This window comes from Diadema setosum, chromosome 14, assembly GCF_964275005.1.
Source record: "Diadema setosum chromosome 14, eeDiaSeto1, whole genome shotgun sequence".
Classification (NCBI taxonomy): Eukaryota; Metazoa; Echinodermata; class Echinoidea; order Diadematoida; family Diadematidae; genus Diadema; species Diadema setosum.
In genome coordinates, this window is record NC_092698.1 from 10,523,581 (window position 1) to 10,667,759 (window position 144,179).

The 144,179-nt window shown below is 38.1% G+C and overlaps 6 protein-coding genes across 7 annotated transcripts in view; 3 read left to right on the forward strand and 3 right to left on the reverse strand.

Annotated features, from left to right (window-relative positions):
- Positions 1–5,700: 5,700 nt before the first annotated feature.
- Positions 5,701–23,806, forward strand: LOC140237827 (carnosine N-methyltransferase-like). Of its 2 annotated transcripts, XM_072317757.1 has the most exons (9): positions 5,701–5,836; positions 10,332–10,527; positions 11,176–11,342; positions 12,253–12,393; positions 13,066–13,244; positions 14,190–14,303; positions 18,141–18,244; positions 19,647–19,695; positions 20,987–21,094. In XM_072317757.1, exons 1-8 carry the CDS (start codon positions 5,742–5,744, stop codon positions 19,659–19,661), a joined length of 1,011 nt encoding a protein of 336 aa, XP_072173858.1. In that variant the 5' UTR covers positions 5,701–5,741; the 3' UTR covers positions 19,662–19,695; positions 20,987–21,094. The 2 variants fall into 2 exon arrangements, with proteins under 2 accessions (XP_072173858.1, XP_072173857.1); XM_072317756.1 differs by lacking the exon at positions 19,647–19,695 and having other exon boundaries at positions 20,987–23,806.
- LOC140237828 (U6 snRNA-associated Sm-like protein LSm7) lies at positions 23,800–34,301 on the reverse strand. Its single transcript, XM_072317758.1, has 4 exons — positions 34,225–34,301; positions 29,139–29,235; positions 28,556–28,627; positions 23,800–26,544 (listed from the first exon to the last, which is right to left on the reverse strand). Exons 1-4 carry the CDS (start codon positions 34,228–34,230, stop codon positions 26,405–26,407), a joined length of 315 nt encoding a protein of 104 aa, XP_072173859.1. The 5' UTR covers positions 34,231–34,301; the 3' UTR covers positions 23,800–26,404.
- A 14,962-nt stretch (positions 34,302–49,263) lies between these two features.
- On the forward strand, positions 49,264–81,400 carry LOC140238023 (ubiquitin carboxyl-terminal hydrolase 8-like). The gene is made up of 19 exons (XM_072317950.1): positions 49,264–49,344; positions 56,110–56,342; positions 56,541–56,685; positions 59,099–59,184; positions 62,072–62,244; positions 62,835–62,994; positions 63,519–63,672; positions 64,979–65,120; positions 65,633–66,279; positions 66,716–67,343; positions 68,164–68,380; positions 71,031–71,109; positions 71,686–71,816; positions 72,534–72,750; positions 73,651–73,887; positions 74,775–74,917; positions 75,373–75,533; positions 76,897–76,985; positions 77,894–81,400. The coding sequence occupies exons 2-19, from the start codon at positions 56,242–56,244 to the stop codon at positions 77,945–77,947; spliced, it is 3,564 nt and encodes a 1,187-aa protein (XP_072174051.1). The 5' UTR covers positions 49,264–49,344; positions 56,110–56,241; the 3' UTR covers positions 77,948–81,400.
- Positions 81,401–85,042: 3,642 nt separating this feature from the next.
- On the reverse strand, positions 85,043–98,265 carry LOC140238002 (centrosomal protein of 70 kDa-like). The gene is made up of 10 exons (XM_072317931.1): positions 98,222–98,265; positions 93,698–93,803; positions 93,251–93,336; positions 92,030–92,113; positions 91,468–91,573; positions 90,900–91,061; positions 88,242–88,425; positions 87,227–87,341; positions 86,165–86,244; positions 85,043–85,287 (listed from the first exon to the last, which is right to left on the reverse strand). Exons 2-10 carry the CDS (start codon positions 93,761–93,763, stop codon positions 85,223–85,225), a joined length of 948 nt encoding a protein of 315 aa, XP_072174032.1. The 5' UTR covers positions 93,764–93,803; positions 98,222–98,265; the 3' UTR covers positions 85,043–85,222.
- Positions 98,266–98,447: 182 nt separating this feature from the next.
- On the forward strand, positions 98,448–115,817 carry LOC140238075 (GTP-binding protein 4-like). Its single transcript, XM_072317998.1, has 14 exons — positions 98,448–98,581; positions 100,294–100,464; positions 101,498–101,601; positions 102,175–102,412; positions 102,826–103,068; positions 104,242–104,349; positions 104,860–104,949; positions 106,164–106,274; positions 108,562–108,858; positions 110,305–110,348; positions 110,830–110,917; positions 112,316–112,375; positions 113,091–113,225; positions 113,801–115,817. Exons 1-14 carry the CDS (start codon positions 98,453–98,455, stop codon positions 113,951–113,953), a joined length of 1,971 nt encoding a protein of 656 aa, XP_072174099.1. The 5' UTR covers positions 98,448–98,452; the 3' UTR covers positions 113,954–115,817.
- A 10,564-nt stretch (positions 115,818–126,381) lies between these two features.
- The window catches only part of LOC140237764 (leishmanolysin-like peptidase), a 29,607-nt gene continuing 11,809 nt past the window's right edge, over positions 126,382–144,179 (reverse strand). The window contains exons 4-17 of the mRNA XM_072317698.1: positions 139,149–139,263; positions 138,572–138,753; positions 137,999–138,104; positions 136,576–136,670; positions 135,706–135,823; positions 133,961–134,068; positions 132,929–133,116; positions 132,448–132,580; positions 131,337–131,426; positions 130,379–130,448; positions 129,727–129,857; positions 128,907–129,102; positions 127,272–127,433; positions 126,382–126,573 (exon numbers count right to left, since the gene is read on the reverse strand). Coding sequence (XP_072173799.1) covers positions 126,464–126,573; positions 127,272–127,433; positions 128,907–129,102; positions 129,727–129,857; positions 130,379–130,448; positions 131,337–131,426; positions 132,448–132,580; positions 132,929–133,116; positions 133,961–134,068; positions 135,706–135,823; positions 136,576–136,670; positions 137,999–138,104; positions 138,572–138,753; positions 139,149–139,263 — 1,804 coding nt within the window. The 3' untranslated portion in view covers positions 126,382–126,463. The remainder of the gene's footprint in view (positions 126,574–127,271; positions 127,434–128,906; positions 129,103–129,726; positions 129,858–130,378; positions 130,449–131,336; positions 131,427–132,447; positions 132,581–132,928; positions 133,117–133,960; positions 134,069–135,705; positions 135,824–136,575; positions 136,671–137,998; positions 138,105–138,571; positions 138,754–139,148; positions 139,264–144,179) is intronic.

Below are 144,179 nucleotides of genomic sequence, written 5' to 3' on the forward strand. Positions count from 1 at the left end.
TAAACCTCTGGGCACTTTTCCTGGCTCTCTTGAGAAACACATACATCCCGAAAAAGTCTTCAGAAAGTGAAAATCTGCGCAGAGTCGTGGTAAATACAAGTAATGTTGGCACTACTACCACTGCACCACCACACACACGGAATCAAGTGCAGCGAGGACGCCGCAGGGACGACGGTATACGGCTGGCTGGCTACATACATGCTGCATGTACCATGTGTACACACTAGCTAGTGCAGTGCTATTGCTGGCCGCCGTTTATGTTGAACCACAGCAAGCCATGCCTAGCGAGCGAACTCACAGTCACGCATAAACAATACACACACACACATACCTCCCGTAGATCGAGCACTGCTGTGGTACGTTGCAAAGTGATGGCGCTAGACTTAGCACATAGTTTTATGGGCATGTATGTTTATTCAGACGTGCTGCTGCTGCTTCCAAGCCGTACCCTTGGCCCAATGCCTCAGGCTGGGTTATGGTGCCATGACTGGGGCGGAGGCAGGCAAAAGTCCTTACCTCACGGGGTCTGCCTGTCACGATTCAGCTTGCTGGAGTTTCTTTGTTCAGAATAAACTTTTTACTTCTAATTCCACAACCTTCTAGCTGTTACAGGGTATTGGTGAAAGCCACATGATGATTTTCCCCCTCGCCTGAGCTGTCCTAGGATTCTTACAGAATATCTCTATGTGCACAAATTATAGACCTAATAACAGAAGAGTATAATAATGAGAGATTATTAGAGGCTTGGGGTATTAAGATAAATATTGGTGACGCGATGATTCCGATATACATATAACTTTTCATATTTAATGGAAGGAGGAGAATTGATGATACAGTGATCAACAAAATGTCAATGTTGTGTCTCACAATTCGATGGTTGAATAAGACTGCATTTCAGATCACGAAGATGTCAACTGTCATATGATGCACATTACATAATTATATTCCAAATAATAGGCCTACTTTCTTTATAGTCAGATGTCTGTACTGGTGCTTCTTCATATTTTGTTTTAATCCAATCACAGATTATGGAGACAACATATACATCAGATGCATACATACATACATGTACATATATGCATACATACATACATACATACATGTACATATACATACATACATACATACATACATACATACATGTACATATACATACATACATACATACATACATACATACATACATACATACATACATACATACATACATACACCATATACGTCAGATGCATTGTTACTCCAAACACCCTTGAGTAAAACATGGATGGGATGATCGTGCTTTCTCCATTATGCTTATGGGACAAAAATTGTGGAATCGGCTACCTATTCATCTACAGAAACATTCAAATCCAAACTTGTATCTGTTCCTCTCACATTGAGTATCGTTGAGTCCATAATGTTCGGAACAATTGTATTCTTTATCTGGTATGTGTTTGTTTGTTGTTTGCTATTTCCTTCTCTGTTGTCATGTTTTAACATGTGTATAGGCCTATCTTTTCATTTGTTTTCATATCTATCTTTTTCATATCTATCTTTTCATTTTTTTTTTTTTGAAGAGCCATGAGCACCGAAAGGTGCTTTGTTGATGGAATCCTTTGCTTCCTCATCATGGGGTTAAAAAGCTTGTATAAGTGTCATGTACAATTCTTTTCATATATAGCTTCAACGAAAATCTCTTCTCTAATCAGCCTAAAGTATAGAGATATGTAGGGTCCTCTAAGTTTGCGATAACAGTCTTGCAAAGTTTAGCAAGTACTATGGACTCGTGGGTAGCATCGATTTTTGACATTTTCTCCCTTCGTTCTTACAAGTATCAATTAGTGTAAGTTCTGGTTCATCCAGGTAAATAAAGATTCCGAACAATAACGTCGGTAGTGCGCGTCTGCGCCGATCGGCAACGACGCCTTCCCGCCAACAAATTTTTAATTGAGACGAACTGATGAAGCGTCCAGGATCGGACCTTGAAACCGTTCTCGGAATTAAAACAGTGAGTACAGATGAATTGATTTAATTTTGAACTTTTATTGTTCTTATTGAAGTTGTTTAGGGGAATTACGAGCACTCTGGTGCAACATAACTGAGTATATTAGACCTATCTGTTTAGATCCATTGCTCATCCATGCGAAATGTTGAAGGAATAAAAAACTGAAACCATACAAATGTGTCACTCCCAAGTGATTATGTATAATCCTGTCGCTGACTAATGTTTAATATAGACCTACCCATTTATCTAGAAAGTACTAAAATAAACAATATATGGGTTATAACTCAGTTAGGGCCTATATACGTGCAGACTACAAGTATATAGAGAAATGGCTCCCCTCTCACCAAAAAAAAAAAAAAAAAAAAAAAAAAAATGATAGTCTCACCCGGAAGTCGAGGGTCGTCTCCGCGACGTTTCCGGCAGTCGCTTCGACTTCTTCGAGACGCCTCCGCGGCGTCCCCACGGTCTTCGCAAGGTCGCAGAGACGTCTCAGTGACGTCACGGAAAAAAAAAATACATTGTAATATAAGTAATAGTATCAGCAACAAGGCCGCAACTAAAGAGACGGTGCCTAGACGTATGCAAGACCATGCAGCTGGGAACTAGAAAGTCTAAGAAGAAGAATAAAAGAAATCGAACATGTTCGATTCTCCCGCGACTCCCCAGAGACCCGCCTATTCCCCACGGACGTCACAGGGACGTCACGGCGACGTTTCCGCAACCAGCATGACCCGAGTCGCCACCTAGTCTCCGAGCCAATGAGATACCCTCTTTTGACATGTCTGCAGTCTTGTTCATCAACACTTAATTGAGTGGGATACATGTGTATTACTAAAGTCACTGAAAGGAAAACTAACAACGTTAACAAGGGACTTTGGACCCCCCCCTTTTGTTTATCAATTATTAATGTTACAACGGAGAAAAGTGAACTATCTTAATCCATAATGATAGTATCTCTTTCAATGTGCCTTAGAATTATGAAATAGAGAGCAAACTCATTGAAAGACAACTACAATGTAATATCTGAAGGAATAGACAATTACTGTTGTGTTGGCCCCATTTCACTCTGATATCCGTCATTTACTGTATATTAGACACTAATATGTTAGACACGTGTCATTTACATGTTTTGTTGATGTATAATAAATTAGTATAGTTTTAGTTTCGATGTTTCAAACTGTAGTTTGATCGTCTTAATTGTTCTTGGATATGTTTGATATTTGATTGTGAAATTTAAAAAAATGAAATCAATTTACTTCAGCTATTCAATTTTATTAAATTCAATTCAGTATCCAGAATTTAACTGCAAAACGGGTTAAGTGTTATTTTTAGACATTTTAAAGTACGTTCGTCATCAAATAGAGCAAAAAACAAAAAACAAAAAAAAATTATATGTGATATCTCACTATTTGTAGGCATAAACATGAAATTACGATAAAAAAATCCCACATTTTCTTTGTTATTTAGCAGGTTCAGTCGCAAATATCTAAAATTTACAAGAATGGAGATGACTCGTTTTGCAATCGAACTCTGGATCAACGCTAAAAATACTCAACAGTAAAATAGAAAATGATAACCTTAGCTTTCATCTCATCATTGGTCTGCTGTGTATATGAATGAGTATTGGCAGCAGTTGCTCAGCGCTACACTCTGCATTTTTTTTTTTTTTTGTTTTGCAAAAATCGAATTTGTATTACGAATCACACACAATGTGATGCTAAAACTGGTAGGACTGTGGCACTTTATTTCCCAAACACTATAATAAAGTATTGTAAGGGCCCTATTTGATTTTAATGTTAAACAATGTCATAATCTTTAGATATTATAATATACTCAACTGATATGCAATAAGATTATGTTATCATTGGAATATAACTTTGTGCTTGACTGTTTTTCCCTTTACTCATAGAACATGGGAATTAGTTCGCTGAATCTTGAAAATTGAGAACTGTTTTACAGGCAGTTGATTACTGGTCAGATAATCTTTTTGCTGCTATGATTGCATACAATACCCCTCTTAAATAAGGCGAATGAATAAGTGAATTACTAGATAAACAAACAAGTGAAAATCTAATAAATACATGGAAAAGTAAATAAATAAATCAATATATAAATGAATCCAAAATGAACCGATTAATGAAAAAATGAATACATAAATACATAAATGTATAAGGTATTCCAGTGGAAGCCGATTATGACTTGGTTTGGGGGACCAAGAATCTTTGCCATAAGACTTTATAGTCTATGAACAAGGCAATTAGGCAAATCAAGCAAGGAAATAATTACACTGGGACTGGAAAGTAATTTGCTGTGTCAGATACCAGATCTCTTCATTCAGAATTTCCATAATATTCTGATTCTATATTCTTCTTTAAAAAGTTGGGTGTATTTATTGTTACACTGCAAAAAGTCCGGTGTTAAATAGTGAACACCGAGCTGGTGTTAAATTTTCGGTGCTCATTTATGGTGTTAAATCAACACCTACGGGTGTCATTTCCAAATTTTAAACTGTTTTTTGAAGAGTTTCTTAGTAACTGCACTTCTTGTTGATTTTTAATTTAAACAAGACGATCAAGAATTTTACATTAAAATACTAGATTTTTGAAAAAATGTGAAAATAAATTTACACCAAAGTAACACCAGCTGGTGTGGTCCCTCATTGAAGCTGGACGGGTGTTAAACCATTGATATTAACACCAGCAAGTATCAAATCAACACCTTGTGGTGTCATTTTTGAATTAACATGAGTACAGTGTCAAAATAACACCAGGTACAGTGTCAAATTAACACCACGAAGTGTCAGGTGAACACTTTTCAACACCATCACAGTGCATTTTTAACACCTGTGGGTGTGGTCCTTTATTGAAGTTTGATCGTTGTTAGATTTAACACCCGTGGTGTTAAATCTAACACCGATGTTTTTACAGTGTAGAATTGTAATTTCTTCGCACTCCGAAATTGGTCGAAAGAAATAATTCAAACATAAGTGCAAAGTTCAAAGTTGAAGAGCAATAACAACTAACGGCTATATGCATTGGCCCTGTTGGATAAAATGTTGAAATTTCATAAAAAGGTCAGAAAATAGAACAACATGTCTCTGAGTACTAAATTCTGATAGGCTGATACCGACTTATGTTTGATTTTATCACGTATAATGCTTGAGTGCATCTTTTCAGGCAGCAGGGACCTGGTTGATACACACTAGGTCCTATACTTCCATTGCGTCACACTGAACTAAAATAAACCAAAATAATATATGCGCTACACTTATGTAGGCCTTACAGTAGTCAAACCTATCTATAGCGGCCACCAGCCCATAGCGGCCACTGAAAAATCCCCCGCACGAAATTGCTGTACAGTATTAGAGACCCTTTATACAGCGGTCACCTGCCTAACGCTAACGCGGCCAACGGCCACTCATTTTGTATCAACCCCGCGGCCACAAAAATTTAGTTGAACCGTTAAATCAGCCGCTACGTTAGCTTTTAGTTTTACGTTCATTACGTAAATTCTACCTGAGTCCTATCAAAAGAACAGAAATAGGCTAAGAGAAAATTGAAATGATGGCCACCTGTCTATAGTGGACACTTTTGTGGTTTCCCTTGGGTGGCCGCTATAGGCAGGTTTGACTGTATTGATAGACTTTTGTTGCCAGTCGAAGAGCGCACGCACCTAGGACCAAGAGTACTGTACCTCAGCTCGACATGACATGTGTTGTGCAGTATTGGCCGAAGGAATATCGTCCTCGAGCGCAGGCATGGCTAACCAAGCAATTTCTAGTGGTGACAAGCCTGACAGCGAGCTCGAACGAGAACATTTCCTAAGAATCATAGCAGCTTTCAACTATTATAAGTAAGTTTTCCAACTTAAGTAAGACAAATTAAAACACTGAGGCTTCTATTGCAGAATTCAATTAATTTTTCGCTACAGAGATCGTCGATATGTATAGTCCCACATACTCATAAATGTGTTAGTTATTTGCATCGAGCAAACAAAACATAATTTACAGACACAACAGTGACAACTGACAACAGACAGACTTTGACCGAAAGATCGGTCTGTATCTGGTCGTCGGGGAAATGTTCCGCGGAGACTGCGTCTGGCTTGACGGATCCCCTCCATATAGACTCTATGTCTACGGAGGAGAGCAATAACGTCATAAAAGTAAAAGACTCCTCCGGACAGATGGATCTTTCTGTCTCAAATCTAGACTAGGGGCGGGCCTATGGCTATGCTAGACATATTTTATTTTTACCATGGTCCATGCTAAATTTTAATACTATAGGGCCTAAATTTACTAGGCCTATACGAAAAGCAACTGGCTAGCCAATAATAAGCTAAGCCTATTGATGGTACTCATTAAATCATCGTGACGACTAAATATTTAAACACGATTTTATGTTTTCAAAGGGACAATGGAACATCTGCATCATTAACGTTCAGGTGCCAGGCCGGCCGGGCCCCAAGCCCGTAAGCGTAATTAGTACAGCGCCATGATTGGTACAGACAGTATTCTTTGACACACTGAAGCTATTAAACGAATAATTCATAGCCTTGTATGGATATCATGTTTGAAAAATGCAGCCTGTCACTTCTAAAAATTCAAAGTAAATTTAAACAGGGCAACAAATTACAAAGACCAGTAAAATAAGCTCTGCAAAAAGCCTTTGATCTTCATGACCTCAAACAACACAAACTCGATTTCCAGCTGGAGATTAGCAGGTGGTTGTTGCACACTAAATGGTGAATTTTCATCCTTTGTGCAAGTGAAGTTGGTTGTGATGTTCACTCAACAGCAGCCAAATTACAAATGACTAGTGAGCTCACAGAGATAGTCTAGGTCAGATCAACTAGCTAGTATAGTAGCTAGGTGTCTACTTCCATGACTTCCCTAGCGTATTAAATATTAAAGCATTCACCTGGAGGTTCTGATTTGAATTTACACTCTAGCAGCTACCTAATTAGAATGTCTGTATAGTATAGAATCAAATATACAACAAAGTGATAGATTAATCTAGCCCCGGAGACCCGCCTGCGGCGGGGTCCTGGCGGCTACCCCGCAGTTTCGTTCAAGTGAGAATCACGAACAACTCCCTATTGCCACATATACGGCAACTTCACAAATAAACCATGGCTAAATGTCCATCATAAACACAGTGACAATATAAAATGAAATATACACTACCCCATTGCCCTGATCCTTCTCATCAATTTATCTGGAAACTGCATAATTTTCCACATTTTTTAGGAGTAGGCGGTCTGCCCTAGTGGAGAGCTTTGCTGCTATTTTGAACGTGTATATCCATCAGTACGCATCTACGCATGCGTAAATATTGACGTCAACGTTACGGACGCAAAAGGATATGAATAATGCATCATCGCATCGTGAATATGCATCATGTAGCGAGTAATACAGCTGTCAATGCACTGCACTGAATGCATTGTGTGCGCATGTGCAAGTGATTGTGAGTTTTAGTGAGCATCGGTGAGCTGAAGATATTTGCCTTATAAGACAGCATTTTCTGCGTCATAAGCAATGAAATGCATCAAACAGTCGCCGATGTGAATCATTTAGGTTTAGTCCACCCATGTAAGTATTCCCAGTAGTTTTTGTTGAAAAATTAAGGAAATACAGCGCCGGAACGGCACCCGTTTGGTACAACATTAAAATATCGAGGCCAAAACGGCGCAGCCCCAACACTGTACGTTGTACGTTGGGGCTGCTGGTCGCAGTTAAGATTAATCATACAGAGTGTACTACTGTACTGTAGTGTAAACATAAATTTAAATTAGAATAGATCTATCTTGTCATTGTATCAAGCCAAGGATCATAGGGAGGTAGATATACCTTGTCCTATTACTGGTATTAAAATCTGCACCAAGGTGTTACCTGTGCCAATATTCAACCGCGCAAAAAAAAAAAAAAAAAAAAAAAAAAGTATGGGTTTATGTGGCTGGTGGTCAAATTTTGGACGGTGTTATGATCAAATTATGGGCGGCTTGCTTTAGGTCTACTACTAGGTACCATTCAGCTCGGTCGCTCAATCATGCCACCTCTGCCAGCACCACTGTACTGTAGTAGACTGATTCATGCAGCAAAAGTAGACCGGATGATTAATGTGTTTAACTATTAAGCATTTATCCCCGTCACACAGTGCTTAGATACTTAGATAGAGTTTTTCAGCATATCAATCCAAAACAGATCCAGATTCTGATCCAATTAATTCAACCAATTAGCATTAAATGTCTACATGAAGACAAATCCAATGAAGAAAAGGATATGACTATTTCAATATAATATTGTTTCAAGACATCCAGCTGTTATACAGCTGATTAGTATGAATGCATACTTCTACTTGTACATTGCTTCTCATCAAAGTCCGTTCAGCAACTGGATGTAGAGCAGGAATGTTGGTATTCTTCACATTTTGATATGTTTGGTCTTTAATTTTGGGCTAATACAGAAATTAAAACAAACCTGACAAGGGAGGAGGTTATGTTTTCTCTGGTGTTTGTTTGTTCATCTGTGTGCAAAATAACTCAAAAAAGTAGCAAACGGATTTGGATAAAACTTACAGGAAAGATTGAAAATGATACAAGGAACAGATGATCAAATTTAGGTAGAGATCCGGTAATATTTGTGGATTTTATGAAGGATTTTTGATATTTTGGCATGTAGGGTCAATGAACTTGGGAGTTTAAGCTGCACATCTTTGAGGTTTGCATGCGCACAAAAAAGTGCATGCTCTAGTTTCTGCGAGGGTGAGGCGCATCGCACAGCTGGAGGTTGATGATGTAACAAAAGGCTTCTATATTGGGAAATCAGACGACTTTCAGCATGCATAAGTTTGGGTGGAAATCACTGATCTCCATGGAAGAACAAAATCAGTGATGGAAATGAGCTGCTTTGCGGAGGTCTGAGCTATCCGAGTGCTTCTCTAGTTTATGGTCCCCGCCGAACGAGTTCAAGCAGGGGACTATGAAACGGGTTCCGTATGTGTGTGTGTCTGTCTGTCTGTGCGTCCGTGTGTGATCAAAATCTTCAATTTGCTACTTCTCTGTCATTTATGAGCCAATATTGATTCTGTTTGCTTTATATGATAGCACTACAAGGCAGCTTTGAAACTTTTACACAGAATTTCATTTGTGACCTTTGACCTATATTGTACATTTTGCTACAAAATGCTACTCCTTCGCCATTTCTAACCCGATTTCGATTCCGTTTGCTTTATGTGATGGCTCTAGGTGAGGGCTTCAAAACTTCTACACAGAATTTTGACCTTTGACTTCTTGACCTTTGACCTTGATTTTTGACCTGTATTGTACATTTTGATACAAAATGCTACTCCTTCGCCATTTCTAACCCAGTTTCGATTCCGTTTGCTTTATATGATGGCACTAGGTGAGGGCTTCAAAATTGCTACACAGAATTTTGACCTTTGACTTCTTTGACCTTTGACCTTGATTTCTGACCTATATTGTACATTTTGCTACAAAATGCTACTCCTTCGCCATTTCTAACCCGATTTCGATTCCGTTTGCTTTATGTGATGGCACTAGGTGAGGGCTTCAAAACTTCTACACAGAATTTTGACCTTTGACTTCTTTGACCGTTGACCTTGATTTTTGACGTACACAATGTATATTGTACATTGGCTACAAAATGCTACTCCTTCGCCATTTCTAACCCGATTTCGATTCCGTTTGCTTTATGTGATGGCACTAGGTGAGGGCTTCAAAACTTCTACACAGAATTTTGACCTTTGACTTCTTTGACCTTTGACCTTGATTTTTTACCTATATTGTACATTGGTTACAAAATGCTACTCCTTCGCCGTTTCTAACCCGATTTCGATTCTGTTTGCTTTATGTGATGGCACTAGGTGAGGGCTTCAAAACTTCTACACAGAATTTTGACCTTTGACTTCTTTGACCGTTGACCTTGATTTTTGACCTATATTGTACATTTGCTACAAAATGCTACTTCTGGCGGGGACATATATTACGCACCACATAATTTCTACTTTTCCTTGTTTTTCTTTTATTCTCTACTTCCAGAGATGGCCAAAACAGTGTCTGCATCATGGCATGCATTTGACAAGACAAATTTACCACTGTGCACTTCTTTTAATTGTAATTTCAAACCATTGATTTTCCAAAACTTAGCACACAGACAGTACGTACGACAGCTGCTGTGGGTGTATGTGTATCTTGGTCTACATGACAAGGTTTCGCTGTATATTGAACTCCCTGGTGTAATAGACAGTGTTCTATATATACAGTTTAAAATTGTATGCTGTGATTGTGTATATGTTGTTGTTTTTTTTCTTTTTCTTCTTCTTTCAAGGACATATGCAACTGGACGAGTGAATCGAGCCCAGCAGTATTACAATGAACTTTCAAAGCGACACAAAGATCTGCTTCCAGACTTCCTACCCCACTTGGACCAGATCAGGAATTGCATTGCACATAATTCAGAGGTCATCAAGACCATGCTAGAAGGCACAGAAGATATGTTTGAAAACAGGGATTCACACATCAATGTAAGCATCTACCATGGTGAAATTGAATAATGTATTATCATTCATAATATCTACCCACTAGGTATTGAAACATGTGCACTTGTTTTGTTTTATTATTTTTTTTTAACTTGTGAGATGATATAAGCAAATAGTATAGAAAGGGTTGCAATGTCTCTTTCAGTTCCAGTATTATTTGTCCTTCATAGATTCACCCATTTTTGGTAGTGCTAGAGATGATTGTCTGGTTTTGTCTGCCATGGATATTTTTATCATAGGGATATTCATCTTGTTTATTTGTTTTAGGTATATTTGTCCAGGTCACTTATCTCAGGGAGTTTCAAGAGGTTTTGATTGTCCAAGAGATAATCACTTCTATGTATTTGTCATAGGGATATTTGCTATGTTTGTTTAATTTTCCATGAAACATATGTCACAAACTGTTTATGTGAGCAGTTGCCGTAGGGATGTTTGGCCAGAGTATACAGTCTGATTGATACGTGTCTTTTTCTCCAGGTGTTATTTGTCATAGTGTTAACTTTTGTGGGATATGATTTTGTAATGTTGTAATGATATGTATTTGAGTTTATTAGTTCCATATTTCAAGGGCATAACTTTCCCGAAGTATGCTGTGTAATTATGTAGTCTTTCATCCATTCGTCATCATTCCAGGGAGACTCTAATCAGCCAAAAGCAGTCAATAATTTCGACATGGAGAAAGTTGTCACCACCTTAAAGCAGTTTTTCCGAGACTGGAGCTCAGGTGGCAAGGAGGAGAGAGATGCTTGCTACAAGCCCATCGTAGAGGAAATCGAACATTTGTATCCAAAGTCAAAATGGTCAGTGTTAGTCCACACTGCTTGTAAATCCAGTTGTAGCTCGTAGACTATACTGATGCAGTTTTCTTTGGCACAAACTCCCATCTTATTGTAGACAGTGCATTTGATATCACTAATACAACAGTAGTGAGGCTGCTTTGTGTTGCATCCACGTACCACCAAATGAGATTACTCTGTCATTACCAAGCCCACCTACGTCCTGTCCTCCTTCTCTCCCATTATCATTTCCATGCTAACACATGTTCCATTGTCCATCTGCCACTGTACCCAATGAAGTCTTCGTAACATCATCAACCACTGCACCGGGTAGGGCTATAATACAATCAAAGCTAACTATTTATAGATAAACCCAAAGAATACAGAAACAGTGACACTTAGTTTTCTAATTCTTGTTGCTTGCACTTCTTCTGAGTTCTACTATCTCCAAGCTGTGTCTCATACCAAGACACCAAAATATTACACCATGCAGATCAAGGAAGGGATCTATGTCTTTCAGCATTCATTCAGTATTCACCTTGTGTGAATGTCATCACAAGGCAATAATATAAAACATGAATTTATAATGCAACAGTGAAGGTAGTTTCATAGTAATACTAACATGATTACAGTACCGGTACCTTTTAAACAACAACATGCTCTTGGGGTTGCTATTTGCTTGCTTTGTATTGAATGTAATGAAAGTTTGATTTTCTCTTGAAGTGTTGTGTGAAATTACATACTTATGGCTGTTAACAGATATTTCCCATCTCATAATTACGTAATGTCCATATAAACGTTTTCAAGATCACCCCATATTTTTTTTTGCTTTGTACTGAATATAATGACAGATTTGATTTTTCTCTTGCAGTGTTGAGTGAAATTACATATGGTAGTACTTATGGCTAATATGTTTTGTTGTGGTTTTCTCCAGCAATCCTCCAGAAGTAAATGTACTGATACCTGGTGCAGGATTGGGCCGTCTGGCATTTGAAATTGCATCAAGAGGTTACCGTTGCCAGGGTAATGAGTTCAGTCTCTTCATGCTGATAGCATCCCACTTCGTCTTAAACAGGTATCATGAAGCTGTTGTAATGAATCTCTTAGTGTAGTTAATAAGCGTAACACCTGCCGTACATCTCCTTTAAGAGGGGTGTTTTGCATCAATGTGTATTGCATGGTATTGTGTGATTCAGCATGCACTTTTTGACTTTGTATTCTGTTTTAGAGTTCTGAGAGGATGTTAGCCAAAGTAAGATGTATTACTGGTATGTGGAAACAAGCAAGGATTCAGAGAAACCACAAGCAAATCAGACAGCAATTTAAATGTTATATTTCTATCTGATTGTGACATCAAAGGGGCACATTAAAAAAAAAAGAAATATTTTAGGTTACTTTATTGTTAGATAGATTGCCCATCTGTTCTGTGTACATATAAGGTCAAGTCATAACTAGTTCAGGGTTGTGTGTGTGATATGAAGGAATGGACTTGGCCATAGAAACATGTATGGAGGCATTATACTAATCAGGAGCAGAAATTTGGAATCTACATAAAAGTGTTGTGCACATTTAATATGTCCTAGAAAAACATGTCTATCTCTGCTTTTAGGAAGATCTTGTTCTACTCATTCACCAAATAATCAGTGAATGTACTTGAAGGTTCAGAGAGTATACATTATTGCATCCATCTGTGTTCATATATTTTTGTGTAATTTCTCACCCAAGTTTGTATAATTTGTTCTCACAGATCCATGGAACTTGACATGTTTACTCTGTATCCATGGATACTCTACTTCAGTAATAACAAATGTGCAGCCAACCAAATCAGACCCATACAGTTCCCCGACATCAACCCTTCACTGCTCTCACCCAAAGCCCAGTTCTCCATGGTAGCAGGTGATTTCCTGGAAGTCTACACAGAGGAAGGTAATAAGGCTTGTTGCTGTAGTGACAAGTCCACTGTTGGGTGAAACAGTTTTGAGATAGTAAGATAGAAGACCTTTTCACACACATGAATTATAGGTCCTTGGATTGCAATGCAAAAAAATCAGTTTGATTCTCTGCTATTTACACATAGCCCCTCCCCTAAAAAAAATAAACCAAAAAAAAAATGCTTTGAACAAAAAAAAAAAAAAAAAGAATAAATAAATCACTCAGCTGCAAGCAAAGCACTTTCAATCTGCAAACTGTGCATGCCTACACAATGACTGAGCATGACTGCAGGCACCGGTCCCTCACCCCTGACTTGGTGTAGCGTGTTGGATCATGGGATTAAAGAAATTGATTTTTTACGCTCATGCTATTCACACACATTGTGTGAAGGAAGTCGTTGCTAGGGTTAAAAACAATTGAGATGGACTGAATTTCACTTTGTTATGCAGGTCATGACACTTACTTCTTTTTCTGTGTGTCTGCACACACAGAGATTATGGGTTTTTGCATCAATTTTCAAAAATCAATCCTTAAAAACAGTTATTTTAGGGAATTGTTTATACTATCCTCTCATACACAAAGATCTGGTTGACCTACACAAGCAAAAAGATACTTTTAAGGAAACAAATATAGTTTCAGTGTGATTCATTGCAATATCATCGTGGCCGTATAAAATGTCAATAAGCCACGTATCATAGGAATTTTTAAATAGCCATTTCAGTCATGTGACTGCCATGTAGTTTGCATTGTACTCGGCCGTTTTGTTTTGTGAAAAGTCACTGATATTGCAATGTGTATTTTTTCACAACTCTGCTCTAGATCTAACCCCTAGAACAGAATCAATTTATGATGAGTAGTTATCGTTTGCACTGTTTCTCATTTTTAGTCGTACTGTTGAATAAGATGAGAAGGCTGACTTGTAATTTCTTCTGTCTTCAGCCTCGTGGGACTGTGTAGCGACGTCATATTTCATAGACACAGCTCACAACATCCTGGCGTATGTTGACAAGATCTATCACATCCTGAAACCAGGAGGTCATTGGATAAACCTAGGTGAGTGAAAGTATGGTCATAGACTCTACACTTTGACAGGAATGTGAATGGAGAAACATATCTCCAAATGCTGCAAGACCAATTTCTCCCAGAACTCCAAGCTTTGATAGGAGAAGATATCGCGCATGCTGTTTTCATGCAAGACGGAGCAACACCACACCTTGCTCCCGCAGTTAAGGGCTTGGTTGCAGGAGACATTCCTGGAGAGAACTGTTGGTCTTCAACTCCATAGAGAATGGCCCCCAAGAAGTCCAGACCTCACAGTTTGTGACTTCTTTTTGTGGGGATATCTAAAGGAGTTGGTGTATTGATGAAACTTGAGTTACATAATGACATTGAGTTGTAGATGTGCAAGATATGTTTTTTAGCTCACCTGAGCCAAAGGCTCAAGTGAGCTATTGCGATTGCCCTTCGTCCGGCGTCCGTTGTGCGTTGTGCGTCGTGCATAAACTTTTTACATTTTCATCTTCTTCTTGAAAACCCCAAGACCGATTTTCATCAAACTTGGCAGGTAGCATCCCTAGGGGGTTAGGAACTCAATTTCTTAAAATGGGCACCATGCCCCACCCAGGGGGCCCCAGAGGGGCCCAAACCCCCCAAAATTAAGGAATCTGTAAAAATCTTCTTCTCTAGAACCAGAAGTGATAGAGCTAAGTTAATACTATGATTTAGTACATTGATGACTGTAGTTTCAAGTTTGTTCATGGCAGAATCAGGGGTGCCCCCCCCCCCCCCCCCTTGGGACCCAGGGAGGGGGGTGAGGCCTAAATGAGGCCTAAATTGTACATTTTCATTTTCTTCTTGAGAACCCCATGACCCATTTTCACCAATCTTGGCAGGTAGCATCCCTAGGGGGTTAGGATCTCAACTTGTGAAAATGAGCACCATGCCCCACCCAGGGGGCACCCAGGGGGGCCCAACCCCCCCCAAAAAAAAAAAAAAAATGAAGGAATCTTTAAGTATCTTCTCTAGAATCAGAAGTTATAGAGCTAAGATAATACTATGAGTGAGTACATTAATGACTATAGTTTCAAGTTTGTTCATAGCAGATCCAGGGGTGCCCCTCTTGGGGGTCTGAATTGTACATTTTCATCTTCTTTCTGAAAACCTCATGATGGATTTTTGTCAAACTTGGCAGGTAGCATCCCTAGGGGGTCAGGATCTCAATTTATCAAAATGGGCACCATGCCCCACTTAGAGGGCCCCAGGGGGCCCCAATCCCCCCAAATGGAGGAATCTTTAAAAATTTGGGCCCTTATTGTACATTTTCATCTTCTACTTGAGAATGCATGGTCAAATTTTAGTAGAGCTGTGAATAATTTAGATTAGTGACTGCGTGAAAGGTGAACTTGCGATACTCAGGTGAGTGCCTGACCCGCGGGTCTCTTGTTTGTGTTTGTCGGAGAAAGCATTGCCATGGTAACCAAGATTTTTCCGAAAACCTTTTGGAGTGAACTACTTCCACAGTATTTAAGCAGTTTATTTCAAATTTGGTATGTGTAACGATCTATAAATGTAGTTATGCGAGGCAGTTTTATTTGTATGCGATGAGGCATTGCCATGGTAATGGCGTATTTCCTTGAAAATCTTGTGGAGTGAACTACATCCACAGTTTTGAAGCAATTGAACTCAAATTTGGTATGCAATATGATGACACTGAGGTGTAGATGTGCAGGACATGTGTTTGTTTGTTTTTTGTTGGAGAAAGCATTGCCATGGTAACCAAAATTTTTCCCACAGCCTTGTGGAGTGAACTACTTCCACAGTATTTAAGAAATTTATTTAAAATTTGGTATGCATAATGATCTATAGGTGTAGTTATGCAAGACATATTTACATTTTTACCCGCCAAGGCGTTGCCATGGTAACAGTATATTTTCTTGAAAATCTTGTTGAGTGAATGAACGTCTTTCAAAATTTTTAAGCAATGGAACTCATATTTGGTGCAATGGTGGTTTTGCTGTCAAAATCAAGTTTTTAGGTTATTTAGAAGCTGATATATTGAAGAAAACCTGCATGGCAGCCATTTTAGAAAAATCCAAGATGGCGGCCATCTATAGGTATCGGTGCAAATAGAAACATTGTTTTCCTGATTTCTTGTAGAATAAGTTTTCCAAAAATGTATGATTTTGATACTCTCAAAAAAAATCCGGCGAAATTACGTGAGCAACCTGCAGAGACTCCAACCCCAAGCACTTTCTGATCTGGAGATTCTCCCGCGTGAAACCCGTAGAAAACGGGAGACTCCAAGCTGATGTGCGCTTCGCGCAAATCATGAGCGTGAAGCATGAAGTTTCTTGCAGTCGGGGTCCAGGGCCCGCTTGGGCCCTGGAACCTGTAGGGTTCAAGATGCTCTCTCGTGCTATCTAAGGCTTATTTTTCAACATACAATGGCAATAAGTAAGAAATACTTTCCAAGGGGAGACACAGAGCCAGCGCAGGAGAAATTAAATCTCATGCGGGAGAACGGGAGATTTTGCAAAAATTGGCTTTCGGCGGGAGAGTTGGAGTCTCTGAACTGGACTATCAAATGGGTTAGGCAACTTTCAAATTGTTACTGCAAGACCGTATGGTTTTAGATGATATTTTAGCATAATAGATGAAATTAATTTGTGCATTTCATACAATTCTAAAGATTGTTGCATGCATTTGTTCAATTAGTCAAACCCTCCACCTGTCTATAGTGGCCTCCTGCTGTATATGACCACTAAAAATAATCCCCCAAGAGAAAAGCCAGTTTCAAGACCCCGTCAATAGCAGCTACTTTTCCCGTCTCCATTGGGTGACCGCTATAAATAGGTTTGACTGTAATATGTAGGGCCTATAATGAGTTATTTTGTGCATGAAATGTGCACTCATAAGTCACTCTAGGATGGTGATGCTGTGAAAATGGCTGTGATTGTAAATTCCCTACGAAGATATATGTTTTCAAAGTGCTTTGAGTAATCATCCGTGTCGGTCGTAATGTTAAAGGTGATTGTGTTGTTGCTGGTAGGAATATCATATATGTACATGTACAGAAATTCTAACTTTATGTCCGGATCACCCCAGACCACCCCGGATCTGATCCGGGGTGATCCGGGGAGAGATCCGTGTTGACGCCTTGGATATCCTTGGACATCCATGTATGTCTGTGTAGATCCGGGGACATTCGGGAGGCCAACACAGCAACTTTTGGTGCTCAAAAACATCCAGCGTCATCCGGGGATTGCCCAGAGCAATCCAGGATGGTTCGTGTAGCTGCCGTGTAGCTGCGGTGTTGATCCGTGTAGATGCCGTGTTTGTCCGTGTAGACCCCGCGCTCTTCTGGCCTTATCCATGTAGCTGCAGTGTTGATACCATGTGTACAGTCATACCAACGCTCATCGACACTTCATTGTGGTCGAAAGTATCCCGGATCTCCCCGGATCTCCCCGGATCACCGTGTAGATCCTTGAGGATCCGTGTTTATATGTGGCTGGGGCCTTAGGGTTTGGTTATAAGTCCCTGAATAGGTTTTCAATCTCTTTAGATGGAGCAATCCCTATGTTCCCTCCTTTGCCAATCCTTGTCTATATGTTGGATGTCTCCTATAACTGAGTAACCTTCCAGGCAGGGTAAATCTTGTGGGCCTCCCTGAAATGCACCATGATGATCCTGATGTGCATTTCATATCTAAAAGTGCAACTCCCAAACCACCACACTGGTGTACAAAGTAGTGAGAGTTATCGACATTAGAGTCTTCATGAAAACCCTTGAGAATCATTCTTAGGAGTAGCAGAGAAACACTTTGTTTTTTTTCCACATTATCAAGTTCTCCTGTGGCTTGTTTCTTCCATTTGTTTTCATTTCTTTCAGGTCCTCTGCTCTATCATTTTGAGAACATGCCCCATGAAGAATCCATAGAAATCAGCTATGATGTTTTACGCAAAGTCATCCTCGAGATTGGTTTCATCATGAAGGTATGTTTTTTAATCTTATTTTTTTTCGCGGGGGATAGCATGTCTGGCTTGAAGGGTATATGAGACAGTCAAGGGCTTTGTATTTGCAATGTGACATATAGGGATGCTTAGCATTTATCACAAAAAAAAAAAAAAAAAAAAATAGGGAGGTGTGGAATTGAAGAAATTTCTTCCTGACACATAGGTTGTTCATAAACTGAAAAAGCTTACTTGTGCTATCACAGTACCCTAATGTTGAGGGAGAAAGATTTGTAGTGACACCATGTGCATGTAGTCCTTAACCGGATCATTGTTTGGCAGAAGAAGAGCCTAGAAAGAGGAGAATTGAAGAGGGAAGCGACATATGGGTGTTGCAAGGAGGGCAAAAAGTGAAGAGTGGGGGACAGTAATGGGCTGGAAGTTGGGAAGTTGCACTAGTGGAGACAGTAGAGAAAGGAATAGAGAGAGTGGTAAAGAAGAATAGAGTGAGAATCAAGTAAGATGTTCGGACATCGTTAGGAGGAGAAAGATGAAATGGAAGGGAAGAGGAAGAGGGAGGAGTTGAAGGTTGGAAAATCATGGAGATTAAGGACTACGGTTAAGTAGTCCTTAAACTGTCCGATTACTGTCCGATTACAAATGTCCGATTACAACTGTCCAACACGGATTCAGGAGGGGGAAATCGTGTGTTACCCAATTACTGCACTTGACGAACGACTGGCTTCACTCTTTGGAGGGCCCACATGCCTCACCTGTAGATGTTCTGTTCCTCGATTTTTCCCGTGCTTTTGACAAAATGCCTCACGATATTCTCTTACATAAGCTCTCCACTCAGTACAATATCACCGGAAAGCTCTGGCACTGGGCAAAAGATTTCCTCTGCGGACGTGAGCTGCGAGTTTTGTATAGAGGTGTCCACTCTGACTGGTCTCCTGAACCATCCGGGATCCCCCAAGGAAGTGTTATTGGGCCCCTGTTTTTCAACATGTTCATTAATGATCTTCCTGTCATTGCTTCATCAAAAGTTGCCCTCTTCGCCGATGATACGGTGTTATATCCATGTTAACAGCATATTTTGAATGAAAATCATAATGTTATTGTGAATTTATTTAACTCCCTCAGCATTTGAGCAATTTCATTTAAATTTTGGCACATGTGACAGCTATGAAATATATTGTGTAGTTGTGCAAATTTCATTTTTCCCCCATATTTTTTATCTTCATGTCAAACATTGTGTTGCCATGGTAACAACATTCCTTAATGAAAATCATTGTTTATTCCAAAACCTTACTCGGGTTATGAGCATTTGAATTGAGATAATACATGGCACACGTGACTACATGCTTTATCAGTGAGCAGAGTGTACATTTTGTTCAATGTTGAGCGGTACATTGCCATGGTATTCTTTTTTTTTCTCCAATAGAAAACATGCAGATGATCATTACTGGTTGAGCTGTCTCCATGGGTGTTGGGTAGGGGTGTTACTCACGTTGAGAGATAGTTTTAGTTATCTATGAATTTATTATTTTTCTCTCTATCTTTCGCTCTTTCTCTCTCTCTCTCTCTCTCTCTCTCTCGCAGTTCTGTTTTGTTATCTGTCCAAATATAATGAAGTTAAAATGAAATGTTGTAAGGGAATATAGTTTACATGGAAATTTCAAATTCTTACATTGTTCATTAACTGTATGCATTTTTACACGCAGTATAGGTTTTGATGTCGGTAGTCATTTTTTTCTTAGTTTTTTATTTAGAAAATGACCTCTGATATCTGAATGGAATAAGAAAGATTGGTAGGTTCACATATCTCAAATTGACACTTACAAAGAAACAGTTGTTTTGTTTTTGTTTTTATGTATGCCTGTATGAAATTTGTATTTTTTATATTGTAAACTGACTGTTTTGAGTGCACCAGGTGGGTTGGGGAGGATGGCCTGAGGGCCTAAGTCATTTAGTTGGCTCTTTCCAGACCCAGGCTACCCAACCTGGTGCCCCCTTACCACTCCAATGTACAATTTTCTGATTTTGAAAAATGTATTTGTGATTGAAAGCCGAATAAATAATGATAATAATAATAATAATACACATGGTGTCACCGCAAATCTTTCTCCCTCATTTACTTCACCATGCAAACCTTCAAGCAACATATACAACACAAATTAAAGGGCAAGTCCACCTTCATATACATAGGGATTGAGTGAATGCAGCAATATCAGTAGAACACATTACTGAAAGTTTGAGGAAAATTGGACGATCTGTTCAAAAGTTATGAATTCTTGCAGTATCAGTGCTGCCATCGCTGGATGAAAAGACTACTATAGCTTGTGATGTCATGTGTGTAGAACAATATGAGGAAAGAATAAAGAAAATTCAACATATTTTCACTTTCTCGCATAATGACAGAACTCTTGACTTGCCTCTTTCAGAAGGTAGGGGGAATAATATTGCTCTTAACATATGTCAGTAGCAAGTCGAGGGAATGTGTACTTTTTTCCAACAATGAAATTTTATGGAATTCTCTTTATATTTTCCTTAAATCGTTCTGCGCATGTGACATCTTACACTGTAGTAGTCTTCTCATCCAGCAGTGACTGCGCAGAAACTTCAAAACTTCATAACTTTTGAACGGATTGTCCAATTTTCCTCAAACTTTCACTGATGTGTTCTACTGATATTGCAGCATTCATTCAATCCTTATGTATATGAAGGTGGACTTGTCCTTTATGAAAAATGTTAATCCTAACATTATTTTTCACACATTTGCAGAGAGAGAATACGTCACTGAAGTCGTCATACATCCAGGATCCAGAATCAATGATGCAGTACTCCTACAACTGTGTCTTCTTTGTCTGCCAGAAACCTGACTCCACCTCACACTCACGACTAGGAGGAAACCAGGTGCAGTCATGAGAAGAGCAATCCTTGAGGTGTCACCAAACATTGCCTCAGAATGGACGACAATTTTTCTCAACATTGCGCACATCGAATCAATGTGGCCAAGCAAGCCAAGCTAGCACAACATGATGGAAGAGTCATACTGCAGTGGGGCCCTACGAGTTGATGTGTATCTACTGTTTCTGCTACATAATTAAGGGAACCATTCCTGTTGCGCGAATGTACCTGTAATCATGTTTTTGACTGACCTGAGGCCGACATTTTCATATATCTCAGACTGACCATTAACAAAGTGTACACTGTATGTTTCCCATGACGTGCCATGCCTCAGTATTGTTATCCCGCGAAATTGCTACCCATAGATTGTTCTGCTTCCTGCTGACAAAAATTCCCTTGATGATGACGATGATGTGTGTGTGTTTCACCGATATCATACTTTGTTGATGTTTGGATACTACTTCATGACAGATGAAAAGAACTGGTGTCTTCAGGCTCTGCGAGAGTGCTGGTTTGGTTTCAACGAGCATGAGAACAAAGGTAGCTGTTACTAGCTGTTACAGGGTCTTAAAAGTGCAGTAGCACTTCCAAGGCATGTAAGGTCACTGCCAGTGAATACATGTCAAGATGCAAAATGTGAATGTTAACATCATTAGTTTACTCTGATGTTTTTCAAATACAATGAATGAAGTACATGCACATTTTTTTTTAGGCCTGATATTTCATTTGTATGCTGAATTAGGTATCATGTGAAAGCAACGTCTAGTCAACATACGACCTGTAAAATAGGAAGGAAATCTACGTAATTTGAGTTGTAATAAATCTTTTTTTTTTTTTTGCTGTGAAAGACAAAGATAAGAACATTGTCTCTAATTTTTATACATATTCAGTGGGTTTTATACTATAAAGTGAGATGCAATGCTGAGTCTTTGCCAATAAACTTACTGTTAGGTATGGAATGTGGTGCTAGGCTAAATTTGACAAAACATCTCTCATATCTGTGATTTCATTGCATACCAGCCAAATGATATTTAAACTATGTAATGACTGCTCTCAAATTCTACAATGCTCAAAATTGTAGATGAAAGTAGATTTGAAATATTACATGTCTTAAAATCTGATTGGTACACTATTTGTAAAAATATCAGTAGGCTACTGGGCATATGTATCCTGCAGTATTCAAAGTACAGATTTGCAACAGCTCTACCAATAAAATGGAAATTCAGGAACTACCGTACTGTACTGATTTCAGCAATTATTCATAGCAGATCGTTCTTTTAGATGAGATCAATTTACATGACACTGCCCATGGGAGTGAGCTCTAGGCAGTTTGAGATGCCACAAAATCTGCCAAATGCCTCCTGTTCAGAAATTTAACACTTCATATGCTGATTGACACAGAAAACCCCGTAGCATTGTACTCACTGTCCAAAATCCCTGGCGTAGGAAAGGTTAAAACCTGCCTGCCAAATATTATCTTTGATTCAACCACTTGCTCACCATGCGCAGCTTTCAGCACGATACAGTACGTTCAGAATGTTCTCTTTGCTTGCATTTTGCATACACTTTTCAAGGCACATGGTTAATGATCTTGGTCTTTCAGTGATAGCAAATGATAACATTACACCGAGTTAATACACTTGGCCAGGACTGGAGTCGTTAATATTTCATGTACTGTAATCTGCTCTGACAAAGGGTGGCACTCTTCCTCCCTTGTCTGTAAATCTCACCAACTTTAAAAACTTTGTGCTCTGTTGATACACATATCCAGACTGTGCAGATTTAACTGGAAATTTCAGAATCACAACTTTATATTTGCAAGACTGAGAGAAAAGAAACCATAGCATTGATAATATTGTGTGTGAAATGCCCACCATTTTAGGGGTAGATTAGAATGTGTCGTTTATCAGGGTAACACAGACAAACATTAAGTCAGAGATATTGCTAAGTGTGTTACACCATTTACACTTGGTGTCCAGAAAATTAATATAGCAGTCTGGTTCCTTGGTGGAAGTTGATCAATGGGTTTAAAATAAATGGTTCTCCACATTCATTTCTTGCCACAAGATTATGTTTTTGCCAATACACATTGTATTTGTTGTGGTACATGTACTATAAAAGTGGAAATTTTCCTGCATTTCGTTCAACCAAAAACTAGTGCAAAAATAAAAGAATGTGAATATTTTTGCATGGCATATTTCCAGTAGTTAAATGTCCTGACTCTGTGGCATTAAAAACACACAAAAATTTTCTTCTCCTGCTGGGCGCAAAAAATCACCCATGCGAAAATCTCCACTTTTACAGTAATTGATCATTTAGTTTTTGGTGGTGATCTAGACCATGATCTGGACCCACAATTTTAAAAACAATGCTTGCAATGTTCTATGGCATTAATAACGCTATGGCCATAACAATGGTTTGTTGTATCAGAGTTCTAGTTGACAACATACATGTACTTGTAATGGTTTTTCCTAAATTACTATGTTGCTTTCATTTAGCACACTCATTTCTAACAATGTTGTTTGTGCGTTCTTCTTAACGCATTGAATTATTTGACGTTAATTACCTGGGGTAGGGTTAATGGAGGTGTTGGTGAACAAGAATCAACAGAACCCCAAACTTTGTCAACTGCCTCATCATCTGCAATCTACACACTTTCGGAAAACAAATATTTTGAGACAATGTAATTTCATGGGAATTCTCTTGTTTTTAATTATCTCAAAAACCAAGGTGACATCATGCAAGCTGCATTTAAAATACAGTACATAAAATTTGACCTCTTGATTTGAGTGAACAGACTGTAAAGTGCCAAATACTATGGATGTCTTTTCCATCTTAAACATATTTTTACCTTCTTTAAAGTATTAGTCATGGAATGAATAAAAATAAAATTCTCAACCACCTAAGACTTTAGAGAGAATTTTTAGTACTTGTTGCTGCACTTATTTCTGCATTTACACTGCTAGAGAAACACCAGTCTTTACAAATGCAGACTAAACAAACACAAGTTCAAACTCATAATTTTAAACAAATACAACCCTTATTTGACTGCTATTCAGATCTACAGGATATACTTTTAGAGTATATTTAAACCGTAAACGACATGACTGTGCTGAACCAAAAGCAACTGATCAGTAGAAAGTTTGAACAAGATTGGACAAGTATTAAAGAAAAACTAGCAGACATTTGAATGTCAGAAAGTCATCTGTGATGGTATCGAATTGACTTCTCATCCTCACTTAGACCATAATATACTAGAGGTGTGTAATACACTGTACAATGCTAATTGTTTGTGAGCAGAAAATATCACTGAAACCAAGTTTTGGATGACCTTTTGGTTCATAACTCTACTGCACATTGCTCAAGAACATTACGTCATAATCCCTGACAAAAAAAAAAGTGCTTTCTTGACACAAAGTGATTTAAAAAAAAAAACTTATTTCATAAAGCAAAATACAAGATGTCATGGTCTACAATGCTGAATTGATTTGATTGATAGCATACTATGGCTATGTTTGAGCGCTTAAAAGCCAACTGAACCAAACTGAGCCATACTGTATTATACCACGCCAGCCTGGGAGCATTCAAATGCTCTGTGGAGATAGTGTACCTCATGAGCCATATCCGGACTAATTCAGAGCAGCTACACAATCTATAGCAACCAACACATTCACCTTGCATGCTCGCACTACATGCAGGTTTCTCTAACAAAGAGAATCAACTCTTCGTATTATGATATAGTGCATGTTATGTGCATATTTCTCATGTCAACAGCTGGTGCAGTATGCTTTTGGACCACTTTGCGTTCAAGCGCTCTCTGGCATGGTATATGGCATGGTACACTTTTGGAGCACATTGGGAAGTGGTCCACTATTGGTATGGTATGATACAATACACTTTGGGAGCACTCGTGCATTCCTCTGGCACGGGTGTGGTATGGTACAGTGTACTCTTGGAGAGTGCTCAAACGCACCCTTTGATAAATGACTTCCTGAAAATACCCTTTCTGTGTAATACAAGATTTTGCCTAACCCCAGTTGATACAATATTTTAACTGCATCATATTAATTGCATCAATAGATCTTTTACAATCAGTAATAGCTCCCCTTCAACAAAAGCATTTCCTTGAAGACTTGATGAAACTAACTTTTTTTTTTTCACCTTGCATACACATTTCATTACATTTTTTTTTTCACTTGTACTGACCAGTCACTCATCTAACATCACTCATCTTACATGTGTCCATTTAAGTGCATTTAATGCATCGATAGCAATAGTCACACTGGCAAAACATTGCGAAGTTTGCTCTTCCACCCACACTGGCAGCCAAACTTCTTGATGTTTCAGGTCTCAAATTTAGGGTTACCGCTACCCATGCTAAGAAAGAAGAAAAAATTTGCTGTCTGACAGCTTGTGACTGATGTACAATATCAATGCACAAAGGTGAATTCCATTGAGGCACCGCTTGCAAACCATCGATGGTGAAAATAGGTGGTGGACCGGTCACATGACAAACTTGGGGATTTTCACTTGCGAGTGTTCAAATTTCCTTAGTTTGAGTGGGAAGTCTTGCGAGAAGTTTTCTGGAAGTTTGCATACATGTCGGTCTCATGCATCAAAGTGTAGTTGACTTCTGATACGAACTTGGCAATTTTTTTTTTATGTATAAGTTGAATTTGATTATGTATCTATATGAATTGACTACCACTGATTTTTAATTTTATGTACAAACTTCGGACAACACCAAATGTTTCTTGCACTGTGAAATATGACCATGTCAAGTCTCTGTATTTTGTTATTCCAAAATTACCCTAAAGAGGAAAAATATGAAATATGCAATATATCCATCTTACAAGCTTTTTAAATCACTGTTTTCACGTCTGAAAAGATGGACAAGACACCTTAAATATATACGGCCATATTCTTAAATCCAGAAAAATTCTGATCCGAGAGGTCGTAAAATAATTTCTTTGTTGCAGGAGCAAATAAGGACCATTTCGTACTTGAAGCAGACATAGAAGCTTGAAATTAAGCTGAAGTTATTTCAAAGTGTCTCTGTGTACCTTGGAGTACAGGCATCAGCAATGATTGAACAGATTCTAGTTGGATTCCTGCAAATGCACAACATTCCTTGGTCTTGCACTGGTTTCACTGTTGAGGATAATTGGATATGTACAAAATCAAGTGCTATACATGTCTTCCTTCCTGTTATCTCACTTTCTAACTGTACACATTTACAATGCTGGGAACCCAAATCCCTCTAACACTGTCCATATCAAGGCACCAGCCTGGTCATCCATCTTGCTGGACGAATGGATTTGCTATGGGTTCCATGCCATCTGCAGGACATATGAGGACCACTGATGTACCCCGACACACGGCTAACCCAAGGTCCCTTGTATCATCCGTCAGTTTGAAAGGGTCATCAGCATCTACATGGAACAGAAATATAGTTATGAATGACTGGGATCAAGAATCCCCATGGAATCAACTTATCTAGCTCTAGCCAATGAGGACCAAAAAAAAAAAAAACACAAACAAGAGACCCGCAGGTCTAGCGCTCACCTGAGTATCGCAAGTACACCTTTCACGCAGTCACTAATCTAAATTATTCACAGCTCTACTAAAATTTGACCAGGCATTCTCAAGTACAAGATGAAAGTGTACAATAAGGGCCCAATTTTTAAAGATTCCTTGATTTGGAAGGATTGGGCCCCCTGGGGCCCTCTGGGTGGGGCATGGTGCCCATTTTGATAAATTGAGATCCTAACCCCCTAGGGATGCTACCTGCCAAGTTTGACGAAAATCCATCATGAGGTTTTCAGGAAAAAGATGAAAATGTACAATTCAGGCCCCCATTTGTACCTTCCCAACCCCCCCCCCCCCCCCCAAGAGGGGCACCCCTGGATCTGCTATGAACAAACTTGAAACTACAGTCATTAATGTACTTACTCATAGTATTATCTTAGCTCTAGAACTTCTGATTCTAGAGAAGATTTTTAAAGATTCCTTCATTTTGGGGGGTTTGGGCCCCCCTGGGGGCCCCCTGGGTGGGGCATGGTGCCCATTTTAACAAATTGAGATCCTAACCCCCTAGGGATGTTACCTGCCAAGTTTTGTGAAAATGGGTCATGGGGTTCTCAAGAAGAAGATGAAAATGTACAATTTAGGCCCCAGTAGGACTCCTCCCCCACCCCCCCTCCCCTGGGTCCCAATGGGGGCACCCCTGATTCTGCCATGAACAAACTTGAAACTAAGGTCATCAATGTACTAACTCATAGTATTAACTTAGCTCTATCACTTCTGGTTCTAGAGAAGAAGATTTTTACAGATTCCTTAATTTTGGGGGGTTTGGGCCCCCCCTGGGGGCCCCATGGGTGGGGTATGGTGCCCATTTAAAAAAAATTGAGTTCCTAACCCCCTAGGGATGCTACCTGCCAAGTTTGATGAAAATCGGTCTTGGGGTTTTCAAGAAGAAGATGAAAATGTAAAAAGCTGACGCACGACGGACAACGGACGAAGGGCGATCGCAATAGCTCACTTGACCCTTTGGCTCAGGTGAGCTAAAAACCACAATGCAGTGTAATACTGATTTGTGTCGCAAGTGAACTGGAAATACACCAAGAATATCTTTATCCAGCACACAATATATTTCACAAGGGATTTGCTCTATTGAGGAGCAATATATGTTGAATAGAGACAACAGCTCAGAGAAAATTCCAGCAAAAGCATCTTATAAGCATCTCTCTTCATCTGCATATAGATTAAAGCCCATACAGAGTATTTTCTATTCTTGCCATTATGGCTGCAAGTGTTTATACACTAACATGCGAGAAATGTTTGATTTATCATAATCTTGACTTGCATTGATGATTCTAAATTTTATTCATTGCAGATGAGATCTCTGTCATGAAAGACAATGTGTAACACCACCACCACCACAAAAAATGAATAAATAAATTTAAGAAGAAATAAGAGGTCCTGTATTTTCATTACAGTGGACTCCCGTTATAATGAAGTCCTCGGGACTGGCAATTTTCTTTCGTTATATCGAAATTTCGTTATAACCGAACCAATAAACAATAAAAAAAAAACATAGAGCGAATACCAGGTAATGTTGCTGTCTGAAGTTTTACTTCATTGTATGTAACCAGAATTTCATTATAACCGTGTTCGTTATAACGGGAGTACACTGTATATTACAGGCAAAATCAACTAAGCAGAATGGGTACACTATCACTGTCATTGTTGGCAATCATTACAATGCTTAACTGCACATATGATATCAAATATATGTATTAAGTGCGCAATAATAACTGTGCACAAATGTGAATGTTAAGTTTGCATATCATGTCGAAGAATGCTAATAAGGTGCACTTTTTTCCTTATAGAAGGTTGAAAAACGGTACTGCAGCAGTGTAATAAGGGCTTTTGTTTTCTCACCTCTCATCAATTCAGTCGTTCCATCCAGCACCAAGTTCAGCAAAGGATCAAATCCCTTTAAGCTTCCAATCACTGCAAAGAAAAGAGATATTACTTATTTGTCTCGGAACAAAATGTATACTGTATCTGAGGACTACAGTGTATGACTCAGACCCTAGCCCTGACATTGTAACAATCAGAGACTTATCAACATAGCTGCAAGCATGACTATCTATACTTCTGAAAGTTCAAATGATTGCAAAGAAGCAAGTGGCTAAACAGCTGTTTGGCATTTTCCATGAAGGTAGAGGGTACACTACACAAATGGCAATGAAATTCCATGTGGGAAAAAAAAAATAAAGGCAACAGCTTCTGAACACAACGTGCAACAGAAACAGCTAAATTTGCCATAATTTATCATCACATTGAATAGAATTCTTGAGCATAAGAACAAAGGGGAAGGTAACCATGTATGTCATATTTCCTATGGTAGATGTCTGCACACATGATAAAAGTGATGGATGAGCACAGTATGGGCCCGGTAAATGTTATTTTCAACATGATGACTGATTTTGTAAAATACTGTCTGTTCAAATGATCCTACCTTCTCGTCCTCCTTGGAACTTGACCCGGATCTGTTTGTCAATGTACTTTGACAAGTCAAGAATGCTTTCTTTCTTCTTCTTCTGTTGTTCTTGTTGCTGCAGGAGATAAAAAACAAATCAGAATAAATAGTGATTGAATAAAGCGGTGAATTTATTATTAATACAATGTGTATAAAAAAAGGTAATCCAACTTTGGAGGGCTACCATTTCATAATTGTCAGCTATGGAGAGCACAATATTGGTTGTGAGGAAAGAAGAACTCTTCCTCTTTCCATTGGTACCTAATTATGTTGACAAATGTCATGCATGACTGAGCACATGAACTTTAAAGACAGCAATGCCAAATTGCACTTTTTCCAAGTTTGCGTGTTATTGTGAAGGAGCAATGCATGTTCCACTGCATAGATAAGATCTGTCAATGAAAGTGGCCAAATAGGCCAGCCTAATACGAATGCGGGTTTATGTTAAGGGTTTCTCCTAACATTTTATGGTCCATAACCTTTAACATGGCCACCTGTCCGATAACTTGGTCACTCCCAGAGGCCAACCCACACATTTTTTTTTCTCTGTTCATATTCAGCACATAGCTCGCAGCAACAAACCATTCATGTCTTGAATATGAAGAGAGAAAATGGATAATGTTTTAGCCTTTATGGGAAGGACCAAGTTATCGACAACATGGCCATGTTGAAGTTTATGAACCATAAAAGGTTCAAAGAAACCCTAAACACGAACCTGGGTCGTGCAGGCTGGCCTCCACTTTCATTGACAGATCTCGTCCATGCAGTGAGACATGCACTGTTTTTTCACAGTAACATGCAAACCTGGAAAAAGTGCAATTTGTCATTGTTGTCTTTAAAGTTCATGCGCTCAGTCATGCATGACTTTGTCAACATAATTAGGTATCAATGGAAAGAGAAAGACTTCCCCTTTCCTCACAATTAACACTGTGCTCTCCATAGCTGATGATTATAAAATAGTAGCCCTCCAAAGTTGGATTACCTTTTTTCTTTTTTCTTTTTTTTGGATATGCACTGTACAGATGAATGTAACACTGAAATTTAAAAACAAAAATATTGGTGGTGCATAATTACCTTTCAATATCAACAAACAGGAGCTATTCATGGCTTTTCTGGTGGGTAAAGTTAACATTGTGAAAAGAAATGTGATTTCATACCTCTGAAAGAAAGTTAAAAATATATCTTGTGTAAGGTGTGCATCCCATATTGGAAGGAAGGACACCATTTGGCACTGACTATATCAAGGCTGAGCAACAAAGCATGGTAATGACTGCATGTGAATAAAACAACTGTCTCAATGCCATCATATCTCGGCATTGTATGCAATTACAGGTCTGGCAGTTACTATCATGACCAATGACAATATGGCACAATCATACTGTAGATGCAAAATATTTCACAGGTTTCATTTTTGCTTATTTGGCAAGTCAGAGATATTCTCAAATCTACCAGCCAGCCAAAATATGATCCTCTGGTTACATGATACGCGAGTACCACATATGAAAGCAATGTAGGCCTACAATATATGTACGTAAATTATATGCAGCATAGGCATGCAGCAGCTGCATCCAGATGCGGAGCATACTATGTGCACATGCACACGTATGCTGAGCACATACAGACATGTTTAAGTAGTATGATATCCACGTTCCTGACTGCGAATTTGACCATCTGCAAAATTATTTTACAACTCCTGATTTATGAAAGAATTGTATTACAGCCACAAAATGTTTGTCACCTAGAGTAAGTGATTCACTTTTCTAGCATTTAATGAAAGAACACTTGACTAACCGCTTTCAGAAGCAGGGGGAATGATTGCTACCCTTAACATTATGTCAATAACTCAAGTTGATGGAATGTGTAATTTTTGTGAAATATTAATTTCTGTGGAATATCCTATGTATATTTTCTTTATATTGTTGTCCACACATGACAACATAACCTCTAGTAGTCTCCTCATCCAGCAGTTCTGACACCAAAACTTTAAAAACTTAATAACTTTTGCATCGACTGTCCGATGTTCCTCAAACTTTCACTGATGTGTTGCACTAATGTTACTGCTTTCACTCAATCCACATTTCTCTTTGGGTTTTGGTTTCCTTTACACTTTTACAAGCAAGTGGGTATTGAAGGTAGTTATAAAAGAATCAACTTTCAAAATACTAGTTCAAATAGGGGGCGTGAGGCAACCGATTCCACCTGTGCAAACAACCGATCCCCCATGATTATTGGTACTTTATAGTTTGTGGAACAACAAGAACATCTCATCCAAACTGCAATCAGAATAAACCTCATACAATAAATCTCAATGCAAAAACCCTGATGACTTCTTTGTCCTGGCAGACACAACTACACGGGGCCACAGGTACAAACTTTGTAAGCCAAGACGCAGAACAAAATGTAAGGAGGGATACATTCACTCGTCGAGGACTGGAATTCCCTGCCGGAAGATGTAGTGGAAGCTCCATCTATCGCTGCCGCTAACACTATTTGTCACTAGGCTTGATTGGCCTGGGAAGACCAATGTTTCCTGTCTCCTTATTCCCAATAGCAAAAGTCAACTCTGATCAGCAATGAGCAGTAATTACAAACAGCCTGTCTGCCTTGCCTTCTTTTGAACTGGAAAAGAAACTACCAACCAATAAGTGAGCTGATGATAGAGATTAATCAGAAGAGGATAGACGCTGGAAGCCCAGCTGCTGCTACACAGCAAACTTCCAGTATCTTCGGTATTAAAAGGTAAAGGTAAAGTAAATTGAATTATTTAATTGTGACTAGGATGGCATGATTAAGTGAACAGCATTAAATTTGAGAGAATCAAGAATAAGCACAGATGTCAAAAGAAATTTCTGGCAGGATCTTTCTTTTCACTGGGCCATCAATTTACATACCGAGCCTACAGTGCCACTGATGTGCAGTGATAGTGATCTTTCATAATGCCCCCCTCCCCATACATACGGAATAATACTGCGTAATTTACAGAGAATATTGTTGAGACAAAATTAGCCTCGTTGTGGGGCGCTGTGTGTAACCAGTACATGTTGGGGTCGCTGGTGTGGTTAGTACAGAATAGAATCTCCTACGACTAGTACTAGTGAGTCCTAACTGCGACCAGCCCCAACGCTACTGTGTACAAGGAGTGCACAGGGGTTAAGTGAGTCCTACTATAGACCAGAGTCCTACGACTACGTATGGAATAATTTATTTTTTGTTCACCAATGACAATGTTTGTTTGCAAAAATGGCATTAGGGTCTAGTCTATTTGCAATTTGGGGCTTCGTATATCAGTTCGGGAAACCCACTCACAAGGGGGGCCCCTCCTTATAAGTAACCCGTCCCCCTTATAAGTAACCCCGTCTCCCTTATAAGTAACCCCGTCCCCCTTATAAGTAACCCCCGGGGCACCCCTTATAAGGAGTCTCCATGCTTTTTTGCAATGCAACGCGAAAATGAAAGGACTGCGGCAATTCGCTTGATTATGTCCATAAAGCTTCACAAGTTTCCTAGTTACTCACGAAATTTGAGCAAAATCGGTTCGAGGCATCATATCTAAAATCATGGATTTGAATGCGATGTCAAACGACCCATGCGAACGCTGAAATGCGAGCGATTACTGGCGTGAGTGTCGCCAGGCGTGGCGGCGCGGCAATGCTTGAGTGCAGACGTGGCGACTGAGTACGGAGACTTTCGTTCATTCAGGTGGCTGTCTGCACTCAAGCATTGCCGCGCCGCCGCGCCTGGCGACACTCACGCCAGTAATCGCTCGCATTTCAGCATTCGCATGGGTCGTTTGACATCGCATTCAAATCCATGATTTTAGATATGATGCCTCGAACCGATTTTGCTCAAATTTCGTAACTAGGAAACTTGTGAAGCTTTATGGACATAATCAAGCGAATTGCCGCAGTCCTTTCGTTTTCGCGTTGCATTGCAAAAAAGCGTGGAGACTCCTTATAAGGGGTGCCCCGGGGGTTACTTATAAGGGGGACGGGGTTACTTATAAGGGGGACGGGTTAGTTATAAGGAGGGGCCCCCCTTGTGAGTGGGTTTCCCGAACTGATATTATAATGTAAATTTAAGCTACACCTAAGTATAGACATCTATCTAGTATTTAGTAGTAAATTAAGTGGCAAAATCGTGAAATAAGCCCCACCGCAGTGCGCGTGCACCCGTGCGTTAGCAAGCAAGGTTAGGTTAGGGTTAGGGATTAGGGTTAGGTAGGGTTGTATTTATGGTTAAATTGGCCATTAAATTAGTCAAGGGACATTAGGGAGTCCTTCCGAGAATAAAAAGCAGAAGACCAAAGAAAAAAACGGGAGAAAGGGAGGACGAAAGATGCTATGCTGTGGAAATCGGCCCCACCGCCGTATGCATCTCGCGTAAACGCCGTTTGGTGGGGCCGCATTCACGAGTATTATACTGTGGAAGAAAGCCCCACCGCCGTGCTTATCTAGCGATGAACGCCACACGGTGGGGCTGAATTCACGAGTATAAACAGGTGAGCCGCCGTAGTATTTGTACGGACACGCAGTGGTGGGGCCTATTTCACGAGTATGCCAATTAAGTAGAAGTCTAAATTAAAATCAGTAAGCACACGTGCACACATGATGATTTTGAATTAAAAAAAAACAAAAAAAAAACAAAAAAAAAACCGAGCAGTGATTTATTTTTTGTTTGTGGTGCCGAAAGCTTCTGTCTGCAACTAGGAATTCAAAGGGACGTTACACTGCATCCGCACCTCTTTAACAAACATGATGCAGTTAAAAGTTGACTGTAACACTAAACTGAAGTCAGTAATTTACATAGAAAGAAAACACCGACGTCAGGCGAGGCCGCCGAGCGCCGGGCGCCGCGCCGCCCGCCCGATAAGTCAGGCCTCTGTAATCGAACCTCTACGGTGCCGTGGTGGTAAGCTCACGACGTCGCGGTGGCGAAGAGGGTAACTCGATCGTCCAATATAAATGGGGTGTTTGTGAGAGAATAACGGCAAAAAGTCGCATATAAGATTCATAAAATATCATAAATCTAAATGAAGTCAGTGGATGTCTGATATAAATATACTCACAGCCATTATTCTGCTGAAAGTGTTCGGAAAGACGCGGGTCACCAGTGCCGTGGCTTGTTCGTCGTGTCGCAGGCTTCCATGTGTTGAGTTCGAGTGTGATCAAAAGTGTATGGTATCTGAGAAAATCAAACAAAAAGAGGAAAACGACTAAATGGAGGAATGAACATTCCCGGGTGAACGTCGCGTGTGTCGTGAGCAAAGAAAACGAGGAAAATAATAAGTACAATGTAAATATGGAGCTGGAACTTGAAGAGGATTTCGAATTTCTCAAAATATCAGTTACTGGACTTTTCCATGGTTTCCTCAGCCCAGAGACATTGATTCAAACAAACCTATACCAGTATGAAGTGCTTTCTTATTATTGTTTCTGAGAGTGTGTACGTGTGTTTCTTGTTTTTGATTTGTTTTGTTCTTTTTTTTTTTTGTGCTTGTGATGGTGGTGAACCAAGCTCATTATCGTCGATGATGTGGTAGTCAGTCAATGTACAGTTTTCAGGGCCCGAGAACCGTTTGTGTGTGTGTGTGTGTGTGTGTGTGTGTGTGTGTGTGTGTGTGTGCATGTGTGTGTGTGTGTGTATGTGTGTGTTCTATTTTCAAAGTGTGAAAATATTACACAATAAAGGAACTATTTTTGTTTATTGTGACCAATAATGATTCTTTTGTTACGTTGTACAGTAATGTAAATTGCTTATCTTTGGCATTGTTTGAATGGAACTGAAAAAATATCAATGAAAAAAAAAATCAAAGTGGCAGAGGTGTTTGGGGTCGTGCTCGTGGTTTAGGTCAAAACGGGGGTAATGCCCTGATCAAAAACAGTATTTGGAGATTTTTTATTTTAAAAAGAAAGTGAATTTAGAGTGAAATTGGAGTGAATTTTGGGTGAAAATGTTCATTTCACTCATTTTGGAGTGACCTTAGGGATCACTCGAAGTGAGTGATCCCTGAGGTCACTCTAAAACGAGTGAAAATGAACATGTTCACTCAAAATACACTCCAAATTCACTCTTTTTTTTTGTATTCACTCCTTCAAGAGTGAATATATATTTTCACTCGATTTTTTTTAGAAAGTACGATGCGATGCGTGTCAGCGAACAGTGTTGCGGTATGTGGGTCACTTGAGTTCAAAAGGTGGTTTGCTGATTTCTCATTCTAATCAGATTTTGTCTGATTAGGCCTACCTCCTATAATAGTCCGCCAGATTTTTAAATTGTTGCAGAACACTTACCCGAACATGAATTTTACTTGTCGAGAAAGAAAGTCCAAAATTATAAGAAAATCTCTTTTTATACAGTCAAGGCCTTCATAAAACGCAATCATTTAAATAAAAAGCACATGTTGATTCACACGCTTAAACACATTGGAGTATCAAACTTGGTTTGATTGAGTGTTGGTGTTGCATTGCATTGAGATTTCTACACCATGTTGGAAAATTGCTGAAATAAAATTGAAGTGCATTGTATCATAAACAGTCGTTATCATTTGGTACTGTATGGTTGCCTTCGTGGGTTTGGAGGGGGAAAGTGAAAAAGAAAATAAAGGTGGCTTCAAACTTTTTTTTTTTTTATTTGCCCAATTTCGGCAAGCATTTTTCCTCTGTTCCAAAACGCTTTCCCGACTTTAATTTTCACTTGCCCCAGGCAATCGGGCAAGTACTTATGTAGCATCTTGCTCTAAGATGTTTGTTTATCCGAAATGAATTGGGGGTTCGTTAATCTGAACATTTTAATTGCCGCGTTATTCCGAAGTTGTATGTGTATACTTGTGACGTTTACCACACATGTCTTTTTGTTTATCGTTCCTGCGAGAATCAAAATTATAACGCTTTTTTTTTTTCATCTTGACATTGTATTTTCTCTCTGTCGTGGAACTAGCTGAGAATAGATAGACGTGAAAATGGAGTCACCCACTCGAAGTTTAAATTTGCTACAAAAAGTAGAAGGAAATGCACACATCATGCATTTATACTTCAAATAGCAACGTGCGTGCCTGGATCCGAAGTCAAACAACGACCATCGGTGATATTAAATTTGATATTCGCAGGCTGGATGTTATCAATTAATCAGACAGAGTCTGTTGCCGATGGAAGAGGTAGATTATACTGTAGATCTTATATCCTATATGAGTTTGCGATGCTGACATCGACCGCACGATTACAGATCCAAAGGTTCGTTATTCCGAAGGTTCGTCATCCAAAAATGAAACAAGGTTCGTTATTCCGACGGTTCGTTAATCCGAAAAAAAGAAAGGTTCGTTATAGGCACATTCTTTTCATCCAGGGCTTTTCATTTTTCGGATTTTATAACGATTCTTCGGAATAACGCCCCTTATTTGGTTTTCACGACAGATTGACGAACTTTCCTTTGGAATAACGACCTTTACATTTTCATTTTCGGATTAACGAACCTTTCGGAATATCGCCACAGATGTTCGGGAATTAACGAACCCTTTTTTTCACTTTCGGATTGACGAACCTCTTATTGTATATAGGGATTGTGTGTATTTCGGAATAACGAGCCCCCCCCCCCCCCCCAAAAAAAAAAAAAAAACAAACAAACAAACAAAACAAAACAAAACAAAACAAAACAAAACAAAACAAAACAAAACAAAAACAAAACCAAGCAAAACAAAACTATAACCTTATTTCACTTTCTGATTAACGAACCTTCGGAATAATCAACGTCACTCTCTCCCGCCGCGCTAGACCCTCTCGTCAGCTGAGCTCGATTCTTCGCCCCATTAGCTCACCATCATACAGAGAGAGAGGGCCTTGACAAAAAAGGCTACCGCCGCGCCAACTCTGACCAACAGATTTATTTCTTATATGTCATGCATCTGACGGCCATAGAGGAAATTCTTCTCCAAAATCACCGCACTGACTTGAATAAACGATAGAATGAAATAATTACATAGGCAGAACTGTAAATATGTAATTAGTTTTGTAAATTCTATATAATGCTTCCCATTTTTGATTCCACAAAACAGAAATATCGGTAGCAGTCATGTAATTAACAAAAGCACCTCATCAGGTGATGATGCTACCCTGTGGTCTCTTCGTGGACGTTTTCGGGAAGATAATACTCAAGATAGACATTATTTTTGTCAATGAGTTACCGACCGGACCCTCCCCTTGAAATGTAATGTTTGCCAAGTTATTCCACGTCTGTACTAAAATTTGACGCTCATGATTAATATTATTGCTTTGTTTGTTTGTGTGTGTGTGTGTGTGCTCATGTGTGTGTGGTTTTTTTTTTTCGTCGTATTTCATTACAAGTGCAAAATTTACGCGCACTTATTGTAAAAGTAATGACATCCTCACTTCATCCTTTATGCACAGGTGCATGGCATTATCTCTGCATGTAAAGGCGTGGGATTATATTCAACTCATTATATTCATACCGTTAGGCCTATAATACGCGTCAACGAAATCTCCTCCATTGACCCCATGTATAGGACTAATGTTTCCTTGAATTCTTTCCGAACCACTTGTGTTATGAAGAGTGGAACCACAAAGTTCTGCCAGTTGTAGGAAGAGTACAATATTATCTATAGTATAAGTTCAAGGTTCTGAAAAAAAAAATGTTTATCTAACAATTTGAAGTGAACTACATGTACATATCTTTTTTTTTTCTTTTTTTTTTAATGAAGACATAGACTAACCAACAAATGTGATCAACCTTCAATCAGTTTCGGAATGCTCCCACAGATGGTGCTGCGACAATTTCCGAGGCAGAGCCGTATATATCGGCTCTGTGCCGAGGACAGGGAACGCCAGCTTTTCGGACAGTCGGAAAGAACGAATGGCGATGCGATTTAATTCTCGAGTACTAGTATTGTGTCTTATATGTATGTTGTTGGGTGGCTCTCGTCAACTGAGTAACCTGTTTGATATTTACAGCCTGTGCCGAAAGATGAGCAAGATTATTGTGCATTTTATTGTACATGATTATGCCTGTCAATCCGGGCTAACGGCGACAAGTGTATCAATGAATTTTCCTCTTTTTTTCTTTTTTTTTTTACCTACGTGGAGAGAACACAAAACGTGCAAAACAAAACAATGACTCAGAATATTCCCTTTTCAAAGAGTTTATTATGAAATAAGATCTAAATGTCATCAGGATATCGCACATGTATTATAAAATGTTGTTGAACCTTTCTTTTTTTCCTGGAGATTGTCAAAACCTTGCATTTAGGATGTTCTCAACCATCATTCTTCTTTTCTTTTTTCTTTTTTTTCCTTTTTTTTAGCCCAGTCTCCAAATCAGATTAGGTCCTCTAAAAGATTTTGTGTATGATGTTGATTGTCGATGGTCATGTAGGAGATTGCATCATCGGCAAATAGGCAAACATTTTGATGCTAGACCATCAGGCAAATCATTAATGTAAAACAGAAAAAGGCACGGGCCCATTAGAACCGACTCCACTCCAGAGATACTGCTATTGGAGAATATTTGATATATAACTGTCCGAAATTACCTCTGACTTTTTCCATGGAGAAAGCTTTGAATCCATTTAAGATTTTCCCCCTGATACCATAGAAGTCCAATTTGTGTAAAAGTCGTTCATGTCCAACCTTGTCAGACGCTTTTGGAAAGTCCATGTTTGTATAACACCGTTTGACGCCCTTTGGTCCATGTTCTTGTGTAGATCACAATCTCCTCAGGTTTTTGCGCCATCCAAGTCTAGGAAACAATGCTAGTATCCAAAAGAGTTGAATCCTCTGGAGCATAATTTCCATCTCTATATTTTGTCCCCCCCCCCCCCAACACACACACACTTTTTGGCACCCGTACCTAGAAATACATAGGGTGTCACCACTTTGGGCCCGATTTTTTTTTCTTTTTTTTTTTTTTTTTTTTACCCCAGAAGCATGGTAGGTACCTACTATGGAAATAGAAAAAAAAAAAATAGAACTACGGTATTGAAACTTTTGGCTGCGGTATAACTATAAGGCCTTTGTTTTTGCACTGTAAAGATGTCAGTTGAAGAAACCCGGAAGTTGCAGTGAAGGCCTTTTTTTTTTTGGTTTGGTTTTGTTTTGTTTTGTTTTGTTTTGTTTTGTTTTGTTTTGTTTTGTGTTGTTTTGTTTTGTTTTGGGTTTTTTTTTTTTTGCTTGTTAGCTGATGAAATCCGGACTTGTGGGTCCCGTACAAGCGAAGGTGTAAAGTGTGAAAATTGTGTGACATCCACTTCACTTTGTATACATCACAGTATACAAAATGATATAAAAATAGTGTGTGTTGGGGTGGTGTGACTGCGTGGCGTGTCCTATATCACGTAGTAAACAAGACTGTACAAAATGATATAAAAAAAATATTAATTTCTTAAAAGACACAAACACTCGACAGGACAAGACACAGTATCATGTGCCACATCCAGGGGGTGGAGTAAGATACACTCTTGTTTACAACCCATCAACTAGGTGTGGACTATTCTTTTATACTTGGTCTTGTCTGGTCGAGTGTTTGTGTCTTTTAAGAAATCAATATTTTTCTATATCGTTTTGGTGGGGTGCAGAGCTCGAGTGTGCCACACCCAGGGGGTGGGGTGCAGAGCTAGAGTGTGCCACACCCAGGGGTTTGCAGAGCTCGAGTGTGCCACACCCAGGGGGTGGGATGCAGAGCTAGAGTGTGCCACACCTAGGGGGTGGGGTGCAGAGCTAGAGTGTGCCACACCCAGGGGGGTGGGGTGCAGAGCTAGAGTGTGCCACATCCAGGGGGTGGGGTGCAGAGCAGGAGTGTGCCACACCCAGGGGGAGGGGTGCAGAGCAGGTGTATGCCACACCCAGGGGGTGGGGTGCAGAGCAGGAGTGTGCCACACCCAGGGGGTGGGGTGCAGAGCAGGAGTGTGCCACACCCAGGGGGTGGGGTGCAGAGCAGGAGTGTGCCACACCCAGGGGGTGGGGTGCAGAGCTGGAGTGTGTCACACCCAGGGGGTGGGGTGCAGAGCTAGAAGAGTGTGCCACACCCAGGGGGTGGGGTGCAGAGCAGGAGTGTGCCACCCCCATAGGGGGTGGGGTGCAGAGCTAGAGTGTGCCACACCCAGGGGGTGTGCCCCCAAAAAGAGTGTGAGCCCCCCAAAATGACGTCATACTCTGCAGAGCAAGATTTCCGATTCCCGATGCCCAAGAGGGTTCTCCGATATCAGCATTTATGGAAATGAGTGAAGCTCCTAACGTCATTACGAATATCAAAATTAGTGACGTCATTCATTACTACTTTCTCTCATCAATACGTCTATTACGTTATTTTTTCCATTCCTTATTCATATTCGTAATTTCTTTTTTATGTATCCTATATTAATGTTTCATAACTTATCTATCATTTTCATATTCATATTTCATATTCTTTTGTCCCCACAAGTTATGACACCGAGACATACTAATACTACTTCCCTTCCCCATCAGCATCATTGAAACGGATCGATGCCCCTTGGATCATTGCTTTAATTGACTGAAATGAAATCAAGAATATTGAGAAACTCAATATCTACTACATTATACAATGTACATGGAAATAAAAGAATATCTATTACGTGTATAACAACTACAACAAGGTATTGATACCAGAATGGTATTTTTAAAAAAGCCAATAACAATAACAACTGATGCTAAAGACCCGCTTGATAAGAGAAAATGTGATGGAAGGATAAGAAACAGAAGGAATAGATGAGACAAGTTGAGTTTAGAAGGAAAAGAAGAGATGAAGAGGGGAGCGAATATCGAACAGAAGGAACATAACATTGTTGTGATATTTTATTCCTCTTATTATTGTCTCTTAAACGATAGACTGTCGATGTGTCAAATAAGGTGCATATAAATTTGTTTAGTTTTACCTGTTGTGAACAAACATTGATGGAAGTACTAACATGCAAAGGCAACTATTAATATAGCTAATGTGATTTTGATTGTTTCGGTACAGTAATGTCAGTAATTTGTGGGAAACATATTTTACGACCAACTGCGCTCAGGAGTTTGTATTTCAGAACCTGTTAAGATCGACATCTTCCTTGCACGTGTTTGCAGTGCTGTGATTAGTGGAAAGTTAAAATTTTACTTCACTCAACAATCCATATTCTGGGTATCGGAGTCCAATGTAAGTCATATTTCACGTTATCAATTCAATAATGCAAACAGAGTTGCAAGTAACTTTGAAAATATACAAAATAACTATGATAAAGAAAGTGAAATACGATTGATAAAAAGAACAAAGAAAATGTACAGAAATATAATAAATACAGATCTATTAATACGCGATACAGGGAACCCCCCCCCCCCAAAAAAAAAAGAAAGAAAAGAAGAAAAAAAAGAAGGAAAATATGGCAGGGGAGAAATATAAGGGAGGGGGACAGTGAGAAGGACCCAAAACTGATGACATGAGCACAGCTGTACAAATTTAGAATGAAAGAAATACGAGTCACATATTATAGTTGAAAAAAACAACGGGAAAATAAAAAGAAACCTAAAGCTCGACGTACGGAAATATATGCATATGACAAGTGAACAAAGAATGAAGGAAAATGGAGATGAGAGCGAGAGGAGGAGAAATGAAGAGAAAGAGGGGGAGAGTGAAAAGACACGTTACAGATAAAGAAATCACGGCCTGGAAAAAGGCTTATGCAGTAACTATCAAAGAAAAGGACAAAATACTATAGTCATCTAAACATGTGTCATTAATAATACATGACTACAAAACTTGATTTAACTAGAAATGACTGCCCTCTTTTCACAATAAATAATTGATTCACCTTCTTTTTGGGTATTTCCTGTGATATCTTATTCAGTATTTCTTTCGATGTTCACTAGGAGGCTGCAATGAAAAGGTAATGAAATTCATCACCACTTTTATTCTCATCGCAATGGGAAAAAATCTTAAATTTCTATAGGAATTTGATTCCTAGAAATTAAAGGAAAGTTCTTAGGAAAGTAGTGAATATCTTGAGGGACCCCCAACACCCCCTCATCAATGTTTCTGTTGGTTGAGATCTGGTAAACGACAGCAGTCTGCAAAATGCAAGAGAAACCAATATCCGAATTTTTTTCATTCCATTTGCAATTAGACTTCTCAATAGTACCCGTTAACTCATTAGTAGCTGAACTATACCCGAGGCCGCCCGTGAGGTTGCCCCCCTTAATGGGCTACCAGAGGCATGCCCGTCCGTTATCTGATAATTTTGTGTTTAACTGTTTCCACTGTTTTCACGTGGAATACTACTGCCATTGAGTAATTTGAGGGGGGGGGGGGTTAGGGGTCGGAATTGTTTCTGTGATGAGCGGGTCTTTTGGTGGAGTCTTGGGCTTTCAAATGGACGAATATTGTGATATCGTTTGATAGGGGACAAATTTGCGGTGATTTACGGTTTGGAAAGTTGCCGGGTTGGGGCGGTATTGTAAAAAAGTGAAACTGCACTGATTGTGAGATCCCCTGCTTGCTTGTTTTTAATCACCATCATTATCATCTCAACGACAACATTATTGCCACCTTCATTATCATCTTCTACATCATAATCATTGTCATTTTTACAGTCATTGCCACAGACGGGTCATTATCATCATCAGCTGGGATCACCATCTTGGGATTTTACAGTTTTTAGATTTATGATGTAACAGCTGATGATGTTTGATATAATTATGTATGAGCTGCTATACCTCCGCTTCCTTTTCCATTCTTATTTTTCTTTCTTTTCTCTACCGTTAATCCTCCCTTTATATTTTTTTGGGCAAATTGACGTATAATTACATTTCATTTCATTCATTTCATTTCATTTCATTTATTTCATTTCCAACATCATTTTCATACACAAAATAACACAAGATCAATGCAATGTAGTAACAAAGAAAAATACGTGAAGTTGACAATACTACGCATCACAAAAGCAAAGTAAACAATGAAAATTGAATTGAAACTAAAGATGCAGGAAATGGAGGAGACATGCTAAAAAGCTAAGCTTGTATTTTGCAGTCTCCTCGTGGACAAAAAGACTAAATAACATCAAAAAGCAATTAGCTAGACATAATATAAAAGGTGTACAACACATACAGACCTATATAAACAAACAAACAAACAGACGGACAAACAAAAGCAACCTCTCTTGTAAAGAGAAAGATAGAGAGAGAAAAACAAAACACAGTAAAGGAAAAAGAGGAAAAGAGGAAATTATTTTGAAAGAAGAAACAGAAAGAGACAAGAGGACAGGGAAAGGCGAGAAAGGAGAAGAGATGAAAGGTCTATACCAGCACACGCGAGGCACATGATGCGGTGGATCACCGAGGTATATGTACATAATGTAGGAAAGGAATAGATAAAAGAAAAGAATGAGTATAACGAATAAAAGAGAGCTCATAACTCATTCAACTATATAAGAATTTATGAATAACTTCTTCAGTTTAGATGTGAATGTGTTTAAACTTAGAACTTGTTTCATACTATTATCGAGAGTGTTCCAAAATTTGGGGCCAGTAAAAGAAAACATAGATTTAGCAAACATAGTCCTAGTTAATGGCAAATGAAATGAGTTGGATTGCCAGGTAGGATAAAAATGAACAGATCTATTTTCAGTGAACATGGACTCAAACACAAATGGGAGAGAATTATTGGTAAGTTTGTACATGAATTGTCCTAGGTGTAAAAAATACAAATCCTTCACTTTTAAGATTTTGTTTTCATGAAATAACACATCAGTATGACTTCTCCACTATTCATTGCAAATAATGCGAAGAGCTTTTTTCTGTAACAAAAGTAGTCTTTTCTAATGAGAAGAATGTGTGTTTCCCCAGGCGAGTATACCATAATTCAAATAAGGTAAAATCAGAGATGAATATAACATTAAAAGAACATTTTTGTGTAAATAGAATTTAACTTTATTCATAACACCTATATTTCTTGAAATAATAATATTTGTTATCTTGTATATCTCAGTATTGTAAAGTGATTATGTGCAATACTATGGTGGAATGTAGAAAGAAATTTAAATGATGATATAATCACTGATATTGTTTTCGTATGTGTTAATTTGCTTGTTGTGTTGTATTTTAGGGCGAGTTGGTTTGAGTTGTTTCAGTTTATCGCGGGCTGATATGGATAGGGGGGGGGGTGAGACTGGGAACGTAGCAACAGGCAGGGTTTCTGGAGTTTTTAACATCATGCCAATTGAGTCGGTTTTATGCCACGCTTTCATACGATTGTTCTTTTTAGTTTGACTTTGCATGCATGTTCAGTTATTTATCATTTATCATCAGGGGCGTCACCAGCTTTTTTTTTCAAGGGGGGTGCGTTTTGACACTAAATGTAACGAGATTTTTTGGACATGAATTTTTTTTTTTTTTTTTAAATTCAGGAAGCTCTCAATTCCCAGACTTTTAGAGTTTTTTAGGGAAACCAAGCGGGGAAAGGGCACCAGCATAGCAAGGATTTCATCGGTTTTTTGTTTGTTTGTTTGTTTGTTTTGATGTGGGGGGGGGGGGGGGCTGTTAGTATGTGAAGGAGTGAAGCGACCGAGCCCGAGCGAACGGAGCGAGCAAGGGTAGGGGGAGGGTGTGGGAGGGGGTTGTCCCCCTCCCACGGTGAGAACTTTTTGCATTTTGATGTAGATTATTGTTGAACAATTTGTCTATAAAATAGTGTCATCCAAATAAACGTCCTGTTTTAATATTTAGACTGAATATCATGAACGCGACGAAACAAGAGCGAGCGGAGTGAGCGAGGGGGGGGGGTGAGGGAGGGTGTGGGAGAGGGTGTGGGTGTGGGAGTGGGTGTCCCCCTCCCACGGTGAGAACTTTTTGCATTTTGATGTTGTAAATGGTGCAATTTGATACATGTTTTTGCGTGTTTTATCGACTTGAAACAGTCCCACTTGTGTAAGGTAGCATGCAGTACATTTTGATGTAAATTGTTAATGAAAATTTGCCTATATAGAATGGTATAATTAGATTTTAATAAACTTTTTGTATCAATTCTTATACTGATGTCAGGAACGCGACCGAGCCCGAGCAAGCGGAGCGAGCGAGGGTTTAGGGTGTGGGAGGGGGTTGTCCCCCTCCCATGGTGAAAACTTTTTGAATTTTGATGTTGTAAATGGTAAAATTTGATGCAGGGCTTTGCTTGTTTTATCGACTTGAAACAGTCCCACTAAGGTAGCAGTACATTTTGATGTAAACCATTATTAAACAATTTGTCTATAAAATGGTGTAGATTATATAAACTTGTTATATTAATTCTCACACTGAATATTATGAACGCGGTCTGTTAAGCAATCAAACAGAAAAAAAAAAGAATGCACACGATGGTGTACAGTAGGGGCATTTCTCCTCCCAAACGAAGATGATTTTGTATTTTCAGACCTGAAATTCATCGATTTGGTGCAAACTTTTGGTGCAATTCAACTGTACTTGAATTTTTTTTGCAGCCCCCTCCCCAAAATAATGATTTAAACAAAAATGTATTTTTTTTTCCGGTGAAATGTTAATGGCTCTTATTCCTATTGTGCATCATCTCTGTGTATGTACAAAGTATAGTGAGGTGTTGGGGGGTTCGGGAGGTGGATACCCCCTCCCGCTGGACGGAGCTTTTGAGTTTTTAGAATTGAAACAAAGCGATCTGAAGCACACTTTTTATGGAAAATCCGGAAATTGTCATTCCCCATAGTGTACTAAGTCTATAGAAGGGACAAGGCAATGGGAGGGTGGTAAGATACCTCTCCCATATTCGATTATACAGAGCGTATCAAAAAAAGGTAATCCAACTTTGGATGGCTGTGATTTCTTAATTGTCAGTTATGAAGAGCACAATTTTGGTTGTAAGGTAAGGGGAACTCTTCCTCTTTCCATTGATACCTAATTATGTTGACAATTGCCATGCATGACTGAGCACATGGACTATTGCACTTTTTCCATGTTTGCGTGTTATTGTGAAGGAACAATGCATGTCTCACTGCATGGATGAGATCTGTCAATGAAAGTGGCCAAATAGGCAAGCCTGTACGAATGCAGGTTTGTTTTTAGGTTTTGTGTTTAGGGTTTGTGTTTAGGTTTTCTCCTAACAGTTTATGGTCCATAACCATGAACATGGCCTTTTTTTCCCGATAACTTGGTCGCTCCTACAGAGTCCAACCCACGCAATCCATTTCCTCTGTTCATATTCAACCCAGTATAGAAAACCATATCTTGAATACGAAGAGATTGAAATGGATAATGGTTTCGCCTTAATGGGAAGGACAAAATATTGACAACGTAGCCATTTTGATAGTTATGAACCATAAAACGTTAGAAGAAACACTAAAGCACGAATCTGCAGTCGTGCAGGCTGGCCTGATGATTTGACCACTTTCATTGACAGATCTCATCCATGCAGTGAGACATGCATTGTTCCTTCACAATAACACGCAAACTTGGAAAGAGTGCAGTTTGTCATTGTTGTCGTTAAAGTCCATGTGTTCAGTCCTGCATGACAATTGTCAACATAAAAGAGTTCCTCTTTCCTTGTAACTAACATTGTGCTCTTCACAACTGACAATCAAGAAATGGCAGCCCTCCAAAGTTGGATTACCTTTTTTTTTTTTTTTTTTTTTTTTTTTTTTTTTTTTTTTTTTTTTTTTTTTTTTTTTTTTTAATAGATACGCACTGTACTTTTCCGCCTTCCAAATCCCCGGTCACATCTTGGGAAGGGGGGAGGGGGAGGCGACTGCCCCATCGTCCCCCTTTCCTTGGCTACGCTATTGGGAAAGGGTGAATTGTTAATTGAAAGGAGATAATATCCCCTCTCCCACGAAGGAACTTTTGCATTTCTTTTTATTAAGTAAAGTGACAAAGTTGGTGCACACTTTCGATTAAACATTTTGTAAATCTGTCAATCTACAGGAAAAAAGACCGAATGGGGGAAGGTGTGGGAAGAGGTATCCCCCTCCCACACGAGAGAGACTTTGCTTTTTTAGAATTGAAATTCAGCAACCTGCCATCTTGTGCACACTTTGGGTGAAATAATTGGACAGATTTCTAGCAAAATGTATAAAATCAGTGCTGACAGAACCCAGGATGAGAATTGTTTTTGCCCACGATTTTGGTGGAAAATGGTTGAAAATGAAAAAAAAAACAAAACAAAACAAAAAACAAGTAAAAAAAAAAAACAACAACAACAACAAACAAAACAAGAATAATTATTTATCGTCCGGCGTTGAGGTCGCTCGCAGACTGAAGAGGTGATTTTTTTTGCACCCCCCCCCCCCGTGACGCCGCTTGACGCCCAATCATGTACAATTTCGTGTTCTCTCTCTCTTTCCTTCTCTCTCTCTCTCTCTCTCTCTCTCTCTCTCTATATATATATATATATATATATATATATATAAAATATTATATATGTGTGTGTGTGTGTGTGTTAAAATCCCGCACTGAATTTCCTGTTTTTTTTTTTTTATTGAACGATTAAGATGAATTGAATTGAATTGAAGTGAATTGATTATATCTTCCAGAAACAGTTGGGATTTGTGATTAGCACAACGGAATTTGCATGAAAATTTCCTTGCGAAACATTCAAGTGCTTGAGGAATTTCTTAAAATGAAGCTCCTCAAAAAATTCGATAGTGCAAACATTGGGGATTAAAATTTCTTCTACATCTAACACTCTTCCTTATAAATGTAATTTAATCTGCCGCTAACTAAACTTTTGCTTCTGCTAGAGTGAGATTTGATGCTTGATTCTTCCAACTATCCGTGAGACCTAGTTTGTCAATAGTCTACATTAGTTTATATTTTGGGGTGTTATTTTTTGATAGCTTGATGTAATTGAATTAGGTCGTTTTTACACAGGGTAACATTGTGTCTTTGAGTTTGCACTAGTTAAGATTTCGGGGTGTCATTTTCCGATATTTGTAATCGATTTAGGTCAGTTTCACAAAGGATAACGTTGGGTCTTGGAGTGTGCATTAATTACGCCAGTATTTCGGGGTGTCATTTTCCGAAATATAGAATCGATTTCTGTGGTTTTCTCATAGGATAGCGGTGTGTCTTGTATGCAGTTTGCGTTGAGTTTGCACTAATTAGTATTTCGGGGTGTCATTTTCCGATATTTGTGATCGATATTACTTGGTTTTCACATAGGATACTAGTAGACCCTAGGATAGCGTTGTGTCTTGCAGCAGGGGAGCTATCATGGGTGAGACCTTCCTTCTTTGGAGTTTGCGTTGAGTTTGCATTAATTAATAGTTCGGCCATCAGTGATCGATCATTACAGTCCGTATTTCTACGCTTCATTCTGTTCTACATTTTCTGAATTTTGAAAGCAATCTAAAATCTAAACGACATCTGTTTGGTCAAAAAATATGAATTTGATGATTTTTCAATACAATGTTTTTTTTTTTTCGAGTTATTGTTGACTGTTGAGGTGAGATGCTTGATATACTGAAGTAAACGTGACGTTAGTCATTCTTCGATAGGATGGATTTAATACTTGATCAAAAATCTGCTTCGAGAGGGCTAGAGTGGCCTGGGAAGAGCCAGGTCCAGGTGCTGTAATTAACCCTAATTTTCACCGCTAGCGGTTTGTATTAGTTGGCATTAATTAGTGATTTGCGTTAGTTTGTATTAATTAGTAGTTTGCATTGAATTTACATTGCGTTTGCATTAGTTTGCGTCAGCTTGCACAGTTTGCATTAGTTTGCGTCAATAGGAGGATCGACCGCATACAAGATCCTCAAGGATGTTGTTGGTCGTTTTCTCGGTTCGCTCCCCGGCCGTACGTACGCGGTGATGAACATACAACATGCGTCTACCCGCCCGCGCGCTCCGTGTGCGCGGCGCGGAAGAGGGTCACGGTTTATACACGATAGGTACAACAGGTACTGTAGATGATCGTGTAGCGAGAGATCGAAGATAGGGAGGAGGTACTAGGTACATGTACAAGTGTACTAGTATTAGACCGAGTACTACTGCTGTACTATCTCTGCTCTGTTGATGTTTATTATGATACATGTATTGTTATGATGTATTTACTCAGGACGGGACATATTGCGTTCCTGCATTAGTCCTGAGATCATCGTCGCCATCGCCATCGCCATCGAGGGAGTTTTTCGAGAGCAGCGCCAGCAAGCGGGCTTGACCTACACTTTACATAGAAAATCTACTACATCTGAAATGTATGTATCGCCTCTATCGGTTTACAGTGACAGTGCAGTGTCAGTGTCATGACATAACATCATAGTATATTAGGTTGCCTACCAGTGATTTCAGTCAATACAACTGAGAAATGTAGTTTTAGGCATTATTGTTGAAAATTGTGGAATCAGTTATTAAGTTATTATAATGAGCTTTCGAACGAGTTAGAATCTATTGTCAGTATTGAGTTATTGTTAGTGAATTGCCTAACCATGTTATTCAGTACTTCAGGCAACTGTCGCCAGTGTCGGAACATCTAACACGTTAACGTTAGATTTTCTCTACTACAGAAATGGTGAGAAACATTATCCAAACTTACAACGTCTGTTCCTCTCACACTGACTGACTGAGGACTTATTGCAGTCTTTAAATGTTCGGAACAATTGTATTCTTCATCTGTCTGGTAGGCCTACAATGTGACAATGTAGGTGTTTGTTTGTTGTTTGCTGTTTTCTTCTCTGTTGTCATGTTTGAACACAAGCAGGAGTATTAAAAGCAAGATGCCCATAATTCAACCATCAACATAAGTAATGGCACGCTGTCCAAAATTTGACCGCCTGCTACATGTAAAACCTATGCATTTTGCGTGCGGTCGAATTTTAGCACGAGAGGTCAAATCTTGGTATTTTTGCTTATTAATACTTGGAAGTGTTATGGGAAATGACACCTGATTAGGCCTTTCATCAATGAATGAAGTGACCCCTGCCGCAAATAGGCACCCCATACAAAGCCTGCCGCACACAGGGTATTTTTACTCTATTTTAGTAAGCAAGGCTACTACTCATCGACCACCTATGTTTAGATTGACGACCCTCGCACAATGCCAATGGCTGTCTTGCATATAAGTATGCATGGGACGGGGTGCAATAAATACGCTGGAACATTCGAACATGAATATAAATCAATTATTTATTATTAATTAATTAATTATTATTACTATTTAATACTATATGTGACCCGCTACAACAAAATGATCCTAAAGTCGGGCGAGGTCGATTATTTGAAAATTGCACGATATAATCCCCTAATCTTTCTGCCTTAGATTGATATATAACACATTTTATGAAAATAATCGGCTGCAGAGAAATCGATGTTTGAAAGAGAGCATGTTGAATCGGCTGGAAAATCACTGTTTCGAGAAAAGCGCCCTAAAAGTCTTCCTTTCGACGCAATCGCGATCAACGGACACGCAAGTCAGTTTTCACCTCTGGACAATAGAAGGTAAGCCCTAGCAACCCCCGAAGAGTTCATTCAAGCACATCAGCATCGCCGGTCTCCTCACCAACCAATCAGTGACCAGGATGTGAGAAGCGGCTGAGCATAGCGCACCCCGCCCGCACGCGCCAGTCGACTGGGCAGTAAGTGTGCGAGCTTCACGCTTCGGTTAGCAGGCAGCAAACTGACCAATGAGATCACTCTGGTCGTTGTTAGGGGCGGAACCTATCTGTGGCGCTAAATCCAAATTTTCGAACCAGTCTCCGCTTTGTTGAAACGCCAAAAAACATGGCTCAGAAAAACGCTATTTTTTGGTCTTTCCTTTGATCATTTTGCTTCAAAATTTCGACAGATGATAGAAGACATGTTAGACTCCAATAATATATCAAAATCAGAAAATCGTAAGTTTTGACCAATTTTAATGCTCTGACTTCAAACTCGATTTTCACGGCTTCGACCGTGCGCGACTTTAGGACCTTTTTGTTGTAGCGGGTCACATATTACTATTACTATTATTATTATATATGGCAGCAGTCCCCATGACTTGTTACAAATGTGAAACCACAGTATAACTACAGACTGTATGTGAAGGAGTGCTCCGGGGTTAGTGTCTATTATGTTTTCACAGTGCTGAGAAATAACCTAAATCTACTGACATCAGAGAGTGGTATACAGTAGTAGAGGATGATCTGTGCAGTGTCTACCAGCTACCAGAATGCTTTGAAACACTGGAAATGTCCAAACACTGACAATGAAGAGCTTTATATTATTGATGTAGAGCTCTACAGACTTGTCACATGTTAAATGCTCACAACTGGTGTCAACTGAAGAGCAGTCCCTTTTTTCTTTTTAATGAGTGTACATGTATCATGTTTGTTTAATATCAAGGTATTACAATTAAAAAATGTCCCAACTTGAATAGTGTTTGTTTTCTGTTTTCCCATTGCAACAAAAACTGTCTATAAGTTCTTTATATTTACTGGTGTGCACCCTAGATAGAGGCAACAGCTCTGAATATGCAGGGATATTGGTCAGACTTTGTTCAGAAGATTTGAGATTTTTTCCTGTGGAATTGAATTAACAAACATAGTTTACACCAGATGTTTTGCAAATTGTACTTAATCTGTGAAACAAAACTGCCATTCAAACACTTTTTTTTTTTTTTTTTTTTAATGCTTACCTTTGCAACTGGTAACCACAACGATGAAATGAGAAATATAGTGTAGGTCAATTCCATGAAGAAAAGTTACCGGTAGCCATTTCTAACCTTAGAGATGATACATAAAAAAATGGTAAAATTTAGGTTTGTTGTTTATTTTGAAATGATTGGCCCAAAATCTATAAAAATAAAGCCACTGTCAAATATTTTATATATATAGTACATTATGAAATGTTGATTATTATCTTAAAGACTATACACCAATCAGTGTACTGTTGGAAGTATATTTACTATTGGTGTTATTTTGGCCAGAGGATATACACGCTGTATTATGATATTGTAGAAGGGAACAATTCTAACAGAGTGTTCCATCAATAGGATTTGGAGTGCTAATGCAGGATTGTTATTATTGATTTAGTGCTGGTAAACCTTTCAAAAGTGACTTTTCCAACTCTCGGGTAACAACATTTTTAACGTGTTTAACAACATTTCCTATATAAAAACGAAACAAACATTGTCAGATCTGTATAGGGTTGTATAGTTAAGTTAGAGTAACAGGCAACAGAGAGTATCACATACATTTAGTACCCGGGTACATACAGTACTACATGTAGTAGCTATCTTCAGCTTGACTTTGTGTGGTCACCAGTCATGCAGCATCACCAACAAGTCAACAGCTAAATGTAAAACGCAGCTTCAATGTTTTTGTGTCTCGTGAATGCATACGCATCCTCTGTAGAAGCTTCTGTACAGCACATCAAGTCTTAAGGTTTTTTTTTTTTTTTCCAGAAATGATCATCTTTTCATCATTGAATTCTCTGAATTGTGAGATTCTCTAAATTTCATTGCATGTCTTGTACTGGAGAAAAATTGAATGTGGACATTGTTAATTTCATTTTTAAAATCTATACGAATGGTGGACCTACTACAGCCATGAAATGTATGGAGCTGTATAAATGAGAGGATTTAAGTTGCCATGTTTCGTACACTAGGTAATCATTCACATTGCAATTTTTACATTAAATTTCATTTTTTTAAATCTATACAAATGATGGACCTACTACAGCCATGAAATGTATGGAGCTGTATAAAAGAGGATTTAAGTTGCCATGTTTCATACACTAGGTAATCATTCACATTGCAATTTTTACATTAAATTTCAGTTAAATCCAGCTTACACCTGAAGGTGTCAAAACCACTCAGAGAATTGGTCAGTTACAAAAATTTGCAAGGTCTGACTTTGTACTACCTGTGCGAGTAGCACTCAGTGTCGCATTTTATGAGAATAAGTGGAAGTCTCCCTGCCGATACGCTGTACAGTACCTGCATTTTTCTGAGGTTTTTTTTTTTGACACTGGGAAGAACAATTAAGATTATTCCATGCAGAAGCCACACTACTAGTACTACAGTGTAAAATTATGCCACTATTACATGGGTCACTGTACTACAGTGCTAGGAAAAGCCTACTTGTCCAGAAGAACATGTTGAGTCATTCACTTTGGAATAACATGAATATGAGATAGACTGACAATAATCACAAAACATATTTCTGTATACGCCATATATTGCTTGTATGAAATTTCATGAATTACATTGTAGGACTTGAAAGACAAGTTTGCAAGTGGTTGATATGCAACTGAGAATCACAGTGATAGAATGGGAAATATTTCTTTCCTTTTGTGAGAAAACTTGGTGATTTCCCACCATGGATTATGTTATTCATGGCATTTGTATTGTGGATGGCAACTAGTCACAGAGTTCCAACACAATTGTCAGTTGACTCCCAAATTCACAAAAATATAAAAACACTGTTCCCAAATGAAGTACATGTGTGCTTGCTGCTATTAGTAAATAAAAAATCCTAAGATTCAGTGGTGCAGTTTTGATGCAATGTACACATACATGTACATGTACGTATGTGCGTATGCAAATTCTCAGCAAGAAAGGAAAAAAAAAATAGTGAACACAAAACTCATTGTCAAGTAGCACCATTGATAGTACACTGTATCTTGTATAATGAATTTCATACCCCCTCTATTTTAACACTACAGTTCGACCTCAATTATCCGGCCTCCTTTTATCCGGAAATCTCTATTATCCGGACGCGTTCACGCAGTGAAGGACTTTTTTTTCATCCAAAAAATTGAGAAAAAAACAGTGATTTTCATGGATCTATTTCACTAATTTCATAAGATGTGCATGATAGGTTTCTCAATATCTAATGAGGTAGAACATGTATGATTTTCACATGAAGATATGCTTTATTTTTGTGAAGAAGGGACTAAAATTTTGCGCAGGCTAGCATAGATTACACCACCGTTGCGGGGTACGCTACCTGCCTAGCTGCCAGTGCACTGGGACGGCAGCTTGGACAGCAGCTATAGGCTTATACATTAACATTGTGTCTCCCATATCCGGTCAATTCGCTTATCCGGATGAGTGCCGGTCCCGACATGGCCGGATAATCGAGGTCGAACTGTAGTTACAATATAGTGTTATGTGCATCACCACTGTTTGTAATTTTAAACTGGCTAACGTGTCCTTTGTAGTCCAGGCCTGAGTGACGATACCCAGACATGAGAAATCAAAGTGGACTAAAATTTGTGCAGAAAACAATCTAATGGTGAACTCTAAGGGTAATGTCCTCACACAGGTCTGTATTCACATGTTTCTTAGGCCAATGCAGACCTGTGCAAAACTAAAGGTGGAGCATATCCCAACAAACCACAGGCACAATGAATTACTTTCTATAGTCATTTGCAACACTGGAACAAATGCATGCATCATACCTTTCTGCCATTGCATACAATTTGTAGTGAAGGGCTACAAATACAAACAATCGTAAATTTACAATGTAAGTGGTGCACTGAAGCAGGGCAGTTTATTGCAGCCCAGCAAAGCATTTAAAAAAGAGCTCTGTCCTTCAGTCTCTGGTCCATGAACACTTCACATAAGTATTTGGCACATATGTGCTAATGTTACGTAACTTAAAAAGGACAGTCTACATACTGTAGTGTCACTTTGCCAATATGGAATGCTAGATGCCATTAATTGTGGTAGATAATGGAACCATGGCACAGAAAAAGATTTTGAACACAAACTGTTTGAAATTGGATTTGACTCTCAAGTCTCATCTCATGGAAAAAAAGTTAGAAAATATAGTCTGATGTGAGTATAATGTTGCACTAACAGGAAGATATTCGTACTACAAATGTGATGAATCACCCCACCCCCCCCCCCTTTTTGAGGCATCACATTGCATCACTGTTACAGCATCAGATGAGACACCCAGGTGTTTCTTGGAGATTTCCCTACACTTGTACTTTTAGATTGTAGTAACGATGGTGTGTGCTTCATGTGTGCATAGACTGTAAGGGAGCAAATGAACTGTCATTCTCATTATTCCATTATAAACCTCTGAAGGTTATTTGAATGGAATTTGCTGTAGAGTATCAGTACAGTATCTGTATTTGAAAATTACTCAACAGACAAATGTCACTCAATTGTGCTAATGTTGTCAGATGTTCTCTTCATTGCAAGTTTTCATTTTACATTCGAGCCATACTTTACATTTCCCACTTTTATTTCTCTATGGAGAGCCTTTGATTCATCCAGAAAGAAAAAAAAATGATATCATATGTTTATAGACTTGCATTGGATATCATTTGTTAGAGGAAGACAAATTGAAGAAAATTCAAACTTCAACCTTCACTACTCTACTTGATATTCTCTTGCAATCTTAAGATTTGTGGTAATTCTGGAATACATGTACGCATTATTGTACTTAACATTGCCGGCATTCATGGTGAAGTATACATACATGTAAAAAGACAGTGCACATAGTTCTAATAAAACCCAGAATTGCAGTTTCAAAGAAGACATTCACATAATTTGCTTGTCACTACTGCACAGAAAAAAAGAGCAAAAGGATGCAGGTGTATGTCTTTGCTGTAGTGAGAAAGTCTTGTAAAAGTCAATGAATTAATGTCTGTTCTCAAAGGGACACTATCCAAGCCTTAACAATTTGCTAGGAATTGACATTCTATTTACAGTTATGACTATTAAGCATCATGCATCTGTACAATGTTTTTGAACAATTTTTCATTCTTTAAGGCGCCATGATTTCTAATCAATGATATTTAATGGCCACATACTGACATTATTCTCAATTGTCTTTCACATTGATGCACTATCTCACTCCCCCCCCCCCCCCAGTGTAGATGTCTTCAAATGGAACAATTATTCCTTTTATGTACATGTACTGTATAAATAGTTGTTTACATATGCCCACTATCACTGGTTAATAATAAAAAATAATAATGCTTTCAGAGTGCTGAATGTGTGATATCTATCACCTCTTGTCTATCCTCAGGTGAAACTCAGACATCAAAAGATGTAGCTCTCTGGCCTTTGACAGGCTGCAGGGGTAAGATCAAAGACAAGGTGGAAAACTCTCGGAAGTTTGTGAATTATCCACTGTTGGCAAGCAGTCCAAACCAGCATCATGCCAGGGGAAATCAAGAAACCCCTCTACATTGGATCTTCAATGGAAGACCTGAACAAGAAAGTTGACCACAACTTGACAAAAGGCCAGACATCCAGGATGTGAGTAGATAGACTTGTCTATGAGATACACATAAAGAATGAATATTATTAATCTATTTGTCCTGTGTAAAACTTTTTCATATATTCATACTTTCAACAAATGTGACAGTGCAATGCATTACTTGATAATGTTTGATGGTTTGTTTTCTGAGTTTCCATCTTGGAGTGTAATCTTTTTACCACCGCCTTGTGATGTAGATATGCAAAGTCAGCTGGGAAGGTGCTAGATCAGGCAGAGAAAGCATACAAGGAGAAGGATGAGGAGAGGGCCTATGTGCTCTTTATGAAGTACATCGCACTGTGGCAGGCCACCAGGAAAGCCCGCGATTACAAGCAAAATAAGGTCAGTCCTGCATGGCGATGATTATAAATCTTGATCAGGTTATTTAAAGGACAAGTTCACCTTCATAAACATAAGGATTAAGAAAATGCAGCAATATTAGTAGAACACATCAGTGAAAGTTTGAGGAAAATTGGACAATCGATGCAAAAGTTATGAATTTTTAAAATCTCTGTGTTTGAACCACTGGATGAGGAGACTACTACAGCTTGTGATGTCGCATGCGTACAACAGTATAAAGAAAATGTAAAGAAAATTCAACATATTTTCACTTTTTTGACATAATAAAAGAGCGCTTGACTTGCCTCTTTCTAAAGGCAGGGGGAATAATATTACCCATAACATATGTTGGTAACGAGTCAAGGGAATGTGTACTTTTATCGAAAGATGAAATTTTGTAAAATTCTCTTTATATTTTCCTTATATTGTTGTACGCATGTGACATCATACTCTGCAGTAGTCTTCTCATCCAGCAGTTACTGCACAAAAACTTTTGAACGGACTGTCTGATTTCCCTCAAACTTTCAATGATGTGTTCTACTAATATTGCTACATTCTCTCAATCCTTATGTTTATGAAGGTGAACTTGTCCTTTAACACTTGCCCGGTGACCATGTGCAAATAAACATCTGGTCTGGTCAAGTAATGCAGTCTTGTCTTTCTTTCTGTGTTTATACGCTTTTCTATCCAGTTGTATTTCTTTCTGTCCGTGTCTATTTATCTGTTTATAATTACAACATGTCTATCTATCTGTCTACATGTATCTATCTATCTACGGTATATGCTATCTGTAAATCTACAGCTACAGTGTATCTTTCTATCTATCTGTGATCTGTCTACAGGCAGGTCTATCCATTAATTTTTTTTTATTATTATTTGATCTGCAAGTTAAATAATGACATGAATATAACAAAAATTAAATCTCATAATTATTCAGTAGTAGTATTCTAATTGTGTTGCGTTGTTTCACTGCATTTTCTCCAGTGTATTTTTTGTTGTTCTCATTTTATCATGTGGTTCAGTAGAATGTTTGCCTTTATCTGTAGATTGCATAGTGGATAAAATATTTCAGCCCAAATGCCAAATTCATTTCCAAAATTATGTAGAGTCTTGATGGCCCTTCTGTGAGCATGGTTACTGATAAATTGGTAAATTTGTATGGAGACATGACATGGTGTATTTTCAGTGCATAATAACCCCTCCTGGACTGTGCAAAATCAGCAAGTAATGAATGGAAACTCATGATTGTAAAAATAAATCTGATAGTTAAAGGAACTTCTCATTGCTGCATGTCTTTTTAACATACGCAGTACAATGCTGTCACATTGTGTTATGGGGTTATACACCAATCGGTCCTATTTTTCTGTTAATTTTGTGGCCACTTGATGATAATTTGTCTTATTTCACTGATAATGAAGCAGCAAATGAACTATGACCCCATCGGATGAATATGTACAGCTGTACTGGTAGGTTTTCATGGATTGTGAGCTTCCTTTAATACTTCCTTGTATTTTTTCACCTTTCAGTGATTGACTTTCAATGTACATTTGTCATGTGTCCTCAGTTATCAAATTGCGGTGACAATGAAAATAGCCCAGACTTTTCCTTTGATAGTGGTCACTCTTTCCTGAATGTACAATGTACATTAGCCTGTGCTGTTCAATTTAATACTGTGTTCTTATATTAGGATATATTGAAAAAGATGTCACTCACATTTGATACAAATCATACAGATGCCTAATTTCCATTCTGAAAGCTGGCTTGTTTTTGTTAACTGCCTATTGGTATTGTAATTGATGGGAATTTCATGTTTTTACCTGTCAGGGCAGGACATCACATAAAAATTAAGAATTTAATATCTTGTCAAATGACTAATTAACACTGTATTTAAAGAATATGTCAGCCACTATGATTTCTGTCGTTAAGTTCATTGTTTATTGAGCTACAACATCGTATGTATGTAAAATTAAATGAGTATAATCTATGAATGCAGAAATATAATTCTATGTTACCCAATCAGAGCATGTAGTTGATTTGACAATTTGAAAATGACATTTTTGTGTATGTGTAGTCTTAGCTTTATCAATGGTTGTATGTTCACATCATTCAAGTATTTCTTCTAAACTATGCATACCGTATACACATATATGGATGCAGTGCTGATAAAAGGGCATGTGACCATTAACTAAATTCTTTCCACTACATTCATCCATATATGCATGAAGTATAGATAAAAGGGCGTGAGGTCATTAACATATTCCTTCCACTACATTCAAGCATGTATCAAGGATGCAGTATTGATAAAAGGGCATGTTGTCATGAAGTTCATTCTCCATACAGTGTAAGTTTAGGTTGTGTCGATGTATTCAAATTCCATGAATGCATTGAATTTTGTATTCTCGTGTACACTGTGCAGGATTTTGTGGATGTCCTGCTTGGTACAAGTGGCTGTTCAAAGGCTATCACTATGGCAGAGGAGCTTTCTGAATCCCTCAAATTCAGGTGACTTCTTGATTAACCATTAAGTGACTGGTTCAAAGTCTAATCTGGAGCAGAACAGGGGAATGATCTCATCAGAGCAACATTTTGAAATTGATTACGAGTACCAGTGCATCAAATAGAGCAGAGAGGAGAAGCGAGCAATCACTCTCTGTTTGATATTATATTTCAGGCTTTTCTTCTTGTTTCATGTCTGGTTAATATTAAACAAGCATACGATTTGTAATCTTTTGTTACAGTGTCACACAAACAGCCTCATTTCATATTTCTATGTTGTTGTTCTTTGGTGGTTTTTGTGTCTTGTGAAAATCTGAAATAGAAAAAAAAAAAGGAGTTGAAAATGAGAGGTTACAGCCACCTTAAGTCCAAGTATTTTCACCAAAGGCAATCTTTATTACCCCAAGTGCTACTGAAAAGAATTAATCAACATTATGCATTCAACAATCATTTTGAAAAATCTCAATTCAACAATCAGTGTGAAAAATCCCAATTCAACAGAGCTAATAACACCATTTTCTCAAGGCATAATTATGCAATTTATAATGTGTGTGTATCCTAACATAGGTTTGACTTTACAGTAACTTTAGAACTCTCCTTATTCTCATTCACTTACAAAATACAATAAATCATGGCTTTAGTATTAAATGCAGTTTACAATAGTGAGCCATGATTGATACACTCGAGAGCATAACATTGTTATTGGCCGGTACTGGGTCAGTACCCATGACTGCAGTTGCAAAGGGAAAGAAGCATAATACGTTTTAATGCAGACTTCACAAGCCTACTATACTGTGCACTCATGCCACCTGTGAGGTCTTTAATGTTAATTTTGTGGAGACAGTCCAAGGTTCAAGGAGAGTAGATCTTTAGAAGCAGTGTTGGGTGCATTGTTCGCATAAGGGGTAAGAGCTGCTGTGGAGTTTGGGTGCACCTCCAGGCGTAATCTGGCAGTTACAGGGTTGTTATCATTGCATACATGATATATTTGTGCCATACAACTTCTCTTGAAAATTCAGTGATCACCCATGAAGTCCTAACAATTTTGTTGTGTGGTGTTTTTATTGCTTAATCACAATTCTTACTATCAATCTTCAGCATATCATAGAGTAGATCATTGGTAATTCTCTTTCTTTTGAATTCTCTCATCACTTTTAATTGCTTCTTTTGGTTGAAGAATTCTTAAAAGCCTCTTGATTGCTGAATTTACAACTGAGTCTTAATTAGCAATGTGTTTTCAAAATTTTTCTGTCAAATTGAAAAGTTGTATTTTTTTTCTGAATGGTACACTTTGTACGGTTCAATTGGATTTAAGTCATTACTATTACTTTCTTAGATATACGAGATATGCAGTGAAATTCAATAGTGCTAATTCAATAATGACAAGATGGTCATTTCTATGCCTAAAGACTTCATTGGTTTGTAGAATAACAATACAGGATGGCAGGGCGGCATCCAAAATTTGCCAAGGTTATGAAAAGAGTAACTATGTGCTTCAGAGTGGTGAACTGGGATACTTTGATAGAAAGATTGTCAAGTTGTAGGATGTGTTTATATGTCTTGGTTTAAACTTAAGAAAGGTTTGGACTCAGTACTGAATACAGTCAAATAAAGCAAATCAAGAGACTTCACAATAGCACAGAGGAGTTAGAGGTTGATTGTTTAGGGATAGAAATATTCAAACTCTATGTTTAAGCAAGCTATTTTGCAGCTGTTTGAAAAGTTAGATAAATGTTCTAAAGCAACTGGTATGAACTCCCCAATCATATTTATCAGAAATTTTTCACAGTAATAATGCAATATTGTTGTCTTCAATTCAAAGTTTCTTTACATCTGCATGTGGCGTATACAGCAGAATTAGTTGGGTTTTAGCGTCAAAGGCAGAGAAGCATATTAATCAAAATTAGGATTCTTCTCTCACAGTAATTAGCTTAGAGGCAGTAGAAGTGAAAATTGCTTTGGAAGAATTTTTGAAGTACACATCACATAAGCTAGCCAAAAATGCACACACAAGCCCCCCCCCCCCCCCAAAAAAAAAAAAAAAAAAAAAAAAAAAAAAACTTGACTGACAGAAATCTAAGGTTTTACAAATTACTAGCGTATCCTGGCAATTACCCCCCGGCTAAATACTGGTTAGTGGTAAGGTTAGAGTAAAGATTAGGGTTAGGATTAGGTTCAGGATTAGGATTAGGGCCAGGGGTAGGGTCCTGGGTAATTGCCCAGGGGATAATTGCCCTAGACCAGAGTATTTCCTTGGGCAAATTTTTTTGTGTAATTATTTATACAATATGAAACAATTTCAATTCAATTTATTGATTTCATGAAAGCAATACAGGCGATATTTTATGTGCAATAATCAAATGTGGAGGAAACCGCTAAAAAGCCAATGGCGTGAAGATTGTGATACCCTTTACTGGATCTTTTTTGGATGGTGATGATGAGGAAAGATCATTGTAATGCTTGATATTAATCATCCTTGACAAAGTAAAATTCTGTAAGTTATGTCAGACTCTTTGCCCCATATTAGTTTAAATTTTCTGTGGACTGCGTTCTGCCTACAGTCATCAGAAGCAGTCATTAATACAAAATACTGTGAAAGTGGATATTTTCATGCGACTAATTTTTCGCGCTCGGTGGGTAAGAAGAGTTTCACATGTTTTTAATTCCGCGGAATACAAGTCATCAGCTGCTGGAACATATGACAAACAAAAATATTTGTGTGCTTTTATTTTCGCGCTAGTTTCGAGTTGCGTTAAAAGCTCGAAAATTTCAACACCGTCAAAATTTCCACTTTTACAGTACTAGGATGAATTTAACAAGTATATCTGTATAAGTATATATGTAGGGAATGGTTGTTGTTGCTAAAATCTTTTTTATCATCACAATTTTGTAGATACAAAGAGTTAAAAGAGGCAGAAGAAGTCAGCAAGAAAATTGAGGAGGAGAAGGAGAAGGAGAAAGCTGCGACAAATGGAGAGAAGGATGGGACAAAGAGTGGAGGGATGGACACACCAACCATAAATGGTGATGCAGAGGAGAAGAGTTCAGAGGAAAAGAGAGTACTAGGTAAGACTTTGCAATAGTGGCTTCAGTAAGGGAGAAAAAAAAAAGAGAAAAAGTTGTATTGGTGTAACAGGCCATATGAAAGTAGGGTAGGATGGTCAATTTTTTTATCTTTAAACCTTGGGGATGGGATATTTTAACAGTGAATTTACTCATATAACTTGTAAATGCATGCATGCAGACCCCTACATGCTACTACACACGCGGATTAAATAAAAGCAAACGGATAAATCACCAAAAAAATGGCAACTGCGTTGAAGTGATAAGGATTGCACTATCGATACCGAGATATTGTGCTATTGTGATCGTGACAGCAAAGATCTTTTTTTTTTTTTTTTTGTGAATTCTCTAGGGTCTGGGACATTTTTTCAGTCATGTTATGCCTATACAACTTTTTTTTAATGGCCTAATTTTGAATGGGAGACAGAATTATATCTTCTTATCTGAACCAATAATGTGCTGAAATGGTTAATAGTAATGGTATGCAAGTATGGAATGTTGATAAAGTAATCAACACCAATGCTGAAAATGAGAATATGCTGATAAGTTAGGATGCAACATCAAAGAATATTTTGTGCCATATTCTCTTCTAGGTAAGGCTGGACTGGTCACCTCAATAGAGCTGTACAAGGAGCTGCAGAGTGATCCGTCCTCGGTATTGCTGATGGACATCCGCCGATCAGACCACTTCCGAGATTCTCACATCACTGTGGGGCAAGTCTTCAACATTCCTGCAGAGATCCTGAAGCCAGGGTATGTCTGACATCATTCATCCCACCCTACTTAGATCACCTTAGCCAGTGGCTCAGAGGGCTGTTGTGATCACTTTTTGTCTGCCATCCACTGTCTATTATCTATCGTCTGTTGCCAATCATGTACTGTCCATAAACATCTTACATTTTGTCATTTTCTTTTAAACCCAAGGTCTGATTTTACCCAAACTTGGCATGAATCATTGGTTGGAGTAGGGGATACATGCTTTTTCAAATACTTCAGGTGGTCCCACAAAATGAAGTAATGTAAAAAAAAAAAAAAAAAAAAAATGGTCTCCTCTAGAACCAGAAGTAGTACAAATTTTGTCATAGTGCATTTAGATCCGTTTAGAGGTAGATAATATAAGTTGTTCATGACAGTGGCAGATGTGGCCCAATTGCCTGACATAACCTGACTAAAACTGACATTTTCATCCTCTTCTTTCAAATGTATGGTCTGATTGTAGAGTGATTTGGGCTCCAGAAATTGGGTTTTCTTGTCATGAGTGTATTTCATCCATACAGAATAACTGCTGCAACTCTGGGCAAGGGCCTTAGCCAGGAAGCTAAGGCTTTGTGGGACCGACGAATGGATGTGGAGTTCATTGTGCTGATAGATTGGGAGGAACGCCTGGTACCAGAGTCTAATCTTGCCATAGTCAAGGACACAATGTGTAAGGTAAGAGAACACACAAAATATATTGGGTGAAAGGAATTGAGATGTCTGCCATATATGATGCAAACAAATGTAAATGAAAAAAAAAAAAAAAAATGTGTGAAAGAGATTGGTCTCCAGCTATAAAGCCATGCTAGTTAAATGATTAGTCACTCACAAATGTTCAGTGGCAAAGGAATTTATCATTGTCTGAAGGTAATGGGTATTATGTTTATAAATGAATTTGTATGATTTTGTGGTACATGGGCAGTGATTTGGCTCAGTTGGTGATTTAGCTCAGTCAGTAGTGCATCTGCCTCCAGATCCAAAGGACCCGCATTCAGTCTAAGTGAGCAATGTTGCGTGTAATCATACCATCGCCACTAGTTGGAGGCATAGCACTGTCTCTCAGATAGAACGTAAAATTAAGGTCCCGTGTGTGAGAATGTCACAACTCTTCCACATACAAGATCCGGCTTCATTCATCGCAAAGAGCAGGATGCATAACTCAGTGACATGGTCTGGCCTAACGTTCAACTGGAGCCCATGGAAGACCAGCTAGTGCAGCTAAATATTGGCTATCCAGCCATCTTCTGTGATGGAATATGAAACAAACAAACAAACAAATATTATGTATGATTTATAGTACAAAAACCACGAACTTCACAAAGAATAAGGAAGCTATAAATATGAATTCCTCCCCTGTTAATGATTTTCATGCAGACAATTTCGGCAATTTGATATCAATGGCAGTTTCTCTTTCCTGCTAACTGTTCTGATACCTTCAAATGTCCTCCCTCGATTCAAAACTTATTTTAATATCATATATGGATATGTCAAGTATCAGTCAGGTCACTGATCTATTCATTCATTTTCAGAATCACCCAAAGTGTGCCATGTAAGATTGTATACTGTTTTTTAAACTGTTGTAAGCTGTGGAATTTATAAGCAAGTTTGTTCAACTTTTGTAAATGTGCTTTCTTTATTTTACTGGTTGCACTCAAAACAGCTTTATATTTGAAAGTGATTTCTTCTGTGATGAATGAGAGCATATTTAATAGTCTTTTTCAAATTTTCCATTATAATGAGAGTAGAGAGTAGCTGCACCAGTAAATAAGGATAAATATCAGACGATCTCAGTATGCGATGTTCAGGAGCTTAGTGGCTGTAATTGAGTCAACCGCAAACATATAGCATGCATGATATGTGGAAACAGATCAGAGTATGGAAAGCCAACTGAAACTACATAACTAACATAATCATCATGGCACTGTAAGTCATTGGGTAGTGCTTGCAGCTCACTTGGCTACTGTCTTCCTCCTATACACAGTGGGACTGGCAGACGGCATACAAGAATGATCCACTTGTACTGAAGGGTGGATACGGGGACTGGCTGTTGAAATATCCCATGTACACAAGCAACCCTCACGCCAAGAAGCCTGCCAAGAAAGTGGAGGAGTCCAAGAATTTGTGTATGTGGAACTAAGCATTACAGAAACTTTTAAGTGTCAGTCATAGTCTAACTTAGTGTGGGCAGAGAGAGCCTCTCCATCACGTGAGTTCTTTGAAAGATTTCAATTTCCAGTCGATCCAGATGAAAACATACCTGACAAAAATCTGACATGTAAATCCACAGCTAACTGTTTGCTCACAAGATGATCACTTCATTAGAGTCGTGAAACATCTTGGCATCAAGGCACTATTTCTGAAGGATGCTGGAATGCACTAGAATTTATGGTAAACTTTGATTAAAGATATGTAACTTTTCTAAAGATTTACCTGATAAGTTGATTATTGCCAAGAGAGATGACATAGACCTTTGTGACTAGTTGTCCAAGTTATATGATCAATTGTCCTTTTTGAATAACTTTGCAGAAGATTGCACTGTGTAGATGTGCTAAGTTTTTATGCCTCCGCCACAAATTGTCGCAGGAAACATTATTTATACTTGTTTTCTTCTTCTGACCTCATTCCTCGTCTGCAGTGGACTTTGAGTACCCAGTATTTGATGATGAGAAGCCACCTCCTCCTGCCCCAGCTGCTACCCCTCCTAGTCAACCCCTCCCTGTCAACGGGACATCAGCCGGCAATGCCACAAATCAGCCAAAGCCACTCCAGAATGGCACTGGGCATCCTCACCAGAGAATGTTCTTCATCTCTGGCCAGCCTACAGTGGACCGCTCCGTCAAGCCGGGGGCCGCAATAACACCAGGGCCCCAGGCTAAAAGCGCCAGCCATTCAGACTCTGGCAGAGATGTGTCGAGACCAGCTACGGCCTCGGGAGTCACCCCTGCTCCCCCAGCGTCAGGCAGGGATGGGAGTACCAAGCCTCTCCAGGGACCATCCAGCAATGGAGGTGCTAGTACTGTGGCAAAGCCCTCAGCCGCACCAACTGTAAACCGAAACCTAAAACCCAAGACAGACATCACTGGAGCCGATAGTGTCGATGGAAAACAAGAAAGAGGTGATGCAACAGGTGGGAAAGCACCCATCACAGAGCCTGGGACAAAGCTGGTGGAAAATTCCTCAGTCACACCATCTCAGCCCCCTCCGCCACTGGCTCCAGAGTCGGTTGAAGAGGACACCAAACAAGCTGCTCATTTAGAAGAACTGAAGATGAAAGAAGAACAGGTATGTGGGCCTGCTGTGTTTTTGTGTGTGGGCCTGCTGTGTTTTTGTATGTTGGTCTGCAGTGTTTTTGTATGTGGGCCTGCTGTGTTTTTGTACGTGGTTTTATTTCTACATTGTGTCTCATGCATTTCCGTTGTATCTTCTAAGAACCTGCCATCTGAAAAATCTGACCTCTTGAGTCATGTTTATTGCGGCATTCTTTGTAACATTACAAAGAGTAAAGACAGCTTGTGGAAGTAATATTATGTACAAGAGGGTCAGGGTAGTTTGCCATGAGACTCTGAGTTATAATGTATAAGTGCAAGTTTGCAAGACATTCCAACAGTATTACTACAGATATCCTGTGTGTGTTCACTTGTCACTTGAAGGCAAGACAGTTAACCATTCCAACAGTATTACTATAGATGACCTGTGTGTGTTTACTTGTCTCTCGAAGGCGAGGAATAACCTGAATAAGATGCGATATGACAAGACCAAAGCTGAAAATGAGCGGCTGAAGGAGGAGAAGGCGGAGATGGAGAGAAACCTGCTGAAGCTCCAGGCACAGCTGGCAGAGGCCAACGCCAAGAAAGAGCTGAAGAAGCAAGCAGCCGCCGCCAAGCCAGCCTCTCCCACGCATTCCACCCCTCCTGCATCTTCAGCCATCAAACCAGAGGACAGCCAGTCCAGCCCCGGCAAGAGAAGCGCCACCACAAGCGGTTCCGGAGATGCATCCCCTGCGCCTCCGGCCAGCAAAGTGGCAGAGGATAAGTCCAGGCCCGGCCCAGTCTTGCCCAAGACTCAGCCCAACCAGAACTCAAATGCTGCTCCTGCTGATGGAAAGTTAGCCAGTGGGGCTTCCTCTGGAGAGGTCCCTACTGCTGAGGTCACTACGACCTTACCCAGAGGCTGGGAGAAGAGATGGGATGAGAAGTCCAAGAGATACTTCTACCTTAATCACAATGATAACACCAGTCACTGGAATCCTCCAACTCCTGGTGTCCCAAAGCCCCGTGACCCTGAGCCCAGACCAGCCAGTGAGAGATCACATCCTGATCCTGCCTCCTTGCCACTGAGACAAGATGGTGAGATATTAGCAAACTAACAATTCACAGTAAGGGGGAGGTGAGAGATTTGTCTCACCTTTTTGCAGATAGATAAATGTGTGTTTGCAGATATTCTGTACGCACCATATGCTGTAAAAGTGGATAGTTTTGTATGAGTAATTTTTCGTGCTGAACCTGGTAATGTGAATTTTGCATGCTTTTGATTCCACATAATCAAGGCATCAGCGTTAGTGTATGGCAAGCAAAACTACTTGTGTGCTTTAGATTTTGCACTAGTTTCTGGTTGCGCGAAATGAGGGATAATTTCCACATCACACAAAATTGCCACTTTTACGGTATATAGCTAATCTTATTTTTTGCCAATCGGGACTTCACAACAAGTTTGCGAGTGGTTAAATTTGTGAGTCAGCAATAAACGGAGAAATGCATGTTGTGTTCATATCAGGATCAGATGTGATATATTTCTTTGTCTTATAACTCACAAATAGCACCCAACTCACAAAATTCACAAAAATAAAAACTCCACAAAATATATAGTGTGCTAGTATACAGTAGAAAAACATATCTAAAATGGCAACTAAATGAAAATAGATGTGACATCAATTGACTGCTGAGAATTGTGGATGCTTTGCTGTACACAGACCCTATTAATCTGACAATCTTTGTGACCACTCAACCCAAGCTGCTGACATAGACAGGTTGCCATGGAGATGACCAGATGTAACCCTTTCAGGACCAGCATCCCCAAGAGGCTTTTGACATTGTATGTAAAAATTATGTAAACATGTTTGCATCAGGACTTAAAGAGTTACCTCTGTCGTGACTTCTGTCACTACAGGCAGCAGTGCTCCACCAAAGTCCTCCAACACCACACCTGGCCAGGTGAGGCGCGAGCCTCTCAAGTCGGAATCTTCCGACCCATCCAGCAAGTCCAGTGGGCTCAAGAGGTCCCTCTCCTCCCCCAACGTAGCCCAGATGGTGATGAAGGAAGGAGATCGGAGCCCCTTTACTACGCCAGTTCCAACTGTTGATAGGTCCAGCAAGCCTGTAGAGAGGTACTACTATGATATTTTTCATTAATCATATTCTTTTTGTTGTTGTTGTTGTATAAGCATATATATGAAGAGTTTGATCGCAAAATGAGTTGACTATATTCATGTCAATTTGAGATATTGGTGATTAAAGCTAGAAAACAAGGAAAATGTTTAGAAATTATTACATTTTTATCGTGACTTTAGAAAATATTCCTTGTTTTGCAATACGTAAGGTACCATTTAAAAGTTTTTTATGCCTCCACCACGAAGTGGTGCCGGAGGCATTATGTTTTCGGGTTGTCCGTCCTTCCGTCCGTCCGTAATTAATTTTGTGGACAGCGTAACTAAAAAACCTTTTGAGGTATCCTAATGAAACTTGGCATGTATGTGTATTAGGGGGTGAAGTTGTGCCTATCAACTTTTGGGTGCACATGCTCAAGGTCAAAGGTCAAAAGGTCTAGGTCAAATGCTTAAAATTTCACTATTTCCCCCATATCTCAATGCCTGAAGCTATTTTCTTGAAACTTAGTGTATACATGTATTACCCAATTAAGATTCTCTGGTGAAAGTTTGGGGTCATGTGGTCAAAGGTCAAAAGGTCAAGTAAAAAATGTTAAGATTTCACTTTTTTCTCCGTATCTTGGAAATTGTTCAAGGTGTCTTCATGGAACATAGTATATATGCATGTACTGACTGGCAGTGGTTATCTAGGGAAGTTCGTGTTCATGGGGTCAAAGGTCAGAGGAAATACTTCAAAATTTTACTATTTCCCTTATATTTGTGCAATGCCAGCAGGTTTTTTTTTTAACTTGGTGTATGTATGTATAACCCAATAGTGATTCTCTGGGATTTTTTTTTGGCCAAGAAGGTCTAAGGTCAAAAGGTCAAAGATCAAGTGAAAGTGCTGAATTTACTTCTTTCTCCATATCTCGGAAGTGGCTCAAGTTATCTTGAAACTTAGTACATATTTATGTATGTTCTGCCTGACAGTGATTCTCTTATAAATCTTAGGGTCAAAGGCCTGATGAAAATTATAACAATTTACTGCTCAATACAGAAATTGCACTTTTTCTCCATACCTTGAAAATTACTCAATGCATAAACATTTCTTGACGGATTTTATTCAAATTTGGCATGAAGGTCTACCATGATATAATCTACAAACTTATAGATTTTGGCGGGTTGATACAATCGCATTGCGCAGCAATGGACATTTCTAGTTTTGTACTAGTTTCTGGTTGCCTGAAATGAGCAATAATTTCCTCACCGCAAAAAATGTCAATTTTTACAGTATTTAGCAAATCTAATTTTTTGCCAATCGGGACTTCATAACAAATTTGGGAGTGGTTGAATTCGTGAGTACAGCAAATGGAGAAATGTATATTGTGTTCATAACGGGATCAGATGTGATTCATTGCTTTGTTTTAGAACTCACAAATAGCACCCGACTCATGAAATTCACAAGTTAACTCCATTCCTGTCAATTTGAGGTATTTGTGATTAAACATGCTAAAAAACAAGGAAGATAATACAAAAATATGACATTTCTAATTGTAACTTTAAAAAAAAATGTTCCTTGTTATGCAACATATGAGGTACCATTGAATTTTTTTTACTTTTTCTTTCTCTATCTGATGATGGACTTACTATAAAAATGTGTGAAAATAGCACTTAATGTGGTTTGTAATCAAACTCTTCATATGTATGTATGTATATATGATTGAATATTTCATGAGAGAGCATGAAGCTTTTGTTACAGTAAATGCAATGTATCTTTAGCATTAATCTTAGATAATGCATGCCTTTGCAAATAACTGTAGATGAAAATAATGTTCTGTGATGTAAATTTTGCCAATCACATAGTTTCTTAAAAAACACTGTTTGATTTCCATGCATATGTAAACATGTATCATAGTGGTAGACTATTTAAATGCATGTCCTAGGGTTATTTTAAGAGTTCCTTGCGCATTCCTTGTTCATGGCCATATGCCATGGTAGACTTAATTGAGAAATTCTATGTGACTCCATATACTTGAAAATACTTCAAAGTTTTGATTATTCAAAGATCTTATCAGTTGTCTTTGGGAGCACTGACTATCCTTTGATTTACCAAGTGCATTTTCTCCTACTCTGTAAACACAAAATTGAGAGATGATAAAAAAAAAAGTTTAATCTTAAAACGACCTGTACTGTGTGTCATAGTTTATGGTAAATGCTGTGATGTCTTGTATGGCTTAGAAATGGGTCATACTCATTATATCCATCAAAACCACAGTTATGACTGTAATAGACTGTAGAACAGTGCAAATGTGACATCTTTTTGTGCTCTATACATTGTGCACATGGCACACATAAGGCCCGGTCAGACTGGCAAAAGATCAAGAAGTTTGAGATTGCTAAGAGTGGGCCATTGGTACGTGCACAAGAAAGAGTGCGCCATCCGATGGCTAGTGATTGAGACGTAACAATGCACATCTGTACATGACAATGGCCTCGCGCTTCGGAGACACCGCCCGCAAACAGATCGACAAGTTTCACGGGAAATTTGTGGTCACATTGGCAAAACTTCAAGATCTTAGCGATCGCGATCTCAAACTTCTCGATCTTTTGCCAGTCTGACCACACCTATAGTGTAACTCTCTTCATGCTTGAATCCTCCATTGTTTTCCAGACCTCCGCAGCAGATTACCCAGTTCAAATCAGCCTATCCAAACAGAGTGCGCAATCTCAACCCTATTTTTGGAAATCAAGTAAGTGAGAGTCTACTCTGGTTTAGAAAGTATGGTGATGCATATTTGCTTGCTTGCTCTTGCATGTGTATGTTTGTTTGTTTGTTTGTTTAAGAGAAATCATTGACCAGCATCAACGTTGTTTGACTTTGATTATATGACTGCAAAGTTTTAATTTATATATTTTCGTATCAACTTTTTTGTTCTCAACATATTGATTGTATGATGAGAGTAATAATGATTTAATTTCCGATGTTCTTGATCTACTTGATATCACAAAATGCAGATCTTTAAATAAAAGGGCATTTAGATTTGAAAATGGTTATAACTTATTGATGTTTAATTTCTCATTCACAGAGGTGAATTATTAAAGAGTTTTGACACTTCACATGCAAGTATGATCCCTTTATGTCTTAATTTTTCAATGTGATGAGGCTTGCAGTGGTAATGCATTTTAGAAGCTACAAAGGTTGTGGGTAATAGGTTACAAGTTTTAACAGCTCAGTGTTGTAACTCTTACTAATATGAGCATTGCATATCTGCGGCTACAATATTGCATTTATAATACTGTTGGCTTTCTGTGTTTCTCAACTGCAGGGACGTGCTTTGACTGGTCTGCGTAACCTTGGCAACACATGCTTTATGAACTCTGTGATTCAGTGTCTGAGTAACACTACACCGCTGGCAAAATACTTCATCATGGACGGCTACCTGCCTCACATTAACAGGTTAGTCTTCATCAAGGCAGCCTGTGACAAGTGCTGTAACTATTGCCTAATTGAGTAGATTGAATGGATAGAGTGACTGAAGATGTATTATAATTTCAAGAAAGTAAAAAGCATTTGTTTTAAAGCAGTGAGAATTATCCAGGGTTGATTTACTTTTAGTGGTGACTTTCCAAGGGTTTGGGAAAAAATGCCTTGGATTTCATTTGACTGTGAAAACAGCAATAACCAAGCAAATGACAGCTACCGCAAAAGGGGACACGAACAACCAAGTGATGCAAAATAATTTGTGTGTTTGTCTTTGTGTGTGGTTCTGGAAAAATTACATTTATTGAAAGGGGATTGATCTGGTGCTTAAAGAAAATTTATTGTTCATTGATATATGAAGTTGATGGCGTACAGTTGATCAAAAGTTTCTCCCTGCATCTACTGTCATGAATATAAAATTTGCAGTCATCCTCAAATGTGTGCAACAGCTCTTGTGTTTGAAATTGTTGCATTCCTTTCTAATGATTACATAAAACTGTGTTATTAACTAATGTATTTAAACAATAATACATTATGTAAAAAATGATAGAATATGCTCAATATATTAAAAAAAAAGGTCACATAAAGAAAACTTGAGTTTTGGTTTCAGTCAAAAATTGTAGAAATTATCCTGCCTACAAAAAACATGCAGTGATTTGCTGAATTACATGACTGTTTTTACTTCTGTTACAGGAAGAACCCTCTAGGCCGTGGTGGAGAAGTGGCGGAGGAATTTGCCATTGTGGTAAAGGCAATCTGGTCCGGTCAGTATCGGTCAGTGGCAACTAGAGATCTGAGGGACACAGTGACCAAGTACGTTCCCGAATTCCGCAAGCACATTGGCCACCATCATGACTCCCAGGAATTTCTGCTCTTTCTACTTGACGGACTACATGAAGACCTTAATCAGGTTTGATACAAACAACCATTCCATGGCCAAATCATCATCAATCCATGAAAAAAAAAAAAGAAAAAAAATCAAATGCTCCTTATGCTTGATTCATATCAAATACAGGCTACCCCCGTTTCAATGAAGTCCGTGGGACTGGCAGTTCTTTTGTTATTTCAAAATTTTGTTATAACTGAAGGTAATTTTGCACCAAAGACTAATCATCATCTTAAATAACTCAATTCGGCAAATCCTTGGAAATGCTGAAAGTCTAATTGCCATTTTAACGTTAGATTTGTCAGACTGTAAAAGCCTTTTACACTAGCATATATTTGAATACAGCATCCTCTTTTATTAGCTACTCAGAATGGATGTGAGACCGTGTTTAGATTCTTAGATCATGAGTATTTTGGAACTTTGGACACAATATGTGAGATACTTATGGATGATATCCAGATGGAATGTCATTTATGCCAGTGTGCTGCACTTGGGCCAATCCTTGGTGTGGTAATGATAAATGATACTTGTGCGAATTCGCCAGGATAGGCATTGATTGAGTATAGGCAGCAGGGAGTTCAAGTTTGTAGCGCAAATTTCTATGCTTTTTTTTGTTGTTGTAAATCCTTCTCTTTAGACTATGTATGTAAGATAAGGATGTGTAGCGATGAAATATGGATAGTTTGGCATGAGAAATTATGTCTGCGATTTTCATTGCAGTCTATGTGTGTGTGTGTGTGTGTTTGTGTTTGCAGTATGCGTCGCTGTCTTTGTGAGTCCAGATTTACCTATGGAACCAGTCTGAATGAATGGAATATAAAACTCTCTTTCCTCTCCATCTCTTTCTCTCTTCTGTTTATATATCTCAATCTTTTTTCTCAATATCTCCTTATCTCTACCCCCCCCCCCCATCCTCCAAACTAGGTGACAAAGCGGGAGTATGTGAAGGAGGAGGACTTCAGCAAGTATCCGGACGAGAAAGCGGCCAGATTGTCGTGGGAGAACCATGAGAGGCTGAACCGCTCCATCATCGTCTCTCTCTTCCAGGGCCAGTTCAAGTCCACCGTCGAGTGCTTGTCCTGCCACAACAAGTCTGTCAAGTTTGAGGCCTTCATGTACCTCTCCCTCCCCATACCCTCCAATAGCAAGTGTACACTCAACGTAAGTGGGTTTCCTTTTTCTTTCATTTTACCTTTTGATTTGCTGTTGTCTTCTGTACTGCCTGATGAAATCAGATTGAGACTGATATCCTCATGGAGGGTTTTAGCTACCAACCTCGTTTCAAATGCAAATAGGTTTGGTGGGATTTTGAATTGAGAGGTACTCTCATGTGAGGATGCCACTTTGTGACTGCAAGCCACAAAACTATCAAAGAGTAAGCAGTAGTAATTTGCTACATGGTCTGTGGGCTTGTGTGTGTTGCAGAATAGTCTCAAATCCTTTGAACGTGATGCATGCACAATGCTTTTCAAGGCTGGCCAAATCCCTGCAGTGAAGGCCATTTCTATTTCTCAGTTTCAGAGTTGTGACACATTGTAGAGAAGAGCATTACATTATATTGTCTTTGAAGTAAGAAGATACTTTTTTCAACTTTTTTGGTAGGTGTGTGGAAGAGGATCATATTTGTATTGTCATGTAAATCAGCATACTGGTATTACTGGATGAGATTGGGTTACGTAGCTTTGGACTTCAACAAATTCAAGAATGTGCCTGTACTCATTGAGAAGAAATGCTCATATGTTTTTGTATTGTCACATTGATGTTGCATTGACTTTTACATTACAAATTGTTTTGTAAATTGCTCATTCATTTGAAGTGGCTATAACTTCAATGACGACCATGTGTCTGTTTTGTTCTTATTCTAGGTTTCTTGGCGTGTCTGTAGTTTTCATTTGCATGTTAATCGTGCTAAGATTACAAGAGTATTCACAGCCTGACGTATCTTCAAATGACTTCACTCAGTATTACTTCCAAATATCTGCGTAACATCACCGTAAGACCTGTTCTATGAGTACTAAGAAGAAAGTGCCCCATTCTTTCTCTCACAGGACTGCCTAGTGAGATTCTCCCAGCCAGAGAAGCTGTCTGGAGACAATGCCACTCACTGCTCTCACTGCAAGACCAACCGCAACTCCAAGAAGACCATCCTGATATGGAGACTTCCCAAATTACTTCTCATCCATCTCAAGCGGTAATATGGCCAGTTCCTTGGATGAACTGCTGTGCATGTGGTATATGTTAAGGTGTTTTTATTTCCGTCAATTTCGCAAGTTGACTGATATGTAAAATTATAGAATCAACAAAAATGTTGCCCCTTGTAACACTAATGAGCTGTACATATATATATATTGTCTCCAAAGGTAGGAAATTACTAATTTTCCTCTGAGAGGAGTAATACTAATTTTAATGAGAACTTACTGTATAAAATGTCTTTCGAGTTTTTCAGATGGCGTCAGGCATTTTCCCCATCCCATTAAATTTGTCAAACTTTGGTTCGCTTTGTATGCGTTACATCTTTTATCTGATTATGTTTTAAATATCTGTTGCTTTACTTATTGTCACCATAATTATTCTCCCCCTCCCCTCAAAAAAGTGAAATCAAATACTAAAAGAATGATTCTCTTTCCTCCATTTACTCTGCATCAGGTTCTACTATGAGGGTATGTGGCGTCAAAAGCTCCAGACTTATGTGGACTTCCCCATTGCAGAGTTTAACTTGGATAAGTTTGTGATTGGTCCAGAGAGGCGTGGCACCTATCAGCTCTACGGAGTCTCAAACCACACAGGCACGCTGGATGGGGGCCACTGTAAGTGGGGCTTGCTTCATCAGAGAATTCAGTCTTGCCATATTGTGCTTAGAATGCTGCATAGTTCCCCATGTTGTTGTATAGTGGAAATATAGCTGTACATCAAATTCCTGGTCTTAAAGGGATGGTACAATTTTGGTTTAGTTGGGGCTTCAGGTTTCCAACATTTTTTTATCATGATTTTTTGTTTTTAGATAATGGGAAACCTCTTTTGAAATATGAAAGAGCATGTAATTATAAGAGGAATTCAAATTTTAGTGATGAAAATTGGCTGTGAATTCGCTGAGATAAAAGATGGGACCCACCTCTTATTAGGATAGCTTTGTTTTACTTTGTTTTTGGATATCTCAGCCATTACAAAGCCAATTTTCATCAAACAAACTTTGAATTCCTCTTAGAATTGTATGCTTTGTAACATTTCATAAAGTGGTTTCTAAGTATCTCACAAAAAGTTAAAAGCTGAATCCTCACCTCAACCAATACTATACCATCCATTTGATGTTAATGGGGTTGAAGTGCTCATTTCTTGCTGTCTTATTAATATACAAATGATGCACAGGATAGAGTGTGTTAGTGAAGGTGCGGCGCGCTCGAGAGTATTGACAATGGTGCGACATGGGTAGTCCTGTTGGATCAATCTTCATTCACTGCCCATTGAGGTACCTTGGAGAAAACTGAATGGTGCCCGTCAGCAAATATGTGCATCAAAGTGTATGCTTATCGGTAACAGTCGACTCTATTCAAGATTCTTTGTCTGGGTGTGGTCTTATTGCAGAGATCAGTGATAAAGCTGGACACTTTTCGTTAATGGGATTCTGGAATATATCCAAGCTTGGCTAGCCTTCCAACTCCATGGATTCCCACAGTACCGGCTCTATAAATGCCTCATCGTTCTTCTCATGCAATCATATTGTGTAGTGCTCTTTCTTTCTGTTTTTAAATATTCTCTTCAGTTCCTGCATTGTATGATTCATATCATTTATTCTTTATGAGGATATATAGATTATTCAGTTTCATGAAATTCTTCCGTCGAGGTGTTTTCATTGCAACTGATTGATAAATTGCCCTACATCGATGTAAATCAGCACTGAATTGATCAGTGTTTTAGTAGTAGCCATGATAAAAAAAAATCATGGGCGTACTTACTCAAGCAGGATTCGAACCTACGACCTCCTGATCTTCGGACAGGCGTCATCTCCACTAAACCACCAAGCTTTCGCCCGACAGCAAGTGTTGGTTCTAATCCTTGTAGCATGCAGCGGGTACTGCGCAGTTATTCGATGTAGGGCAATTTGTCAATCAGATATATAAATTGCTAGCAAAAGGGAGTAAATACATTTATATTTTTGCTTGGTCTTTTCAGATACAGCCTGCTGTCAGAATGCTGTCAACAAACGGTGGTACAAATATGATGATCACGAGGTGTATGATGCTTCACAGAGTGCTGTCAAGGTCAGTCATTTAAATGTTTTTCACTTGCTATCAGATGAGGGAACTACTCCCATGAAAAACTGAAGAGTAATTTATGCATCGTTTGAAAAATTTAGATACCAACACAACTGGATTACGGTTAGGAAATCAATACACACTGTTGTGTCAAATTGCTTCACAAAGAAAGATAATCAAGTGATTTGGAATGTCTCGGATAATTGTTTATTTGACCATTTCACTAGTAGCTTGTTATTTTTTTTTTTCAAAAAAAAATGAAAAAAAAATGTGTGTCTTCCAAAGATTTTAGTAGCAGCAACAATATTTTCATTTCATTTTTTTTCATTTCAATTTATTTTTATATTTCTCACATATATCACAATAAAGTATATAAATACAAAAATTATACAAAACATAAATTAGATGAGACTTCATCAGAATGTACAAAAGTTTGTTTTGGTATAAGCACAGGTGTGGGAGTTGGGCAAGCCCCCCTCCCACAACCTCCTCCTGCTTGGTCGCTCCGCTCCCTCGCTTTGGTTCTCAAAACATTTTCAGTGTTTTTTTCTAACATCAGTTTTCATAACTGATGTATGCCTTTGACCCCCCCCCCCCCCCCCAAAAAAAAAAAAAGAAAAAAGAAAGAAAGAAAGAAAAAAATGAAGGTCAAAGGTTTGCTTAACTTGGGCCATATTTCTTTTCCTATCCATAACGAAACATAACCAGAATGAAAGAAATTACAGAAGGAATGGAAGTATTGTTTTCTTTGAAAGCACATTAAAGGTCATTCCCCAAGGTCAGGGTTCAATGAATGTAATGTGCTTGTAATGGGGTGGCATGCATATGGCAGTAAAAAAAAAAATGTGCTCATTTTAGTGCGATGTTTGTTTGCTCTCATGTTTCAATTAACATTTTTTTGTTTGTGTTTACAGAGCTCTGCAGCGTACATCCTGTTCTACACGTCCTTCAACCTCACTCCTCCCTAACCAGCTCCGTAACCAGCTCTCTAACCAGCTCCTGAGATGGGCAAAGAATCCCCTGGCTGTAGGCCGTAGTTCTCCATCATTTCTTTCCAGACATGCCTGCAAGAACGAGGAGGAATCTAGCAGCTTCTGTGGATCAGCCATCGAACTTGTCTTTTCTTGATAGCAAGCAAGCTTGTGGCATGCCTGTATATGCTGGCCGAAAAATCATATGACGAAAGGGAACTGTCACCCATCAAGCTCGCTCTTCTCTGATCATTTTTTCACACCAAGGGAATCAGCTGTTGTCATTCATCAAACCTGATGCTTCTTAGGCTAGTTTCTTATTTTTGCTGAGGAATCCAAAAGAGAAGATGTACTCGGTCAAAAACCAGTCTTCTCCTTGACTTGTATTCATTGTAGCAAGAGACAAATAGGCAGTCATTCGGTGAACTGTATCAGTCCTAAGCCTCGAAAATGTTAAATAAAAAGATAGGTTTCTGCAGATGTAGAAATATCTGCGAGCAGTCTCCAGGGTTATTGACAATTAAGATGGACCAGAAAGCTAGATATTTTAATAGTACTGTTACACTGCAACTTTTACAGTTTAAACTTCAGGGTATGATACATCAATTTTGAAACATGCTGTTAAGAGAATGGACCAGAAACCATAGCTTGGAATGATGATTCATCTCGTTGCATTGCTTATTTTCTGCATGATTTCAGTGGCGCATTGGTGGTGCATTGTGAATGCCATCAGATGATGGCTATCACATATAACGAACATGGTTATGACGAAATTCCGTTTGCAGCAAAGTAAAAATTCAGGCAACAACATTATCCGCTCTGTCTTTTGTCGTTTGTTTCTTTGGTTTTAACGAGATTTCGATGTGATGAAAGAAAACTGCCAGTCTCGAGGACCTATATCACGAGTTCACTGTAAAGGAGTTTCGTTGTAACTGTGTGTGCACTGTAATGGGAGTACACTGTAGTGAGATACCTGATATATAACAAGGTCATTTTGCAGGTCATATTCCTTTTATATTATTGTGTTTTTATCCCGGATATAATGAGATACCCAATATATTAGGAAATTACAATAGCCTCTCAACTGCTTGTTATAAGGGGGTTCACTTTTTCAGATGAAGGTGCACACTGAAAAGTCAGGGTTTTTTTTTTTTTTCATTCTAACACTGCAAGTTATATATTTCAGTGGCTTACCATGGTGATGTAGACATATTTTAGATACTCTGTGTCTTCTAGATATTGCCCCTTTCAAAATGTTGCCTATGCTATGTGACACATGCAACATCACTTTACTATGACAGTTTCTGTAAGTGACGATGTTCCATAGAGTGTTATTACTGTACACTTACAATGCAGCGGTTACGATGTGTAGAAGTAGCCAAGAATTGAACCAGCTCATGTTTGTGCATTCTGCAGTGTAATTTTGTTCTCCAAATAATGCATGATTTTGATGGATACATAGGATAGTCCCCTTGTGACCTCAACCGTACCCATGATGTGTTAACAATTTAATGTTGTTCCTCAACATAATATGGCTATGCACAAGGTATAGTTTATCATTGATAATGAAGTGATATTATTTGTGAAGATATTTTCCTTTATCACTGATTTCACCGCAAACAAGGAATGCATCGTTTGAGTAGGTCCTTTTCATCCAAGAAAGAATGAACATTGTACACCAAAAACCAACAGAACTTGGAGCCTTTCACAATACAAACTTTCAGAGAGTAATAGCTGTGGAAGATATTTTGTACCTTGGTGCAAAAATACCACTGCAGCCATCTTGAATTTTGACCTCACTATATTAAAGAGTGCAGAAGATTTGAGTGCAGATGAGGCAGTATTAGATCAAACCATTTATCTCGGCTGTGGTATAACTCAGGAGGGCTAGCACTCAAGCATGGCATATAATATCAGCAATGGTTTATCCTTAAATGACAATAAGTTGCAATACTGATGTGAGCAGAATATGTGATTGTTTATATGCAGTAGATGTGAAACCAAGATACAGACGGGGTGTATACTTAACAGCAACATCTTCTTTTGCGTTTTTCCACATGAACTCGTATCTCTGAACTGTACTCGAGATGATAGTGTTTGTGATGGCTATTTGTGTTTCCTATTCTGTTTTTCATTGTTTTATGTGCATTTAAATGTGTATATTCATGATAGTTGCGATGTTTCAGAGACCTAATGCAAGACAAATCATAGAAGATTTAGTGAAGAATTATGATCAGTACTGTGAGCCGATTCCAAACTGCATTAGAAAAAAAAAATGAAATAAATTTGGAGAAGTTTGTTGGTGGAAGTGGTTGTATCAGTAGGTGTGCACTGTGTATGACCAAAAGGCACGTATATTAAAATTTTGACACATGACACTGGTACATTTATGAATTTAGTCTATTGTGGATTATCAACTAACCCAAGGCAGAGGCTTGTGAAAATAAATGAATAACTGCATGATGACTTTTTCTTTTGGGGGTTAGCTGGCTAGCCATGCATGTGAATAATACAAGATCATATCAGATATGAATATGTTGGAGTTTTTGAAACGTGTACACTTAAATAGAGAGTTGAATGATGGCATGATTTATATTTTTCAGTGATACAATGTACTTCAATATTGAGACATACATTTTTGGCCATTTGCTACTGGAAAAATGCAGCATTGGACAAAATTTGGTAGCAGCGGAATCAATTTGTATCACATTGATTAAATTTGTATGGCTGATACATGTACACCTAAATGTGTAACGTCTATCACAAGTGCATGAGCCCCTTCCCCGAATAAAATCTTTTGAAACCCTTTGTATGAAATGATCACCATTTTGTCAAACAGATATACAATTGTATGTGATATTGTTGAATGACATATGTATTCTTCAATTTCTAGCAATTTTTATTATGGTGATTTACGTAATAATGTTGAAACAAGGGAAAGGACATATCATAATCCTAGCTGTTGATTCTTGAATAATCTTTTTTTACGTTTTGAATTGCATCTAGCACTGTCCTAATATGTAAAATTAGCTGTGTAGTATGTTTCTAACGCAAAGAAACACTGGCATATTTAGAAAAAATGCAGTACAATTCACAGTGCATGTTTGGATAAATTTGTGCAAAATGTGAATATCTTAGATGAGCTAGTAAAGATTATGCATCAAGCCTGCAAAACTCACATCAGCGGAATCATGCGTCACTCAGTCATGTACAAAATGTGATTAATGTGAAGCAGCTTTTATGTGCCATTGTATTAAAAAATCGCAGAGTATCATATGAATTTGTATAAAGTTCCTGTAAATGTTCATTATACTGTATTGCACAATGCCTTCATGTTGTATAAATTTATTTGTGCACCAGTTTACATAATTATTAGAATACATGTGTAAATGATTACATACAGTATGTATACAAGAATTACTAATAAACCCAACATTTCAATATTGATAATGCAGTCACAGCTGTCCTTTAATTCAGAGAGAAAATTATTAGTAACAGCATAACACAGGACAAGGAAAATCAAACTTGCCTGTAAGAACAAGTCTCACGTGTCTTGATATGAAGTCAAAGAATAAAATGCTCAGTGTCACTGCAGACAGTATAAGGTTCTCACAAAAAAAATGTGTTCCTAACAAATGGAATTAACCATGTACAACTCGCGGGGCAATTTATACATGTATCAACAAAATGTGAAATGGATGAGATCAATACACATACGATAGATTCATGAAGATTTTTAGTGGAATCTGGCAAGTACTTGGAAAGTTACAAACAGTTGGAATGCCATTTGGTCTTCACACTCATTTCAATGTTTAAATTGGCCTCATTAACTAAATGTCAGTAAAAGTGTATTTGAGGAGTACCAAGTACTGTACAAATGTACATTGCACCCCCATTAAAACGAAAACAGTTACAGGCTGTATAACAAACCTCTTGTTACAATGAACGGAAAATTCAGATCCCCAAATTATTGTCTATATATCTTTAAGCACTTTAGTGTTTGGATATAATGAAATTTTGATGATTACAAAAGAAAACTGCTGGTCCGGGGGACTGCGTTACAATGGGAAGGCGCCTTTACCTTTGCAACTGCCACAGACTACACACAGTAACAATCATGAAAATTCCATATCATGGGTGCAAGAGGTATAACTGTAGTCCTCCAAAGCTGAGCTATCAACCCTTGGTAGGACCATCAGGACTAAAAGTAGATTTCACAAAGGAATCATCTATCCCCAACCATGTTCAAGACTTTGCAGAGACACCTTGTTTAGCAATTTTATATTGAATGCCCAAATTCATTTATAGGAAATAACCCATTTTGTCAAGTAAAATATCACACAACTCTTAAGGCTTATTACCTTTCGATAAATTCATTTGAGCAACAGATCGTACTCTGGTTTCCAAGAGATCAGGGCACCATTTCATTAAAAAAAGTTGATAGGATAACAACTCTTGCTTGAATGCCAATTGTGATGGTAATGAAAAGAATCTAGCTTCCTGATTGGCTGTTGCTATGGGTAGTTGCCATTCCAGCAAGAGTTGTTATCTTATTACATCATTTATGAAATGGGGGCCCAGAACTGTCAACTGAGTTCTACAGTCTTCATACAAACTTCATTCATTTTGTAATACATCATGTCATTAACTGTATCAGAATTAGAATACTTACAGGGTTGTTTGTGACTCTTCATCTAGTAATCAATGTGTTATTGTGCCTATCACACCCAACAACATCTTTTTCTCCATACAAAGTCAAGTCAACTTGTGTCAACAATAGAGAAAACCACTTAAGAGTATTACAAGGTAAATAGATTACTTGGGCAGGAAACCCTCCATGCACTAATGGCATCAGCACTGTGATGATACCGTTCTGTGACCCAACACTTAGTACCGTGTGGAAACCATGGAAGACATCTTCTCTTAAGTCCTTTTCATACTACTTCTCTAGCACCATTCCCCCTCCCCAAAGGAAAAAGAGAGAGAGAAAAAAAGAAGAAGAAGAAGAAGGAGTAGAAGAAGGAGAAGAAGAAGAAAGGAATGAAATGTGATACAAGAAAGCACAATGATACCAGTAAAACCCTTTGTTCCTAAATCTGATACAAGAAGATTTCATTAAAGCCAAGAAAGGCTCTTCTGGTACACATATAGCTTCTATAACATCCATGTCTATGGCACAACTCACTTGGTAATTATTTAGTGAGAAACACAAATGAGATCTCATAACTACAGTGGACTCCCATTATAACAAAGTCCTCGAAACTGGCAGTTTTCTTTCATTATATCGAAATTTTGTTATAACCGAACAAATCAACAACAAAAAACATAGAGCCGAGTATGTTGCATCCTGAATTTCTACTTCGTTGTAACCGGAATTTCGTCATAACCATGTTTGTTATAACAGGAGTGCACTGTATCAGAGGATTTCAAAGGCAACATCATAGGATTCACCACTTTACATACACCTTGCACACATTACCGACAAAGACATGAGGGATATGTCTCATGCTGAAAAACGCACAGGAGCCAGGAGGCCCTACTGCATGAAGAAGGCACATGATTTGTTCCATGGGATGCAGTAGAGTGCACTTGCTTACCTTTATCACACACGGTCGTAGAAGAGGGTGTGAAGAATTCTTTGGATTGGATTGGCAGATGCTTCTACTCACATTATGGATAGAAGAAATACAAGGATACTTTTACAGCCCGTCAATCACGGAAGCAACAAGGATGCCTTCACATTTACAGTAAAAATACATCTGTACTATTCTATATGCTCTTTATTTGACCCTTGATTTGGTGCAAAAATTAGCTAACAAGATGATTTCTCATTTGCAAGTTAGTCTAATCGTATCAACAGCCTCTATTTCAGCAAGTGTCTATTTTGGGACAAATAACTGGGAGAAAATATGCAAAGATAATAATTTTCACCAATCTTCCATGATGCTTCTTCTTTTCAGAAGAAATAATGCTCTTATTAAATGGGAAGAGTTGGCAGGTATGCATCTATGCAGCAACTTATGGGTGTCTCTTTTTAGAACAGTTTGTTATACAGTACAATGGGGAAAAGTCTACTAGGGATTATGACTTTCTTTGTACAGAGTTCACCTGTTGTAGTACAATGATGAGCTTTGTTTCCTATGGAAGAAAATAAGGGAAGCATTACAGCTAAGAGGTTTTCAGCAATGATTTATCTTCCCAGGCGGGAAGCTCATTATTTCTTGCATGGCATAAATCTCAAATATCTCACTGCTGTCCTCTACAACTTCATTTCAGCACACAATCCAGCAGTCTAATTGTCTCAGCCTCCTGTTACTTTGTAGGCCTATATGTCGTCAATAGTATTCTGAGCTGTACCGAAGGCTCTCTCACAGCTCTAGAAGCACCAAATATGTGTACATTGATCTTCTGTCAGTGTAGCTCACAGAGTCCTGCACATCTGAAACTGGACAAGGACCAGGGACCCGTTTCATAAAACTTGTCATCAGTGACAACTGCCACATATCCATGACAAAGTTGCTCTTAGCCAATCAGATGCAAGGATTTCAGTAGCTTGTCACATCTATGACAACTTGTCACTGATGACAAGTTTTATGAAACAGGCCCCAGGTACTTGACGCTGAATCGTATTAGCTTGCTGCAGACAGAGAAACACTTGCCACTTCAGGAGATTTTTTTTTTTTTTTCTGCAATCGCAATGTGGAGACATCTTTCTACATCTTCAGTTTGGCTTATCCGCTATCTGATGTGCTTTTGGAAGACACTGGTGCTCAGTCACATAATTCTCCTAAATATTTTCAAGATGGGGTAAGTATCCCTAAACTTCAAGTAATGCTTACAAACAAGCTGAACATTAAAGATTTCACATACAATTTAGTTGTAGAGTAGAACCTGTGTACATTGACCACCCATGGGAAATGAAACTGGCCGCTTTAGACAGGTGACCTCTAGAAACATGTTCCTTACATCCTTGATGATGAGACTCAATGCATTAATGTTGTTCGAGACTTAACATATTGTGCGTTATATGATTTATCAAAAATGTTTAATGAGAAAGGGCTATCATTTGAGCCCAGATTTGCTCATTAGTTTCATCTGGGGGATTTTTCATACACAATTTGATTGCTCATTTAGATGGTCAATCCTTAAACTGACAACATGTTTAAGAATTTTCATGTGCTCATTTTTTGCTCGAATTTGCAACTTGTTAAAAAGACATATCTGAAGTGAGTACAAGTCCAATTGGCTTCTGTGATGGCCTCCCCAGTGTTGTTACCATGGATGCAGCAGCTTGAGTGCCCTCACAGCTGGTACAACCTTCCCCAAAGAGTCGACTCCTTTTGGTGGAGAGAAAAGATGAGCAAAGATTGAGTATGCTTGGCAATGGAATATGATAGACTTGACAGATTACATGCACCACCTTACTTAGATTACAAAAATATCCTCCTGATGTTGTTTTTGCAGGCTGTCCTAAAAGCTAGCTCTTCACACGATGGATGAACTGTTGACTGAGAAAATGAAGTACAGCATAATGTGTTCTGCAGAGAAGCTGTAGATACCAATACTGCAGCAGAAGCAATGCGATTCTAGTGTGTGCATATGGAAATGATATGACAGTGTCAAAATGTGAATCAAATGATATATCAGTCCCAATGGACTTATGACTGTCTTTGATTTGGACCTACATGTATATGTAATGGAATGTCACTGTAGGGAGTTTACCAAAGTTTGATGTCATAGCAATTCATCAGTAGTCACCATGTAAACTGGCCTCACCTGGCCCGAATACCAATGGTATCTGTGAACATTTTTTTGCTAACCATGCTCACACCTGGTTTAGATCAACGCTATAGCACTGCGACATAAACACTTTGGTATTCTATGTTGCAGCATCAGATAAATAACATCTCCCCCAAATAGCATAACTTACCACATCATCCTTTTCATTTCATCAAACTTCTTTTGTCTAATCATAGGATACATTTTATCATAATCGTACAGCCCACGTTTATCACATTTAAAAAAAAAAAAAATACATTCTGAACTACTTGAGCAATATGTTTTAACTATAAGACTTACGGTAGACTTTAACATGAGAGGCAGAATCCATTGAGAAATGGAATTACACACAGCAAGATTTATAGGCTATTGTTTCATGGCTGAACCAGTGGTTGTCCTCTGGATAGCCCAGCCCTGTCATTGATATTCACTGACCTAAAATCTCCATGAGGTCTTTGGCAATGTCTTCGAAGACAGGGAAGAACTTGTGGTACTGGTCCAAACGCAGTATGAGCCTGAGAAAGATGAGGATAAAATAATTGATTACTTAAGTCATGTTGGCTTTGTGGTTTTAACAGCAGAATACTTGCTTCAAGGATCCCAACAAATATGAGCAGTCTTTAGGGGACGATAACTGACAGTATCAAATACAATGTACTTCAAATGATTTTATAACAAAGGATAAATTAAAACCTTATGAGATGAACATTACATTACATTTGGTTCAGTAGCATTTTTGTCTATTAATTTTCAATATTGGTACCATTTACACAATTTTGTACCACAGGAAAATGGATGCTCCTGACTTTGTTTTTATGGAGTCCTTCCTGCATAATTAACATTCCATTTTAATTTAAAAAAATGCAGTTTTAGTTGTTGAATTCCTGAAAACAAAACTCACCAAGGTTGCGATGTATCAAAACAAAAGGTTTGCTGGTGAATATATACATGAAAAATGAGTTTGCTCATTTGATTTTCATTAAATTGATTTCATGATATCAATGACAGCTCAAGACATTCTTATCCAAATATCATTACCTCCCTCGGCATACAAAATGGAGGCCTTGGCCTTTTCTTTCTTTCTTTCTTTCTTTTTCTATGCTAGATCTTTCTTTTGATGGATCTTTCATTTGATGCCACAAGCCCATTTGGTCTGACAAGCTATGTGAATCTGCATCGAAGTGTGCCTTCTTCCTTCCCATCTAGATATGTAGCAATTCATCGCAATTAGAAATCACCCAAAACCCCTCATTCTGTGATGCTGAAAAGATGGTTTGCTAATACATTCATATTTTGGGATATATTTGGATATATTTTGGATATATACCAGTTTGTTTTGAATGCAATTCAGTACTTGGAATTCCATTTGAATCCAATATATTTTTTATGTCAAGCAAGCCTTAGCCATGTTTTAAAGTTGATATGAATAATCTTTGTTCACATGGATGCAAACTTGAGCATGATAGCAAACCAGTTAACCAATCAGTGAGTGGTTACCTTTCTAGATTCTCTGTCTGCAGCAAGTGGCTCAGCAGCCGCGTAGATGTGTCAGAGTGGAGATCACACAGATGACCCAAGGCCACTACCACACGGGTGGCAGGTACGTCAGCTTCTGCAGAAGTAGAGGGACACATAATGTGCAAAAATATTGAAATGAGACATGAAACATCAATGATAATGCATCAACATGCATCACACAATTAGGGCCATGTGAAAAACAAGCAACAAAAGCAATGCTTGCAGAATTATGTCCAGCTATGAAGTCTCAGTTTACAAACCTTGTACAACTCACTGAATTTTCATAATTTCAGGATATAGTCAGGAAATTGATGTCTTAGAGAATGGCATAGTACCCGATCCAGCATTCTATGTAATTTTGCAATGGCAGAGGCCACAAAATAAGCTGTGCAAAAATCAATACCAATGCAAATGACGAGGTTAAATACTCCTTTTAATTTGCTTAATTCTCTTCATACTGGCAGTCATATAAATAAGCAAGCAATATGCCACCCCAGTTGTAGACATGACTTTCTTCCATACAACCTCTTTGCTTACTACTCTCAGGTTTATTTGGGCTGACATCTGTGGAAATATTGAATGAAAAACAAATTCTATTGTCTTAGAGGGGTTGCCATTACAAATGTATGGTGATTTCTGTAAATTATCTTTCAATTCTAATATATATGTACTAAATCAGAGGTATTCTGCTCAGATCTAAAGCATTAATGAAAGCATAGTACCAGGTAAACATGATGAATACTGTTATGTCAATGTTGTATTATTCAACTTTCCAGCATCTGCAATTTTGGAGGTTTGGTTCTGTGTTGAACCAATGGTCACATCATAGAACATGTTCAACACTTATATTTAGTAACCTCTACTTACTAAAGTAAAGTTTCCTCACGTTAACTCAACTTTACTGCACATGATGTCAAACATATTCTATCAAAGTGGAGTTAAGAGAACTAAAGTCTGCACACTGGTCACCATTCAAGGAGGCTTTGAGGTGTACCTAGGCCAAGTAAACTCTTCAGTGTGTGAAGAATATTGTTGAGTTCTTCTAATCGATGGTAGACCTCGGTCATCTTGGCATAGGATCCCTGTTTAGTGGGGACATCAAACAGCCGCTGGAAGTGGGCTACTACCTGTTCCGCCTCAAACATGTCCTTCTTCTTCTGCCTCTCAGTCCTCACATCCTGCACAACCACATTGATCAGTTCATTGTCAATTAATTGCAAAATATTATGCACTCAAGACATACCAGGTGTTCAGCATGAGTCTTGTTACAATCCCTGAGGCAAATCTGATAAAAATTAATTGAAAAAAAAATTTAAAGCAGAATGCTTGCATAACATGACCCCTTTCAGAAACATTGCTATCTTCTAAGTAAGGTAAGATTGAATGAATTAAAACAAAACTGACAACAGCATGGTCATTATTTGTAATTGAACATAATATAAGGCTTTCTTTTAATCCAAATATACATGATTGGTCAGATCATCACCACTGACAGACATAGTTAGAAATAAACAATGTTTCCAAGACCATATGTACACGTTCTGATATTGGAAAAAAAATAATGTGCTTTAGATATTTTCTTTTGGCAAGTGCTGTATTGTCCCTATTTTTGTCACGCACATTTTGTTTTATTGCTGCACTTCTGACAAATCACATCCAACTGTTCTTATTTAACTGTCATTTGTAAAAAATTCTGTAAAATTGTCACATTTGTCTGAAGCAATTAAAAAAGTTTTTGCTATCACTGAATCAGGCTCATTAAGAAAAATGGACTTACCGTTACTATGTTTCTATCACCTCTCTGATATTAAAACCATTATGATTATATATAGTAAAAGATACTACCCCGCAGAATTCATTTACAGGGTTACTTTACAAAAAGAACTTAATGTCTCCTACAAACTTCTGTGAATATTTCCTCTGCTAATACCTAGTTTGTGTTGTGCATGTTTTTCTAATTGGCATTAGGTTCATTTACATTTTGTCACATTATAGAAATTATTACTAACACTTATTCAATAACTTTGTTAAAATTCTGTACTGCAAAAATACAAAACAAACAAACTGAGTAGGCACATACTCACTCTAAAAAACAAGGAAAAGTAGAATTTACGCGGTGCGTAATATATGTCCTCGCCGGAAGTAGCATTTTGTAGCAAAATGTACAATACAGGTCACAAATCAAGGTCAAAGGTCAAAGAAATCAAAGGTCAAAATTCTGTGTAGAAGTTTTGAAGCCCTCACCTAGTGCCATCACATAAAGCAAACGGAATCGAAATCGGGTTAGAAATGGCGAAGGAGTAGCATTTTGTAGCAAAATGTACAATACAGGTCAAAAATCAAGGTCAAAGGTCAAAGAAGTCAAAGGTCAAAATTCTGTGAAGAAGTTTTGAAGCCCTTACCTATTGCCATCACATAAAGCAAACAGAATCAAAATCGGGTTAGAAATGGTGAAGGAGTAGCATTTTGTAGCCAATGTACAATATAGGTCAAAAATCAAGGTCAAAGGTCAAAGAAGTCAAAGGTCAAAATTCTATGTAAAAGTTTTGAAGCGCTCACCTAGTGCCATCACATAAAGCAAACAGAATCGAAATCGGGTTAGAAATGGCGAAGGAGTAGCATTTTGTGGCAAAATGTACAATACAGGTCAAAAATCAAGGTCAAAGGTCAAAGAAGTCAAAGGTCAAAATTCTGTGAAGAAGTTTTGAAGCCCTTACCTATTGCCATCACATAAAGCAAACAGAATCAAAATCAGGTTAGAAATGGTGAAGGAGTAGCATTTTGTAGCCAATGTACAATATAGGTCAAAAATCAAGGTCAAAGGTCAAAGAAGTCAAAGGTCAAAATTCTATGTAAAAGTTTTGAAGCGCTCACCTAGTGCCATCACATAAAGCAAACAGAATTGAAATCGGGTTAGAAATGGCGAAGGAGTAGCATTTTGTGGCAAAATGTACAATACAGGTCAAAAAATCAAGGTCAAAGGTCAAAGAAGTCAAAGGTCAAAATTCTATGTAGAAGTTTTGAAGCCCTCACCTAGTGCCATCACATAAAGCAAACAGAATCGAAATCGGGTTATAAATGGCGAAGGAGTAGCATTTTGTAGCAAAATGTACAATACAGGTCAAAAAATCATGGTCAAAGGTCAAAGAAGTCAAAGGTCAAAATTCTGTGTAGAAGTTTTGAAGCTCTCAACTAGTGCCATCACATAAAGCAAACGGAATCGAAATTGGGTTAGAAATGGCGAAGGAGTAGCATTTTGTAGCAAAATGTACAATATAGGTCAAAGGTCAAGGTCAAAGGTCACAACTGAAATTCTGTGTAGAAGTTTCAAAGCTCCCACATAGTGCTATCATATAAAGCAAACAGAATCAAAATTGGCTCATAAATGACAGAGAAGTAGCAAATTGAAGATTTTGATCACACACGGACGGACGGACACACGGACGGACGGACACACGGACACACACACGTACGGAGCCCGTTTCATAGTCCCCTGCTCGAACTCGTTCGGCGGGGACAAATAAACATTAGAAAAAAGGAGATAAGCTTTATTTGAGTCAGGCTTAACAACGAAAGAAAACTTATCCTTCTCCACTTATGTACATTGACCTACTCAACCAGATATCACATCTGAGCTCATGTTTGAACTCACCCTGTGCTGGTCCTGTAATATGTCAGCCCAATGGTGTATTGTAGGCACAACGTGGCGGTAAGATTGTTCACACCATGCTTCATGTTTGTGATGGGATTCATTTATCACAGGCAAGCCTTGCTGAGACCCTGCTTGGACTGCTGAACACACATCTTCTGCAAACTGCAATGATGCAAATGTAAAGTAGACACATCAGATACATAATCTTCAGAAGATAGAGAACAAGCAAAATATAATCTGAAGAAATTCAATATTTAGTCATATTCATTTCAGGTCCTTAAGCTATACCGCAACTGGACACTCACTTCAATTTGTAAAGGAAATAAAAATAACACATACTGACAGACTGAATAGCATAAGTTAGAATAAGAACTGTATCTCATTACTGTAGACAAACATTCTTCTCTTGGTTACCATATAAGAAATAAGTGCGTATTGAGCAGTTTACATACATTACGTTTAAATTTCATTGAAGTTCACATACACTATCCGGCATCCATGCACTTCCAATCAACACGCATACAATTCATACAGATGGACAAAGTTTTGTACTCCTCTGGGCTGTTACCTGCTGCATCTTTGCACACTCCTTCTGATACTTTTCAGCCTCTTTTTTCCAGCGCCTTGGAGTTTGAGTTGAGCGATCATGAAAGACACTTGGTGCACTTTTATGTCTGGAGAGATACAAATAATCATTTTCCAGTACTACTAGGAACATCACGACATTTGTGACTTTGCCTCTTCAACTGTGCGCATTCTGTCCTTGGTCAGTAAGAATGTTAATCAAGAAAGTACTGAAGATCACTCATCTGTACAATTCAAACATAATTCAGAAGACAACAACAAAAGCCACATAAAATTGTGCATTACACCATGCTGAGTTGTATTTCCATGTTCATGCTTTACTTCTGTACTTTTGCATTATCTACCTTCAGTATAACCTCTTGCCTACATGTACATCAACTTAGTTTGTTTGTTTGTTTGTTTGTTTGTTTGTTTTGGGGGTATATGCTGCAGTAGCATTAGGATGACTACTATACTAAATACAAGTGAATTTTTCATTTAACAGTTATTTCATGAAATAAACTCCCTACAGTACTCAACAAAATATTCAGTTAATTATCTCTCACCTGGCCTGCATCTCTCTGAGTAGGATCCTCGCTTCCTGGGCATGCCACATGACCTCTTCAAGCATGAGAGCAAGGTCTTTACTTCTGTGGAGGCACATTGTAGATATTGACACTGACATTGTGTTTATTCTTATTTGATGTATGGACCTGTTTGGCCTGTGTCTTGCCTTAAAGGTACTGTTTACCATTTGGAGCAGTGATTCAAAAATGTTCGAGTTATCACATTTGATGTATATGTATAGGACAGTTTTATCACAAAACACCCTACAACAACAACAACAACAACAAAACGCAATAAAGCCTGAAACATAAGGAGATATAACTATTTTTCTCAATAAACCATAACTGTAGACAATTTATTCTAGAAACAATTCTACTATAACTATTGTTCACATTTTGTATATCCAACAATACTGATTAACATTTTTTCATTTGTTGTTTCTATCCCTAACACATATTTTAGAATTATTTTGAAGCAGTAAACCATGGTTTTAGTTTCATCTGCAAATGGTAAATAATTGCCTTTAATATCATAAACTTACAGCCTGGGCTTTCATCGATTACCACGTTATAAGTTATAATGGAAAAAAAAAAAGTTTAAAAAATGCACTACCCAAAAAACTAACAGAAAATTGCGAAGTGGAACAACATATCCATTTCAATGTAATTTTTCTTGCTTGCCCCTTACACAGGGAAATGTAAAAGATAATAATAAATTTAATAATAATAATAATAATAATAATAATAAAAATAATAATAATAACAATAATAATAATAATAATAATAATAATAATAATAACAATAATAATATTATTAATAATGACAACAATAATAATGATGATAATGATAATAATAATCATCATCATCATCATCATCATCATCATCATCATCATCTCACTGAATACACTTGGGACAATTGACAAACATCAAAAAATCTATAAAAAAAAAGAAAGCTCTATACAATTCAATGTTCGCAACTCTGTATATGAATGTATGGCATGATGGAAAGACACTGTCTTACACCTAACATACTGAATACTGCATGATTAGATACCTCACATGTAAACAATTTTTTGCCACAATCATGTGACACTTTTCCATCTACCATAGAGGCAAACTTTTCTGAAATACTTGACTGTTTTGGCAGACCTGATACAACACTGGTTTGATTTAACAAAGTTTAATAGTAAGGTATCTATATGGCACTTGGAAACTCACTACCTTGATATTGGGGCTTCTCCTCTGAGACTGACTAGTCCTTTCAGCACAGACTTATTCAGCGCTGCCAATGACCTGTAAACCTCCCCCTAGAAAAACAAAAACAAAAAACAACAACAACAACAACAAAATCACCAATTTGCCAAAGACATGAGAAAATGTTGTGCACATCGTATCCAAACATATCACATGTTACATATATGTTCAACACATCAAAAATATCCAACAAAGGGAAAATAGATGTAAAATCTATGACCTGGATTAGGAAATATTGGTAATAGCAAAGTCTCTATCTTTCTTTTTATATGTTCACTAATACTATTTAAAACACACACACACATACAACACCAACTTAAAATTCATTTCTCCATGGGCAAAACATGTCTGTCAATCCTGGTAAATAACTACAAAACAAGAGATGTGATTAACAGTTTACATCTACATGCTTACCTCATTCCCAAGTGTCTGTGTTCTCTCCTTTTGAAGTCTCTTTGAATATCTGTTTGATTCAGCCATGACAACCTTTTTCTTGCGCAGCTTGAAAAGATGTTTATTCCTAGGGCATAATTATTTAAAGACTTCCAAAAATGAGTTTAGTAGGCAAAACATGATGTACAATGTAGTTCAATAAATATAAATACATATGTAGTGAAAATACCACAACAGTAAACATTTCCAATTTAACACAATATTCATAATGTCAAATGCATGTTTTCATGCAAACAACTGTACTACAACCGCATCAGCAACCCCAACATGTTGGTGTCAGGTTCGCAGGGCAACCATACTGCTTTTGATGTACCAGGGTATCTCCTGATATGGCTTAGTATCGGCGGGTTCAGAGACCAAAATAGATATAGGATTTGTACTAAAATTTGTAGCCACACTTAGATAAGATACTTACAACTATTAACAGAGGAATTGATTTCCAATATAATCTACTATTAAGAGCCCAGTGAAGGATTTTGTCTGAGCTTTAAGTGCGCACTTTGTATCGTCGAATAGCTTACATAGCGCATGCGCTAAGTGTCCAGATGTCGATCATGCATTTAAGTGCATTCTGTGGACTGTCTGAGTGTACAGATAAAACGTAGCACACATTATTTTACATGTATACATACGTATGGAAAAAAAATTCAAGCTGAGAACTGATATGAATATTCATGAGCTGATGTTCTACAGGCATAACCTATTAGAATGAATGATATTCAATTTTCCTTTTTTTTTTTTTTTTTTTTCGTTCAAACACGTGTCAAATCACCAATTTGGAATAAATGAATGATGCACTGAACGAAAATTAAGAGAGAATAAACTTGTATGTTTCATGCAAGTCCTGTGTTCTGGCAATGGTTCAGACTTATCTAAATTATTTAATTCATGAGAAAAAAAAAATGCAAATGTAGAATTTTTTTTTCAAAGGCATAAGGAAGGAATCCGCTCCAGAATTTTATCAATTTCATAAAAGAAAAAGAAATCTTGCAGAACAGTGCAACAAATTACCAAAATCGGATAAGAAATAAGACATGAAATTTTGAAATTTCAAAAACTTTTGGAAAACGCTTCTTGACCAGTCGTGAATATTCAAATCAGCATGTTGATGCTCTCATATTTAATTAATTTCATATACAAAAATGACAAAAATCTCATATTTCAGCTGTTTAAATATAAAATACTGAGCTAAAATTATTAAAAAAAAATCATGGTGTAATATTAACTTTAGTGTTTTCTATACTAATATTTTGGTTGAGGAATCAATTAGATCTAATACTGTATTAGCTAGAAATACGTGTACATGTATATATACATACTTTTTAATCTGAATTTCATATACTCTACATTAAAAAAAAAAAAATGTGAGGGCATGCCATTCATCAACTCCCTCCCAAGAACTGATAAAGAAATTCTCAAAAGTTTTGAAACGTCAAAATGTCATATCTTCCCTATTTCATGATCCATTTTCTATCATTTTCATTCAACCTTTGTAGGCTTTTACATTTAGTCACCTGCATCAGCATGTACAGAGATTTTGTTTTTCTTTTATGTCTTTGCAGATACCATCACACTCTCTGAGCTTGCGCTACGCAAAAAATCTCCCAACAGAACAGCATATTTCTGAATTTTCAGGGCTTTTTCAGCCATTCTCATTCTTAACACCGGAGTCAATTCATACGCACTTTGAAAAAAATTACGCTGATTCTGCATTTTTGACAGCAAACTTCGGGATTTTGTGGATTGATTTTTGGAGGTGACGAGAAGGGACTTTCCTGTTGTGAACAACAGTACTGATGTGATATGTGTGTGTTGTGATAATAGAATTTGCTGGCTTGTGATTATAAGTGTCCAGATTCTGAAAGGTGGTAGAAAACTGGTTGTTTTACTTGAGTATTCAAATCAAATTATTGCTGTTGGGTCCCTACGTTTTGGGCACTTGTGTACTTTCGCACCTGTTTGTCAGTTGACCTCCAAACATGCACAAACTCACTGTTAATATGCAACAGCCTCAAATATTTGCATCTGGGTAAGAATTAAGTCCAGTAGAAATGGAATTTTCACCATTTTGACAATTTTACACTTCTTGGAATATGTCGATCACAGCTACTTGCTCTGTGATAACTGCGTTGCAGGGTGAAACAATATAAAGGGAAAGGCTAGGAAAAGGGGGGAAAGGAAATGAAAGAAAAGATATCAAAAAGATAAACCTGGAAAAATTAAACAAAAGGTTTACAAAATAGAGAGTACACTGAAAGATAATGGAAGGAAAGAAAGAAGAGAAACTTGCATTATATTATAAAGGAAAGTAAGGGAGAGATGGATATCCTGTTTGAAAAGAAAAGAGGAAAGCGATGGAAATAAAAAAAAATATAGATTGAAAATAAGGCACTAGGTAGAGTAATAGAACGAGAGTTGAATAAAAAACTAGATGAAAGCAAAGACAAATAAGAAGGAATGAAAGAATTATACAGGTTGAAAAGGAAATAAAGAAACGGGTTCATTAAAACAACATAAGATAAAGAATGAGGATAGACATTCTTAGACAGGAAAGACCCTTTTAGTTGGAGGGAAAACAAGCCACGAAGGAAATAAAGAACAATCAGGCAGAAAGTACGGTTAAATAGGAAATTGAGAAAGTTGGACAAGAGGAAAACCACAAAGAAAAGATTGATAGGAAGGAAAGGAAGATTAGGAATAGATTTTACCTGAAAATGAAAGAAGAAAAGGTAGAAAAGAAAGAGAAAGATATAAGTGGCAGTACAACCTCTTGCACATGCTCAACCGCTACGCTTTGAAGCCACAATCACTAACACAAAACTTGGCCAAGGAAAGGGAAAAACAAATTTTAGCTTCTCAACGACACCATAGAAAAAGCCGCTGTGCTGTGTCGCTACATTTATGATTTAGACTAAGTGTTATACACACAGCCCTGTCTCTGTGTACACAAGTGTCGCTGTGCTGGCGCAAGGGGACACCGTGCGAAGCGCGGCGTCTGGTCGGGCTACAGTCAGACCTAACTTGGGGTGCTCCGTAACAAAGTTATACTGTGGGAGCCCTTCGGGCTGGTCGCACTTAATTCAGACCAAATGATTGCACCTTACGGCATGCACTGAACATATTTGTACTTAACTATACACAGCCCTGTCGCTGTACACAAGTGTAAGTCGCGACAGGGCTGTACGGTGTGGACACTCCGTAATCTCTGTATTCCGGGGCGCCGACGCGATTTTGAATTTACTGCACCATATTTGTTACTAAGACTACATAAGGTGAAAACTTTATCTATTTAGCTACCGTTTTCAGCTATTGATATTGATATACTCATTTTATAACTTACCAAAAATTGCACCTTTTTTAATCCTGTACGCCGCAGAAATCGTAGAAATTGCAGAAATGATTCGAAATGTCGGCGCAGCACTGGGCAAAGAGGGCGCTGTCGACTTCGCGGGCGTACAAACTGTAGCGGCGCAATTTGCATCGTTCAAAGCTGGGAAAGGTTTATTTTGAATGGCCCCGCGATGATCACAGCATTCCGGGTTAAGATTGGACTTTTTGCTCAGTGTATGTTGCGTGAGGGCTCACTATGGACTGAAATACCATGCTCATAGTCCAAGTCTCAATTCACGTGAGTGATTCGTAAAATTTGTGAAAAGAATGTAGAAATTTTCAATAGTTTTGTTGTTGTGTGGCCGTGTTCGAGGGGTTTAGTAGATATGTGTATGGGGTTCCGTAGATATGTGTATCACACACCGTCAGACCCCGTGCTAGCTTAGCGCACGGGGTCTGGTCGGGCTAATTTGTACTGTGCTTGTGTACAGTCCAGCTACAGTAGCCTACAGTACAGAGCAGCAATTTCAAGATTTTCCAATGATTTGGAAATACTAAAAAAAAAAAAAATAAAAAGTGTTAAAACTTAACTTCTATTCCACTTTGGAGACTCAATTACAAGTATTTTAGGTTACTGAATTTGTGAGTTTGTGCATGTTTTTGGAGATCATTTGACGAGGAGGTACAAAAAGTGCAGTAGCGACATAGCGCCTTCTCGTTTCACACACACATTAAATTAATAAGCAATAGATCTAGGCCTAGCCCTAGATAGAGGCAGGGTCTAGATCTAGACTATAATAAGTTAACGCACTATATACTAGAGTCTAGATTCTATCAGGATCACATCGTTTATTACCTGAATTCGCATTGAGTCATCATTCAAATTGCAGACTGATAATAAATCTAGATCCAGGTCTGTATGCGTAGCTCGAAATCAAACGTGGTGGTGGTTTACAATGAACAGATATTTAATTTTATAACAAACATAAATATCAATATATGGGACTGAAGTAATTACAAGTATAAGACAATATTCATCTTATGTCATGTCAATGTCAATGACAGGTGTTAATTCTACTACACCGTATATTCACGGCGATGTAGGTCGTTGAAATAAACATGTTATCAAAATACTCCTAATATCTATAAGCTTACCTAAAGGACAATAGAACTAGTTGGGATTAATGTGGACGACGCGACAGCTACGCAAGATCCTTTTTCGCTTTTAAATTTTGCCAATTGCGACAAACCAAGAGAGGGCGCAAATTTTTCTCGCAATCCTCGGGTGTCACGCCCTCTTTCGGCTTGTCGCGTCCAAGCTAAAATCGAGACACGTGCATGCAGATTATTGACAGTGCATTTATTGTATTGGTGTGTACTGTTCGCATGAAATCGTTGCCTGCTTTACTTTCCAGTGGTATTGCACAATTTCCTCAGCAACTGAGCAAGGTTTGGAGATTCGCAGCCATGGCTTTATACAATTTTAAGAAGATCACAGTGGTTCCGACATCAAAGGTAATGTAAAGTCGGCACTAGTATAGTGTAGACACTCTTAAATATGTTCTTATTGACATTTATCAGTTATGGGGGGGGGGATGGCAATCTATTTAGTTCTAACATAGAATACATTAACAACCTTAACGTTAAAAGGTTTAACCGGTTTAAGAGTTAGACACCATTCATTTGTATTGTCAGCTGATTGTGCCATTTAATTTGCACCACACAAAGCCAAAGGCACAATACCGGCTACACAGAAATTTTGGATGGTGTTGTGGTTGAATTAAACTTACACAAATTATTTCCTGAAGCTGAAATGCATCTTCATAATCTTGTGTAGGTAACTGTTGTGAAAAAAAAAAAAAAAAATCACAAAATTTAATATTTTTCTACATTGTAAAAATTGACTTTTGTGGACAACTTATCCATAGTACCCATGCCATATGAAATGTGACAAAGCAATATGCACACTGATGCAAGGAATCTGGAATCTGCAACTGAAAGATATTTTGTCCAATTCTAACCCCGCCCAGGGCGCACGGCGCTCCTTCTTGTACACAGTAAATTTATACTGTGGGATCGCCCCAGGTTGAAAGAGTGCTGTCACTTAACGTTGGAAGACAAACCCAAATTTTCGCGCCTCTAGATCTTCTACATACTATACTAGATTCTAGGTTACGTATTTCACCAGCAAGGGGCTTACTTTTGTACTAGAAGCTCTATACATATGTTTCTTATCTACTTCTTACCTGCCGTTTACTTGCTAATTTCCAGACTGATCCCATGGTCAAAAATGTTTTTCTGAGTCCATCTCCATTCTCCTCGTTCCCAATTCCTCCCTTTGTTTTTGAAATAACCTTTGCGAAGGCACATAGTACATGTCAGTTGTTGCAACAAATAGTTCTAAGCAGAGCGGGTATCAGGAAATACATTGTAGTAGAGTACTTATAGTCATGCAAAAATGTTGGTCATAACATTTTGTAAATCTTTCTCCCTTTTTTTTTTTCAAATTTAATAGAATTGTTAGTAGATTCTCAGAATCCGATTTCTGAGCATATCATGCTTGTCAAAAGTGTAAATTGTTCATTTGGCATTGCCATTGTATCAAAGTAATACCTGATAAAAGATAAACTGTAGTACTTCATACACTGTGTACCGGTACAGTGTGAATCTGTGTGGATTGGTTTTAAAGGGACTGTACAGTACTGATTAAGGTGGGGATTCAGGTTTATAACATTCCTAAGTGAGATAATGAGAAACCTCTTATGAAATATGAAAGAGCATGTAATTTTAAGAAGGATTCAACATTTGTTTAATGAAAATTGGTTTTCAAATGGCTGAGATATCCAAAAAAGTGATAATAATAAAAGGCGACAGACCACGCCTTTTACTAGGATCTCTTTGTTTCACCTTGTTTTTGGATATCTCAGCCATTTCAAAACCGATTTTCATCAAATAAACTTTTGATACCCCTTAGAATTGCATGCTCTTTGACATCTCATAGAGTGGTTTCTGAATATCTCGTAAAACGTCAAAAGCTAAATCCTCACCTCAACCAGAACTGTACAGTCCCTTTAATTCCTATTGTTGCTATGCATGTACAGTGTATATGCGCCATCAAGTCAAGCCACATTATACTGCAGCTTCTTTAGAGATTGTTGTGACTGAGATAGACATTGACTGAGAGACATTGATGTTAATACAACTCTTGTTGTTCATTCCAATATCAGGATTTCATCGACATAGTACTGTCAAAGACACAGCGCAAAACACCAACAGTTGTCCACAAGCACTACAAGATCAGCCGGATACGACAGTTTTACATGCGGAAGATCAAATACACCCAGCAGAACTACCATGACAAGTTGCAGCAAATTATCCAGGACTTTCCAAAGCTGGAGGTAATTAGATAAACTGAAAAACTAGGGATTTTTCAGTAGTCAACATTGCCAATTATATGCTTGTAGTTGGTTCTACAACAACCTCTGGAATAAACTTATGGCCCCAAGTCCAGTCTTTCTTTTCTATTTGAGGAAAACCTGTATGTTGAAGTATTATTTCGTTATCATTGTTTTCTGTAAAGATACCTTGGTAGGGTAAAATGAATACGTATTTTGAGCAAAGTATGCTGTGAATCTGTAAAGATGACACACACAAAGTAATGCTATGACAATAAGCATGTGGAGGATCTATAAACAAGAACATTGTGTCTCGTTCAATTCATGGAGATGAAAACAATTACAGTTGAACCTCTCGTATCCGGACAAGTCGGGACCGGGGCTCATCCGGTAAGGGATTTGGCCGGATACGGGAGACTCAATGCTTTATACATGTACATATACATACACATGTACTGATGTAGCCCATTGTAGTACCACATGTAGTAATGTGTATACTGCAACCTTTTCATTGTTACACTCAGTAACAGACCCCAAAATAGAGGTGTATGTTAATGTTGGAAGTAATATGTAATTCATGTGTGTTTGTGTAGGAGTTCTCAAGGAGTTGGGAATCCCCCTTTCCTCCCGTAATTAATAATAATTTTTTAAAAAAATCACGGCGAGATTGCGTCCGTATAATAGAGAGATCCGGATAAAGGGAGGCCGGATAATAGAGGTTCAACTGTACCATATGATTTTAAGTACAAAAGGTAATTGGTTTTTACCATTTGTATGATTTTTTTATAAGTTCTTGAAATCAAAAAGAAAGGAAAACAGGTGCCATTTTTGTCAAGGAATGCAGTACTGCAGTTTAGTCAGATATTTTACCAAAAGGATTCTGATTTTGATAAGAATTGAAATCTGAGAGGATTGCCACAAGTGAAGTCAAAACTTCACCATAAATAACAAAGAGATGACTAGTAGCATAGAACTATCAATCTTTGAATAGGTATGGCAGCCTTATCTTATTTTGCGTTATGTATGCATTTTCCAGGATATCCATCCGTTCTATGCAGACTTGATGAATGTGTTGTATGACAAGGACCACTACAAGCTTGCCCTTGGACAGATCAACACAGCATTGCATCTGATTGACAAGTGAGTGTAAAGTAGTCTTATGGCCATTTGAAAAATATGGAATAACGTCTCGGGCCATGATAGGTGTTGTGTCTTTATTAATTGTGGTAAATCGTTTAACTGTTCTTTGATGTGTTTACAAGGAATCCGGGATAGCCTCTAAACCTGTTTTACACTCAAAATCATGCATTTCTTGATTTCAGTTGTTTTATAGAGGAATGATAAGTAGTAGAAGCAGTGTAATTTCATGAATGGTTCTGTTGCCATGTCAAAATCAAAGCTGTTTCTGACCAAACCTGCCCCTTTTATGAGATACATATTCTTAGACAGGAGCACTGCTCATGGATCCAGTCAAATTCAATTTGCTGACTTCATACGTTGTACATCCATGCAAAATAATACTGGAATAGAAAGGATTCAACATTCTTATGAAAAACAAGTAAAGATTCACAGAAATGACAGCATGTTTTGTGTTATGGCCATGACATGCTATTTGAAATGTCAATACAGATTATAATGATATCACTCAGCAGTGCATACAGTCTCAACTACTTTTCGATATATTGATTGTGTTTATTGTTTGATGTACTGCAGCGTTGCGAGAGACTACTGCCGACTGATGAAGTATGGAGACTCTCTGTATCGCTGCAAGCAGCTGAAGCGAGCGGCCATGGGACGAATGTGCACCATTCTTAAGAGGCAAGGGCAGAGTCTGGAGTACCTGGAACAAGTGCGACAGCACTTGTCAAGATTGCCCTCTATTGACCCCAACACACGCACATTGCTTCTCTGTGGGTTCCCAAATGTGGGCAAGTCCAGCTTTATGAATAAGGTATATGTTCTTTCCTTCCTGTGGGATTATAAAACACTGATGATTTGACTGCTTCGATACCCGTAAAATTCTGCTGAATAATGATAAAACTCTGCTGAATCCTTAAGATCAGATGTACATTTCTATGTTGTTATAATTTTGTTGGAAGCATTATACAGCAGCAATCCATAGTCAATGAAACAGTTCCATGTCAGTTAATAACAAGCAATTAAGAAGTTATGATTTCTATTTTCTATACAATTAAAAATGATGCAAAAAGATAACACATAAAATCAAATATTTTCTCAAGATTTTTGTGGGAAGTGCCCTCACCTTTTCAGATACTTTGCAATTTTATCGTAAAGAATAGTGAGGACTGAAGTCATCCAGAGGCTCTGCTGTAAACAAACATACAATGTAAACTCTTTGTTTAGGTAACACGAGCGGATGTGGAGGTCCAGCCCTACGCCTTCACCACCAAGTCTCTCTTTGTGGGTCACATGGACTACCGGTATCTGAGGTGGCAGGTGGTGGACACGCCCGGTATCCTGGACCACTCCCTAGAGGACAGGAACACCATTGAGATGCAAGCCATTACTGCCCTGGCCCACCTCCGGGCGGCCGTGCTCTTTGTGATGGACGTGTCCGAGCAGTGTGGTCACTCGCTTGAAGAACAGGTGGGTCAAGAAGGCTCCAGACTGTGGACTATGATTATGACTTCTATGGAATAGTTTTCCTGGTATCACGTTGCAATTTACTCTGCATTTTTTTATACCACTGCTACACAAATAATCTTGTGTGTAGCGGTTTTCTCCTATAGATTTGTACAGGATACCATTTGAAATATTATTCTTCAGCAGAAATTGCTACTCACATTTGAATTAGAAAATAATTCCCTGGACTCACATTAAAAGTGTACCAAAGTTAGTGAAAGCATTTTAGTCAAGAAATGGCAAGTGTATGTCATGCAGGGTGCTACATAAGCATTTGCCTGATTGCGGGGGGCAGGTGAAAATCAAAGTCAGGCAAGTGTTTTGGAACAATGAGAACAATTCTTGTTTAAATTGGGCAAGCAAAAAGTTTTGAAGCCACCTTTTTTCCTTTTTTTTTTTTTTTCCTTTCCCCCTTTAAACCCATAAAGTCAACCAAACAGAAGCCCAAACACAATTTGTGTTTAGTGATGCAATTCACTTTAATTTCAGCAACTTGAAGAAGTCCCAATGCAATGCAACACCACCACTTGATTGAACCAGGTTTAATTCAGATGATAGTGTTTTTTTCAAGCCTTTGACTCACAAGTGATTTTTATTATCATTTTCTTATATCTTTGGACTTTCTTATCGGGCAAGTAAAATTTATGTTTGGGCAAGTGTTCTGCAACAATTTGAAAATCTGCTTGCCCAACCAGACAAGTGGTTAAACAAAGTTATGTAGCACCATGCTGTCATGTCTTTGATATTTGCACTTATTGACTATGTACATGAAATATCACACTTCATGTAAATAGAAAGCAAGATGCAGACACAGTAGCACCATTTGCTGCACTGCAGAAAGAAGGCTGCACTATGTTACTGAGGGGACGTCAATTTTCTCACCAATATCAGCACATTTGTTGTGAAAATACCAATACATTAATCAGAAGAAAGTATATCAGTGTGTGGTGAGGTCTTAGAGGTCTTAGGGAAGCTACATATTGTGTAGAGTACTGTCTCATAAGATCTTTCATGTGTCATATCAAGCTGTGACCAGCAATGATAGAGTTGCTCATCAGAATGTTGCATTGATGAATTTAAGCCACCAACTTTACACTTGTGGATGACTTTTTTTCTTGCAATGATTTCCTGTGCTAGGTGGAGCTCTTTGAGAGTATACGACCGCTGTTTGCCAACAAGCCTCTGATCATTGTGGCCAACAAGTCAGACATTGTGGAGTTAAAAGACTTAGACGTGGAGAAGCAGGTAATGACTCTGACAGGGTTCCTTTCTCTTTCTTATACAATGCACTTACTAATATTGAATTTAGTAATATTTTGTTATGAATTGTTTGTTTGTGTTGATCCAGCTTGTAGAATCAAATATTCTTGTGTTAAATTACAAAATGTGATATGACCTCCTATCAACCTTGTGTAATGCATTGGATGCAGAGGGGGAAAAATGTCATGTTCTTGGAAAGTGAGATCCAGTTGTATAATTCATGAACAGAGACATTTTTGTAGGATGTAACTATGCAGGTTTGACACATTTATTTTTTCTTTTTGTACACATGTATTATATCTGTTTTTTATGATGCTTCTGTCTCTTCAAGAAAAATATAGTTGCTGGGAGACAGATGTACTTTGCTCTCTGTCCCATGTTTTTTTTTTTTTTTAAGTCATCTTCCATTGTACTCACTTGTAGCTGTCCCTGTACATATAAAACATCTTCTCAGTTTGACCTCTTTTATGCCTGCTGTGTCTGTCTCACGTTTAGGAGTTTTTCAAGAAGATGGAAGAGGAGGGCGTGTCTGTGATACAGACTAGCACTGTGACGGAGGAGGGCATCATGAAAGTCAAGACGGAGGTAGGACTGATTGGGGGTAAAAACCCACCCCTTCTCCCCAGTCCAGAGCCAATGGAAACCAAACCAAAACAAAAGGAAATTGAGTGAAAAAATGAGAGCCACAGTTTACTTGGTAGTCAAATTGTTGAAGTAATGGAAATATATCATTGTGTGAATTTGTCTGTATGTGATGAATGAATAATGGTATCATTGTTGTCAGTGAATAATTGATGAACAAAGATCATTAAACCAGACTCTGCAGATGTGTTTTATCTTTGTATAGCCAGCAGAAGTTGAGTGAATTGCTATCAATGATTGCATACGGTTGTGAACTTATATACAGTCCACGTACATGTAATATGCAGTTTTTAAACATCTGTTTACATAATGTTACAAGGCAAAAGTTTGGAAGCAAATGTTTTTGGGGTTTTTTTTTTGTTGTTTTTTTTTGTTGTTGCTGGAATGACTCACTAATGTGTAAGTCACCCCACTGAAGATCAAATTGTTGCAGGCAAGAAGCTTGCTGCCTACCTGTCAGAAGATACTGCTTTCATGTTTCCACCAATGGCTGCTCTCTTTGGTCTGCATAGATGAAGTGCAGTCACAGTCCTTGTTGCAAGATTTGTGAAAAGGCCTGTATAGTAAGGAAACATACAATGTATATCAGTATTAATCCTATACAGAGAGCTCAAAACCATCACTAATATGGATCATGTAAAAGGAATTAATATGAAGTCATGTTAGAGCTTGATGTGGTCTTTGTCAACCAGAAATTCCCTGGAAAGGGTTTATCATAAAAACTTAAAGGAGGTGGCTAGTAGCTGATCAGTGGGAATCATTGAGAATGCTGGGGGATGATTGTGCCAATCCTTGTGCGATTAATTTAAGAGTACATTATATATCTATTGTTGTGTGAAAAGTAGTTGCTTCAGAATGGTCTCATATTCAAGTAATGTGCAGTTTAATGTTTCCAGGTTAGCATGCCTGTACAGTGACGGGGCATTAAACTGCACATTACTTGAATATTAGACCGTTCTGAAGCAAATTTTTTTCACACAACAATAGATATATAATGTACTCTTAAATGAATCCCACAAGAATTGGAACAATCAACCCCCAGCATTCCCACTGATTCCCACTGATCAGTTACAAGCTCTGCATTAATGGGCAGGATACCCTGTTGACTGGACCCAAAAGTATCTACGACATATGTGTGACATTCTTCTTCCCTCCAGGCTTGTGACAGGCTGCTACTACAGAGGGTGGATATGAAAATGAAAGGTCGTAAGGTCAATGATATTCTCAACCGACTGCACATCGCCGTGCCTACCAAAAGAGACACAAAAGTGAGTTTGAGGACAAAGAAAAGGAATTGAATTTCATGAGTTCTTTTGTGATATACTTTCATTCATTGAAACCTTGTACCCATGTGTAACACTGGTCACCTGAAATTCATGAATATAATGTTTTATTGACTAGTTGAATGTGAGAGGAAGTTTGCTTCAGATTCTTCATTAGATGAATAATTTCTGCAAAATCTATAAATAAGCAAATCGAAATAATATTTAGAAAATATCGGACAATTGTGTGGTATTCATATGAATTAATGAAGACATTTAATTCCAAGTTAGGAGTAATGGTTAATGATAAAGCAAACGAAGTTGGTTGTTCTTACCAATAGTATTGACAGCTGCAAACATACGGGATTCCTCATCACAGCAGTTCGCTCCAGAGAGACAATCAAAAATTGTTGCCCTATATGGGCAGGGTATTCATTACACCAGCAAAAGGACTGATGCTAGATCAATGCAAAACACTGTCTTGCATCAGTTTTGCATTACATTCAAGCACCAATATGGTATCATCCAACATGGCATTAGCTTGTCTCTTTGGAATTGCCAACATTTTCTTGCTGCCATGATGTTGTTGTCAAGAGACCTTGACTTTGACACAAAAGAGATTGAATGTATATCAAGGATGATAGGTACCTCTCTCTGTGAAGATGTGTTTGAACTTTATCTGATTGACAGATATTGAGCAGAGTTACGACTTAAATCGTCTAAAAAAATCGTCTTGAAAACCCCAGGACTGATTTTCATCAAACTTGGCAGGTAGCATCCCTAGGGGGTTAGGAACTCAATTTGTTAAAATGGGCACCATGCCCCAACCAGGGGGCCCCCAGGGGGGCCCAAACCCCCCAAAATTAAGGAATCTGTAAAAATCCTCTTCTCTAGAACCAGAAGTGATAGAGCTAAGTTAATACTATGAGTTAGTACATTGATGACTGTAGTTTCAAGTTTGTTCATGGCAGGATCAGGGGTGCCCCCCTTGGGACCCAGGGGAGGGGGTGGGGAGGGGTTCTAATGGGGCCTAAATTGTACATTTTCATCTTCTTCTTGAGAACCCCATGACCCATTTTCACCAAACTTGGCAGGTAGCATCCCTATGGGGTTAGGAACTTGTTAAAATGGGCACCATGCCCCACCCAGGGGGCCCCCAGGGGGGCAAAGCCCCCAAAATTAAGGAATCTTTAAAAATGTTCTTCTCTAGAACCAGAAGTGATGGAGCTAAGTTAATACTATGAGTTAGTACATTGATGACTGCAGTTTCAAGTTTGTTCATGGCAGAATCAGGGGTGCCCCCCTTGGGACCCAGGGGAGGGGGGTGGGGAGGGGTCCTAATGGGGCCTAAATTGTACATTTTCATATTCTTCTTAAGAACCCCATGACCAATTTTCACCAAACTTGGCAGGTAGCATCCCTAAGGGGTTAGGATCTCAATTTGATAAAATGGGCACCATGCCCCACCCAGGGGGCCCCCAGGGGGGCCCAAACCCCCCAAATTAAGGAATCTTTAAAAATCTTCTCTAGAATCAGAAGTTATAGAGCTAAGATAATACTATGAGTGAGTACATTAATGACTGTAGATTTGAGTTTGTTCATAGGAGATCCAGGGGTGCCCCTCTTGGGGGCAGGGGTGGGGTGGGGGGGTGGTTGGGAAGGTCCAAATGGGGGCCTGAATGTACATTTTCATCTTCTTCCTGAAAACTTCATGATGTATTTTCGTCAAACTTGGCAGGTAGCATCCCTAGGGGGTCAGGATCTAAATTTATCAAAATGGGCACCATGCCCCACCCAGAGGGCCCCAGGGGGCCCCAATCCCCAATAATTAAAGAATCTTAAAAAATTTGGGCCCTTATTGTACATTTTCATCTTCTACTTGAGAATGCCTGGTCAAATTTTGGTAGAGCTGTGAATAATTTAGATTAGTGACTGCGTGAAAGGTGAACTTGCGATACTCGGGTGAGCGCTAGACCCGCGGGTCTCTTGTTTTTTTTTTTTACCAAACAGTTTCTATAATTCTTTGATTCCCAGCTCTTTTGTAGAGCCTTCCAAAATAACAGTACCCTGTAATTTTGCAAGATAAGTTTTTATGGCCATTTCATTCCCAGCTCTTTTGTAGGCCCTTTCAATTCTATGGTAGTTTGCAAGTTGCCTGAGTTTATTGTGTTCTTTGGTAATAGTCTGCAAGAATGTGTTGAGGGTGAACTTGCTATATTCAGTGAGCCCTAGACCTCGGGTGAGCCCCAGATCCACTAGATTTCTTGTTTTGTATGTGTGTGTGTGTGCCTAGGAGCGGCCTCCCTTCATCCCCCCAGCAGTGCAGGCCCGACGGGCTGCCATGGAGACGGAGGCGGCCAAGAAGAGGACACTGAGAGATGAGGAGCTTGAGATGGGAGATGACTTCGTGCTGGACCTCCAGCGGGAGTGGGATGTCAAGGAGGAGTATCGGACCGACATCATCCCAGAGCTATGGATGGGCAAGAACATTGCTGACTACGTGGACCCAGACATCGATGCCAAGCTGGCAGAGCTGGAGGAAGAGGAGGCCATGAGGGAGGCGGCTGGTGTCTATGACAACGAAGAATCAGTAAGAATGATGAAGTTTTTATTGTTTTCTTACAGCATGCCAAACTGGATATGAAACCCTTCTTTGTCTGCTCTTCTTCTTCTTCTTTTTCTTCTTCTTCTTCTTCTTCTTCTTCTTCCTATTTTCCTTCCTCCGTTTATGCCGGAGATTGGTGAATGAAATTCGCTATTATGTCCTCAGTCAGGATCAGAGACATTCCTATTATAGTTACCTCTGCCAAGGAAGGAGGAGGTTAAGTGATCATCGGCATTGGTTTGTCTGTTTACAAAATAACTCAAAAAGTTGTGTACGGATTAAAGTGAAAGTTACATAAAAAGTTGATAGTGATGCAAGGAACACCTCATTCAAATTTGGTAGTGATCCAGGAATTTTTTATGGATTTTTAAAGGATTTTCCATCGTTTGGCATATAAGGTCAACAAACTTTCAGTTCAAGCTGTGTGTACTTGAGGTTTACATACGCACACTAGAATGCGTGCTCTGCTTGGGCAAGGCGCTGTGCAATGACGTCTATTTTGAGAAATTTTTTCATGTAAGGGTGGAAATGAGTTGCTGGCTTGGCGGAGGTCTGTGCTGTCTAAGTGCTTTTCTAGTTAACATTTCAAAGAGCAGGGTTGGAGAGATTGAATTTCAAACAATTAATGTGTAGTCTTAAAAAAAAAATTGTGGGAGCATATCAAAATAAATTATATAAATTATAATAATATAAATTATTGCTATTTAAAGAGTTGCTATTTAAAAAAAATGGAAATATTGATATATTTTGTTCATGACAGTGGCAGCTTTGCTGTGGCATGTAACTAGTAAGGATCAAAAGGGGGGCGGGGGTCCCAGGTAGCAAAGGGCCCAATGATTCATACTAAAATATTTTCTTTTAAAGTGCATGATCATAATTTACCAAACTTGGCAGGAATCACTCTTGGGTAGATGGTACTAAATAATTCAAACTTGTAGAGAAGCATTTATTATACAGAACCCTTTTTTGTGAGCCTTTCAGTGTAAGAACCTTTGTAAACCTCTCGATATTGGAAAACTCTTTTGATAAGCCATTCATTCTCAGAATGTTTGTAAAAACATAGATTTTTAGGGTCGTTTTTCATAATCTAAAGGTCTTCATTCTCAGAACCTAAGCAAGCCTAACTATTTTGTGAAACCATTTCCGTACCCCTTTCATTCTCTAAACTTTTGCAAACCTGTCCGTTATGTAGAACCCTTTTGATGCGTAGACATTTTAGACCCATCCGTACTGTAGCTCTTATTTTGCAAAGCCTCTCTTCAAACCCTTGTATATTCAGAGCTTCAGAGAAGCTCTTACACTTTATAGCGTTTTTCATAATACTAATATTCTAAACTATTCATATACCCTTCCATTTCCTATGGGCATTTTTGTATGCCTTAACACATTGTCTAAATTTCTGATGTTAATGTCTCTATTCTTTCATTTCAGTCTGAAGATGAAGAGATGAAGGAAATTCGAGCCACAGCAAAGAAGTAAGTTTGTGTTATTTAATTCCTTTGATAATACTGCCACACAAAAATTATGTTCCTTGCAAATGTGTTTGTGTGTCTTATAAGTCCTGTTGGACCAACCATTGCTAGGGGATAGGTGCAGTGAGTGTTCATTGGGAGAGGGAATGAAATCTCAGGGTTCTTTAATCTGTAAGTGCTGTGCCAAACAAGGTTAAATTGGAAAATGAAGGCAACATTTCAGAAAGTGAGGACATGTTGCTCTTGGATCACGTTTAAGTAATAAAGGAGGTATGAACAATGAAGTCCTAGTTTTGTGTTGTTTTATTTTTGTTTATTTTGTTTTTCTTTGTTTTTGTGGGGGTAGATCTTTGTTCTGATGAAGCTGCCCGTAAAGAGAACCAGTAAGCCTTTTAATATGTTTTCCCTCTCATTGTATGTTGTTGATATGCAGTAGGTTCAGGTCATTCATTCACGGTGTTGTGTTTATCATTTTACCTTTTAGAATCCGGGAGAAGAAGATTCTGCTTCAGATGGAGTCTAGATCCAAGAAGAGGGTTCGAGCACCATCAATAGCAAGGATTACAGAAGGGGTAAATATATAGATAGATATTGTATATCCATCACTGTGAATATGATTAATGGTATGATGAATTTAAAGGAAAAGTTCACCCCAATATATGTGTGGATTGAGTGAATGCAGCAACATTAGTAGAACACCATCACTGAATTTTGAAAAAAATGGATGACCCATTCAACAGTGATGAATTTTTAAAGGTTCAATGTTGCCATTGCTGGATGAGAAAACTGCAAGAGTTTGTGACATCCCTGCAAGACAAAAATGTAAAGAAAATATAAAAGAGAATTACACAGAATTTCTTTCATTTTTCTGAAAAGTACACATTCACCTGGACTTGCCACTGACACATCTCTTGGGTAATATTGATTTCCCTATTTCTGAAAAAGGTAAATTAGGTACTCTTTCATTTTGCTAGGAATGTGAAAATTATTGCATTCTGTTGACATTTTCTCTATATCATTGTCCTGCAGCAACATCAAAACCTGTTCTGGTCTTCTCATCCAGTGATAGCGGCACTAGAACTCTATAACAACTTATAACTTTTTAACAGATTGTATACTTTTCCTCAAACTTTCACTGATATGTTCTATTGATATTACTGCATTCTCTCAATCCACACACATATTTGGATGAACTTGTCCTGTAAAGAGTCAGGTTGGCTGGATGGATTGATGAGTTGACTTGAAAGATGGATGGATCAGTATTTTAGTGGAGTGATGTATTGATGGATGAAATAGAGATATTGAAGGACTAGATCATGTGTAGGTCAAGACTGAAGAATGCTGTGCCACTCCACTCCAACTCCTTTGTGTCATAATGAATGAGATTAGTTCAAAGGTTTTACATTTTTCCATATGATCTTCATGTGCTCTAACTGCCTTCTTACACCTGGTTAATCGTCTGTTGAGAATGAGAAGGGCGTTAAGTTGTCTCGAACACTATGGGTTTAGTGGCAACTTAACGCCCTTATCATTCTCAACCCGACGGTTTCTAGTCACACTTTTCAGTATATGGGACATACGGGTGATGGCTTTATGGCAAAAGCTTTGATGTTTCCGTGATGGATGTTACCAGTGAAATCCCATTTACAGTATCATGCTTTATGGCAAAGCTTTGATGTTTCCGTGATGGATGTTACCAGTGAAATCCCATTTACAGTATCATGCTTTATGACAAAAGCTTTGATGTTTCCATGATGGATGTTACCAGTGAAATCCCATTTACAGTATCATGCTTTATGGCAAAAGCTTTGATGTTTCAGTGTGATGGATGTTACCAGTGAAATCCCATTTACAGTATCATGCTTTATGGCAAAAGCTTTGATGTTTCCGTGATGGATGTTACCAGTGAAATCCCATTTACAGTATCATGTCTGTCCATCCTTTACTCATTCTTGCAAACTTTTATACAGATTAAACGCAAAAGGATGGCCAGTGAACTGGGAGACATGGGTGTGGAATTGCCAGCAGATGTGAGTATTGTGACGAAAAACCCTGTTTTTTTTTTCACCCTGGTATTTGCATTAATGTGTCTGTACATTAATTTGTTTATTGTTCATGTATGTTGGATGTCCAGGGCCCTGTTTTATGAAGAGTTATAATTGATTATAAAGTTGATTTCTATTATAAGTGTATGGCAGCCTTTGTGGTAAGGGAATTCAAAATTGATTATATATATATATATATATATTTTTTTTTTTTATATATAAAATGGGGCCAAGAGGTACCAAGTCTCCCTGACTCAGGAATTATTTTGTGCAGTGAAATGCACATATTGCCTGAATATCTCCCTGATTGCTCTGCGGAACCACTCAGATTTTGATGGATGAATGATGTCAGCCCGGGATGTTAGTTTAGATCAAATTTGGTTCAAGTTCTGGAGATTTGTGGATTGATACAATTTGGAAGATTAGTAGAGTCTCCTAGTCATTTCTGTATTTATATCTTACACCTTCATACTTTATGTGAACCAAAATTATGGGTTCAGTAAACGGAAATGTAAGTTCCATGAAGTCCCTACGTATTTTTAATAGACCATCATCAGTTGAAAATGTATTGACTAAAAGTTGTCAAGTAGTTGTGCTAAAAGACAAGACAAAAGGGAGATGAAATAAACTTTGTCAGGTAACAGCAAATTGTTATGAGCATATGTCATATGTTTAATTTCATTGGTGTTCTTCATTTCAGGGCCACTTTGCAAGGAATCGCAGCCGGAGCACCAGCCGAGCTCCTCTCATCAAGAGGCAGCGAACAGACTCAGAAGGAAGGCCCACCAGCAGCATGAGGACTCCTCGTGATGTGTCTGGTCTCAGAGACGTGGAGGTTTGTGGAGCTATTTATTACATCATAGACTTATAAACCAGTCCACACTAAGATGAACAGTTACAGTAAACGTTATTTTCGCATAAGTAATTTTTTGTGCTGAGTGGCTCGAAAACGTATTTGCGGATTCTTGAATTAGTGCTGCACAATTGTCAACCCTTTAAACATGTGCAGAGAATATCGTAAAGATATTTTTAGGGTGTTAGAATTCATGCTAGCCAAAAGTAGCATGAAATGTGCAAAAATTATTGCACAGCACTCCAAATTTCAGCATTTACAGGTACCTTCTCTTGGGTTTTGTGATATCTACATATTAGATGCAGAAGCTCCATTCTCCTGAATGCAAATCTGAAGTAATGAAAAAGAGAACCATGCATTCCTTGCATAGAATGATTATTGTGGAACAATGACCTAACAATAATGACTTTTGGGTGGAAGGGATTTACCTGGTAAAGTATTGAAGAAAAACATTGTTTTGATATTTTTTTGTGAACAGCAATGAAGCAGTTGTGAGGCTTTGTGCTTTGAATGTAAACATCTCAATGTACATGTGCCAATTCTCTCTTCACCTCCAGAAGCGGAAGAAGGTGCGCACGCTGTCCAAGGTGTCGCAGCGCAAGATGAACCTCAACGCCAGGAAGGGAGAAGCCGACCGTCACATCTCTGTGAAGATGCCCAAGCATTTATTCGCAGGGAAGCGCAAGGCGGGAAAGACGAGTCGACGCTGAGCTGGACAGTCAGATTTATGCTGCTTGCTTTGATACCCTCTCCTCAATGCTTTAATGGGCTAATAGGACTTTGATGAGGCACTGCATGCTTTTATGGTGACTCCAAAGATATTGACAGTATCCTCAGAGGATTATACATTTTCCCTCGTCATGTCTGTTTAAGAAAAATAACTTTTGCCACAAAGATGTCAGCCATTCTCAGGATCCTTAAAATGTTCATACTCACCTCTTTAAAGTGAATTAAGAAAATAATAAATGTATTTTGTGCTGAGGGTGAATAACCAATATTGTTGGTTTATTGACATTTTATTCATCTGTATACTTGTGTATAAAGAAGCTATTCTAAGATTAGATCTTCCTCAGTAGAGATAAGCTTATTATCAGATATTATTTTCCAGACTGGTCTTGTTTACATTAAACTTGTATATTTTGAACTAACTGCAAAAAAGTCATGAGCTTCTAAAAGATACAGCTCACTAGGTGAAAGTTGAGAAACAGTAAATGATACAAGTTATTACAACCTTCATGCACTTGAAACAGTGTCCAGCTGGTGATTATACTTTCAAATCAATCACCCTTCTCAGTCAGTACAAAGGCATTTGCCATGAAAGTCTGTGTATGGGATGAAACACATAATGGCCCTGTGTGTATGGTTGTAGAAGTGTCTATGCTACTCACATGTACTTCCAATGTCACTCTTTCACCGATTGCCTTATACACATGTCACTGTACACTTTGTCATGAGTCTGTTTCTTCCAAGTTCATCACTTGGATGCTCTTGGACCTGCATGTTGATGTGTGAACACAATAGACAGAACTTGGAGGGAAGGGATTCCTGACATGCTCTACAAAGATCCACAGTTCTTTTTGACCACTGAAGCAAATTGGATGGGGTTTTCTGTAAGATGTGGGTAATAAGATAGTTTCATACCCTGAAATTGTATTTGGATTGATTCACCATTTTTTAAGTTATCGTTGGGAAGGTCCTGTTGTCTTTTTTTTTTTTTTTTTTTGGACATGCGGTATGGAGGCATCATGATCGAAAATTAGAGCAATTGATCCTCAAAAGTCTTGTCTGGTTTCATGGCAGAGAGTTACTCAGCCTTGATTCCTAAGGATGACTGAGGTCTCAAGTTTCTCCTGTGCCTATGCCAAAATAATTTACCATAGGGTTTTGATAGTCTCATTCTATATTTAATTGTCTCCAGAAAAATGTAGTGCATTTTTATACAAAGCATTTCTTCTGTAACCATTTATCAGTTGAAATGGTCCCTGCATTGAATATTTCTTCATATTCAATTATTTTGCGAACTTCATAATCATTTTGATGCAGATTTTATTTTTCCTTTTCTCAAGAGACGTAATTATGACTTTTTGGATGTCAAGTAGATTTGATCACAAATTTTGTTCATGAATGCAGGTTACAAAGTGCTTGTAAAATCTTAACGTTAGTAAATTGATTGCTTGTGACAAAATGCTAGTTTCAACCAAATCATGTCAGGCTTTAGGTACTGGTAACTTTGATGTCTGAAGAAATGAAAGTGAGTGTGCACTCTTTTCTGAGATCTGTGGGTGAAATCATACATACTGTCACATTGCAGCATGAGTCATAAATGAAATTCAGATGTGAAATATTTTTTTTTTTTAATGATTAGCTTTTAAAGTGTATCAGGGACTTTAAACTTGCAGGAGGTAAGGAATGAAACAGTCCCATTATATAGTTTTTAGAACTACACAATATTTAAAGAATTGTAAGATGTCTGGAATATGCTTCTACAAAACTCACATTCAAGATATTGGATAACTATGTATGAAGTAGCATTGTTGTGCTTATAAATTCTGCTATTAAAACTTGAATTTAAAATCGGATATTTTGTCAGTAGTACGCAACTTTGTATATGATTACATATTTGCAGATCGAAAAGTCACAATTTAAATGATAAAGGTGTGATTTGAGTGTGCATCGCATGTCTCTGTCTGGAGTTGTGTTTGTGTGTGTACATATTAGTCTATACACAGGCTACCTTATGAGATACAAGGAACAATAAAATCAGAAATATTCACATGCATGAAACTTTTACACAATTTTCGCGAGGAGCCAAGATTTGTGGTAGTAGAATGCATGCTGAAGTTTACATCTACACAATGCTTTGAATGCCAGTGACAGTTCGCAAAAGTTTTATGCCGCGAATAAGGCTGTCCCCTCTTATTCACCAGAGTTTCATGTTGAGAGTGTGTCTGGTTTTACAGCTACATTAGTCTGTCAAGCATGTGTGGTACATAAAAAAAGAGGTGTTTAATGTGGACCTCAGAGTAGAATGCGTTTCTGTTTGTGTGTGTACGTGTGTGCTTGTTTGTGCATGGCCAACTATATGGACTACGATAACTCTTAGAAGATAAAAACAAAACGATGCTAAGGCTACCCTCCACATTGCCTGTGAAGTCAAAAGCCAGATTTTCAAAGCTCTTGTTAGTTTAGGGGAATCTGGCTGTCAAGCATTTATAACCAATGTAAAGCACAATCATTCAAATGCATCCCATGCTATGTTCTAATGAATGAAGTAAAATCAGTAAAGCAAAATGGTAGAGGTTTCATGAGAATGACACCTAGAAAAATGATATGAAATTTAAGAAGTTTGATTTTCACAATACAGTGATTTCAGCAGCAACCAGAAATAATGTCATCACCTTCAAATTTCCCTTTATCCGAAACAAGTCTACACTGAATGTCCCTCTTTCAAATGATACAAAAAAGGTTTATCCTTTGGCATCAATCTGTTGTAGTCTTGCACTGTAATAACTAACAAGACTGACATCAATGGGAAATGGGCTGCAGTTGGTGAAGTGTGGACCAAAAACATGATTTTAACCTAAACCAACTGAAGAGTGGCGAGGTTCTGACATTTCCTTCTTTAAATTGACTTCACAGTGTGGTACATGTACCACTTTTGGAAGATGTGAATTTGGCGGACCAATTTTCTATCTACCTGGTCTCAGTTTTAGTACAGTGTATGTTTATTATAAGGTACTTATAATAAACATACACTCTACAATGTACCACTTTCAATGAGGTGAAATTGGCGGTCCCTGCAACCACTTATAGAGGGGATTTCCCTGTAGGGGCCTACTTGGTGAATACACATGACACTGAGATTTGACTAATTTTAATGAACTCTATTCTGTCCTGATCATCTGATTTTTCTCTGTCTCAGAAAATCAATTTGAATCTTTGTGGAATCAGACTTGTAAGCTAAAGTCTTTGAACATAGTTTGTGGCAGCCTTTGACAGCAGCATACAAATCAACATTGTGATAGTTCATTTCAGCACAGGGGCGGTGAGTTGGCTCAGTCAGTGGCGCGTCTGCCTCACGATCCTAAGGGCCCTGGTTCGAAACCCGAGTCTGGACTGAGCAATGTTGTGTGTAAGCATACCGTCCCCTCTAGCAAGAGGCAAAACACTCTGTCCCTCGGATAGGACATAAATGGAGGTCCCGTGTATGAGAGAGTAACAACTCATGCACGTAAAAGATCCCGCTACATTGCTGAGAGATTACAGCGATTTCACAAGAACACCAATATTTTGTGGTGGGGGGTATGTGAATGTGTGTGTGTGTGTGTGTGTGTGTGTGTGTGTGTGTGTGTGTGTGTGTGTGTGTGTGTGTGTGTGTGTGTGTGTGTTTTCTTCAAGAAACAAAGTATTATTTTGGTACCACAGTGAACCCTTCATAAGTCGACCACACACAAGTCAAAAGACTGTACCCAAGTTGAAGTAAGATTCTACAGAGACTCCAACTCTCCCGCTTTCGACGGGAGATCTCCCGCCATAGCAAAAGCCCATTTTTGCAAAATCTCCTGTTCTCCCGCTTGAGATTTTATTTCTCCCGCCCTGGCTCCGCGTCTGCCGTTGGAAAGGATTTCTTACTTCAAAATTGCCATCGTATGTTGAAAAATAAGCCTTTGATAGCATGAGAGAGGATCTAGAACCCTAAAGGCCGCAGGGAACTTTGCGCTTTGCACACATCAACTTGGAGTCTCCCATTTGCTAGGGGTTTCAGGCGGGAGAATCTCCAGATCAGAAGGTGCTTGGGGTTGGAGTCTCTGGATTCTATCCCAGATGGATATACACGAAGATATGTGTTGATGTGTAAGTCAAGATTCTCATACATTGTTAGTCAAAGTATTTTTCTCTGGTCCCTAGGGATTTGACTTCGTAGGCGATGTTTACTGTATATAACAAGAAAAAACAATGTTTACATGAAGTGCAGATATGGGTGATCGTTGAGGCATTCATATTACAGCAGGCTAACAAACACAAAATGTGAACAGTCCAGAAGTGTGAACCAAGTAGTGATTTATTAAATATAGAAAGTTTAGTTCTATTTTTTTCCCCAAAACATGTACAGATTTTATACAGATATGAAGATATGATATTCAGACCTGTACACAAATGGAGAATGTGAGAATATTTGGTATACACAAAATATCAATATACATATCGATGTAATGATAGGATAAGTGGCGGTTGCAAAAACAAACAAACAAACAAACAAACACACACACAAAAAAAAAGAAGAAACAGTGAAAAACCAACAAAAACCTCAGTTCACATTTATAAGCATTTGGGAGTTACAAAAAATTTATAAATATTGTCTAACTCTCCACTATATATCCCAAACACACATTCTGTGATACCACCATCAAATCACTGAATTAGACCATGTTTAAATATGTATGATAATTTGAAATAGGTAATGTCTAAAGCTATGTCTATGTGGAATGAACAGTACTGCAAGCGTACCCACGGAGAGAAGGTTTAGTATGCAGCGGGGAGGTTTCCAAAGGCTCAACTTCTGTTACTGACTAACACTCATAAATACAGCGGTACTTCTGTAAAAGTGGAAATTTTTGCGGTGTTGAAATTTTCGCGCATTTCGCGCAACCAGAAACTAGCGCGAAAATAAAAGCACGCGAATATTTTTGCTTGCCATATGTTCATGTGCATGATGTCTTGATTCCGCGGAATTAAAAACAAGCGAAACTCTTCTGACCCGGCCAAACGCGAAAAATTAGTCGCGCGAAAATATCCACTTTTACAGTATATCCTTGACATCTGACCTACAATCCGGCATGCATACATCTAAATCTTGGCTTCATAACTTCCTCTCGAGGCAAGTTCAAACACATATCCACTTGCCTGATCATGTATGCATACATAAAATGTGCAAAACAAAGTGATTGCAGAAATACTTTTATTGGACAGCAAAGTAGATGCCTAATGTGGTGGGTGAGAAGCACCTAGTCAACGGATACACAATAACAATACCATTGGTATGGGGCACAATGAGTAGTTACATTCCTCTCTCTGTAAAGCTACCCACAGTTAACAGGGAGAGGACTAAAATCATGCCATTGTGCAAACCATTTACGTAACAACTATAATTCGCAGCAATACCCAAGAGTTCTGTGAATGTTTATCTAAGATGTTCCTGGAATGACTCAAATTGTTTCATTACCACTAAACATGATGCAAGCACACGTCTGTCAGTAGGCACAGGCCTATCAGTTTACATAGTCCCCAAACCATTAACTTAATAAGAAACAGAACATGACAGTAAAATAATAATCTCAAGAGAAATCGCATACACTTTACCTTGTAACCACACATTACAAGACTACACTTTGTCAGTCACTATTGAAAGGTGGATTTAACATGGAAAAAAGCCTGAGATTGAAGACATTTTTACAAATTAGCTCTAATCAACATCAATTTCTCATTTTTACAATGGCAAGTAGCTATAAATCAGTCTCCTCCTTGACTTCACTACAGTTCCAGCATTGAGAACATCAGCCCTGGATCCAGTCACCATGGTAACAAGGCCTCATCACTTGGATGCTCTAGGATAAGACTTGCATAAGAGAGCAAAGGGCATCTCAAATCAGGGCTCAGAACACATCCATACAGCTAGTCACTTTAATGCATTATTATTCGAAATAGATTACACGAGAACATGAGGCACAAATAATGCTGTACAATGCCAATGAGCAAGGGATATGAGACAGCTGCAAACGAGGGAACGAGTACCACTTCACATCAGGAAAGCCTATGGCAACATGGTACCTGTATGTTTTGCAATAATTTATCACACAACAGCATTTCCCCCTTTATTTTTTGCATGTATGACACATATTTTGCATTCCTAGTTCTCCTACCATTATTAAAAAAAAAAAAAAAAAAAAAATATATATATATATATATATATATATATACCTGTATGTATCCTAATTCAAATAATGCAAAAGCTGTAGGTTCCTATAGCTGTATCTCAAAGACTGCATGCTTATAACCAAAGCTAGCCGCTGGTGAACAATCGCATGTCCAAACAAAATCAGCATTGTAACAGAAAATCTGAAAAAAAAAAAACATCTACAACTGGGTATATTGTCTTCTCACATCATAACACTTTAATGTGACCATCACAACAATAATCTTACAGACTGCAAACTATTAGATCCAGGTCACTACATTTCCTCTTTCCACTACATGTAACACATGCCAGTTTATCAACTCATTATTTTTTCCCCCAATGTATATCAGCTTTTGAGAAAATTGAATGAATAACCAATTAGATGAGAACCAATTGAATGAGAATGAATGGCTGTACTTGTTGAACTACATACATCTTAGTGTAGCTGAACATGAAAATCAAATTCTCACAAGCTCTGCTACATACTTGTGACCTTAGTTTCTTTAAAGGACAAGTTCACCTTCATAGAGTACATGTGGGTTGAGTAAATGCAACAATATTAGTAGAATACATCAGTGAGAGTTTGACGAAAATCAGACAATCCGTTCAAAAGTTATGAATTTTTGAAGTTTCTGCTCAGTCACAGCTGGATGATGAGACTACTATAGCTTGTGATGTCATATGTGTATACAACGATATAAAGAAAACTCAACACATTTTAACTTTTCTCACAAAACAAAAGAACACTTGACTTCTCTCTTTCAGAAGGTAAGGGGAATGATATTACCCTTAACATATGTCAGTAACAAGTCAAAGAAATGTGCACTTTATTCAAAAAGTAAAGTTTTGTGAAATTCTCTTTTTATTTTCCTTGTATCGTTGTATGCATGTGACATCACACACTGTAGTAGTCTTCTCATCCAGCAGTGATTGCTCAGATACTTTAAAAATTCATAACTTTTGAATGGATTGTCGGAATTTACTCAAACTTTCACTGATGTGTTCTACTAATACTGTTGCACTCACTGAATCCACATGAAGGTGGACTTATCCTTTAATAAGAACTTGCTTCTGTGAGGAGAGTATAGCTAACGACATGCATACAGAATTCAGGCATGTCTACCGCTCTGTGAGCCAATGAAAGGTCTCTTTTCTCGAGTGAGAACAGAAGACATGCCGTCATGATTGACCCCTGTTGGGTCACACCGCCGCATTCCAGATAGAATGATATTGCTTCTGATTGGTTTGTGGTGCAAAGTTGATGGATTCCAATTCATACATCAGTGCATTATGCAAAGATTAGACATTCTCATACCTGTATATCACAGCATATAGCAAATTGAAGTACACTTTACAAAATGAGGAAACATAAAACAAAGACAAATTTCGAGAAATATGCAAATTCTCTTTCCCTCAAGGATGGGGGGGGGGGGGCTTGTTCCATCCTGGAATTGCAAATCAAATTTTGTCTTGCATTCTTGCAGACAAGTTATCCTGAAAATGAGGTACATTGTTGTACAATACAATCAGCAGTAGGTTTTGTTGTTGCTTTTTTTTTGGGGGGGGGGGGGGTGTAGGCCTACCATTTTCATATTTTTGTTTTAGTTTTAGCAGATTCCCCAATCTTTACATCAGTTTCCAAGACAGAAGGTGATTTGCTGATCATGGCTGATAACTGTCCCACAACGGTACATAAATGTGTAAACTATTGTGTACTCCATCAAAAACACAAACCACAAACGAAACTGGTGAAAGAACACCACTTACTGCAAACATCACTGGCTGCAAACAAGAACTTACTGAAATTACTAGAACATTCTGAATGGGAAGTCATGGACACACCTCATTGTGGCAGTGATTAATATGATAATACTATTAATCTGACCTTAACGATAAGAAAACCAGCAAACAAACAAAAATTAAAGCAGCACCCATTGCATGTGACATTATTGCATAGATCCATCATTGCATTCTAATTACAGCAACACTGAAGCAAACAAGAGTGTCGGTGGCATTACTTTGCATTAATCTCTGCATTTTTTTCTCCTTTTCACACCGAAGAAACCATCAAAATATCTTAATGTATACAACACAAAAATAATGCTTTTTAAAGATTGATATTGACATGCCAAGATGAGTGTGAGTATACTCTGGCCACAAAATATATTAATATGCATATTGCACATTGCTCAAGCAAATACCAATCAGCCTATAACTGTCCCAAACTCACTTCTGTACACCAAATGTATGTCTAATCCAGCATGTAGCACAGGATTCATACCACTGCATAAATGCTTTGGCTAAATGTTCTCCTGTGGCTATGGAAAGTGAAGGTTTGACACACGACAATGACATATTCATCAAACAGCTTATCTGTCTTGATTTCCATGGAGCACCTCCACTAGGACACACCACAAGACCAGAAATGCTCTTGGGGGACTAGGAAACTGCGAACTGTGACGTATTAAACTTTACCTGCAGTAACCTGGGTAATGACTGATAAAAAGCCTTTTTTTACAAGCACTGTGTCACAGACTTCACCATTGTACCCTGTCATTTTCACTGTCTGCAGTGCATTGGAATAACAAGTTTATCATTCCTTAGTAGAAAAGGTGGCATCCTCACCTTGTACAATCACAAGCTAGCAAATCTGCATATTCATAAGATTCATGAATAATTCATCAGCTCCCTCTCACTAGGCATACAGCTCTAAAACCCTACACATGCTGTATGTCAACTCGCAATACAATCACTATAGCCGCGTGGCTCATCTACGCTCTCCAAACATACAATTCAATTATACTTTATTTCCATCTAACAAAAGGTAATACATAAGACAAAGTCTTACAAGCTCCATTTTCAGTGGATCTCTTTCCCATCACTATATTTACTTTCTGTCACCACTGGAAATGTATGCATTGTTTCTTTCATTATTTATTATATTTATTTGTGCATATATTGTGTACTTTACTCTATGCTTTGTACTTCGAACAATTATTGTTACACAATATAATTTGTCAATTGTATACTTTGTATCATGTAAAATGTATTACCTTTTGTTGGACGGAATAAAGTATAATTGAATCGAACGAAATGGAACATGCTTTCCGTGAGTTTAATATTCACATCCTTGGTATTGTTCAGACGTTTGGTCTACACACTCTAACTAGTACACAAGTCTAGTACGTACAGAAATATTAATCTAAATTTATACATAATATTGCACATAATCACATTCACAGTTTTTTTCTAAGTGTCATAAAAAAGTGACTCTGTAATGTAGACTAAAACTCAAATTTGTCATAGCAATGCACACAAAATACATACATTTACTTCCACATCATTGCTGTATATAGTATTCTAAGGGAGCATAAATTCATTGCCCCTTTTTGTGGGTGAGCCAGCTCTAAAACTCCCATTCCTTTTCCTCAACTCCATCCCCTAAATCAGCATTGCATTTTCATGCTACACTGTACATGAAAGACATCACTTAACTCTTTATCTTAACCCTTACTGTGCCAGTTAACAGTCTACAGCTACAGGGAAAGCAACTGTACAGTTAATAACTGAAACAAGACACATGGTCATGGTGTCTGAACTTACATCACATATATCACAAATCTTGCACGGCAGTCTGGTTTTACATATGGAAGGGAATAACAAGCGCACCAAACAAGTATACATTATGTAAGACCCACTGAAGGAAACTCTTAACTCATGATTTTTATTTTTCTTTGTAATGATATACTGCAAAAGTTAAAAATTTTCAGGCGAGTAATTTTTTGCGCTGAGTTGGGTAAGGTGAATTCTGCTTGTTTTTAATTCCATGGAATCAAAATATAAAACAGTATTACACATAGCAAGCAAAAAAATTGCATGCTTTTAATTTTTGTGCTTGTGTCACATGGCGCAAAATGTGTGACTCCATTTCACACCAACAAAATTTCACACTAGCCTATATTTGTTTCACATGTGTTATACGTTTTGATCTCTACACTGAGAAGAATTGACTAATGTAAAAGCTGTTATTTTTTATTTTGGCAAATATCACGAATTACTGTTGGGCTGCAAATCTAGCATCCAAAAAACACAGTCACCTGATTTTGATCACATTAAATTTTGACAGGCATTAGTGCACTTACAACAGTCTCAGTGTCAAATTGCGAAAAACAACATCTCGCAAATATGTCTGTGACCTCCTCATTCGTGAAAATTTCTGTACGTGCAAATAACAGATTTTACGGTATACCCTACATGGCACAGCATATTGTATGCAAGGCAGGGATGGAACACAAGACTGCGACCAATCATCAAGCCTGTGGGAATGTTCATTGTAAAAACTACCCTACTGCAAAGACTACCCTACTTCAAAGACTACCTTACTGTAAAGACTACCTTTACTGCAAAGACTACCTTTACTGCAAAGACTGCCTTTACTGCAAAGACTACCTTTACTGCAAAGACTACTTTTACTGCAAAGACTACCTTTATTGTAAAGACTACCTTTACTGTAAAGACTGCCTTTACTGCAAAGACTACCTTTACTGCAAAGACTACCTTTACTGCAAAGACTACCTTACTGTAAAGACTACCTTTACTGCAAAGACTACCTTTACTGCAAAGACTACCTTTATTGTAAAGACTACCTTTACTGTAAAGACTACCTTTACTGCAAAGACTGTCTTTACTGCAAAGACTACCTTTATTGTAAAGACTACCTTTACTGCAAAGACTACCTTTACTGCAAAGACTGCCTTTACTGCAAAGACTACCTTTATTGTAAAGACTACCTTTACTGTAAAGACTACCTTTACTGCAAAGACTACCTTTACTGTAAAGACTACCTTTACTGTAAAGAGTACCTTTACTGCAAAGACTACCTTTACTGTAAATACTACCCTACTGCAAAGACTACCTTACTGTACAGACTACCATACTGTAAAGACTACCCTACTGAATACATACGCCTGATGACCTGAGTGAGGTGGATGGCACAGGAGCACAACCAGCTTGTTTGAATTGTTTCCTGCACAGAGAAACTCTGTTTTAACAAGGTTGCTGGAACCGCCGACTTTACATCGTTATAACCAGTATCGTGTTGTAAACGTACTAAAAAAGAGCCCAGCTGAATTCAGTGATGGAAAATCGGGACCAATGAATTCACCTTGTTTACAGAAGCGGCACCTTGTTGTAAGTGAGTTTGCCAAAACAGGGCTTTTCCCCTGTATCTCTGATATTAAGACATTAAGAAAACATCTCTGACAGAAAATGACTGAATCCATAGCACTCTCTGATGGACAATGTGTAGTATTGCCTTGTTATAACAGACCACATCACCTTGTTTTCATATCTTCTTTTGGCACACAAACACACCATGGGAAAATAGAAAGCAAACAGAGGACTTATCAGAAAGTGTACTTCAATAGGTCTGACATGTAGTGGATGATCTTTTTAGGAGCTCAATTCATGTCAACTTCAGCTCCATAGAATATTTGATGAGGTGGAATTTTTAGAAAGCCAGCTGCAGTCAACTGGGAAAGGGACTTACAAAAGAGCATGGACATATAGAAAAGGGTTTGCCAGCCAACAGCTGTGGGAATTCAAAGCTGCATTTTAAAGGCAGGATTCAACCCAAATATGAACACATCCATGTATCCACATATTTAGAATGTGGTTCCATTCATACATTCAGATGAAGTTCCACCCACATGTTCAGAAAGTAGTTCAACTCAGATCTTAAGATATGGGTCGACCCATCCACAGATTAAGACATACCCTCCACCCACAAGTGAAGATACGAAAACCATCCACAAGTCAGAATATGTCTCCACCCACAGGAAAACAATACGTGCATAGATCTGACTTCGTGCACACATGTGACAGTCTGATTCCACCCACTGATGAATATATGGCTCCGCCTACATATGCAGACATGACTCCACCCACAAGTGAAGACGTGGCTCCATAACATGTTCACCATTCAACTCAACCAACCTGACCACATGTAAGGTTGAGAATGAGATGACAGATGACAGAGGAAGAGGAGGAGGAGCTGGTGAAGAGATGCAAGATCAAATTCCTTTGTCTCACCATTTTCTGCACTTCTGAGCTGACTCAATCCAATGCTCAAAACATAATTGTGAGTGGGGGATATAATCATTCACAATGATAAACCGTCAATTAAAGAAGAAGTACATAAATAAAGCAATATATCAAATGTCAATGTTCCCTGATCTGTTATCATCTTGAGTTGATGTCCCGTCTGCTAAGATGACAGTAATGTTCTCCACATGGTTGTGATGAGACTTGAAGCGATGGCTAAGGCTACAAGGCTTAGTGAAGTTGGTTTACTGGCACTGCATGGTATTACAGGATCTGCAAGACAGCAAAGAAGAAAAACAAAATGTGTAACTTTCATCTTTGTCAATCATGTACATGAGTAACCTGTTAGCAGCAAGACTGAGATCACATGGTTATTAAAAAATGTTACTTTTCTTTTCTTTCTGTTTTTTACACAGTACAATGTCTCAATTTCTGAGAATTTGTATTCATCGGACAAACTTAAGGGAGAACAACAGCTCACGGAGGCTCCTTTCTTGAATGATTACTTTCAGAGGTTTAGAATTTACAACAAGCCACCTGACAATAATTAAAGAGTTTAAGACAGACATACACATCAGTTGCATTTAAAAGTACTGCAGAGAGGAGACAACGCAATGAATTTTGAGAGACATTGACAAGCTAGCAGGAAAGATACTGCTGAAAGATACCAGTATGGATAGAAAAACATGGGATGTGTACGATTTGTTTTGCACAATGTCAATACTAGTCACAATCACAAACAGTTTATAGTGCAAATGTATACTATTTCCACATCAATTTGCTTTATCAATAGTGTTGTTCATCTTAATTAACATGACATTTACTAGAATGAAAAGAAAACAAAAAAAAAATAGCACTGATGCCATAAGATACATGTTTGTCATGTTTGCTACTCTAGACAAGAGAAGGGGAGACATATTCAGCAAATCATAATTCATGCACTTCAATTAAAAATCAAATTGAAATCACACCTGATGTATATCTTGATATCCGTCTCTGGCAGACATGACCACACCCGTTGGAGCAGCACTTTTCACCCCAGCCACAATCTCTGTCAAGAGTGCATGCCGACACGCAAATGCCTGCAGTGTCTGGGTCTACCCTGGGACACTCTCCTGGATCACCAGATATAGCTGCCACATGGGGAAAAAAATTAAACAAATGAAGATTATGGTTCACAATAATGAGCCACATTTCAAGGAGACAATCATGAACTTCAACAAGGCAAGTACTGAAATGTGTCTCGCCCACAAATGTACCATAACACATTTGTCAAAATAACTTTGATTGTTATAAAGAGGAATCAAGGGAAAGTGTTAGTACAAGAGCTTTGTAACTTAACATTGGCCCCTAAAAGTTTGTTGACCCCTGTTTGTGACCTTTGACCTTGTGGTGACCTTCAACTCCTCAAGGGACATGTACTATCCAAGCTTGGTCACAAATGGACATACCAATCAAAAGTTATGAGCCATAATCGAAACGCACTGTAAAAACTTAACATTGGCCCCTTAAAGTTCGTTGACCTCTGCCTATGACCTTTGACCTTAAGGTGACCTTCCTGTTTGGCAACATGTGTAAATTTGCATGAACACTCTTCACTCCAAGTTTGATTGGCATTGAAGCACTCAGTACAAAGTAATTACAAGTTTTTGTAGCGTTACGGATGGACGACAGATGGACGACGGACGGACAGACGACGGATGGACAGACACTGCAGGCGATCCCTTAGTCTCCCTTAGTCTCCCCTCACTTCCGGTGGGCTTGACAAAAATTGCTTGAGGAGTGAACTTAGTATACACTGTAGCACAGATTATTTGGTCACATTTCTTTCCCCCCCCCCCCTTTCAAATGGCACTTGATATTGCATTGTGTTTCTTAGTAGTTGTTGTGATTGCTATATTACATCAAACTGAGACAGGATCAATATTTGCTCCAAAACTTGGCAGAGATGGAGGTTGTTTTTGCCAAGTATGCCTCTTCAAATCCTTCCCCTTTCAAATGGTTTCTTAGACATTTTACTTTTGCATAATGTCTAAGACACCACTTCCCTTGTTTGGAGTAAAATATTAGAACTTGCTTTTCAATACTCACAGATTGTCTTGCAAGAGGATGCAAGTGCACTCTTCACTGTGCAAAACTCAACTATCCTATATATTGCTGACTTTGAACCACATAATGTCACAGACCACAGAAGATAAGTCATTAAACTTTTAAATGGAAGTCCCAAGTTAAAATCACGTTAAGTGCTTATGTCCTTGCACAAGATGCGTTAACCCACAATGTTCCTCAAGACACAGGTGTGAAAATGGCTACGTAACAATGCTGGTGTTATGATAATGGCTGGGCCCCCCTGGAAAAACCATGGCAACACTAAAGAGGCAAGGATAAAGAAGACCATAATTATTAAAATTCATGAAATTCTTCTGTCGAGATGTTTTCATTGCAACTGATTGCCAAACTGCCCTACATCGATGTAAATAAGCACTGAATTGATCAGTGTTTTGGTAGTAGCCATGATAAAAAATCATGGGCCATAATTATTGTCATTACAGGTAGTGGTAGTAGTAGGAGTAGTCTTAATCCCAAGCAAGGATGTGATTACTGACCTACTGCAGATGGCCTGTAGGGTGGGGATGGACACTGTGCCCCACAGACTTCTTCACATGGTGGGCAGACCAACTGACCAGTGTGAAGGTAGTGACTGGACTGTGCTTGAATGTCCAAGACCTGTCCAGCCTCCTTGCAGACGTAATTGGCACCCTCTATCACTATTGTCAGGCCTCTAGACTTGTCGCAGGAAACCTGTGATGTGTGAACAATTGTCAAAATATCATTGTCCTGTGATATTGCACTTAAACTTGACTCAAACTGCATACAACCTATTCTACTTTAATAACCATGACATAACCCTAAATAAGAACTGAACTGCAAGCTTACAGACATGTTGTCATCTAGTAATGTCTTTAAAAGAAACTAAAAGCACCCTTTTACTTACAACTGTTTATTGGATTATCACCTTAACTCTATTCCCACCGGGGGGGGGGGGGGGGGCATTTTGCCCCCCCCCCCTCGACGTTTCGCGTGATTACTCCGCAAGCATGATGCTCTCGCCGCAATATTTTAAGACTTTTTTCTTTCAAGTCTCACGCAACTTTTGAGACCAAATTTGTCGCTCCCGGGCATACCGTTTCACACACTCTAGTTTCATTGCTTCATTCTGGCGAAATGTGATTGAAAAACACCTCTGGACCGTCACTTCATTGTAATTAAGTTTCACATCACCCTCCATGATTCCAGTTTCCATTCAAATGGCAAATTCGCTTAATTACAAACTTGATTGGAGTTTCCTTAATTACAAAATTGTTTCAAATTAAGCAATCTCAGTACATGTGAATGCCCGGTATGCATAGCTTTCAGCCTACTTGCCTTGTAGCAACCAGCTCCGACTGCTTTCTGTCTTTGTGATACGGTACATCTCTGCTGTATCCATGGCGATGGAGAATCCAGACAGACAGACCCAGTGCCGTAGGTTTCTGCCCCAAGATTATTGTGAATTCCTGATGATAGACCATTAAAAAAAAAGCATGACTGACTGAGCATTTGCAAGGGGACAGCTCTAACTGCAAACATGGCTGAATCCTTTCACAGAAATATATTCATTGCTGCTTTAAACTAGTCAGGAGGTAAATACACGACATACATGTAAATGACATTGGTGTAATCTTAAACTCACATGAGAAAATTAAAGCTAAATCAATTAGTCTAAAACATTTTGTAAGACATGAGAAGTAATTCTCCACAGATTTTTCTTTTTTGTTCTGCTCTGTTTAGTTTTCTTCGGTTAGCAAACTGAGAATCACATAAAGATTTGTATATGTTTTGCTGTTGCACTATTGACTGCAATCTTCAACTATAATTTCACAAATGGGGAGGTCCCACAAATCAATTTGATTTGATTTGGCTAGTTGTGATATAGATATTACAACCAATCTAAACTTATAACCTTTTTCATAACCTTTACTTTTGGTAGCATCACTCAATTCATACATCCTGTTCATGAAACCCACACAGGTCATACCTGGGAAGTTATACCGGTCCATGCACACTGTGCCTTTGGATGAACCATCATTCATCTGGTACGTAAATTGCTAGATCACAAAACAAAAATATATTAGACAAATGTGAGTACACTGCACTATTTAAGGAAGCAAGTTTTGGAGGGAGTATAGAGTACTACAAAGGTATGATGTTATAGTCATTAATCACCATGGAAACTGGTTCTAAACAACCTCACCTCACCTGGTATGTGACACTATTGCTGCTAACCATGTTTGCACCTAGTTCCAACCAAAGCTATAACAAAAGACTGTGAAATCATCATTTTGGTTCTCTATTGTTCTTCATATTAGTATCAAGCCTTTAAAATCATTGTAGCAGTCATGGCTAGTTTCGGAGGGAGTACAAAGTACCAAAGTATGATGTTATAGTCACGAATCGCCTTGGAAACTGGTTTTAAACAACTTCACCTGACCCAGTATATGACACTAATGCTGCTAACCATGCTCGCACCTGGTTTTAACCCAAGCTATAACAAAAGACTATGAAATCTTCACTTCGGTTCTCTATTGTTTTTCAAATTGGCATTAAGCCTTTAAAATCATTGCAGCAGTCATGGCTATGTATATAGCCTGTACACCCCATCAACATCATCACATAAACAATATGATCTCTAATAATTTCTGAAGAAAAACTCTCTGATGTCAGAAACTGGGCATAAAAGGTTTGTCAAGCACTGCAAGGGGAGAAAAAAAAATGTTGGATTTCCTTCTATCCAATAGAGTAGATATATCAAAATGAAGCAATTAACATAACATGAGAAATATTTGTCCATCAGTAGACCAAAGAAAGATGTTTATACATAGAAATTCAGCATACATTCTCATCTCATTGATACATCAACAGAGAAAACAAATTATCGAGAAGTTCTGAAAAGGAGGATGAGGACAAAATCCAGTAGTGAGTGAACGTGTACTCACCTGATAAAATGGACAATAATCTGCTATGATTGAAGATCCCCCATATAAACCAAGGCTCGCTTGATCCACCCCAGGTAGAGAGTCAAAGTACTGAGAGGGGATTTAGGAACATGAGTGGACAAGTTACATAGTGATTCAAAATACAAATCCCAAGGGGCAGAAAATTTACAACGCTGGTATTGATGAATTTTGTCTGTGCCTATAGGAAACTTTGGCCCAAATTCACAAAGGTGGTACAATTGAAACCATGGTTTAAACCATGGACAATTTGTATGGAGCGCCAAGTGTCGCATGGCCTACGTGTATTTGGTTACGAAATCAGTCATTTCGTTGACGAAATGAAATGATCATTTTCTTAATGAAACCATGGTTTCAATTGTACCACCTTCATGAATTTGGGCCTTTGAGTGCAAAATATCATAAACCACTGTTCTAACATACCTGCCAACATTTCAAGATGAAATATCTTACTTGTGGATTGCAAAAAATCTTATTTTATATGCAAACTGAAGTTAACAGTCTTACTTTCGGTCAAATCTTCAGAAAATACACATGAAAGGTATATCTAAATATTTTTTTAAAATCTGATTTCTCTGACAGAAAATCTGATTTTGCTATTTCTAACGTAAAAAATCTTACTGAATCTGATAAAATCTTACTAGTTGGCAAGTATGTTCTAAGTCCTCACATGCATTCACAAGTGAACTTTCGTTAACACACATGACAAATCACACACATTTACATGCTCCAACTTTACATAGATCATGGACTAAATCTAAAACACATGCATGAATTCCCTGACAAAATAGGTTTGAACTCATAATGCACATGAGTGCCCCTTGGTAGTTGAGCCACAGAATTACTAGGCATCATTGTCATAATGTAAGCAGCATTAAAACAAACTGTGACAAAACTGAGATAAATAATATGTAATTAATTTTTTCATGCCAGTCCATATCAATTTACCTTGAAGAATAAGATATACCATGTTTTGGTCTACATTTATAAAACCACAAATTATGCATCAAAACAATGATGTCTAATTTATCCTGATCAATCCCCCTGGACGGAGTCAAACTTGCCCACCACTCAGACATGGCGATTGGCCTACCTGATATTCTGGGGGCAGTTCTTCGGGGAACATGTGGAGGTTGCAGAGTGCGACAGCAGCTCTTCCAACGTCACAGGTCAGGTCCAGAGGCTCCTGGCTCAACTCATTACAGTACGGCTTTATCGTCTCATCACTGTCAAGAGTCAATAAAACTTGTCATATTAGGACACCATTTCATGAGTTGTCAGCTCTGACAAGATGTCAAGTCTCTGACAATATCAGTAAAATCCTTGGTTTTGATTGGCTGAGAAGCTCTGGTCACTGACTGTTACTATGGTAACTGTCAGAGACTGACAACTATCATGAAACGCGGCGCTGCTGGAAACTGCTGGTAAGATATATGCCATTTTTAATGAGTCACATATTGAAAGACTGTATGTTGAAAAATTTATATGAATAGATAGATGAAAGACTGCAAAAATATAAACAATTCCTCATATCAATTTGACAAAACTGTGAGATGCTTGACAGATCTTCCTACCTGGCATTTCTGAAATCCATCCAGTACTTGCAGCTCTTTTTGACAAAGTCACAGCCGAGGTTACGGCCCCAGTGCAGTGGATCAGCACGGTCATAGTTGGCCACGTACCAACCGGTGTCCTCCATAACAGCCAGTGTCAGCCGGGAGAATATCCTCTCATGGGTGTGGGTGCCAGTCATGGCTTCATTCTGATGAGGAACAACAAGTTTTATGATAGAAACTAGAATTCAGAGTAACACTAGTGCTGCACTCAGATGGCATAGTTTGATAGTACAACATAGTACAACATACACTCAGTACAGTCTGAACTTTTTTGCTGTATGTCACAAAAACCACAAATTTTCCCGTGCATGAAACTTTAGTAAATTTTGCAAGGAGCCATGATTCGCAAAAGTGAAACGCACTTGAAAGTTTTTTTCTGCACAGTGTGTTGAATGCCAGTGGCAATTTGTGAAAAAGCCATTGGCTCCAATTCATGAAAGTTTCAGGCCACAACTGTTTCTGTTTTTACAGTATCCTCTTCGTGACACAACGTTACCTTTATGTTGAATTGTACAAAGAACATTTGCACAACAAATATGGAATTCTTCTCAACTTGATAATTGATAACGAGTATAACTTGGGTAGCATCACTACTCTTGCCTTTCCAGTAAGTCATAACCTTTTATACACTTATATGCATTACAAACATACTGTGAGTCTGGCAAGATAATCATTCAAATCAAATCAAACAACATTTTGCTGTGCTTCTGACATAATCAACTGCAACTACTTAGTCTATCAATCTCATGCCCACAAAAGGTACTGCACAACCACAAACGCACGCAGCATGAAACTTTTGCAAATCGGAGGCAACGTCCTTTTTTGTGTTATGAAAACTTTTGCAAATTGGGTGACTGGCATGCAATGCATTGTGTACAGACAAGAGCCTTCACATGCATTTTACCTTTGCAAATGTTGGCTCCTCGTGAAATTTGAGAAAATTTCATGCACACAAAAATGTCTGGTTTTACAGTAACCACCAATACTCACAGCCAGCAGGCGCTTTTCAAAATGGGTAATCTCTGTTCCAGTCCCGCCATGGTTCTCCACCTCCACACCTTCCAGTGTTGGGCAGTTAAAGTGGGCTCTAGCTTCCTCCTACAATCACAACAAGGTAATCTAGATATTTACTGGCTGACTGTCAAGTGTCCTGACGATTACTCAAGATTACTCAAGTGAGAACTGCTCACTGATAGCCTGCAAAAAATGCTTCCATCAAAACTGGATTGATGTACACATATGTATGTATGTACACAAATGCGTGTCATTGATCTGATCTCATATATCCTTTGTCATTGTACTGCACTTTGCTTGTCATGTTTTTATCTTTGGTAAAAAAAATCAGCAGCAGCAACAACAACAATGGCAATGATGATGATGATGGTGATGAATAATGATGATGATAATAATAATAATAATAATAATAACGTTGATTATTATTATTATTATTATTATTATTATTATTATTATTATTATTATTATCATTATTATTATTATTATTATTATGATCATTATCATTATTATCATTATTATGATCATTATTATTATTATCATTATTATTATTATTATTATTATTATTATTATGATCATTATTATTATTATCATTATATTAGTATTATTATCATTATCATCATCATTATTATTATTACCATTATTATGTGAATACATTTATTTGATAATAAACAGATTCTTGTTGCAAAGATACAACTGATGGTTATGATGCAGTTCTTGTTCAATGCTTGCAAGAGAAGATCAATTTATTACATGGCATGCTTTCAATTTGCTCCTGTTAAACCTCTTGTGACTATGGACATAATGTAGGCAAATCATCATGAAACAATTGTGGTGATACAAAGTGGTATCATTAATTTGCAGAAGTATGTAGACATTGTTGAAAGTTAAACTTTGACTGCTATGCATGAATAGATTGTTTGAACATCAGTGCAGAGACCATTTCCTTGCCAGTATTATTCTGTAGCATTTCAGATGGTACATGAAATGATATGTAACAATTCAGTGGCTTAACTATAGAGTGGAAAGTCACATTCTAGTATGTATGTATGTATGTCTGCATTTCACACTCAATCCCAGATGTAACAAGAAAACTTCAGCCATCACTAAATTGACGTGAATTGACTGAATTAAACCTATTTGTTCAGCATAAAATACATAGAACAATGACAGTGATAAACATTCATTACAAAGTACAAGTTATGGATGGTTACTGTAGTATTTTATACATGTTATGTGATAAGCTGAAGGGAAACAGCCGATTAAATCAAATGTAATAAAAAACAAATATGACAGTTATAGATGCCATGAGTGCCAATATATTGTGGTGTGTGTGAGTGTGTGTGTGTGTTTTTTAATAAATTGGACAATACTTTATGAGTGTGGTAATGTAATTAAATCAAATGTAATAAAAAGCAAATACGATAGTTGTACAACATGTAGATGCCATGAGTGCCAATATATTGTGGTGTGTGTGAGTGTGTGTGTGTGTTTTTTTTAATAAATTGGACAATACTTTATGAGTGTGGGTAAGACATTATGGGTAAAGTTAATACACCAGCCAATACAGTATGTTCTTTCACATGCAGTACCACTAGCTGATTATTCATTCCAAGAGTAATCACAATGCATGAAGCACATTACAAATTAAAAATGCTACATTTCAGAGAGAAATAGAAAACAAAATCCATTATTTGTTTAGTCTGTGACACTGATAAACTTACCACAACTTTTCTCGTGACGATCATGTTGACTGTGTGTTCCATCTGGCCAGTGCGCACATCCCAGTCTGTCCTCGTCACAGGACGAATTACATTCTCACTCCACTGGTACAGCCCCATCCTGATGGAATACAAGCAGAACGTAGCATATCATACATAACATCCTACAAGTTTGGCATAGTAACAGTTTGAAAAGTTAAATCCTTTACAGACGATTTGCTTCTGCTTGTGAATACATTCTCTGTTCACCAAAGCTTGGTATACCCTGGTGTCATTCTAAATAGGGTACAAGGAGCATACTAACAAGCCACAGCCAGTTCTGTTGTTAAACCCTGTAGGACCTTGGCATCTGTAGCACTGTAATCCTGTACTTACTGAGAAAACTGGTAAATTTTATGTGACATTGCATTGAAGAAGACAAATTGGTTGACATTTATGAAGATTGGATCAGACAGTAGGTTGATACATGGAAAATGAGGTAAAGTCACAACTTTTACACACTGCACCCCTCCCCCCCCCACACACACACACCTGAGCAAAGAGAGGCTCAAAATGATTCATTCAATAACATGCACAATATTAAAGGGTTCAGCAATATTGCATCAGTGGGGTGACAAGACCTTGTATCCCAAATTTTGGTGAAAATCACTTTAAAAAAAAAAAATTGATTGTCACATGAATCGTGAAGTAATGTCCTGTCCAAATCATAATTTTCTTACCCCTAAATGAAGTCACCAAGGTATGTTAAAGGAAAGGCCATGTTTTCTTGCTCTCTTGAACATTTGACATTCTTTAGAAGTGAGGTTTTGTTGCCCAAATAGTGATTGCCATTTTGGGGCCAATTCACTCTACAGGTCAAGAGAGCACACTTACGTTGCATTGAATTCTGGTAACCCTGTTGCCAGCCGTGGGGTCAAAGGCTGTCCATTACTGTCCCGGTAGAAAGCATAGAGGGCAGCAGAGAACCCCTGTGTAATGGAAAAACAATCATGAATAGAATGAGATCTCAGGTGAGGGATAATCCTCATTTCTCATTCAGGATTGCGGTTCTCATCTGTAAGAATTCAACTACTCGTGGAATTGTCTCGCAAGTCATAATTCACAATATATATGAAGTATACATACATAGACTCCCAACAGTGAGAGAGGGCATATGCATTAACCCATTGACGATAACCTGATTTTGCTATAACACACACTTCCCATAGACATTTGCCTGAGTATACTCGGGACTAGTCTTCAATGGGTTAAAAGAAGCTTTGAGTACAACATGTTGTGATTTACTTTCAGTGGACAATCGGGTTATTAGTTAGGCTCCCTATGTTCAACAGCAAGAGGAGTATTTTTTTAAAAATAGAAATGATATTCATTTAAACATTAGCTGTTGCTTGACCAACAGAGACTACTATGGATCCATCTGAAGTCTGATCACGTTTTTTTTTTTATACCTATTGACAGAAAAATCTGATTTCAAAATGACAAACTTGTAAAACTATTGCCTCCTGTAAGACAAATGTGCCACAGATCATCTCCAGGATTAGAAATAACTACACTTTCTCTTCAAATGGGATAATCCTCATTTCTCATTCAGGATTGCGGTTCTCATCTGTAAGAATTCAACTACTCGTGGAATTGTCTCGCAAGTCATAATTCACAATATATATGAAGTATACATACATAGACTCCCAACAGTGAGAGAGGGCATATGCATTAACCCATTGACGATAACCTGATTTTGCTATAACACACACTTCCCATAGACATTTGCCTGAGTATACTCGGGACTAGTCTTCAATGGGTTAAAAGAAGCTTTGAGTACAACATGTTGTGATGGTATAGTGCTGTTTCCTAGGAGAGATGGTCACTGATATCGTAGGGTGCGTTCGAGCTCTCTAAAGCGAACGAAAGCGTACCGTACCGAACTGTGCCAGATTTGAAGCGTTCGAGCGCTCTGTCGAGAAAGCATACCTCACAAGCTATTTTTTGAAAAGGGTCACGCTTGTTTGTAGCAAGAATGTCATTCACCTGGCGCTTGAACTACTTACAGCTGTCCCGAACAAAGAGAATGATGTTTCTGCATTGTTACGTGTGCGCATGATACGCGCATGCTTTACGGCGAACTTTCGGTACGCTTTTGGAGCACATCGAGAAGTGGTCCACTTTTGGCTCAGTACAGTACGGTACGGTACACTTTAGGAGCGTTCGAGCGCTCCTCTGGAGCGGGTACAGTACGGTACAGTTCGCTTTAGGAGAGCGCTCGAGCGCACCCTTATATCTCACTCTCAGTCACTCTTACCAGAGCATGAATGATCTCATGCTGGATGGTGGTCAGCAGTGTGTAGGTCTTGGACAGGCCTGTGGCCAGATGGTGTGGACACAGATTGACGTATCCCGCTATCGGTCTATAGTCAGGGAGGACACAAGTTATACAATGCAAAGTATGCCTTCTATGTGAATGAGACCACAGTTTCTTATACTTAGACAATATATGCTTATACACTATAAGCTTATAATACAATAAGACTTGTTCTAAAAAAAATACAAAACAGCTGAATACATAACAGCAAAACAACATCCATTTCAGATTGTGTCACATCATTTCTACATGCAGTAAAAACTGTATATATCTGTAGAAGCGCAAGAATGTGAGAATGGTATCTTTGAGATGATGTATATGTCTACCTGTGAGCGATGTCAGGAAGTTTGCTGCCGAGTATACTGTAAACGTCATATATTTTATAAATATAGAAAAAAATATATCTCCCTTTATATATGCACAATATCCCAGTTTTGTTTCATTTTTTTCTTTTAATGTCCGCATTCTTGTTTTCAGTCAGCCTAGAGAATGAGTAATTAACAGGCAACTTACCGATCCATGACAGCTTCTAATTGGCAGTATGATGCATGAGCACTCATGTCAGCGCCATCGCAGTCGTAGTCTGCTGCACTGACGTAGAGAATGAAGTCAGTGTCCCGGCTGCCTTCACCAGGTGTCGTGTCATTTCCCATTGGCCCACAGACAGACAAGTCTTCATTACATGCATAGCAAGTCTGATGAAAGGTTGAAGGCAAGAGCAGAACAGATTACTCATTTATCTTTCTTCATTTCACTGCATAAACGCATTGCTCCACAGAGCCTCTCTTTGGTGGTCATTGTGATTATCTACACAAACATTTTATTTCTCTCTTTTTTTTAATAATACCATAATTGACCAATCTATCATAATTTCCTTTCTGTATTTCATTTATGAAAACACCTGTTTTCTGTGAAAATAAGAAAGGTAAGAAGAACTTTCCTAAACAAACGTAGAAAATGCACAAACAAACCAAACATAAGCACACACTGTCATTTCTTCTTCAATAATGTTTTCATTGAATACCATTTTGCATGCTGCTCTATGAATACTGATCACTAAAAGGCATGTGAGACATGACTAAGACCTTACTTGTAAATGTTGCTTGGGTATCATCACAGGGCCGCACATGGTCTGGTCTCTGCAACCACCAATACAGTATTCATGGCCATCCGGCCTCTTGACATAATGCTCACCAACACACTGCCTGTGGTACAAACATGTGAAAACACTTGGTACCTTGTCTATCTCTGAACTTGCAACACACTGTGCTACATAGAATGGATCTATGTAATGCAAATGCACATTGACTTGTGCTGATCTTTAATACCCTGATCATCACATACACTGTAAGTGCAAATAAATTTGAAATAAATAAATAAATAAAAAGATAAATAGATAAATGTGCCCCATTTATTCTACAATAACTTTGATGTTATTTTACTTTCGATTACTTGGCTACGGCAACAAAAATCTTAAGAATCAAGATTCCACTAACTGTCAATCACTGCTACATTACTAATTTGATTAACAAAAATCTTAAGAATCAAGATTCCACTAACTGTCAATCACTGCTACATTACTAATTTGATTAACAAAATAGACTGGAAAATTGTGGAATGCACCTTCCCCTATTAAGCGAAACGTAACAGGGCAAGTCCAAGATAATGTCCCCTCAGATGCTCAAAATTCATCTTGATTTTATCAAAAAGTTATTGATATCATCTTGTAGCCAAAGAGTTAAATCATATGTTTCCAGCAAAGAAAATATTGAATTATGCAAATTTATGCAAGAAATATGGCCTTGATTTGCATAAATCAAAAACAAACCTTACGTATGGGACAAATTATAAATATTCATCTAAAATCAGTTGAATTTGTCCTTGACCTAGTTCCTTTATGGACATGACCCCTGTATGAGTTAGTATAATCTGCAATTGGTAAGACAAGGTCAGCACATTAATTATGCAAATTATGCACTTTCCCAGAACATAGTGTCCCATACGTAAGGATTTGAGTATGTTTTTTTAAGTTTTTTCTGAAGATTTGTAACATTGACCAATCATACTTTAGGAAGTTCTAATTTATTCATTTCAACTCCAGATTAGCAAAACTAAATGAGGAAATTTAATTAGTCCTTCATCTTATAACTAATTAAAGTTTGCTTACGTATGGGACAAATGCCTTACGTATGGGACATTACATGCAAAGTGAATGGGAAAACCGCCTTTTGACATGGATGCTATATGTCCTTACATTTGTTTGGTTAATGGTTATCTTTGCACCTACTCTGAAGAATATGTCTATATATCTGCCTCTCCTACTCAGATGACCTCAGGGAGAGTGTAAGAACAGCATTATTGAGTCATTCTATGATTAAGAAAGGAAAATAAAGAATATTCATTTATACTTGTAATTTCTTATTTTCATTACAGGCTGTGCAGCTGGTCTTGAATTAACATTCCCCGTTAACATTTTGATATTGGACATTTTCTTAATTCAGTTATCATTTTCAACTTTACCTCTCTACAAAATGACTTTGTCCAAGAATGGGATTCTCTGAGTGTCATTTTAGGTGCAGTACACTGTTCAGCATGTACCACAGGTTGTACAGCCTCAAAAGCGAAATCAAAACAATTGTGCTTATGGCGCGCATCAATGACAACATTATAGGTCTTACTGAAAAGAAAAATCACTTAAGGTGTGAGCAGGTAACTTTGTCATTACTTGAGTTGATAGCAAAGGAAAAACCCTATGAGAGTACACTTGTACTTTTTATTTTGATATGATTGTTAATATTTCAACTGTTCACCCTCAGAATATGTCATGACTTATCAAGGTCATGAACATGATTTCTGAAAATCCTGTAAAATGAAGACTATAGTTTACATTTGCTATAAACCACAATATCAATACTGGTTCTGTGGTTGGAGTGCTAAAAACACAAATTACACAAACAAATAGGAAATTCAATTTTCTTTTCTATTTTGTGTTTGAAGAGACAGATGTGCTCTGAGACACCTTCATCAACTCATACTTACTTTGTACCCCACATCTACACAATTATCAACATACACTGCAATCTGGTAGTGTATGATCAAATGAGGTTATTAGAATTTATTCAAAATTGTAATTTGCAGATCAGTGAGTTACTTAAGTGTTTCAAATCTAGATTTGAATGTGCAAATGATAATCTTTCCTGTATCACTACACAAGCATGTATGTATGTACAAAGTAGCACAAATTTTGTCGTCTTTGGTTTCATAGACACGAAGCCAAGCAATTTGAAAAAAAAAAAACAGAAACAGCATTGGTACATACATTCTTCTATCTCCTTAAAATCTAAAACTTTCATTAAAATTTGATTGATTTTGCAGTTCAGCTAAAATTCACATGGCAAAACATGATGATTACAGAGCAAAATGAAGTACTCTTGTTGTTGTGTTTTGTGCTGCATTTCAAACAATTATAAAGCTTTATAAAAACTTAGACAACTTGCAAGGTAAGCCTAGAGCTACTGAAAGTACCCACTTCAAACTGTATCTGCAAATACATTGTACATGACATTTGATTCTAAAGTTGAAATTATCAAGACTACAAATTAGTTATTGTACATGTACATGTATGCTATATCAAGGTCACAAGCTAGAATTTGCTCATTTTTTTTTTTCATTTGATGAAAAAATATTGACTAGAGTAATTACAAATGGGCTAGAAATAGAGTGTCAGTATACTATATCTGCATGTGTAGACATCATGAGGACAGTGTTAATGCATGACGGAATCCAAACTAAGACATTTAATTGTAAATTGGTAATTACTTTTATTTGTTTTATTTTAGCTTTTGCTGGGTACCTGAACCGGGAAAGTACCCACTTAGAAGTCTATTTCATTTGTTACATGTTGTAGCATGATTTGTGGAACTGAATATGACACTATGGGGAAATTTAAAGTCATTCCCATGAATGCATTTGTGCACTAAAGACAAATGTCCCATACGTAAGTTGAGCCATGTCCCATACGTAAGGTGTACTTTCGTTAATTAAACCAACTTCATGAAAATATGCTTTATTCTTTTGCAGTGAAACTTTGCTGAAAGATACTTCAGTATTGTACCTTTCTTCACTTCCAAACAGAACTTGATCAGTAAGGTACTTTCAGAGAATTTTCAGTTCAAACTTTATTTTGAAAAATCCAGTTTTTCTCTGGTCCCATACGTAAGTTGGCATATTTTTCTTAATAAAATAATCAACCCAAGGTCAAATGACACCAAACTTAAACACAATATTCTTCTCAAGGATACCAGTCCTCCTGATGATAAACAATAAAATCCAAGTGCTCCTTCATTACTTTTCAGAGGTTTGAAATCTCTGAATGTCCCATACGTAAGGTGCGCGATATCTTGGACTTGCCCAACAGTGTCTTTTGTTCACAATATTAGGGGTATGGAAACAGGCAAGTTACACTAACCTCAGGGGAAAGTGCATTCCATTGTCTTTTGTTAGTCAAATTAGTAATGTAGTGCTCAGCAATTGACAGACAATGTCACTGACAGAATCTTGTTTTGTTTGATTTTTTTTTTTGTGTGTGTGTGAATCTAATAGTGTATGAATTATCATAAGATACGCAGGGGTGGGGGCATATTCATACATTATTTTTGGCACATACACTGTACATGTACATTGTAAGTGATGATGATCACTAAGGGTTACTTATGATATGTAGATCAACACAAGTCAACTTGCATTAGCATTGCATACTACAGTTAGTACATTGTAAGTCCTTTAACTTTCCTGTGTGGCAACGTTGTATGTACATACATTGCAAATTTCAAGGGAGTTTTGGCATGGTTGTTGCTTAGCAACTTGCACTGAAATACAGCACAATTTTCCCAAGCAAGTATAAATGGCCCTAGTGACACCATACATCATTCATGGAAAGTCTGAGACTTTCACACCAAGCAGGAAATGATATTACCAGCTTACAGGATGTGTGGTATTTGTAATGTCACATGTGCAAAAATCACACAAACATGTCTTTAAGTGTCATAGCCCTCTGCCTCCATGGACTATTAATATTTTGAAATGGAATTGCCATTATTGATTTCACAAGCATACAGCCTGGATTGTACAGACATATGACTGGGCAACAGACTGTTTTACAATTTATTGAGTAGAAATTACCTGGTATAGCTTGAGTTTAACTCATCTGATACTTGGCTACTCAGTGCAAGTACTCTCTAACCCTTTAGCAACTGAAGATTTCATACAAAATGGCCTATTGTTCCGTGGAAGGAATAGCAATTACTGTAGTACTCTCATTGCGACAACTTTCTAAATCATGAAAAATATATCACTGCAATTCTATTTTTGTCTACCATAAGTTATGTTTATTGGAAAGTCTATATAAAAACTTTACCTAGAGACTTGTGTGTCACAACTTTTGTTGACCTTTGACCTCCTTTAAATTACATAATTATATATTCTACATTAAGACAATAAAATTGCAAAGAATAAAACTATTCAAAAAGTGGACGGGCTGTTTTGGACATTTTAGGGAGTAATCTGACTGGTGGTTTCATGAGGTTCAGTTACTAATGGGTTAAAAAGCCGACACTACATCTGTGTGATTCCCAAAAGTTCTACAAAACCCATAGGTTTGTTTGTTTGTTTGTTTTTTCATCTGAAATCAAGGCAGCATTATCAATGTATCAAAAGCAATGTCTGGTATGACCCATGTTCTATGCCAGTCCACAGTTAACTTTTATATTTTCCGTAAGAAAAGAAAAAATAGCTACTATATTCAGGGTTTTGGGCAAACTTTATAGATACTGACAGCATTTATGTTTAAAAAAAATGCCTTAGTTCATCGCAGGAATGTAACAAGATGACGTTTTACAGTACCCACATGTTTTGGCTCTTAATTAATTTAGTTTACTTTTGAATAAGCAAGTCATCACTAGAATCTTATTAACTAATGAGAAAAGTAATAATTTTGATATGCAGCATTAATGAGCTTGCTGTTAAAAAGTGACGTCCAGATGATTTTCAGACTTTTCCTTTGTAGAACATCTATAAATTGGTTATACTGGGTACAGAGTTTCAAAATTTATAGTGATTTTGA

What these genes read in the sequence shown, in the direction of transcription:
- LOC140237827 (XM_072317756.1), top strand. Translation starts at nt 5,742, where the DNA reads ATGGCTAACCAAGCAATTTCTAGTGGTGACAAGCCTGACAGCGAGCTC. An exon ending in GCAGCTTTCAACTATTATAA is followed by an intron (nt 5,837 to 10,331) that starts GTAAGTTTTCCA and finishes TCTTCTTTCAAG; the next exon opens with GACATATGCAACTGGACGAG. An exon ending in AGGTCATTGGATAAACCTAG is followed by an intron (nt 14,304 to 18,140) that starts GTGAGTGAAAGT and finishes CATTTCTTTCAG; the next exon opens with GTCCTCTGCTCTATCATTTT.
- LOC140237828 (XM_072317758.1), bottom strand. An exon ending in GTTCCAAGGAGGACGAGAAG is followed by an intron (nt 28,628 to 29,138) that starts GTAGGATCATTT and finishes TTTTCTTTGCAG; the next exon opens with TGATTGGAAGCTTAAAGGGA. An exon ending in AACGACTGAATTGATGAGAG is followed by an intron (nt 26,545 to 28,555) that starts GTGAGAAAACAA and finishes TGTTCCATGTAG; the next exon opens with ATGCTGATGACCCTTTCAAA.
- LOC140238023 (XM_072317950.1), top strand. Translation starts at nt 56,242, where the DNA reads ATGCCAGGGGAAATCAAGAAACCCCTCTACATTGGATCTTCAATGGAA. An exon ending in GCGATTACAAGCAAAATAAG is followed by an intron (nt 56,686 to 59,098) that starts GTCAGTCCTGCA and finishes TACACTGTGCAG; the next exon opens with GATTTTGTGGATGTCCTGCT. An exon ending in TGAAGATGAAAGAAGAACAG is followed by an intron (nt 66,280 to 66,715) that starts GTATGTGGGCCT and finishes TGTCTCTCGAAG; the next exon opens with GCGAGGAATAACCTGAATAA.
- LOC140238002 (XM_072317931.1), bottom strand. Translation starts at nt 93,763, where the DNA reads ATGGCTGAATCAAACAGATATTCAAAGAGACTTCAAAAGGAGAGAACA. An exon ending in CACAGACACTTGGGAATGAG is followed by an intron (nt 93,337 to 93,697) that starts GTAAGCATGTAG and finishes TTGTTTTTCTAG; the next exon opens with GGGGAGGTTTACAGGTCATT. An exon ending in TATTACAGGACCAGCACAGG is followed by an intron (nt 88,426 to 90,899) that starts GTGAGTTCAAAC and finishes GTGGTTGTGCAG; the next exon opens with GATGTGAGGACTGAGAGGCA.
- LOC140238075 (XM_072317998.1), top strand. Translation starts at nt 98,453, where the DNA reads ATGAAATCGTTGCCTGCTTTACTTTCCAGTGGTATTGCACAATTTCCT. An exon ending in GTCACTCGCTTGAAGAACAG is followed by an intron (nt 103,069 to 104,241) that starts GTGGGTCAAGAA and finishes TTCCTGTGCTAG; the next exon opens with GTGGAGCTCTTTGAGAGTAT. An exon ending in TCATGAAAGTCAAGACGGAG is followed by an intron (nt 104,950 to 106,163) that starts GTAGGACTGATT and finishes TCTTCCCTCCAG; the next exon opens with GCTTGTGACAGGCTGCTACT.